This window comes from Haliotis asinina, chromosome 16 (assembly GCF_037392515.1).
Source record: "Haliotis asinina isolate JCU_RB_2024 chromosome 16, JCU_Hal_asi_v2, whole genome shotgun sequence".
NCBI lineage: Eukaryota > Metazoa > Mollusca > Gastropoda > Lepetellida > Haliotidae > Haliotis > Haliotis asinina.
This window is the reverse complement of record NC_090295.1, coordinates 45,955,934-46,065,915: the sequence shown is the minus strand read 5'-3', so window position 1 is coordinate 46,065,915 and position 109,982 is coordinate 45,955,934. Positions and strand designations below refer to the sequence as shown.

Genomic DNA, 109,982 nt, shown 5'->3' with positions numbered 1-109,982 from the left:
CCAATTAAACCAGTAGTTTTAATGATTATATGATCAAGAATGTAAGTATGGCTTAGTGTCATTGAACATATTTTCTTCAAGACAAAATAACCTAGTCCATGTACCAAGAAAATTTCTTTTGCCATTAAAGAACATGAGCTTGGTTCAGGGACTTGCTCAGCATAATAATGGGAAAACCTACCCCCTACTGTCAAGTTTCTTGACATAATTTTTCGCTTTACCCATAGTGGAAGTCAAGTTATGGATCGATGTGTGTATAATTAAGGTTATCGTTTATTCACCTGAGATCTGACCTAAATGTTTTGCTACTCTCTCAAATTTTGTTTATCCTGTGAGCCCAGAATGACTTATCTTACGTTATCCTTTGGTTTATAATCCATTGCACAATACTTGTCAGTCTTCAGCATCTTTGTGGTTATCAAATTACTGCCTTTACCACTTGTTATAACCTGGAAATATTGCATGGTATTACCTGAAGCAGTGTTCCCAACCAACATGAGGTAAGGTCAAGGTCAAATGGTTGATTAATGGTTGATCAATATTTGTGGTTGGATACAGTCAGCCAGACTGATCAGAGGAGATTGAAGAGACATGCTGAGACAAATAGGTCAAACATCAGAGAGTGGCGATTGTTCAAACTTACAAGGCCTGAACCAGTTCACTGGTAGTAACTGAAGACATTTTGGTTGAACATTAAGCTGATACACGCTCATGTCGAGTCAGCTGTTGATGGCTCACAGACTAACTGTGATGATGCATTGTGAGCATTGTCTGTTTTCTATTTCTGTGATAATTCCTCATGTCCTACTTACGCTGTTAAACTGGTCTTTCATTTCTCCACTTGTTGATGACATCAGTCTAGGTATATACTTGCATGTTACTTAACTGTTAATATACTAGCAACCATCTTGTTATGTTTGTGACCAAACTGTACAGCCAAACTGTACAGCCAGCCTTTAAAATTATTCTGATTAATCCAATTTTCTAGTTAATGCAAGAAATATGCATGTTGAAATATTCATATTTTAAGGTCAACTTTGCACATAGATATTAGGAGCCCACACAAAGTATGTGGCCACAAGATATATCTTGAGCATGTCATGTAAGGAAAATAGCAACTTTCACTTCTAACCTTTTAATGCTTATATATAAAGCAAACATAATATTTGGATTAGAAATTCAGTTATATTTTATGTTTCCAGTGCATTTTTTTTCAGTGATTAAATGTTTAAGTCATATGAATTCATTGAAGAAGCACAAGTAGCTTGCTCTTTGCCCATACTGCCGCCATATAGCTGGAATATTGCCGAGTGCGGTGTAAAACTTATCCATGGGCTTATCAGCAGTCTTTAACTGATTGACTTAGACAACAGAAAGTATCATGAGACTGGGTGGAGCGGAAGTACTGTATCGTGTTGATGATAGTCAGTTTGAGTACTGCCCAACATGAGAACCTTGAAAACATCCCTCTCCAGTATGAAGGATATAGCCAAATATTCCTTCATATATAATATTACCATTAATGCAGCCTTTATTGAATTTATAGTTTTGTTTGATTCTAATCACTACCCATTTGACATGAATTCATTTTATGAGAGAAATAGTTTTAAAACTGCTAGTTTTACCAATGAACAAATAAATGCTTGTTTATACAGAATATTCTGTTGGTAGAAATTATGCCTGCCTGTTACTGAATGTCTTATACAAGAACCTTATATGACAGTGAGATGAGTGTTCATTGTGGTGAGTCACCAGCATTAAGACTAAGTGCTCAGATTCAAAAATTGCCATTGTATGGAGGAAAGAATTTCTTGTTTTATTAAATCTAGATTTTTATATTTGGAGAATTTTTTTCCCATCTTCATCATTTGAATGTTGAATTAAATCAAGTCTCTCTTGTCGTGTGTAGTGATGTATAGAGAACATTGAATCTTTACTGTGATTTAATGGAACAAAGATAGTAAGGCTGTTATTGAAAGCATGTCTTCCAATTATGGCACTGGGTCTTGTGTGTGCACTGATACTGTAGATTAGGTCTGAAAAGATCATATTTTTTGTCCATTTTTTAATACATAATAATGTGTATTGGATGATGGAATTTTGTCAGTGGTATCACCATAGATCTATCAAGCTATTCCCATACTTATATACACAAAAACTTTCTTCTTCTAAGACAAATACAAAACACCCATGACATTCCTGCTTGGTAGTGTAAGACATTAGTTTATTGTTGGTCAGGTTTTAATGCATGATTTTAATGGTTTTGAGACACATTGCTCCAACATCATGTCCCTTTTAGTGCTCGTGTTACATGTCCACGCTTTCAGGGCAGATGGTCACTTGTCCTTCAGTTTAACATGTCTTTCTTACACTGAAGCCCTTTAATGTACTGATAATTCTCCCACTCGAGTGTTGGCTTGTTAAACGATTATTATTTGAAAAAGGAAGTCAAAATACATGAAGGTCTGTAGTCACAGGATAAGGAACAGATCCTTCACTAATGGTATTTACTAATTTGTCAATTTTGATACTTCCCTGTATAAAACCTCACCCTCTACACCTCATCTGCTGTCACTGTTATCTCAACTCTCTTTCACAGACGCCATCTACTTCCTGCAGTAGCCTCATTCTGGACAACCACAAAGCAGGAAGTGATGCTCTGTTTTGCTCGTTGAGCCTCAGCAGGGTGTTTGCGCGATCATAATGTACTTAGTTCTTCCCAGGGTCCTAAGTTTAAAGCTTGCATGTAAATCAACATTGTTTGTTTGTATCATTTGGGTTTTTTGTTTTTGTTTTCAACATTGTGCACCCCTATTGATGCCTTTGTGAAATGTTTTATTTATTGATGACACTATTGTTACTGTGATATGTATTTATGTTATGACCTAGTTGTGCTTTTAGTTTTCAGTTAACCAGAGTAGATTCTGTTGGTGCAGATCAATGACTTTGAATACTTTAGAATTGTCAAACCATTTACATCAGTATATCAAACAGCATTGGCTTGACATTCAATGATATATATCTAGTATATGATTTCTATAAACTCGTATTCATTGACCAAATATTCATACTTTGTAGTTCTCTGTGTACTACTGTTATATAATTACTTAATATGGATGGTCTTGGTGTACACGTACAGGCGATATCATTCTCTTCCCACAGAGGTTACTCCTGTCATATCTTCCTACATAACCTCTGTTCTAATACGGCCCTTTCATGGTGCGAGTGTTCAAGAGTCGCGACAGGAGGTGTTCATATTTAGTTGTGCAGTCAGAGACATTGCTTCAAGAGTGATCATTAACAAGATCTTGGTAATTTCTGAATGCATCGGGAAAATTTGCCACTACCAGTGTTTGTTTCTACAAACACATCATGGCGATTGATCCCTGCACTCTCTATTGCCAGTTTCTGATTTTCAGTTAAACATGAAATACAGAATCTTTCCTTCGCACGTTGATGAACCAACTCCGTGGGGGCCGCCATATTGGAGCTAAGTCTATTTGACGCGTGTTCTGATTGGATAGTAACAAAGGAGATAATTCCTGTTGCGATTTTTTGCCGCAAGGGGATTTCTCGCTGACTGGGAAATATGGCCATATTAGAACAGAGGTTACTTAGGAAGATATGACATGAGTAACCTCTGTGGGAAAAGAATGAGGCGATATTTGAATCCTAATATTTTGTATCAGAATTAAACTTCGGAAATCCAGCTAGCACATGTCATCTCAGACAAATGGGGCAAACTTCAGCAAATCATGAAAATTACATAGTTTCTCAGCTAAATGAAACTTAAAATAGGTAAGCATATTTAGGTCCCGTTTATTACAGTGTTCATCATGATAAGTGCTCTGGGGTTTAAATAAACAACAATCAGTTGTGCATATTAAATCTGTACATGATTGTTCTGAAAGGAGCTGAAACCTCCGAAACTTCCATGAAGCTAAATAATTTTTGTTGATAATTAATGGGCAGTTTAATACACAACCTTTCTATTGTTGTGATCTGTGAAATGTGTAATATGCACAGGAAAACACATATTTTCATGTAATTTTCATTCAAAGTACTGGCTGCTTATGAATATTGTTTACTGATCAGTTTAAACTTTGTTATGGGTGCTTAATGAGGGCAATTGTGGTATTTCCAGAGCACAGTAGTTGCAATTATCATTTGAGCAACATTTGTATTCAAGAGAACTGACTAGGAAATAATGATGTGAAGAAAATTTCAAGAGGCACTAAAGACTAAAGAAGTCACTTCCTATATGGAGTCATTTTAGCATTGATAAATTAAGCTAATCAAAGCAAGATGTTGTTTCTGGTCATTTGTTCTGTCATTAAGATGTCAAAAACGATGCATTAACAAGTATTCATTTTTATTCATTTCAACCGTACTGACCTGAAGCGCATAATTTTTGCTGAAAGATTATCAAACAAGAATATGGCACACCATCTTCCACCACAATCTAAATAAATGTTTCTCATGTGAACTCTTACATTATTAGATTGTATTGAGATGATGAGGAAATTCATGAAGTATATAATAAAGGAGGTTATAAACTTATAAAGCAATATATTAATAGAAATTAGGCTGATATGTGTGAGTTGTATATGGCATACATCGTATGATAACAGTAATAACGTTTTGAAAAACGTGACCTTACTGAATGAAAACCTCTGTTTTTATCTTTCCCTTCACCAATCCATAATATATCAAGAGAGCTGATGTAAAAGATTGTCTAAAACGTTGACTCAGGCGAACCTATCATTGTTTGGGGCGGTGGTGTAACCTCGTGGTTTAAGCGTCAGCTTGTCATTCCGAAGACCTGGATTCAATTCCCACATTTCTGGTTCCCCGTCATGATATTGCCAAAACATTGCTAAAAGCGGTGTGAAACTGAACTCGCTAGTGGAAATGCTTGTTCACTTTGATCATGATTCCAGGTTTTTTGCCACCATACTTGTGCTTGTGGGTTTCCCTGTATTTGTAAAAATCCAAGACCTATGTGACTTCAGGCTCTCCTGCCTCAACAAGTTACCATGCTGTGTTTTACAGCAGGAAACCGCACTAAATACCATTCACAATAGAAAAGGCTTTCACTGACCAAAATATTTAACCTTGCTACTTTCACTGGATTATATGTATCGGGTTCTTGTAAAAGGTCTTCTTTTTTCTTTAATGAAAATATTGCATTTGTAATGACTTTTAAGGACTCCTCGTCTCCCTATAAAATTCAGGACTGATCACAGACAATATATGAAATCCTGTCCAAAGTACCCGAAGTCCAAACCATCCAGCATATCTACTGCTCCACGTTATTGTGTTATGTAAACATATTTTAGTGTTGATTATTAGCTGCAAGAAATTGTACATGGTTGTATTTGACATTATATATTGTTTGCCTGTAACTGTTGTTTACTTATCCTATGAATAGGGCTTCAGAGACACTGTCAGCATGGTAAAGATTCCCCTTTGTCCATGACACGTGATTACATTTCTAATTAGTCGCCATGCTCTGATTTTAAGTCATTCATTTGCAGTGACAGCTTGTGCCTGTTGACAAGATGTTGACTATGTGATTACTAGAGGTCGATATAGTTAGTATAATTTTTTCTGATATACTATTCACATTACAGCAGTAATCCTCTGTAATCAATAAGTTTGGGGAGTTTTCAGGTTAATGCTTTTTAGCATTTGATTATGCACGGTGCTACCCAGTTAGTTTTATCTGTTTTGTTCAAGTTTTTTATTGGGAGGTAAATGAGGGATATTTTTTTTGTGTGTTTGGTTTCAAATGAAATGATTACAAATTGCAAGCAAGTCAGTGGATTGATATATTGAGCTTTATTGCATCTTAATTTGCAAAGTAGGTATGCAATCTCAAGTGAAATTTGGACAGTGGTGAAGCTTATGTTTTACATAGTAGGTTCTTGTAATACATGCACACCAATGTTTACCTGCATGGGATCACATCACAGGCACGGCTGCCATGCTAGCGCTTGTCATTGTACATATTTGTCAATTCTATTTTATTGTGCAATATAGCCACATTGTTTGTCTTTTAAACAAATCTAGCACAATCCATTCAAGATGAAACTACCATTGATTCCTTGTTACACTGAACATGTTTCACAGTTGATGCATATCTGTTAAATCAACTGGAGGGTCATTTGTACTTGTCATAGGTCCATGTGGGTTATGACATCATTTTCATGTCAAAGGTCAGTGTAATGTTAAGGTCATTGCCAAATGTGTGGTGTCATTGCCATTACATTGATATCTGAAGCCATATGTTATCAGGTATTTGTCCAAGGTCATTTTGACGAAATCAGTGGTCACTTCCTATTCTTGTAACCCTTGTGATAAAACCATATTTTTTCCCCCAAATTGTTGCCATGGTAACACAGCACCAGCCATATTGAACCCGATTTATGCACATCCTTCTGCCTGGTATAATTCAATCACCATTGCTATTCAGGAGTGTTTTGATAGTAGTTTTACATGTTGTGAAATGTCCTTTAGATACATTACAAAATTGAATTTTACGAACAATTTTTAAGCTCCTTTCATCTTTATCAAAGCTCCATGCCAGAGTCATATGAGCTCTTTCATTCATCATGGTCTAATAAGTTATTAATTACTTTTTCAATACACTTGTGTTTTTTCTAACATTAAGACAGTTTGTTGAATTAACACGAAGCAAATGAAATCATATTTAAATTTACTTCCACACTTCTCATTCACATGTGAAACTCCTTATGTCACTGATACATCGGCATTCTTTTTCAATGTACGTCTGTTACAGTATCATGGTATAAGCTGTTGTTTACTTTTGAAATTATTTCCGATTTATGATATCTTTTTATTTGTAATAAACTGTTTGCAGTTAAAATTGTACAAGTTGTTTTAGTTGTTTGTGAGAGATAGTGAGGATGTGAACAGTATTAGACATCTTGTCAGCATGTGTTCGTCATGTGACATTTTGGCCTATGTCCTTGGTTAGATACTTCACGCAAGTACAATCGTCATGGACCAGTGAAAAACGCTGAATTCTATGTTGTTTTCTATCTGACATTTTATCACATTTGGTTGGATTCAGTGTTCTTGTAATAACAAATGGGTACTGGTGTGACATGCGGTCCTGTGCATAGAGGTCACGTCACAGCACAGTTAAGCAATGCTGAGCACGAACAGTCCTTGGATGGGTGAGTGTGTTTACCAGCTTCACTCATGAGAGTTTCTTGGACTTCAGTCCTACCTCAGAACAATCACATGTGACACGTGTGGTCTCACCTTAAACAAGTGAGTGTGTTCAAAATTACATCTGTTCACCCAGCAGAAAGTGGGTACCTGGTGGGACAAATCAAGTGACTAATAACCTTCTAGCGCCTCAGACACAGCTTGGATTATTCAGGGTAGTAATGTATTTGCACTCTGAGCATGCACAGGTGTGTGGAAAAGGCACAGCATGATTATCAAGAGAGCCTGTCTGATATTATGAAATGCTTACTGTTAGGGGTGAAAATACCTACAAGACCACCAGACAGACTACTTTTGAAATTTGACTGTCTGAGACGAAAATAAACGGTGGAGCTGGAGGGAATTTTAAATGCTGAACATATACACACAACTGGCATGCATCTGTGTGAGGGAGGGGCACTAAACAATAGCACCAACCCTCTATTCCAAAAGACCAGAGTAACCAGACTGTCTTGAAATTCTTTATTCATGCTTCTCAGTCAACACTTCACACACTTTGTTCACATTTACCATTTTACATTTTGACTTCTTACACTTCTTACAAGAAATCTGTATGTCAACAGCTTGAAGAAGATAGCTGAGAGCACTAGTCTATATACCGGTATTAAGACTGTTGAAGTTGGCTGAAATGATCCCTTCCTGAATTACCACAATCATTGTATCGCACTTGAAATCTCTAGAATAAAGTTTCCAGTGTCATTAAAAAGTACGACATACGGAATATATCCAAACTATGCAGCATAATTATCAACAATCTTCATTGTACAAGTTGCCAGTAATGTCCATCCACATTTTCACACACAAAAAATGTTTTCACTGAATATGAAGAATAATACATCAAATACTGACTTGTGATTGTTTTTTTTACCTAGTTTATTCGCTAGCTGCCCTAATACGTATCCATCTAATCAACAGCTAAGAAGCCAAATGGATGATCTTTAAAAACATACAACTATCCCCTTCTGTTTTTCATTACTGTGGAACTAATGGCAGAGATCAACCACACCTACTTTTTTTCTTATCAAATAATGTGAGAATAGGTAAGGATGGTCACCTAGCTTCACTTGACGAAATAATGGGCCTAAGTCTCATCTCAAAAACAGCATACAAAACTTCTAACAAAATATGTTCTTGGATTATCTGTTTTTTGAGATGCGATGATTGTTATACTTTTTATAGAGGAAACTGATTCTCTTCCGTATCTGAAAGTACTTGGTAGGGTAGTATGTCCTCAGCTTGTTGCCTTGGAAACGCAACCGCCGAGTCAGTCGCTGAAGTTCATTTCCGTTGAAGCCGATAAGCCATTCAGGACCTCGCATCAGATCCACAGGGTGGACATGCCCACTCCCAAGAATATCTGGAAGCACAATCGTAGGAAAAGGACAAAGTTATAGTGTGCTTCCAATACCCTGACAGTATAATAAGTTTTAAAAACATCATTCTCACATCCCACTTTTTGCACAATTAAATATAGACAAATACTGCACAAACCTCTTGCTTCATTTCAAAATCATACAACTATTTTATAGGGATATTTGAAAAAATGTCTGCACACTCACAACCTGATACATCAACAGTTGGTAAATGCCTTGGAAAATGAATGCTGTTAATGATTAATATATGCATCACTACATTAGCTGAGAGCCCTCGTCTAAACTGTGTCTGGAGATGAATGTGAGTAACCAGGCCATTGAACTACATAAAGTAATCGACAGTCAAATATACTGAATACACTTGAAAACGCACCACTTGAAAAAAGGCAATATTTAAGTTCAAATGAACTTCAATATAATTTTTATACAACAGCAACACTACAGTGACATCACCCGACATGCCAGGTGCAAGAAATGCGAGAATTTCATGTTAACTGTAATGCTAGGCAGTTTTTCGCAAAAACGCAACATTTTGCACGCACACCACGGGGAAAAATGAATTTCACTCTGAATTTGTGCACACATTGCCTTCAAAAGCATGTGAATCCGAATAAAATTTCACTTCTTCACTGACACTTGTGAAACGCCGACATGATGCCTCGACTTACAGCCCCTGAACGGGAACGTGCCATAGGCATCCTTCAAAATGGCGCCAGCACCAGGGAAATTGCCAGACGTGTACACTGCGCACACACAACCATCGCAAGACTCCATCAAAGGTTTCTGCAAACAGAGAGCACTTGGGACCGTCCTCAACCGGGTCAACGTGTGACAATGGCACGTCAGGACCATCAGGGCGTACAGGATCATGTCCAAGACCGAACACTACCAGCAACAAGAACAGCTGCTCAAGTCCAAGGACGATGTGGATTCATTCACCCCAACACAGTACGGAAGCGCCTGCAAGCTGCAGGCCTGCTTGCATGACGTCCTTATTTTGGACCCATATTGACGGATCGTCACCAAAATCAGCGTCTACAGTGGGTAAACAGGCACCAGAACTGGCGACTACGACAATGGCATGGTGTCATCTTTTCTGACGAGTCACAATTTCACTTAAGGAATGCAGATGGCCGTATACGTGTTTGGCAGAGACGTGGTGAATGTTATAACGCTGATTGTGTCGTTCAGACGGACCGTTGGGGTGGTTATGGTGTGGGGTGGATTAAGCTACAGTCACAGAAGCCCTCTACATATCTGCAGAGGAAGGGTGAACAAGGTCTACTACCGGGACCTGGTGCTGCAGAACCATGTCGTGCCGTTCTTCAACCAACACCATGATGTCCACATGTTCCAACAGGACAACACTAGGGCACACACTGCAAGGGTGTCCATGCAGTACCTTGCACAGCAGAACATCCCCGTGCTTCAGTGGCCAGCTCTGTCACCTAACCTCTCCCCTATTGAGCACTTATGGGATGAAATTGGACAATGTTTTTCACGTCGATGCCAGATGGACAACATCCGAGAACTTGAGGTTGCCCTTGTTCCGGAGTGGAATGCTATCCCTCAGAACACTATCCAGAGACTGATCAACCCCATGCGACGACGATGCACCATATGTGTCAATGCAAATGGCGGTCACATCCGTTATTGACTTTCCTGTTTGACCCCTACACCAGTTAAGCCTCTCTTGCGCATTAACATTATTGTAAATGAAATTTAATGATGTTTTCATGTCTTCTTAAATCATTCATTATCTCAAATGCGCCATAAGTATATACTTCACATATCAATCCATGGAGCTATTCCAGACTTTGTCAGTGTTGCGTTTTCATATAGACTGAGCATATATCAAGACTAGATAGGATAGGTTAGGATAGGTTAGGATAGGATAGGATATTTATATAGCACACATATCCATGCAACTTGTGGTTGCTTAAGGCGCTGATATTTGTTTCCCTCGATCATTGGACGTCAGTCTTAACGTCACATCATAACTCTTGCTGCCACTAGGCTCACCGAGTTTTGTTGCGGCACTCTCATCCTAACGAGGTACCCAATTCATAGCTGGGTGGACTGGGACACATGTCACAGTACTTTGTCTAAGTTAACTGCACATTGCTGTACCCGCAACTAGGTCTAGGTGTATGCACGTGTTCATGTGGCCACCACCTGGTAATATACCAGTGAATCCCCGTGGGTTCTTTCAAGTGCACAGGGTTGTGTATTGTACACTAGGGGTTGTGACAACACAGAAAGAGTCCACACACAAAGTTGACTCCAAGGTTTTTACACCCAGTCACAGGTGGGCTTGATCCTGACACATCAACTTCACTAAATCACTAGCCTGGCACTCACCTCGCAGACCCATCCCCTACCCCCACCCCTTCAGTGGTACTTGGTAAATATATCAGTCTCACCAATGTAGTCATTTTGTCCAAACAATGCTTTCTTTGTACTCCAATTGTCAGGTTGTTTGTATGTTGGTATAGGCAGAGGTTTCCTTCCATATCTTGGCAGTACACCTGTAACAACAAACATATCAAGGTTCATCACCACTTCTCAAAGATGAGATGGCCGACACATGAGAAATTGTTCAGTATAGAAATCCTTTGGGCGTATTGATTGAATGATTGTGTTCATATCAGTGAGTGAGTTTAGTTTTACGACACACTCAGCAATAGTCAGTGAGCCTGGCTACCCCATCCCGTTAGCTGCCTCTTACAACCAGAATGGGTTATGGAAAATCAGTTTTCTTCCTTGGATCTTACAGGTCTGAATTTATATCAACATCGTTAAAGCAAGTTATTGCCATTTTAGCATGTTTAAACACAAGTAACCTAATCTTAAAGATGAGAGTTCCGCCTGCATACTCCTCGGCCCCTACTCCTCCCCACCCCTACCTCTTTTCTTCCTCCCCTCTTCCCCGACCCTATCAAAAAACAAAATTACAAACTGACAAGCATGCCCCACCCTAAATATACTTTCAGTAAACTAGAACAGGTATGATTATCAATAAATGCTCTTATTTCAGTGTCGGAATATTACCACGGGGAAGGACTCCCATTTACTGTGTAAACAGAGTGGTTTACGGTGGGGAACTCTTTCCCATGGTTCATGCACATGAGCTATATCAATACCTACAAAATATCACTCTAATTACTATTTTTTTTAATTCTCACCTCCTGCAAACATTTTCGGGACATATCCGTATCTTCTTGGCCCCGGGTTTCTGTACGGCGACGGTGGTGAGTAATCTGTAGTTTGTCGAGAGTCGGACGACGCACATTTTGATTGATTAACGGCAGATGAAACAGGCATGATATGATGTAATTCCAAAGATCCAAGTACTGGCCGATTTGCCAGCTTGCTCTGCTGAAGACATGCCTTCGCAAAAACGTTCGCGACTGAGCTAAGCGTAGAAAATTGTCTTAGTAAAGATGCCATTCCTATCAAAGTACTGGTGAGGCTTGTTTAATTCTTTTTACATAACTGACACCGAGTTTGCTGGGCTAGCGCACCAAAAGAGCATTTCTTCCATGGGCGCAGACATATGTAATCGGGACTTCTGGGTAAAGGAAACACGAACGATAACTCAATGCCACTACTATAAGGATAAATCGGGTAAATAACTGCACGGGCGTAAAATCATCAAACCGTGACAGTAAAATACTTACTATTTTTCATATATCATTTGCAAAAAATAGGCAAAACCCAGTGGACGACAGATGACAATGGCCTTCACAATGACAAAATGTCAGAGCCACACCATCCCTTGAAACCTTATTGCGAAGTAATGTAAAACGAATCTTCCAAAATACATCGCCCGCGAAGGTCTATATGGTAATAAGCTGAAAGAAGTATGGCAATTTAGGTAGTATTTTTTTTATCAAAATAGATAAAAAGCCCGCGTGTAAAATCATCTGATCCTTTTAGCACATAGGAGCGTGGAAAGACTCCAAAGAGCTCTTCAAAAGTTCTTACCAATATATACCCATATACTGGTAGCTTTTAACAGAGACTTAACCATAAATAGTTACAAATCTTTAATCACTATCTCCGTTGTCGATACGGACATCTCTACACTATGAGGTTGTTTAGAGTCCCATGTAAATAATAAATAATAAACGATAACCGGTTCTTATGTTGTAACAATTCAGTTGACGATCCGAAACGCTGACTGACATAAATAGGATCGATTGTGACACGCATCCGTTCACACTACATGCACATGAAATCTATGTAAAGACCTTTCCAATGCAAAGCCCTTGCTGTTCAGAGATTAAGCTACATGTAGCTTACTACACATGGCTCAATGCGGAACATAATTTTCATCAACAACAGGAGGAACTATATATAATATTGTGTTTGATATGTACAAAAAGCGCAGAAAATGCAGATGTTAAAAGTAGATTGTGTCGAGAATAATCACCACGTCTCAGAACCCTACCTGACCTGCACACAAACAGTTCAGCGTAGGAGTAAAACAGAATTCCTTAGTGAGGAGTTATTTAATCGGACGGAAAATAAAATTATGGCCAAAAACGTGTAAAAATAGAACGATTGCATCACATTGTTTTAAAACATCAATTGTGTATATTAAGTCTCAACTCAGACGTCTAAGGAGAGTTTTCAATGCAAATTAATTAAAATAGATACTTAGGAAAAAAATCGTCTTTGCCCAAGGCCAGCCCCCTGTCTGAAGATTTAAGAGGACAATACGCTTACAGAGCGAAAATGCATTCTGAGAAACGGGAAGCGCATTTAAGTATATCTGAGGTAAACCGATTTCAGTTAATGGACACAGCCTCTTGCGATTGAGGTGCTGTGGCAGTCATTGAGAAAGCAATCGGATGCGAACGGTGCAAAAGTGAAAACGTTTCAAATTGGCTACCACGGCTGATGACATCGTTAAATTTTCGAAGGGCAAAGGGGCTGACAAGAACAGATCTCGTCGGTGTTAACGGGCAATGTATGTATGTGTGTATGTATGTATGTATGTATGTATGTATGTATGTATGTATGTATGTATGTATGTATGTATGTATGTGTGTGTGTGTGTGTGTGTGTGTGTGTGTGTGCGCGCGTGCGTGGGTATGTCTGTGTCTGTCTGTGTGTGTGTCTGTCTGTCTGTATTATGTATGTATGTATGTATGTATGTATGTATGTATGTATGTATGTATGTATGTATGTATGTATGTATGTATGTATGTATGTATGTATGTATGTATGTATGTATGTATGTATGTGTGTACGTACGTACGTATGTTTGAGGAGATGAGTTCTTAAACCAGGTAGTGTATGTACCTTTGAGTGATACAGATGTTGAACGTAGAATGTTTATGTTCATGTGTGGCAAAGATATTTCCTGATGTTTGTGACGTCAAAGGGTACAGTGCCATACACTCGGCGAGGGTTCTTTCACCGAAAGACACACACACACACACACGCGCGCACGCGCACGCGCACACGCACACGCACACACACATGCACACACGCACACGCACACACATGTCTACTCTATGACCTGGGTAATCAATAATGACTGTATTGATCATATATGATTGTGGGATTTATTGCCAAGCCTCACATGTATTGGCCCATGAAGTATTGATGTATGTATTTCCACAGGGACTTCTTCTGTGAATTTGCCAGTAAAATGACATCTAGGCGAAAACACTCCGGCTATACAAGGATGACCGCTCCGCTGAACAGGATAAATCGAAACGACGGTCAACATTTTGGACAGGCACTCCAGCTTCCAAACATCCAATAGTCTGGTTTCTTCCAATCTGAGTTAAGTGTGGCATTGCTGAACAAGGTGTGATAGACCCAGCTCTTGTGCAGTCTGATACCCAGCAAGTGTGTAAATGATACCTACCTGTTCATTGGTATGGTGCGTTTTTCTGATTCCTTCTATTGATGTATTTTCTATCGGGCCTTCCCAAACGCAACAGAAAGTAGTCAGATAACACCATCAAGATTCACTATACACCCAAATCTCATATCAATTTAGAGTTCCGAGTTTCTTATGCGTGTGTTGGCCTAGATTTTAACGCTGTTTCGAAATTTAGGATCTATGGATCAACAAAAACAAACGCCTGGGTAGCCAGACAACAAGTATCTTGGCAACTGAAGTTTGCACGCTTTGGCCTGTCATGTGACATGATCTCAATTAAGTTGATGAGACTATTAATCCTGTGTGATCAACGCTGTAGCCACATCAACCAGACACCAAAGGACGTGGTATTAGATTAAATCGGTGACGTATTCAGCTATGACCTTGGAGTTCAGCTTGTTGTCACTTTGCAGTAATTTGTTGATTTCATTTAATGGACCTCATTTCCTGTCATTCATTTGAAAAGTAACCCTATTTAGTATATATAATAGCTTACCATACGTGCATGCTCTTGCTTGGAAAGTAAGTACAAGTCTCGAAACGATCACCCTGTTTCCAAGATTTGTGATGTAAGGACTGCTTTCGAATAAGCATGATATATTTTAAGATAAAGATTTGCCAGAAGTGTCTTTTTTTTCAAAAGAAGTTATACTCTGTGACAGCTTCTCATGGGAGACATTACACACCGCGTCTTCATGGCGTAACCTTGCAAACCAATATTTTCGTGTAAGGTCTAAAAGCCATATATTTAGATACTATTGAGGGCATGCCCAGTCTTTTCACCAACAATCATGTATAAGCCACGCCTTTGTCTATATTGGTAGCTACTACATCCCTGGTTGAACACCCTCGGTCAGGTCTGCGTGATAACAGAACGGGGCACTGAGAACTAAAGAGACTGGTGCTCCATTCCACGTTTACATTCTTTGTTTAATGTAGTGACTGGTAAACAGTCCAATCTACCCGCTACCCACGATACCCCTATTTGATTATTATGTTCAGTTTGCTTTTGCCCTTCCCGAGTTCTGTCTAAATACACGAAATCAGTATAATTTTTTAGCATACTTTAATCAATCAACGGGGATGGACCTCGTGTCCACCTTAAAGTCATTAGCAAACAGCTAGAAGGCAAATCTGTGGACAGTATGAAGTAGCCCTAATTAATGACCAGCGATGGATAAAAGTGTGTCCATACACATCTCTGTTCTGTTCCACAAATGCTTTTTAGTGTAATAATTTAACGGTAATTAAAAACGTATTAACTGCAATTTGTACAAGGTCACTGGTATGATATTTGGGTATTGCAATCATAGTTGTGCGAGTATGTTGTTTGTGCGCATGCGTGTGTACGAGAGTGAGTTTAGTTTTACGCCAGACTCAGCAATATTCCAGCTTGACCAGACAATCTAGTGATCAGCTTCACGAGAATCGATCTACACAATTGAGATACGTCAACCAAGTCTGACACCCGATCCCGTTAGTCGCCGCGTAGGACAAGCATAGGTTACTGCAGAGAGAGAAATAGAGAGAGAGAGAGAGAGAGAGTGTGTGTGTGTGTGTGTGTGTGAGAGAGAGAGAGAGAGAGAGAGAGGTGTATGTGTGTGTATGTGTGTGTACCTTATGGTCGGGTGGTGGTGGTGGTGTGTGTGTGTGTGTGTGAGAGAGAGAGAGAGAGAGAGAGACACAGAGAGAGAGAAAGCATGTATTGATCTGTGTTGGTTGTGTGTATGTCCGCCATATTGCTGAGGGCGGCGTAAAACTAAACTCACTCATTGTGTGTATGTATTTGTGTTGGTTGTCACAAGTAAGATGATTGTGTTGGCTAATTATGGATGTCTGTGAGTATTGGTGTGTGTTGAATAGTATGGTAGAGTGTGTGGCTTATGTCCTGGTGTGAGTGTGGGCGTTAGGGCGTTCATGTGTGCGTGTGTATTGGTTGTGAGTTGGTTGTGTGTTAGTGCATATTTGTGCATATTATTCACACTATAACCACTATAATTGTAAGTAACAGTAACAAACCTCCTGACACAAGAGTACTCAATGACTATATATCTACTCAAATCCTGTTCACAGCTCTTACCATTGTGTGGGCGGTGGAGTAGCCAAGTGCTTTAATACAGTTATACACCGTTCAACAACGATTAATGAACAAAGGTTCGAATCCGATATCGTACCAGCTAGCACCCTTTCGAAGCATTAGATGCCAGGTTACATACATTATATCAAACATCAAATACTCCCCGCCCCTGATGATAACCGTGTGCACGAAGATCGTAGAACCATGTGCACGAAGGTGCTTAAGACATCGCCCTTTGATGACTCAGGTCATGAAATATTTATGTCCCGTGACATATGAACTCTTTATATATGTGATCAACCCGATAGATTATAATAATCACAGAATTATGACTAACTCAGGTTGATGTATCCATACCTCATGTGAAGAAAAATCATTTCTAGTTATTCGTCTCTATAACGCACGCTCTACGCATAAATGACATAAAACGTTTTTCATAAACAAATATTTCAATGTTAGTAAACGGATAGGATAGTTCTGAATTGAAGTTCAACTACCTTGGCTTGTCCCGAGAGATGTCTTTACGGAAACGTTGGTCGGACTTTGAGACTTGATGAGCGGTGTGTAGGCAAACCCGGCGTAAGATCGTGCATGTGATATCAATCACCGGTATGTCAGGTCCAGACTCGATTACTGAGTGTCAGATTTTAAAACATGTCTAGTACTTGTACTGTACACAAGTATGGAACTGGAGAGCCCAACGTATGTTTATCGCTCACAGTTCCACCCAGAGTGCCAATAACTACTGACCAGCTAGCACGTGGCTAGTAAAACTCCAGTTGGGCCTGTAAAGATCCATAGTCACTGGTTAGTGAATTCCATAGGGGTATTTTGTAAATATATCACTCTCCCCGATATTAGCAGCTTAATGATGAAACCGTGAATTGCATTCAGATCTAGGGCTAATTAATTATTGTGTTGGCTAGTAACTTTCAGACATATCTAGACCGACTGACAAGCAAAGTCCGACAACTATTTCTCACACTAATTTCATCCAGGCATGGGTACATGCATGTTAAAAGGTAGGCACAGTCCCTCTCACAGTCCCTGAACCACATTATTTTGCCTAATGCCACGCCTTCTCTGCTGTGTTAAAGCCTTAAATAAAGCACTCAGATTCTGAATCTCTGGTCTCCCTGGGGCTCCTTTTCAATTAAAATCGGTTTGTTTGTTTTTCTTACTATCAAAATTATCTATATTCAGAGACTCAGCCCCAGTCTAAGGAAATCCCGATTCCATGACTCTTTGGACAGTGACAGATGTATCCACGTCTCACAGAACAATTCAATAAAGGACACATTAAACCCAGTTATTCTTATTTATTATTCTTATTTATTATTCTTATTTTTGAAAAATGTTTTGTGATCTCGGGGTTTAAACATATACAATAATACCTGCATATTTACTCTCCAGCAGCATTTCAACTGAGTTTGTCAACGTCGATGTAAAATATTTTTTATGCTAGAGGAATTCGTAAATATTTTCTTCAGGAGAGATATATATTGCTGTAATTTATTGCATTATATAGTTAATGTATTGGTAAATACATTCACCCTTCGAAGTCATGTACAGCAGTTACGAGCTTATGTGTACAAATATTTGACACCATTAGAAATTGTCGACGACCACGTTACCGTGTAGTCAGATATTCTATGCTGGAGAGGAAAACAAACATGTGATAACGTCACGGGCACATAAAGGCAATTTACTTGAATATTATGGAGTTAGTTATGCCGAGTCATGGGCCAAGAGTGTTTACTGTTACATACACTCTTGGCCCAGCTGAAACAATGGCGTTACTCTCATTGATGGCATCACTCTTAATGACTCGTTTCTGATTTCAGTTACAAATATTAACTATCATAGCATCAGTTACAAATTTCCTTTTAAATTTCAACTGATTTTAATCATTATCTTACACAAAAGCCATTTATTCAAATATGAACGCTGTCTAACAAAGAGGTAGTCCTGAGTAAGTCCACTGATAACAGTTGTACTGGACATGTACCTGCAGTTGGCAACATGGACGACAAGGCCTATAAGTTGGCGGCAGGGTGGATCTAGCTGGCTTAACCCTGGGGAGTCATTCGTTGCTATCTTGGGTCCAGGGTGGCATTGTAAGTTACTGCTACGTAAGTCCCCGTACCTTAGGAAAGACTTACGGTAGTCTTACCGCTAAGTTTATCTTGTACCCCCTTGAGCCCCCTTTCACAAAGCACTAATGTGATCTTAGTGCAGTGTTAAAGAATGTGAGTTAAGGTTAACCTTAGTAAAGCTTGCTTTGTTAAGTCCTTGGGTGCCACTGTACACAGCGATCTTAGCGCTAAGGTGACCGTAAGTCCCATACCTTAACGTAGACTAAAGGTAGCATCACCGCAAAGGTTGTTTAGCACAACTGCACCCGGGTTTGTAAAGTTACATGATTAGTGACATGGAGGTTAGCTCATCCAGGAAAATGTGCCATTCCTCGTCCGCATTAGGAATCATGTAGGAATCATGTAGGAATCATGGAATACTGACCCTTGAAAGTCCGGGGTAGAATAGGCCTTCAGCAGCCCATGCTTGCCATAGAAGGCGACTATGTTTGTCCTAAGAGGCGACTAACGGATCGGGTGGTGAGGGTTACTGACTTGGTTGACACATGTCTTGGGTTCCCAATTGCACAGATCGATGTTCATGCTGTTGATCACTGGAATGTCTAGTCCAGTCTCGATTATTTAAAGACCACCGCCACATAGCTGGAATATTTCTGAGTGTGACGTAAAACTAACCTCACTCACTCACAAAGAATACTTAGCCTCCGATATGGCTGTGTTCAGTGTGTTCTACATCTTCACAGAGATGGAGTGGGGAGAGCCTCGTTAAAAGTGCTATAAATGATATCAATACAAAAATACTTTACTGTAACTCACATTCTATATAGTTACCATTACGTTTACAGATACAGCCTTTCAACAGAATAGCCTGTACCTTTGCGTTACAAATAAATGATTGTTAACTGACAGTCAAACAACCAAGCTGTATGTACATAAATTTCTCCATTAGAAAGGGTTGTTGAAACATCCTGAATCTTGCTGGAAAAGCTGTTAATACAACGTTAAAGGTTTGCATGCATGAAGAGTGACTGAGTGAGTTCAGTTTTATGCCGCACTCAGCAATATTCCAGCTATAAAGCAATCCAGTGATCAACACCATTACATCGATCTACGCAATTGGGATACGATGACATATGTCAACCAAGTAAGCGAGGCTGACCACCTGATCCTGTGAGTGGCCTGTTACAAGCATGGGTTGCTGAAGGTCCAGCCATACAGCTGGAATAATGCTGAGTGCAGCGTGAAACTGCACTCACTCACTCACTCACTCACTACTGAAGATCAGTTCTAACCGGATCTTGCTTGCACGCAGCATCAGACCGAGTGAGTGAGTGGATTTAATTTTATGCCGCTCTTACCAACCTCCCTCAGTATCACGACGGGGAACACAATCAAGAAATGGGTTTAACTCATGGTATCCATGAGAGGAATTAGACCCGCGAGGAATCTTCGGGCACACTCCGGCGCACCGATTACTTAGCATAACCTCACTGTCAGCGGGTAATTTGCATATCAGGTGACCGGGTCTTTCTCTTGTTTGTAAACAAACGTGCACATTCATAACTAAGCAAAAACTGACATAACGCAAGCGATTCGGTGCAGTTTTCATACCGTTTTACACCGTTACGCAAATATTCTTCTACAACTGCGACAGTGTGGCTTATGATAATACATATTATATTTCAAATCGGTTTCATCGTTTGCTCTCCATAAGGCTTAGATGACAGCACGTGGAGCTGCACAAGCCATGTAAACACAGGATCACTGCGCAAATCGAAGTGTTAAACATTTTAGGATATTTTCTGAATTAAACTACACCATTTTAGGAACGATGTTTAATTAAATGAGAAGACTCATAAAAAATAAAGAGGTAAAAAATTAAAGTACATGTATATTGAACTGACTGTGTAAAGTGCGACAAATCGTCACATATTTCTGGCTTGTGGCATAAGTACTATGCTGGCTGGCACCATGGAACTCTGGATAGGAGAGTGGTCATTGGTGTGATTTACGAACGCTTTAACCATTGGCCTACTCCACCGTCCCATTCCGGACCAGGTCCACAACCAGTCATGTCCACCGCCATCAAGAATTTCAACAGGAGACTCCAGCAATGATGTACCAGACATGGTGTCATGTAGACTTCAGAGGACCACTCCGTCTGATCTGGAACAAATAACCAGATTGGCCATAGCGCTGTATGATTAGGTACGATTCATCGAAAATCGAATCTTAGTTGGGATTTTCGATAATCAGTATCGCTATTTCGAGTCTGTATTTGAATACCTATTTAAATTACTTCCACGCAGTCAGATGTAAGTTTGACTGCAGCTCAGTTTCAAAGTCTGGAATAAGGCGAAACGTGATGAGTTCACGCGGGTCCAATATCGAAAATTGAATCGAATCGGGTCTGGATGGATCTTTGCGGCACCTACGGTCAACGGAACAATATAATTGCTTACCATTTGACCAAAGATACTGCCTGCATGTGTAGTAATAACCTTTGCACAATAGTTGGTGTATGCTGAACTATCTTCTCTTATTAACTCTTATTAACTCCTACCAACCCTCCCATGTCCTGCGAAATGATTATCGGCTACCATTTTCACCAGTCGCCACCATACCTCAATGACGTGTATTGTTTTCTGTTTTATCTGATTTGAGTATTTCCACATCGCCCGGAATACTATTGCGGCGCTAAACTACATTCACACATCAACCCACTATGTTTGTCTCCAAAGACTGATATCTGCTGTACATCACGTCAATACACTGTTTGCTTATATTTGTATTTCCTGGGCTCTAAAGACGTATACGTTGATACACGTCGATGGTGCAAATAGTTAGACGAAGTAAACATCAATTAGGTTGACCATTCCTGCTGACTTAATGGTGTTAAACGTATACTCTAACCCTCGCGGTCCTAATTACCCGTGCACGTCTGTCTTGGTGCGATAAATCAAATATAATCCCACCTAACAGTAAATAATGATAACACAAGTCCCTGCAGGGGCTGCAAGCGTTGAGAGTTGGTCTATAATGGTGTTGAAGAATAGGTATTGCGAATAAAGAAAATCCATCTGATTCAATGACTTCACTCGGACATCCATTTTCAGACATCCATATGGAATTTGAATATTATTTCTCATTTATTCGTGACGGGGGGTAATAACCTCATGGTTTGTGAAATTCTGTTTCTGCGGATCCATTAAAGGTAATTTAAGACCATGGTGTGTTGATTCCTTCCTTGAATATCAAGAATTTTAAGAATGTCTAAAATTCAGGTTGTATAATTGAAGTTTACAGATACTGATTTCATGATAATTTCATAATAAGTGTTCTGTACAATTTTCAAGAACAAGGCCTACCTGATGTGGGCGAGGGGAGTTGTGCGGTGCTGCTTTAAACCTCTTCAGCGCTGAAGTAAGAACATTGCACAGACAGATCAACCGACTGATTCTGTATTTACGTCTCATCACTCTTCATCTTAAAAAATAAATTTAAAGATATAAGACTTAAAACAGTAAGAACAAGATACTGTGCCAGTTTCATTAAATTATGGGAGACGACAAAATTAAGGAAAATAAATACCACCTACCATTATGCGAGCAGTAATTAATTCATGTATAAAATCAATGATTTGTCCATACATAATATGGTGGTGGGGGGGCTTTCTTTGTTTTGTAATGTTAAAACAGATTCTAGTATTAAGAGGGAACTCAACTGTTTAAAGGACACGTAAATTTCCTTATTTTCACAATGATAAAAGGTTGGAAATTTCAAATCTAACATTCGCAAAAAGAGAGCTATTCTAAAGGGTCACTGTAATAAAACATACTTTTCGTCTTTAACAAATTCTAAGCAGTTAAAAGATACCCTGTCCTTAACTTATAAGTACATACATCCGCCCATTTCTAATCTGAGGGTGCAGTGCGACATCTCATTATGGCAAACATTTATTAGCTTACGTACATGAATGCTTCGAACCCGTGAACATGTCATCGTATCCCGTATCCAAGATTCATGCTGTTTATCACTGGGTTGTCTGCTTCAGACTCGAGTATTTACACACAGCTGTCAAAAATGAGGCATATTGCAGAGTGTTGCGTTATTGTACACATGTAGATGGGTGGGGTGGTTCATTCACATTGTACATGCTCCTTCATAAAAATCATCAAATCATTATTACTCAACCTCTCCACCCTCACCACCACCCCCACCCCCACCCCCTCAGGGAATGATCCACTCAGAGATAATTGTAGTCTTGCAGTCAACCTACCAAAATAGGACTATTTTGTACATAATTTAATATACCCAATTATCGTCAACTTGTACACACATGAATAAGTGTTTTGCAAAATGTTAATCAGGCAATAAGAGTAAATATTATTCCTAACGACCCTAGAGGCTCAGTGCCATTTACGAAGCCGTGAACAACGTAATAAAATACTATAAATCACCGTTGTTCAGTGCAATGAGTTTTAACCAAAATACCAAAAGTCAAACATCCGGTTGAAAGTAACGGAAAACGTCACACTCAGCTCACATAATAAAAAATTGCTCAAAGTTTGCAAAAGGTCTATCAGCAAGTATTATTATCCCAGTAGTTGAAATAACATCAATAGTCACATTCAGTACGGTGTTAGTCTTTACTTATGATATTTCCCCCAATTAATTACGATTCTGCACATACTGGCTGTATACTCAGTTCAGTGATATGTATTGATAGCTATGTGGTTAAATACGACATGAATCTGCCCTGTTAAAACAGCTCTATTCAAAGCCTGCGAGCGGTCGATACACTAGCGCTGCTGTAAAGGAGTACTGCTGAAGCGAAATTATATCGAGCAACATGGCTGATAGACTAACAAACGGGAGTAGCGGGAAGGAATTGGACTCAGGTTTAGTTATAAAGAACAGACTCTACGATCAGAAAACTGACGTTGAGCCCAATCGTCAGAGGAATTCACTGACTGAATGTTGTTGCAATGGGAATTGGGTGGAATTTACTCAAAACACAACGCTCCATGGACTCAAATACATATGGTTGCCAGGTGCCTTCCCAACCAGACGGTGAGTAAACTCGCCCACAGCGGGTATTCCCCTTACCAAGTTTTTACCAAGTTTTGGTTGTTTCGTATAGAACAAATATGAGAAAAGTACTTGTGGAAATATACTATAAAACTTTAGTGTTGATATTATCACCTAGTTAGCATCATCGTCGGGGGGTTTCGTTTTGGAACCTTTATTATTACTTCCGTAGACACGCGTTAATCTGGACAAACGAAAGTCTGGATTAACGAATGTCATGATAAAGATGTCCGTTTCTTTTGGCACAGGGTGGTTATATATATCTTTGACCAATAGTTCATAAATAAAACAATGCACGCATATGTTATGCTTGACGCGATCTCACAGTGCCTGTGATAATAGTACACTTGACTAACCAGCATGCATACTAAGGTTATCGCTTGTTATCTATAATTACTTGATTATTGCTAAAAAAAACTCAGTTGTTTCGACATGAGACAATTATTTCCACTATGTCACGCAATATTTTCTTCAACTAAAATTAACACATTGATGATACCAATATGATCAGGATCATGTATCATTGAAATGCCACGGTAGAGCCTATTATCCTTTAGCTATACTGATATATTCATAATTTATATGATTCTCTCCTCAGTACCCCACTGGGTAGCTAATGTCAGACGAACACCCTTAAGTCAAAGACTGTTGCATTGCGTTAACTATTGCAGGATGCCTGTTGAAACAGTTTGTAATGAGGAATACTGCTTTAACTCTGCACCAATCATACCACCCGGTGACATTTACAGGCGCCGCTACACTGCCCCCTGAACGCAGGTCAAATGCCAGGGTCAGCGCGGCCTGTATATAGAACCAGCATGTGTATCGTGTAATTACTTCAGATGAAGTTTTGTCTCTCTTACACAGTACCTTAAGCTACTTATAATTACAGGGTACGTCTGTACCTGCATAGAGCTTCTGTGTCGCTCAAACTGATGTACTTGCGTTCAGATGTGCATTTCGTTGCTAGTCTCATCTGGTTTGGGTTTTGTAAATTTACGTAAATAGTAATTAAAGTGAACATATAGTACCTGATGTCCGTAAATATTACAAATCTGATAGAATACGTATATCTCGTGTAACACTGTCGTCCCCCCAGTCTTTACTTGCTGTGTACAGAACTAACGACTAAGGCGAGGTCATAGATATATAGGTTGGTAAATTGCGTTAACTAGAAAGATAATTTCGCCATCGTTTACGTGCGTCAGGCTAATTTACCGAACTATGAACATGGTTATTTAGGGCAATGATGTAAACTTTTTGATCCACAGTACCAGTGAGAGTTTACGTGATCCATGTTCTAACGCGCCGGTCACTACTGTGGTAAATTAGTGGGTGCATGCATGCGCGTGTGTAGTCGGTCTCTCAGTCGTTAAACCACATTATTTCGTCTTCAACCAACCAGCCAAGTTTGTTTGTTTCTCCGTCCAGACACACCCCCGTCCAGACACACTCCGTCCAGACACGCCCCCGTCCAGACACGCTCCCGTCCAGACACGCTCCCGTCCAGACACGCTCCCGTCCAGACACACTCCGTCCAGAAACACCCCGTCCAGACACCCCCCCGTCCAGACACACTCCGTCCAGACACACTACGTCCAGAAACACCCCGTCCAGACACACTCCGTCCAGACACACTCCGTCCAGACACACTACGTCCAGAAACACCCCGTCCAGACAGCCCCGTCCAGACACACCCCCGTCCAGACACACTCCGTCCAGACACACTCCGGACTCGGTTATTTACAAACCGCAGTGATATTGATGGAATATAGCTGAGTGTAGCGTAAAACTACACTCACTCACTCAACATCCTCAAAATCGACCACCAGGCAAGTTAGCAAAAAGTACCTCAAAGTAAACAATGTAAACAATGCAAGACGTGTTTTGATCTAAACATCTCCAGGCATGTGTTTTGATCCCAAACGGAACACACATTTAGTGTATACTATCTAAACACATACAGGATACATAAATGAGACACAAACCTATTGCCAAAACACTACCTAAACTCAAAATTCAGCATGTTTAGTTTTTCCTACATTGCGACTTCGAAAACATTGCCTGTTGAACAAAAACTCAGCCTTTCCAAATTTGGGGTCAAGAAATGCGCGCAGGGTTTTGCCTAAACACACGTTTACGAGGGCTTGTTTAAGCGAATCTTGGCGTCATGCGGAACGGGCATCGAGCAACAAACTTTCCTCGTGTATTTCAGACACCCCAGGGGCGAAGGGGCAGCCCAGTGGTGAAGGCTTTCGCTCGTTACGCCAAGGACATGTGTTCAATTCCACACATGGGTACAAAGTGTAAAGCCCATTTTTGGTTTTCCCTGCCGTTTGATTGCTGGAATATTGCTAAAAGAGGCGTAAAACTAAACTCACTCACTCACTCTCTCACTCAGACATCACATGCCCTGGGCCACAAGGAGAGGTAGTGATGACAGCAATGGCAAGCACTTGACCACATCATATCTGGTTAGTCAGCGTTGCGTATTCCCACATGAAATATCCCAGAATACATCTCAGTATTCTAATGGACATTTAGTACTTCTGCTGGGAGGCTGTCGGAGTCATTTAACATACCCTTATTGATTATTTCCGCTGAAGACTTCACAATAACTTACAGTTATGACTGCGATGTACATCGTAACGAGTAAAGATTGACGCCGCACAGCCATCTAAGGTGCAAATAATGTGTCCTGATCGAAATTACGATAGATAACTCTGATAGTAGATTCTACCGTGTATGATTCATGAAGTATTTCTAATGTAAAAATTAATTTCAGTCAGCTACAACTGAATGTATGTCGACGGATGGTAGTGGCCGAAGACATCGTTTCAATACAATCGTAGATGTGTTCTGTCTTAGGCTTTCCGATTCCGTTTCTGATATTTCGGGTTTCCTATTCAGAAGAGTACCTTTATTCTGCGTATGCATACCTGCCAAGACACAGAGTACCTCGTTGTTTCTCCTTTGGGAATACTTGTATCATACAGGGATCCCTGTTGTGAAAAATCCCCCAAACCCGTGCCGAGCAAAGGTCAAAGAGCACGGCCATCATCCTGTGGCGCTAGTTATGTAGTGGCGTGAGCAAAAAGTTAAATCCATTATGGCGTCTATTGGTCCTTTTTGGATTGGGGGACTTCCAGACTTGGGGTGTCACAAGTATTTTGGAATGAAATATTTAGTGTAATTATGGAATGTGCAGCATTAAAACCTGTGTAATTGTAAAACCTAGTTATTTAACATGTTGTTTCTAAATGTCACTGTATATAACATTGCGTGATTAACAAATTCTAGGCGGGAAGGAATGGACTAAACTAACAACAATCATTTTATCATTGTTATATAATTGTTGAAAATATTCATATTTGAAAAGAAAGGGAGGGAACGGGTTGATTGTATCCATACATAATTCAAACATAAAATAAATAACACTAACTGTTGTTAAATTTATCTAGTTCTATGATGTGGATGTCTGTAAATATCCATGCATTCTACATTCTAGATACATGCTGTGGTGATCATACAACAGACACTCACTACTAATGCAATGGGGCGCTGGGGTAGGCCGGTGGTTGGAGCATTCACTCGTCACGCCGAAGACCTGGGTTAGATTGCCCAGATGGGTGCAATGTTTTAAGCCCCGTTCTGGTGTCCCCCGTCGTAAAATTGCTGTAATATTGCTAATACGGTGTAAAACTTGACTCACTCACTCACTCCAAGTTCTAGCTGCTTGCTCAGGTGAGAATACAACATGCAGTCTCAGCACATTTACAATGGAAACTGTTTTACTTGATTTTAAGCTACGCCTTGCCTGTGTTAACATGGGACTCCGGGAGAGAATATATCAGAGGTGTCTCATGCTTGTATCTACATGGAGGTTCCTCAAATGAGTAAAATGTTTTATTTGGTTTAAAACCATAGTGCGTTTGTCTCCACATGAGACTCCTCTATCTCTAGCTGTCTGCCCAAAATGTCCAAACCTTGTCACCCCTTCCACGAAACTCTTCAAGAGCAGCTGCACCCGCCGTGTTGTGGTCATCACTAGACCACCCCTTGACTATGTAACAACCCAATAGTGACCATCACTGGACTACGTCTTGGCAATGCAATGACCCACTTGTGGACTCACTAGACCACGTCTTGACAATGTAACAACCCAATTGTGACCATCGCTGGACCGCTTGTTGGCTGTACAATAACCCAGTTGTGGTCATAACTAGGCCACCTCTTGGTCTTGTAATAACCCACTTGTGGACATCACTGGACTACGTCTTCACAATGCAATGACCCAGTTGTGGACATCACTAGACCACTTCTTGTCTATGTAATAACACAATTGTGGCCATCATTGGATTAAATCTTGGCTATATAATAACACAACTGTGACCATCACTAGACCACCTTTTGGCTGTGTAAGAACCCAACTGTGCCCATCACTGAGCCTCTGGCCATGTAATGACAACATTGTGGCCACCACTAAACCACCTCTGGCCATGTAATGACAACATTGTGGCATCACTAAACCACCTCTGGCCATGTAATGACAACATTGTGGCCATCACTAAGTTACTTCTTGGTTGTATAATAACACTATTGTGGACATCGCTATATCTTGGCTATTTAATAGCACAGTCTGCCATAGTCCACATTCCTTCAACATATGGTGTTTGTGATGTGTTGATGAAGAGCACCACTGGGAACCGACAGAGACAATTGATTGATAAGATCTCCCGAGAAATGACAGGTTTGTGTCGCCTACCAAGTGCCTACTTGACTCCTGCCTACTGCGACACCTAAGTGTTGTAATGAAACAACGCCTGTCTCTAGAGCGGGAAGTCGAGGGTCGATTCCGTCATGCCAAGAGACGTTAAAAGGTGGTACTTGTTGATACTGGGCCTGGCCTTGACATTTATAGATAAAGCAAGGAGTAGTCGACTGGGTGTCAGTATGCTGTGTGGGGTATCCATGTCAAGACTCTTCTATAAACCCGGCGTAGACTAGACTTTCAGTACACACCACACGCACATCTTCATGCATGCACACATTCAATATATGAGTATTAATCAGTAATTTCATTTCACTCCACGTGGGTGTCGTCAAAACACTGCACTGTCACCCTGTATTGTTCGCCTCTTTTACAAAATTCCATCGTACCTGAATAATACAAAGAAATGGTTTCACACATAAGTGAATAGGTCAATTGTAAGAACGAATTAAACATGCTGGTGAAAGTGTATGTTGGGGTATCTTTCAATACAATAATTGTATGTTTATCATTTTACACGAGAACAGAGTCCAGTTGGTAGCCTAAATGTTTATACGGAATCCGCGGGTTCGAGTCCTTGGTACCCCTGTCTTCTGAACCTGTCCGTCATTGATTGGCCAACTCACTCACTAACTTATTCAACAACTTCCTCTCTCAATTCACTCTCACCATCGTTCATTCAACTCCACACCGTTATCTTTCTCACTCACTCACCCACAACAGTGTAACCACTTGATACCATTGCTTCGGCCCGTTATTAGAATTATTTCTGTTTCGAAGATATCTCCAATACCTACGAACTCTTTCACCCTCTTCATTCTCCCCCCACGGTTATTTCTTTCAGCTCCCAAATGATAATTTCAGAGTAGTGGGTCATCCTTTAAATAAAACTGATTATTATATTTTTAATGTATCTAGAACGGCTGATTCCCTGAGTGCACTGAGTGTAGCGTGGTGGAGCGTAATGATCTTGAAACGTCTCAAAGTAACTTCACAACGATTAAATATGATTTTATGAAGGGAGATAGACTCTTGAAATAGCACTGGTGCTGCTCAGCTTCATGTTTCATCCGCCCAACCCAGTTTGACCCCATCCGTTTTGTGAGTGTTCGTTGAGGCCTTGCCCAGGATAGTTTTACCTTTATCATCGAGTATTGATATAATTGATATCAGTAGACACACGGGTGAGATTCTATGTATCATCCAAAATCATTCTTCATTAGTTTTCATAGAAAAATGTACTTCTCTGAACACAGCACTGGCATTAGATTTTCAGTGCAACGATGCCATATCATTGTGACGTCTTCAAGATCATGACGTAATAGCATTGTGAGGGCATTGTGCAAAATCTACTGCCAAAGCGATATCTCCTGGGACATATCGTCTGATCTCACACATGTGATATCTCCTGTCTAACACAGTTGTGGATGATAAATCAGTCTAAAACGCATACCGCGTATTAAGCTAACAAGCACGACGATTCAAAACGCCTGCCATATTTCCAATACCCCAAGTAGCTACCATTATCTGTAATGACACTCGTATTCTGAAGAGTTTTGGCATGACAGCTAACCTTGGACAGTGTCCAGCATATATTGACGACGGCCGTTAATTCAGTTCAAAGTCTTCCAACAGATTAAATGTTGCAATTTTCATCGATTCCTTGACATTTAGATTAACACTGAAATCAACCCGTTTTCAATCTTTTTTTCAAAAATTGCAGCCAATTTCATCGATTCAAGGATACGTTCAATTACACCGAAAACTCAGGTTATCATTCACTTTATGGGAAAATCGTCCTCATTCTGTGTTCTGTAACATCTCATATGGCGCCATGTTGACTGTGGGTATAGACGATCAAAACATCTCAGGTGAATTATGTTTGTCGCGGAGATGACTGCAGGCCTCGTATTTCGGCACGTTCCGCGTGTCCTTCACCTCTATATAGTAAATGCGTTAATGGACGTTGATTCGCACAGCTATTTCTTAGCATAGATCTGGAGCCCCGACGTGACGTCATTACTTTGTATCAGGTAACAAGCCCAGTGATGGTAATCTCGTCGTCCACAAGGCGTTTATATTCTGTTGCCAGTACAGTTGGAACAGGAAAACGCTAAGTACTAAAATATAGACGTGGTTTGACAAGAATATTTCCTTATCATTATCTCATTTTGAAGATTCTAGCTTTCAGTTTTTCTTGAAAGTTATTTCACCTGTTCCGTGGCGTATATATGTACGGTGACGCCGTATATGACCTGCAAATGACCTTGTTTAGGTGAACTAATCTCGTCTTAACGAGACTGTTGATGTTGTCATAGTGAGTCAGTGAGTCACTATTTGTGTGAGTCAGCCAGTCAGTTTGAACCGTATTTCAGTCATATCACGTCGTTTCAGGTTGTCATATTCAATGGCATCAAAGCTCATCATGGTTCACATACTGTGCATGTAGAACCTCATGGACACCTACGGGACATCTTGGGCAAGGGTGGCCAAATCACACAAAATGACTCAATCGATGCGCAGAGTTGCGTGCCCTTCGATCAGATTCAGATTCCAATGAAACTGTTTTAGGGAGTGAGTGAGTGAGTGAGCTTAGTTTTACGCACACTCGGCAATATTCCAGCTACATTTATAAAGATAATCGAGTCTGGACCAGATAATCCTTTAATCAACAGCAGGAGCATCGATCTACGCGACTGGGACACAGTGGCATGTGTCAGTGAGCCTGATTGTTTCACGGTTTGTCAGCACAATAGCTGACAATATTTTTCATGGATTTCTCCTATGGGTACGAGCTCCATCACCCTGGACCTTCCACCCACATCAAACGGACAGGGAAATGCCACTGAAGCACTGTGCAAACCTGTGTTTAACCTATCTCCACTATACACTTGAGTTGATTACGCCATGCTACACTGCAGTATCCTTGGCCATCAAATCATTGTGAGTTATTGTCCCGGAACTTCGATCCGTGTTTAGTATACTACTGAGGGTAATAGGATATGTCAGCCTGTCCTGGCTCAGCACTACTAATGCCCTTCTTCACCACCACCACCATGGATATATTGGACTACAGGGAGGGGTCAGAGGTCACGAGGGTCACGGTTAGCGATCATGACTGCCCCTCGAGTTATCTCGGAGTGAGACCATGAGTCCGTTTTGATTACCTGTTACAGTTTCCATAACTGGCTATTAACACCAATAGAAGAACGTTAAGGGAAGTAATCCAGTGTATAGTGTGTGTCTCGTACATGCGACGTGACTTGCATATGGTGTGAGTGACTTTACGCCCCATTCAGCAATATTCCAGCTACATGGCGGCCGTGTAAAGAATCGAGTCTGGACTAGACAGTGCAGTGACCAACAACATAAGCCACGATCTCCGCAACAGGGATATGATGACATGTGTCAACCAAGTCAGCGAGTCTGTCTCCCGATCCCATTTGTCGCCTCTTGCGATAAGCATGGGCTGCTGAAGACCATTTCTCACAGGAGTACCTTTTATGTGACTTACTATATATGTATACTAGAGGTTGTGGAAGTAGTTAAAGGCAGTGGTCTCAGTCGGATGTATTCACCTCTTATAAACACAGACAGGGGCTTGGGTGGAGTTACCTCCCTTAGCGACCTCACTACACTTGTTCGTTCGTTCGAATTCTTGATTTGTGCTCTCGACTGTCACTCACATGTCAGCACCCAAATCCAGCACTATCTCTACAAGGGGTGAATTTTCGGTTTGTTGGTTAACGACGCTCTCAGAAATGCCGCCTGGGTTCGACAACACGCAATCAACCATGACACGAGAGCCGACCACCTGAACCATTCTGTTGCCTCCTTACGCCAGAAGGGGTTGCTGGTGGCGGCATCCCGGGGATCAAGTTCTATTTCTAGAAACCTCGACGGCTGAGTGGGTTAGATGGCTGACTTTATGTGCTGGAGATAGGTTTGATAATATTCAACCCCAAAACGTATCAAAATATGTGTCTTCCCAAATATGTCGTATGTTAAATTTGACTTCTTTTTAAAAGGCACTATGTATTCGTCATATTCCATGTCCGTTTTAGTTCAGACACCACTCCCTTGAATAGAGCAGAATCCCGTTGTTGATGTCACCACACTTCAGTGGTTGTTATACGTAATATACAACGTCATACACATAGAATAACCAGTTCATTTCATACACTAAAACAGACTCCTTTAATACGATGGAGAAAAAAATATTAATACATCAGTACAAATCAGTAACGCTCAATCAGTGAAACTATTTACTGTAAAGCGGGTGCATGTGCACTGGCGTAAATGGCCTCTGTTAATAACTTCCGTGATCCTGCACACCATATATAAAACTGTTTCATTCAACGTCAAAGCATCTAAGTTGGGTCATTGCACCAGTTGACACTCTGTTTTTGTTTTCCACAATAATCAGTGAATATTGCTTCTGTTTGTAAGGCTATACATGTTTTATAAATCTGTTTAGCACATAACAATGCGTTTTGCCAAAGGCATGGCAATTTCTACAGCACGTTACACCAAAACATATTGATTGTGTTTACATTGACTCACATATCGTCTCGGCGACCATACACATTAATGTTTTCAGATTGTATAAATACATGTAATAGATATGGACTCACGTTAATTACCGGTGCTTAATCAACTGTTAATTTTGAACCTAACTGTATGTATACATATTGAACTGTTACACAATATTATGTTTTGTGCTGCCAATTAAACACTCGAACGTCTCTTGGCGAAAGTAGGATAGGTCCTAGACTCATTTTGAAATGAGACAGTTGTAACTAGACTGCAATACACTGTCAAGGACCCTAGCTCCAGTAATTAGTCAGTCGTTTAATATGAATATAGTAATCAGCGTTCGAAATGGTCGCCGGCCCGGAGGCCCAGCTCCGGTTGTTATTGTATCAGGCCGGCAATTTCAAATATTTACTGGCCCTTAGGCCTTCAGTAAATATCTGACATGTATTTTTGCAACTGGAATCTTTCACATATTTTTTTTTCTTTTTTTGGGGGGTGGGGGGGGTGCGTTCATGAATCATCCATGCTCGATCATCATGCGGTAACTTACAGTTTCACTTGTTGGTATTTCAGCGCTTGCGCATGGGAATGACAAATAACGGAATGATGTCTGTGCCATTGGTTTTGTAGCCTAACAAAAAAAAGGCCTTCAGATTTCATTCAGGGTCTGTAGATTTTAAAACTTGCAGGTGCCAGCAGGCCCTGAAGGCCACCTGGCAATTATAGTATTGCAAACACTGGTAGTAATAATCTTAAACCTGGTTAAAAGTCCACTGTTTAGTTATTATCAACAAACTGTAACTTAAGACACTAAGGCGAACGCGCGTAAGTGAATCCTTAGTATGACTGAATATACCTACCTGAACTGAGAACCACTGACACACGCGCGATCTTCACAAGGCCACCGAGGGTATGGCATATTCCACGCACCGGTATAAGTTTGGCTCATGTCAGTGTCACATATTCGAAGCACCGGTATAAGTTTGGCTCATGTCGGTGTCACATATTCGAAGCACCGGTATAACTTTGGCTCATGTCAGTGTCACATATTCGAAGCACCGGTATAAATTTGGCTCATGTCAGTGTCACATATTCGAAGCACCGGTATAAGTTTGGCTCATGTCAGTGTCACATATTCGAAGCACCGGTATAAGTTTGGCTCATGTCAGTGTCACATATTCGAAACACCGGTATAAGTTTGGCTCATGTCAGTGTCACATATTCGAAGCACCGGTATAAGTTTGACTCATGTCAGTGTCACATATTCGAAGCACCGGTATAAGTTTGACTCCAGGAATGTCAGGAAAAACACCCAGAGTTTCAGAAATTATGTACAGAAATACCACAAGTATAATGGTTTCCCCAAAAATATCTTATTACATGATGCTAATTTGCTCTTCAAAATATCGCTATAATTTACTTCTCAAAATGCGTGAAAATGTATTTTCAAAATTTTCTCCAGGGGCCATGACCCCGAACTAACAGGCTCGAGCACTAGACGCTCTCGGTCAAGTCGCTTTGCAACGTAACTGTTGCTGTTTGCAGACAATTTCTTTCCTTAGCTACGCCCATGCAATGTCTGACCATCACTACTCAAGAAATGTTTTTTACACCCGGCGCACGGACGTCGTAGAAAGCAAGCATGGTCTGCAGAATGTCCCAGAGAAACTCGTACTGAGTGAAAAAGATTTACTGACACAAGTTTAATGCATCAGTAGGTTTGGTTACACAAACAAGATAACATGTATCAAAAGAATGCACGATGAAAGTATGGGATTTCATAGTTAGTGAATATTTAAAAGATTACGGACAAGAAATTTTGTAACGAAGTCTCCCAAAGTCAAGATGCCGAGTTATGCTGAGTGGTGCCGACGTGCGCCAAGTTTTGCCGACCTGCGATGAGCGACCAAGATAACCTTGTCTTACGACGTGGTAACATCCAAACAAATAAATACCAGTCAAGTGTAATTGGGTTTTTTTCCAGATGTTATTACAGCAAGTTATTGAAATTGATATCCTTAAGCGTTAGCCGTCCAAGCGCGATAAGCAATATGGAAGCTGTATTGAAAAAACATTACTGAAAGTCATGCTATTTCAGATCCCCTTGCCAAACGTTCTAAGAACATGGCGTTTGAGTCAAAATCTCCCCAAGAATTGCACTCTAAATCATTGGCGCCTGACCCTGAAATATTTGTACGAGTGGCCTATATACATAAGATATATGCAAAGTGTGGAATTATCCAAATGCTGTATAATATAGAGGTGGAAAATTCGCCACGTGGTTTTCTTATGGCTTCAAATAAGAAGACGCTATCCAATCAGAGACTCGCTTTACTATTCGGTGCGGGGTTGTAGCTTGGGATTTGTTTACTTCCAGGCACATGTCTTGACTTCGTGCGAGAATGGACGGCAAAAGTATTGGAAAGCTTAAATGGGAATAATACCAACAGGTTCGTGATACGTACGGTACTTTACACAGGTCAATTGAGTATAAATTGTGCTTGTAACTATATATGAGCCGGGCACCTATGGTCGCTTCATCCCTGTCACAAATCGTGACATAGCTAATGAAAACAGTGATGGTTTGTTTGTTAAGGAATTTTCTTTTTTAGCAGATAAAAATTGTATCAAAATTCTGCAGCGTTGATGTGTTTCCCTGTCTACTTTGACATCACGAGGCATTACGATTATTTGATTTTGAGTTAGATAGTAAAGGTGGATGGGTTGGTAAGTATCTTTCACGCCGCTTTCACTTTTAGCAGTACAAGCAATATCACGTCGGAGAAGACCGGAAACTCGCCTCACACATTGTACCCATGAGGGGAATCAAACCAATGGTCGAACATTTGAACCACTAGGTTACCCCGCCGCCCAAGCACTGTAAAGTTTAATAGAATTTCGTGTGTAGTGTTATAGTGTTATAATGAACAACATTTACGTAAAAGGCCACAACCATCACCAAAATGTGCTGTGATAGTCACGTGAACCAGTGAAACTGCCAGTTAACAGCGAGATGATATTTGTTTGGGGTGATCTCATTCCACGTCCGGTCTTCGTGAGTTTCAGTGTATACATAGCCCTGTGGTGTATGTGCCAGCTCACCACCTATGTGACCCGGGTTCGTTCAACATACATGCATTGATAGCAATGATAATATACATATGGAAATTAATTAAGCAACACCAAATTCAAAGACACATAAAAACTTAACAAAGTTTAACGAAGTAATTTTGATGATTGATTATTCAATTTTGATGTATTGACATACAGCATGAGCTTTTCATGGGTTGATATGACGCGCGTGAAGCTTGCACAGCGCACGTGCATTGCTTTAACCTCAACTTTCGAAAAATGCACTTTTTCCCTGGGGTGTTTACAAGCGCAGGTTGTCGATTGCATTCGGTTTTTCATTCATTTCAATGTCATGGCACGTAGGAAATTATCAGAGGCCACTCGTTGGCAAATAATCGGCATGAGGAATGCTGGTATGTCTCTAAGACAAATCGGGACTCAAATCGGACGACATCATTCCATAATTTCAAAACTTTTGAAAAAATACCGGGCCACTAATGAAGTTAAAGACCTGCCTAGACCAGGAAGACCCAGGAAGACCACAGTCCGGGAGGACAGAGCTTTACTGAGACTTGTACGGCGCAGGTCCTTCGACTCGAGCTCTCGGTTGAGACAGGAGTGGCTTCCAGGGAGACCCATCTCGAACAGGACTGTTCGGAATCGTCTGAAAGCTGCAGGATACCGGGCAAGGAGGCCAATCAAGCGACCCAGACTGTCTCCAGCCCATAAGGCAGCCCGACTGGCCTGGTGTAATGACCGTTTGCACTGGAACATTGCCTCTTGGAGGAAGGTCCATTTCTCAGATGAGAGCCGGTTCTTGCTGCACATGGTGGACGGTCGTACTCGGGTCTGGAGGCAGAGGAACACAGCAATGGCTCCACGGAACATCCAGGAGACTGTGGCCTTTGGGGGAGGTTCCGTTATGGTATGGGGGTGCATTTCCATGAACTGCAAGTTGGATATCATTACCATCCGTGGCAACCTTAACGGTGTTCGTTACCAACAGGAGGTTCTTGACAGGGCTGTGGTACCTCATTTTGAGAACCATCCTCTGGCAACGAGACCCATATTTATGGACGACAATGCTAGACCTCACAGGGCGCATGCTGTAAATGATTTTTTGCGGCAAAATGCAATTGACAGAATTCCATGGCCTGCCATGAGCCCTGACCTCAACCCCATTGAACATTTGTGGGACTTTATTGGCCGTCGTGTGAGGCAGAGAGACCCACCAGTCCATAATCTCAACGAATTGACGGCTGCCCTGCATGAGGAGTGGAACAGGATCCCCCAGAATCAGATCCGGAGACTCATCCAAGGAATGAGGAGGCGTCTGGAATCGGTGGTGCGTGCGCAGGGAGGACACACTAGATATTGATGAAAGTCGGTGTGCAGACTCTCAGATGACTGTTCTTTCTTTCCATGTGACATTTGTGTTAATACACCTGACAACAACGTCTGTGGATGAATAGTAAATTGTGTCCATTTTTTCATGAATTTAAGACAGTTTTAAGAATTTGGATTTCGTTGCAATAAAGCAAAGTCTTGATACTTTTTCCCTTTAAGTTGTTTGTCAGAGATCGTCTGTTGAATAAAAAAGTGTCAAACTATATCAACCCGGCATATTTTGATTGTCAGAACACTTCAAAGTTGCTCCAATAGAAAAAATTGGGGTGTTGCTTGATTAATTTCCAGGTGTATATAATGAGAAGTCTTAAGAAGAATGTGCTAATTTCCATGTATCAAAGCATACTCATTATCAAAATTCAGTAAGTGCGAAACAGTTTTGACTCATCCATTTGCAATGCTGTGATGTTTTCCTCATTAATGTTTTCGCTGATGGTTCTGTTATAGTCACGGGAGGCGAGCTAGTCTAGTGGTGAAAGTGTTCGCTCATCTAGCCTATAGCTAAGTCATTATCAGGTTCGGTTTCATGAGTCCCCTAGGTAAGTGCAAAGGCGGCGCTTACAAAATATGCAGGTTTTCCTTCCCACTAAATTTTTACCATTTCTGTCAAATAATATTTCATTTATTTAATATTTTTGGTTTTCTTTTTCTAATTAAACATCAAGCATTGATCGGTTGTAATCACCAAGGTTGCATAGTGCTACATGTCAGACTGAGTTAAAACCAAATCAAGTGTATATTACAGCGCCTCCGTATCCAGCAGTGCTCCTTAGTGACATGACCTCTGTTATTAGTGTTGACTTTAACAGAGGAACAGTGCCGGATATTAAAGGTTAAATAACTCATATATAAAGTCATTAGTGGTGTGATCATAGCCAGAGTCTGACATGCACGTAGTATACAATAGTTAACTAGTCAGTCAGTCACACTAGACACTCGGTGTATTGCAGTCAGTCAGTCAGTCACACTAGACACTCGGTGTATTGCAGTCAGTCAGTCAGTCAGTTAGTCCGTGCGTGAGTCAGTCAGTCACACTAGACACTCGGTGTATTGCAGTCAGTCAGTCAGTGGGTTTTACGCCGCTTTTCGCAACATTCCGGTAATATTACGAAGGGGGAACTTATAATAGGCCTTTTGTATGCATCAGCATCTGGGCTACCTATCTGTCCATGGCTGGCTCTGAGAAGGTTGTCGGGTTTTTTAAAATACGTTTTTACATTCAGAGCGATAGTAGTACATTGGGATATTCGCTGTGCAAACGGGTTAGTATTTTAACACCAACCTCAACCGATATTTACTGTAGTGACAGTCCGTGCCATCAGTACTTTAGCTTGGTGTTTTGTACACCTCTACCGTCATACTGTACAAGTTCACAGTACGTCCCGAGAGTATATGTGCGATGCTTGGGCCCATTGAAATCTGAACATGTTTAAATTATGGGGTTGTGTGTTAAGATGAATATTTACGCTGTGAAGCGATGACTCTTCTCGCGCCAAAGGTGTTTTCCGTTAAGAATTTATAGAAATATATCTTCGTACAAATGTTCGATCTTGACATGTGTGGAATTCAGAGGAAAATCGAAGATATGGGGACAGTAGGACACACAACTGATTTATTTAGCTTCTAACAAACGGAGTGTTGAATAAAAAATACAAGTCGATATGGATTCAGACGGGCCTATGACGGTATTTCCTCTGTAACAATGGATAAAGTTAAGGGACTTCAAGTTAAAAAGGCTCTATTGTATGAGCTGGAATACCTGTTTCAGAGCCCCATCGAAGAATTGATTTGTGAGACAGACTACATATACCCGAGTATCAGTGTCAGCTTGATGTGGTAGGAATAAAAGGACGTACAAGTTCTTGTGCAACATCTTGTATATTGTATAATAATTAATTGAGCATATCGGAGTAGATTCTTATACCGTCATGATACTAGATACCAGGAGGGTTGGATATGCATGATATGACGTGATAAACACCAGAGGAACAAACTACAGGTAATAGATATTGTGTAAACTTCAGGTGAAGCCAGGTGTTAAGTAAACTAATACAAGGTGATATTGGTAGCGGAGTCACATGTTAAGGCATCGCTTGATAATAAGTTCGGAGGCATATATATCATTCTCTCCTCGAAGTCCATTCGTTAAGCCGAGAGGATTTAGATTGTGATGTCTTGATATTTTTTGCTGCCTAAAGACTTTTTGTGGGTGGTCTGGAAGGGCATATTTGCTGTCTGCTCTAGCTGACGAAGTTTTATGTTCCGTGGTGTTGGTATCCTGTGTCCGGGAAGATTCACCAATGCCCAGATTACCATCGTGTTAATTCTGTTGGAGAGAGGGTTACGCCCATTAGCTCGAGGGATGATTGTGAGGTACGGGGGAACCTTTGAAGATGGTGTCGATGTCTGACTGGTGCTTAAGTAACCAGGTTAGGCCTCGTCGGTTCTGGATTTGTTCAAAAGTGTGCTGGAAAGTTCAGTCTTAGCGATATTGGTAGACCACACGCTCTGCATGCTGATGACTTCCTTCAGATGTTAATTGTAAACCGCGGCATCAAACATTTCACTTTTACATTATCTAATTAAGTGAACAAAAGGTCACTTTGTAAATGTTTTATGCATATGGCGTCATATATGTTTTATCTAACTAACTAATCTGTTTTCGTTTTACATGCAATAGGATTAAAACGAAACAGGATTGCATAAAAGCCCAACTAAACATTGGCCAACATCGAAAACACAACATGCATTAAGTAACAATCAATCGAAGCGTTAAGCTTTTATGGTACCCGATGTATATGCAAGATAAACCATTCTCCGGCGTCCTGATGAGATTAGTTAGGTGAATGTTTTAAGTGCTTTTGGAATTAATGCATTGTAGGTGCTCATTGTCTGGATTGCTGGAGTCCTTCTCGTTGTTGAGTACAAACACAGGAAAATGGAAGAGACATTTTTGCGTAACCCGAACCGACATAGCCTATCGTGCCCAGTAAAGCGATGACTCAGTGACGGCCTTGCATCAGGAAATAATATGGATGATTGTTTTGAACAGCTATACTTGACCATCCCTGTGATCGTGGATTTAGTTTTGCGTTTATTGTTTAGTCTCATTGGAATATTGGAGGTTAATAATAGATAGATGGCATTTGTTTTTCTGGTCAAGAATCGTGCCTTATCTCATTGAATGGAAAGCGAAAATCAGATCGTCCATGTGTAAAATGTCACATGTCTCTTGACAGGGAAAGAGCGATAATATCACCCAAGAAAATGCAAAGTTACTTTTCGGTATAATGTTTTTCCAGATCTTTATTTAATAAAAACAAAGAAAACTGAGACATGTCCCTGCAGTTTCAACCTAAAGAAACAATATTGCAAAAGAATATTGTATTATTTTAATAACAGTGCATATGCATCGTTAAAATTTACTATCTGTTATTATCAGTTAAGGCCAGCTCGTCTTTCCTTACCTAATGACTCATAAAGATCCAGGTCTCCGAGGTGTCTGGTCTTAAACAACAATGAAACAAAATGCTCCCTTAATAACAGGGGTTCATTAAATGATGCGGAATCTGCTTTAGGAAGCCAGATGGTGACAATTGGTAAAGCACTGACGGCTTCAGACATGCAGAACAAGTGCTTGTTTTTTTCACAACGAAATTGCTAGTAACTGCAAAATACTAGTGTTTGTTATATTTACATTACCATAGAATTCCCAAAGTAGTGGAAAATCCCCTTAGCGTCTTGGAATTATTTTTATACATTCTTGAATGTCGTGATGTTTAACGTAACCAGAACTTGCACTATGCACAAGACAAAAGCGGGTGAAGTATACCATGGGCACTTATGACGACATTTTCGGTCCATGGTTACAGTGTGAGTTTGGATTGTAGCCGTTGTGAACGTTTATCACCCAGTGTCAGCTTGAAATGTGGGAAACGCTCGACTGGGTACACGTTTAGTACCTCATTGCTTTAGTGACCATACACTGGAGACCATGATAAACCTATAATACGGCTTTCTGAAGCACGATCATGTGTTTCGTACAAATTTACAAATTGCATGGATAACAACTTCGTTATTTTGTGAGTGCGGCGTTTCAATACAGATTGTAAACCAAAAGTCACTGTGTTCTGTAATCTGATTGGTTGAAAAACATGATCAAATGGTATTAGATTCCCGGAAACTGCAAGACTATTCACCGCGTATTTACACGTAAACAATTGTTTTGTTGTGTCATCAACAGTGGTGACGTCATTCAAATTATATTGTGACGTAAAGTTAGAATGACGTCACAAATGAGCAACTCCAGATGCTACCATGGGAACCAGCTGAAACGGCCAGCTGATGACACTTCACTGCTGTGTCCGTATTCGATGTAAACGAGTGCAGACACTAAAACCCCTTTGGTTTACTTTTGGGTTTACAATGTCGATAAACATCATGGGTTGGCCAATTTCCGGGTGTTATTGAGTATTTGAAGCACGGGAATATTTCATTTGAAACCTCCGGCTAACGCCGTCGGTTCCAAATGCATTCCCGTGCTTCAAATACTCAATAACACCCGGAAATTGGCCAACCCATGATGTTTATCTCCTAATTCGTGGACCATTGTCAAGCAGGAATGACAACAGTGCAAGAATCTGTAAGGGAAAGATGCACTCGCGAAATGGAGAAGCTGTTATCCATAAAGTTTGTCTATGTTGTACTTCCAAACTTCTAAGATGTCACTCAAAGAAGATGTTTCTAACAAGCCAGTGGATGCTAATGGCTAGTTCCATGACTCTCACAAAAGGTCGTGTGTCTATCATGTTATGTCATATTCTTCCAGACTGCTATGGCTGGTACTAACTGTGACATGTGTCGCCATTATGAGTTTCCAAATCATCGACCGCATCATCTACTACTACGACTACCCCGTCACCGTCAACGTCCAGGTCAACTACAACAAGACTCTCGTCTTCCCCACTCTAACTCTCTGTAACCAGAATGCCTTCCGGTAGGTGCCTAGCCCACGGGTGTTCCACTTTTATCGTTAAATATTTGTATATATTCTGCTTTTGGGGTATGTCTACTTTAACTCCCACCAAAGTGATTCCTCAACCCATTGATGCCTGTGTTTGTTAACATAAGATGACATCTCGTTTAAAGGTCACGCAAAATGTGTTAGCGCAGTTTGAATGAAAGATGCGTCGACCCAAGAGCGAATCAAATTTAACCTGTTTAATATGATTTCGTTTCACTTTTTACAGCTTTGAAATTAAATTTGTACAAGTGAAAGACCAACTCAGAAAATAAATTCTTCGATGGCGGTCTCTTTTGGGTTCCGTTGCTTATGGCGCTCAGAAACGACATGGTGCATATAATATTCAAAAAAATATAATTGTATGTTCGGGTCGTTTGGGGTCGTTTTCGAGGTACAGATAGCAGGGATTGTTGACTGAATGCTCCTCTCAACAGCGCCGAAGGAATATAAGAATTGACGTTTACGGTTTGATAAAACGTTTACCTGACACCATTCTCAAGCGGAACACTGAACCTTTTTATACTCTTGCTTCAGAAATACCACCCACAATATATTTCACTTTTAAGCAGGTGGTTTGGTTTCAAGAACACATTTATAAATGCGTGGTTATACTCCCCTTTAGCAGTATTCACGGTGGAGGACACCAGAGATGAACCTGCGCTTATAGAGTGACAAGAGAATGGTTTTATCTCAGGCTACTCTGGGATCGGCTACTTAGAGACTACTGACAATAGCCGGGCAAGTTGTTATCTCTATAGACCATTCTTAGCCAATATGCGTGACCTCGCGGTCAAATCGAAAGCGAGGCTTAAATAGGTTGATACAACCTTGAAAATGGCGACCTCAAAATGAAAGATTACTGCAGTGTGCCTTTGCTTCGGAGTGATGTACGTAAGATTTTACTTTATCTTTTCACCCAGTCTAAGTAAACTCGTTACACTCCACCACTGAGTCTAACAAAACCTAGTAGAAGGTCGCGTCAGGTAACCTTTGAGCGACCAATGACAGTCCAATCAAACACGATACGGTTAAATAGATTTAACCAATCAGGGATTATTTAGGGATCAGAGGGACTTCCAAAATATTGAGGTCACTGACACAGATCTCTCCACAAACAAATCCGCATATAACACAATTATTTGACCTGCAGTATATACGCTTTGGGGTTTCTGTTGACATGGTTACCATTAAGTAATATTTCCGCAAGATGACATCCTTGAATATTGCCAAAAACACCATTTTCAGCGACTGTTTACTCACCGTTGTCATGGTTGTACGTACGCCGTGTGCATCACCCGGAAGCGAGTGCGTGCATTCGGAATCGTTCGGGTACGAATCTTTTCGAGATGAAAAGTTCAAAAGGTATATGCGAATGTCTACTTTCGCGATCTGGTAAGCTGTGTTCTGATTGGTCATTCTGAAAGGTTACTTGACGCGACCTCCCATAAGGTTTTTTTTAGTGGTGGGGTGTAACGAAATGTACTGGGGCTAAGTTTACTTAGACTGTCTTTCCACCATATTCCCGAGGATAAGATGATAAGAAGCAGTGGTTGACGAAAATATGGAGAGATCCTGGAAAATGTTTCATAGTAAGTACAGAAGAATTACTGCATATGGCACAGTCTAGATCTGTTGTGAAATGTAGGTATTGTTCAACTATGCAAGGTTTTAATTAGGGGCATCATATGTACATAATGAATCTCTCTCTCTCTCTCTCTCTCTCTCTCTCTCTCTCTCTCTCTCACACAGATATATATATGTTCACACACAGACACATCCTCCTTGTTATTCAGAAAATGTAACATAAAATTGGTAATATTGTGTTTCAAACCTTCACATATTGAAGAAAGTCCAAAATTGGAAGTGTTTGTTTTCTTTGTTTGTTTGTTTTGGGCTTGTTTTTGTTTTGTTTTTTAAAAACAAAGAAATTTGGAAAAAGAAAACTCGCTGTCATTGTGAATGTTGACGGATGCCAATATAAGCTGACGGGAATAATGGCGATGTCGCCGCGCGGTTGAACTTGTCAAAACTGACTTTTTGGTGGTTGTTTGCAATTTTGGTAATGTTTGCTTTCTCTTGAAAAAAAAAAGAGATAAAGGTGAAAACTGACACTTATAGATTGTCAGTATTGTGTGCATGAGATCTGAGTGCATGGGAGTCCATAAAATGAAAATGGACATTTAGGTCAATTGAAAGGTTAGTGGTTGAGTTTTGGCATCGTGGATTTGTTCAGACAAAATAAAATCTGCACTTTTTCTGGGCTGAACTGTCATTCACAACACAGGGTGAATTTCATTTAATTCTCACCATATATGTAATTTCATGTCAACACACTAATGGTCGTATTTGGGTTTAGTCTTCCGAGGGGATTCATGTTTGTCATGTCTACAATGTGAAATACCTACAGTGATTTTAACTTTCATAACCTTTCGCTATTGTGATGTGTCTTTGTGTGAAATACTACGGGAGTACAAGTCAAGATGTCTGTGCAAGCGCTAGAGCTAGGTGTTGGCGATAACTGCACGTGGCGATAACTGGTAGCAAGCCAGTATCTTGATCTACATAATATATATTATGATTACCCAGCTCAAGCAATAACAACACCTCTCCCATGTGGAAGTGAATTAATTGAATCAAGGTCACGAAATACGAGTATTTTGTTTTGTTCATACGTTGATAAATTAAACGAGAATGAGTTCCCCTGTTAATATTTCCACTATCGTGACTTTAGAGTAATTCCCCTTCATAACTGCCGCGCAACATCGTAAACACTAACCTAGGTCATATGACTCACTGTGATGTGTTGTGAAGAACAGTAATTATTCGCCCTTCAGTCCTTGGATATGTTTCAGAAAAGTATTTGTAGCCCTTTCCCATTTCTCCGCGATTTTCCGGGACTATTGGACAGTTTCGTAATGTACTGTTCAGGGGAAATTTGAAACAAGGAAGTACAGATTGACATTAATCACGAACGTGTCCTTGACCAATTTAGCCTCGTTTTGGTACAGATTTTCATGAGGCCTCATTAAGAATGGTCTACCAATGGTTACATGGACCTGGAGTGTTTGACGAAACCAGATCTCGGCCTTTTAACTCAGAAGGAACTTTCAAATATCCCGCATACCTCCTAGATGTATTGACAAGCGGCTAGAGTAACCCAGTCAGACATTGTACATATAGATTGTACATATGTTCCAGGCGACTTATTGGAGCAACTATTTAAGCTCAGTGTTTATATGTTTATACTATGACTTCGACCCGTGAAACTCCCAGGGTAGAACAGGCATTCAGCAACCCATGCTTGCCATAAAAGGCGACTGGGGTTGACGTAGCAGGTGACGAACGGCATCGGATGGTCAGGCTCGTTAACTTGGTTGACACATGTCACCGGCTCCCTAGTGCGAAGATTTATGTTCCAGCTGTTGATCACTGGATTGTGTGGTCCAGACTCGATTATTTCCAGACCGCCGCCATATTGCTGGAATATTGCTGAGTGCGGTGTAAAACTAAACTCACTCACTCACACACTCATTTGAATGCGGAAACACTTCGTGAGCACGACGAGACAGGTTATGCTTTTCAGTATGTGAATGAGTGGGTGAATGAGAGAGTATGGTTTTACGCCGTTTAGCAAAATTCCCGCAATGTTACGGCAGGGGGCACCAGAAATAGACTTCACAGATTCTACCCAAGTGAGGAATAGGACGCTTTAGTCATTAAGCGACCCAACCGCCCATATGATTTGAATAAGCATGTCGCTGTTGCCCTAACCGTGTATATCAAGGATGATACAGTATTTAACAGTCTCAGTTTCATGTATTCAGCCACAGGAACCAATGTAAAATTCTACATTTACCACTTGTTTCCAGTCTAGCCCACACCTTGCCGCCCTGTAATAGCCTCCTGGGGTTAGCACTGATAAAACGTTATGCCATCAAACATCGGGAAACTAACACGAGTCTGCCCCAGGTTTGTTTCAATGGATGAGACACGCTTGTTTTTTGTGTAGAGGAGGATAGGTGGAGGAGTCGTTATCTGTGCTATCAAGCTTCGCCCCGAGTAGTGGTCGGTACATGGAACACCTGATACATCCTCTCCTGTGGTTTACTTGTGGTTAATGTATTTTCACTGTTAAAGGACGGGCACAGATGCAACAATTTGTTTGGTCTCTTTACCCGTGAATGACTTTCGTGAAGGGCTGATGTACAGAACAGCATGAACAGCACTTTATTTCTTTCACGCCGAAAGAATCGGCATATAGGGAACAAACAGAAGTGGACAAAGATTAACCGGGTGATTTTACACTTGCATCATATTCACACTGGACAGAGATTAACTTGGAGTTTTTATGTTTTCATTATGATATTTACAAATTTATATAATTTCTCTAGGTCAGAAGTCTCATTACGGTTAAATAATTTCCTAGACTTGTAAAACATTGTGTAGTTTTCCTGCATATGTTTTGAAATGTACGTTTCCCTTTTGATCCGTGAAATATTATATTTGAAACTATGGAGGAATGCGCTTCCAGCGGAGTTCTGTTTCATCCTGCAGTTTCTGTTGGCAGGAAGCGATAAAATGTCCGCCAGAAAAAACAGTTCATTCATTTCTTGATTATTTATTGTACTCGGTACAGGTGCTTGTTCCTTTCTCAGTCAAATGACCAGCAAGTGGGTAGGACACGTTATATTTATATCCATAGAGGTGAAAAATAACTTTGTAACAGTGGGGTTGTGTTTAAGGACGTCATGCGTACATCGCCCAGGCCACACAGTTGTAGAGGGCGATAAGGTGGAAACTTGTCCCGTGACAGTTTGTTTATATTGCCCTATACTGAAACTCTGGATCCATGTGGCTTCTCATTCACAATCTTGGATGCCTGAAACATGCGTCTGTTCCCACGGCAGCGAAAGTGTGTTTGATGACTGTTGACCTTGTCTCGCCTTACAGCCAGCTTCATTTGACGGATCCCCAGGGAGTTGAGAATGGCATTTGGAAGCACACCGATGCATGAGCTGATGGTGTGCCGCTGTGAGCATAATTGTTTCTGGAATATGGCGTGTTATAATTTTATTTGTTACCTCAATTATGGGTTATTATTTAGATTAAATAACAACGTAAATACTACCGCTAATGTATTAATATACTAACATACAGTATGACATGAACACATATATGCATGTATACCTGCATGCATGCATACATACACACACATACACACACATACATACATACATACATACATACATACATACATACATACATACATACATACATACATACATACATACATACATACATACATACATGTAGACGGACAGGGTCCCGATCCACAAAGAGTTGGATAATATACTGAACAGCAAAAGAAATGTAAGTTTTGAAAAAATTTAATCCCACAAAAGTAAGCATTGATGTTTGTGTTTTCTGTTTAGAAACTTGACTAAACACCAGAGTTGTGTTTTTGTTTTTTTTGCTGGTCAGCATATTTCAAGGACTACTTAAAACCAGAGGCAGCATAAATCCAATGATACGCCAAATGTTAGAATGTATAACAGGGAGTAGGGAACTCCTGCTGACTGTTATCCTGAGTGATCTGCGTCTGTTCCAGGGCCAGTAAGGCCGCTAATCTGCAGCATTACCAGCTCCTGACTGACCTTTACACCGGAAGGAAGTCGTGTTCTGACTGTGACTACAGAGCCACAAATTCCAGCCATCTGACCTTGAAGGACCTCTTCACAAACACGACACACACCAAAGAGGACCTCATTGTCAGGTGAATGTACTGGCGTCAAGTTGACTGTAGACGTGTGTACTGTTACATAGGTTTAAGTGAGTCCGAGACTGAATCTAGTTTTACGTCAGTATATATTAGTATATCAGGGTCATCTGTAGACAGACTACATTCTTACGATGTACATACACGGAAATGTTTCCTTATCAGAGCTGACTCGATCTCTACATGTCTGGCCGCAGCCAACGGCTGTAGCAATTTGCTATGCAGATAGGGTATGATAGGTCTGACCGATACCTTGACCCAGTGATGAAGTGACGCCGTGCCCACTGATATACTTGTCACAGTCGTGTTAAACCAAACCGACCCTTTCAATTAATGGCTGTATTGATGTCTTGACCTTGATCTGTCAGTCCGAATACTTGTCCTTCTCTACACCACTCGCGTTTCCTCCCAGACGAAGCCGTGATATTACTTAATTGTGCAGTAATAAAGTTGAATGATACTACTAAATTGTGCAATAATAATGCACAGCTTTATAGATAGCAACGTCTTGTTTATTGACGACACAGAGCGACGTTACGGTGTTTAAACAAGAAGTTTTAATCCAGTACTTTTCTGCTTTACCGTTAACTTTTAGAATGCCGATCATACAATCTGAAATGTGACGGTTTTTCCAGTTGTACATGGAGGGGCGAAATGTGTGGGCCTGAAAACTTCACCGAGGTTGTGACCGACCACGGCGTGTGCTACACCTTCAACCTCCCCGACGACGATACCAGGGATGTGCATCGTGTCTTTTCACCAGGTAGGTTAAAATTACCAAATGAATGAATGAATGAATGAATGAACGAACGAACGAACGAACGAACGAACGAACGAACGAACGAACGCATGCATGCATGCATGAATGAATGAATGAATGAATGAGTGAATGAATGAGTGAATGAATGAATGAATGAATGACTCCTCGAAACAAATCTCCCGGTCACCTCACCCATATCCTTCCCCCAACACCACCCTTTCCACACCCTACTAATCCCTCGCCCCACTGTATCACCTTGACCTAACCGGATAACTTAACAGGATAATTTCATTTGCACTAGTCGAATAAACGACAACCCACCTTCTTTTAAATTCTACCCATTTAAACAAATCGATGTGTAATGGGTTTCGTCTATGTATTGAATTCGGTCCGATTTCATGTTTTACATCGAGCTACTAACTGGTTCCTTATCAATGGCGGTCGGTCCTATTATATTGTGAATGTCGCTTCAGCTCAACATCCGGGTCCTATCTGGAACTTAATGCTTGCTGTCCTGACACCATCACGTTTCAGAGTGGAAAGACTAAAGAGCTGTCATTCAACATGGCGTAATATAATCGCAGTCAAATATACAGGAAATTGAATTCTTTGTTGTCTGGAACGGGAAACGAGAATCGTGCTTAATGAACAATATGCTTAAATAAAGCCAAAACAGACTGACATGTATAGACAGAAATATGACACAGCAGGTCTGAAACTAGAAAGCGGATAACTTCGAAATGACGAAAAATGTTGATTATATACTTGCAAAGAAGGAAACTACACGTTAACCTTCGACACAGCCGTAGTTGAGACAAATGTAATCAGGTGTTTTAATGTGAATTACGGTGGCGACAATGTTAAGAAGACGGGGATTTATATGCAAGGGTCGATTTACCATACGCAAGCCTTCGATATAACCGTGGATGTCGTGCACTCAGGTAAATGCCACACTGGGGATTAAGAGTGAGTGAGTCAGCGAACCTGACCATCTGATCCCGTTAGTCACATCTCATGACAACCCTGGGCTACTGAAGATCGATATTCTCACCCGGACCTTCATGGGTGCTGTCGATCAAACGGATTAAGGAGATTGGCGTGTCATGGTGACAGAGCTTCACCAAAGGGTGATTATTAATCATAACAGAGCTTCACCAAAGGGAGATTATTAATCATAACAGAGCTTCACCAAAGGGTGATTATTAATCATAACAGAGCTTCACCAAAGGGTGATTATTAATCATAACAGAGCTTCACCAAAGGGTGATTATTAATCGTAACAGAGCTGAATTTAAAGAAACAATTGTGCAACCTTTAAAAACAGCCTTTGATGTAAGGGCCCTTCGTGAGTGGAAGTGCTTGTCCACGCAATTGCAAATGCGCTTCATGTAAGTAATGTCTGTCTTCCTGAAAACTCTCTGTATCTGTATCTCTCAGTCTGCACGTTTCAGATACTGATGCTTCGCTATATCTGTCTCCCTGTCTGCCATGTCTGTCTCTCTTTTTCTCTCACCCCCTCTCTATCTCTCCTTGTCCCATTCACCCACCCTTTGCATTTCCTATTCCTGTTAAAAGAAATAATACTCTGTATTCAAAACATCAAATTCTCAACGTCTGGACATCGTTTCGGGTGAGGCTGACTCGATGTGACATAACTAACTCACTAACACAGTGTACCTCTCCTTTGTGATCCTTGTATGTCAGTGCAAACAACCAAATGTTTCAATAATCTTGTCATGTTGCGTGTGTCCAGGAGCTGAGAACGGTCTGTCCCTGACGCTGAATGTGGAGCAGTACGAGTACATGCCGGGGCCCCACGACGCCGCGGGGGTGAAGATCCTCATCCATGACCACCAACAGTTCCCCAAGGTGCAGGAGCTCGGTATCGCCCTACCCACGGGGACACATTCATTTGTGGGCATGCAGCTGATCTCGGTAAGCTGTCAGTCAGCATCTTTGTTCCTTTCCTTGGCATCTTTGTATCTAAGTATCTTAGCAACCTAGCATGCCGGGGTGTTACCACAAGAACACGTGCTGGTTGCAAATCAGTGTCACAAGTTGTGCAGCAGGATCAGTTCATCCCGTGTTCGAATCTAAGTACAGATTATGCTTCTAGGTCTGTCCATCCTAACAATTTTCACCGGTGTGAACAAACAAAAAAACGTCTGCCTATCACGGGTTCGATCAAATTTGGAGGCATCTGGTTCGGGTCCCGAGGTGTCACATTTCCGTAGCATCCTTGGACAAGGTACTTATATCGACATTGTCTTAGTTCACCCAGCTACTTTCTCATGAAGATGTGCTGTCAATGTGATCGTTTAGTTCATTGTGCCTAACAGGCAGCGTGACCAGATAATCAAAAAGCATCGGAAAGTGCACTAGTGTCCTATGACAGGGGATAGTAGTGTTAGGAATTCCGCCGTGAGTTGCCAGTGTGCCTGGATATCAGCGTCATATAAAAGGAATGTTACTATTGTTACTATTTATTAAAAGAGGTTAAGTCTCTTAGATGTGCTAGGAGCCAAAGACCGCTGATGAAATCCGATATTCGTCCCAGTATTAATTCTCGTTCTGTGAGCACAGTGTACATAGCATGAAACTGTTATATCCAGTTCAGTTGAATTGTTATGGTGAGTAGGTGAGTGAGTTAGGTTTTAGCTGCATTTGGCAACATCACAGCAGGGTGACAGCACACATTAGCTGCACACGATGTAGTGACTGATGATACTGAACAGGCTGATGCTTTAACCACTGGGCTACCTTACAAGATAAACGCCATGCGCTATACAGACAGGCAGATCATTAATTCTATTTCTAGCGTTACCTCATGTACAACATAAATACCCATATGGGTACAATGTGTGTGGTCCACTTTCTGGTGTCCCCCGCAGTGATATCGCTGGAATATTGCTAAAAGTGGTGTAACCCAACCTCACTCACTCACTACAACATAAATACTAAATGTCACTAATTTACATAACAATGGTATTCAAATATTCTATGGAATAAAAAAGACTACATTTTCAGATGTCATATTCAACTTATACACATTTCCTGGACATTAAGAGCTATCATTGATGCAGCATTTATAACTTTTAAGATATATGCAACAGTTTAGGCTCATTTAGAATTTTCCTTTACGTTATATACCTTAACACTGTCAATATGTCGGCGTATTACTAGACGTCTGTGTGGCACTATGTAGTCTTTGAAAACAATTCAGTCACGATTAATCTAGATATGAGTACCAGGCGCGTAGCAAGCCAGTGTTTTCAATGTTTATATTTAGATAGTATTGAGGGCATGCCGAACCTTTTCAGGTTTATGTGTAAGCCTGGGCTTTTTTTATAATGATATCTATGCCCGGATGTACTGCTGAGGAATCACCAATGCGTCATACTGTGTATTTTTGACATATGTGAGAGGCAGATAAGGTTAGAGACCGTACTTTATAAAACGTAGTTACCAAACTCAGGCTCACTCTATCGACAGCATCACGAATGTTCTTTATCTGGAATAAACTGCAGATTAACCATAAACGTGACACAAACCGATATTATATGTGACCTATTTTCTTATCAACAGGCCAAACGTTATTTTGTAAGAGATTTTGGTGAACAGTTCTCTCCCCTTGTTGTACACTAAGCTGTTTCCACAGATAAACATACACAAGTAAGTATTTACTTGAAGTTTAGCCGGACTGCAGGAATTGACTTGCTTTGTATCTCCAGCGCAAGAAAATAACCAGTGCAGATTATATATCACAAATTTATTATATTTTATGTGTTAAAAAAATCATTAAACTGGTGCATGGGTCACACGAGGGGTGACTGATGAGTTTTGAGCCTACCACTGAAGGAGTATGGTACAGATGAAATCATTTGGTGTGCTGATAGAGCAATCAAGTAGAGCCATAAACACAAAAGGTGGAAGTATTTGACGCATTATTTAAGAGAGAGCAAGGTATAGACTGCAGAGGGGGTCACCTGGTGACTACAAATGGAAAGAACAAGAGAAACGAGCTGTGATCAAGTACCTTTGGAAGAAAGGCTTGACGCCAACTGAGATTTTTGAGGATATGTCATCTACACTAGGGGGCGATGCCCCATCATATGCAACAGTAAAAATATGGGTGGCAGAATTCAAACGTGGGCGAACGAGCATTGAAGATGAACCCCGTCCTGGCCCAAGTGTTGTGTCTTCAACGCCAGAAGTGGTCCAGCGAATCCTGGATATAGTTATGGATGGCCCAAGAGTGACACAGCGACAGATAGCCAACTTAGTGGACATCTCTCAGGAGCGAGTGCATTTCATTCTGGCTGATATTTTAGGAATGCACAAGGTTTCTGCTCGATAGGTCCCCAAACTTCTGTCAGGGGATAAGAAGCACCAAAGAGAGCAGCTCTCCAGGGAGAATCTCAAGCTTTTTGAAGGTGATCCAGAGACTTTTTCTCAAACGGTTTGTTACCATGGATGAAACATGGGTCCATCACGTTGAGCTTGAATCAAAACAACAGTCGAAACAATGGAAACATGTCACATCGCCTACTCCAAAGAAGGCAAAGTCAGTTCCTTCAGCTGAGAAAATCATGGCGTCTGTTTTGGGGGATTCTGAAGGCGTAATCATGGTGGACTGGCTTCCTAAAGGTCGTACTATCACCGGGGCTTACTATGTGGAACTCCTGAAACAGTTGAGAGAGAAAAACATACCTACACGACGTGGACAGCTGACAAAACGATGACACCACGACAATGCTCCAGCTCACACGCTAATGATTGCAATGGCAAAAATCCATGAAATGGGATTTGAACTTCTTCCACATCCGCCCTGTTCACCTGATTTGGCCCCGTCGGACTATCATCTGTTCCCTCAGCTGAAAAGGCATTTAGCGGCAACTCATTTCCAGTCCGATGACGACGTCATTGCTGCCGTAACCAACTTTTTTACTAGCAAAGAAGTAGATTTCTATAGAAGTGGGATAATGGCACTTCAGCATCGCTGGCAAAAGTGTGTAGAGCTTAAAGGTGATTATGTTGAGAAATAAACAGGTTTCATATCAAATGGATTATGTTTTCCTTGTTAGGCTCAAAACTCATCAATCAACCCTCGTAGAAAATCATGAATATCTGAATGGGTCGTAGAAAATCAGCTGCCACACAAAGTGTTCTCGAAACGGGCAACCTGCATATATATGTACATATTGATTGTCATGTAGTACCTTCTTACATATGACTTTAGTCATACCGAAATCGATTAAGAGACTATGCCATATCCAGAATTATTGTCACTTTAATCATCTCTTCATGTGACCGCTTTATAAGGATACCGTAGTGGCATGGAATGGCAGCAAAACACCACGTTCTGGCAGTAATCAAGAGTAATATTCAGTAAAGATCGGTGGGATCATTGTTATCAGATCAATCTGATTGTCCGTGTGGACTATCTGCAACCGAATATAAATTCACGACACGTTTTATGAATAATAACATTTTTAATTATTCTTTTCATATAAATGATATATGGTAGTAGAATAAATAAAAAATGAACATTATCCATAAAACGTGCCATGTCTTTATGTCCGTCCAACTGCTAAATGCCTCACAAGAACTGCGTGCAGCGGAACCTGTTATTAATGAAGGTAGCTAATGGAAGGCCATTGTCGGATGGTGTAATCTGTCCGGCATGGACAGCCTCAGGTTTCTCGTCCCATGTTTCATTTATAAACAAGTAACTGGCATAGCGTAAAGTGCCACACGCCTCTTAGTATCAGGTTTCAAACAGAGTATTTGATCACTCATGTCGATTTTACAGATTTGAGAATCACTTGTCAATATTGGTGCATTCCATCTTGATGAGGTTTTCAAAGGGTTTTGTCAACAGGCTGATAAGCGAAGTGATTAACAAAAGCAGGGTTTCGGCTACGGTCTCGCTGCGTAATGTTGACTGATTTTAATGTATAACAGGAGTGATTATGTGAAAGCGCTTAGGCTAACTGGATGAGTGAGTGAGTGAGTTTTATGCCGCTTTTAGCCACATTCCTGCAACATCACGGCAGGGGAAACCAGAAATAAGCTTCACACACTGTACCCATGTGGGGAATCGAACCCAGGTCTTCGGCGTGACGAGCGAACGCTGTAATCAAAGTGCTTAGTGACACTGATAATAAGGCCATTGTGGAGTGGGTAGGATCACAGTCCAGTCCAGTCGGTATTCCCCTACTATACCTTACTTTACAATAGGACTGGCAACCCAGTTGACTAAACACTGCAGTTTCCTGAAACATTTCATGATGTCATAAGTAAACTGGACCGGCAAATCAATGCATACAGACTGACAGACACATACACAAACAGACAAACACACAAATAGAGACACAGGTACAGACAGACACATACAGACAGACGCACACAAATAAAGAAAAATATACAGACGGACACATACAGAGACATACACAAAGGCAGACACACAGATAGACACAGATATAGACAGACACACAGACACAGATATAGACAGACACAGGCAGATAGACACTCATACAGAGACACATATAAACACGGACAGACACACGCACGTTATAGACACACACACACACACACACACACACACACACACACACACACACACACACACACACACATTATGATAGCCTATATCTGTCTGGACTGAACAACAGTTAAAGAAAATAAAACAACCCGTATCCAAAACTGTGTATGTTTCACTTCACCGCCGTGAATCGTATGCAGTGATTGTATTTCCGGATAACTTGCTTAATATCTTCCGTTCCGCATTTCGGTTTAATCAAAATCAGTTCGTGTTTTAACAAGTATTCCTGCTGTGAATCGTCCACGCTATCTCGTGATTACCGAACATCCTAAATATAAGAACAGCTGGCACTGTAATATGATACGATACTTTTGGCCTTCACTATAAGAAAATATGAAAGCGCAATATTTGTTCGGAATATTCCTGAACTATTTTCCGTCAATGAAAGCTTGTGTCAGATTTATCTCGGAATAACACGTGTCTTCTCATACTGATGTGTAGTTACGGAAACCTTGTCGTGCCACTTTGGAAGGGTTATATGTATTTCAACGGGAGTTTAGTTCATTGAACTAGTTTTTTTTGTTTTTGTTTTTTTTCTTTGTTTGTTTGTTTCTTTCTTTCTTTTTCACTTACCTTCTTGTCAGTTCAAGTTAAACTATCAACAATACGAGAAAAATATTTGCACTACACTGCATCCCCGCTAATCTATAAATACCCCCACCCCTTAAAAACAAAAACGAGACCAAAAACAAAAACATCAGCAAAACAAACAAAAAACTCTACAAAATGCATAAAAAATAGTGGCATTAACATAATCATAACAGAGGACAAAAATGAGTAATATCGACCTTTAAATATATATTTGAAATCACTATTAAATAATGAAAATATATTCTGCGTAACGATAAAATAAATACTAAGCAATTAAAAAATATAAATATAAGTGAAATAACGCGAAATCGCGGTTCATTCTCTCTATGTTGGTACTAAAGTGGCACCTTTTGTGTTCCGTATGAAGTATCCCTTAGAGCAATTTACACCTCTTCATGAGAAATACACGGTAATCCCTCGTGGACTAAACACACGTAGATATATTTGAAGCACTACTTGAGACACAGAGTTGCAGGTGTCCGCAACACATCACTCAGTACATCAGTTAGAGGCCGGGATGAGGTAAAGTGCGAGGGTTTTTTATAGTTTGTTGCCAGGGTTACGAGTATACGTAAAATGTGGTTTCTTATCGTCATGTTTTATCACTGTAGGTGATGTGAACGGAGTTGGGATGGGGGTTTGACGTGACGTTTTATTGCACTTTTACAGCGAGGTGAATTCAATTCTGTGTGTGTGTATAGCTCCTTGTGCTCATACAAGTGGCCAGGCAACAGAGACTCAGACAGCAAGCTGACTCTGAACAGACCAACCCTTGTTTTATCCGAGCACCAGACAGGGTAACTATTACCATTAGCCAAGCGCTCTTAGTACAACGCGACAAAGGATCGAAGCAGCCACCTTGCGCTGTCCCGGCAGACAACCCGTGAAGAGTTAATCTTCTTCAGCAACCGATGGTTGTCGTGAAAGGCGAGTAACGGGATCGGGTGGTCACGCTCGCTGACTTTGTTGGCACATATCATCGCATCCCATTTGCGCAGTTCGGTGGTCAATCTGTTGATCACTGGATTGTCTGGTCCTGACTCGATCATATACAGACCGCCGCTTTATAGCTGAAATATTGCTGAGTGCGGCGTAAAACTAAACTCACTCACTCTCTGGTCAGACTGTAATGAAAGAGAGAATTGCATGTTGTGTATGGAAGCCCAGAACGGACATTTTTGTTTGTCACAATACGAGTGTCACTTCTTAGAGTACATGAGCTATCATTGAATGGTGGGAATGAGGAAGTGTAAACGGTACGAAGGAACGTCTACAAAGCAATGCCAGAAAAGGGAAATTACATTTATTTAGAACACATATTATTGTTCACTCACCGACCGACTGAAGGATTCTGATAATATCACGGATATGGGGAAACCTAGACCAGAATAGTAACCCTTCTGAGTGTCCCATAGGTGCTCACACTCGACCACAGGTGTTCCTGGTCCAGACTCGAACATTTACAGGTCTTGGAAATGGGCGTAAAAGCAGTGGTTAATGCTAATGTTTATCTTGCAGGTTGTGAATCTCCCGAAGCCCTACGGTGAGTGTAGCTCGCCGGATCTATCTCTGTTCCCCCAATACTCCCTGGAGAACTGTGAGGTGGAGTGTTTAACAAAACAGCTGGATGCAGTCTGTGGATGTAGACTTTTCTATATGCCGAGGGGAGACGGTAAGTGTGTTCCACCACACTCAACAAATCATTGCCACTGTGTTGCCTTCTTGCGTTTCACATATACTCAAGTATTGCCATTGCGTAATTACAAGCAATAGGGTTTATCAACCTGTGTTCCGTTGTTTAAAACAACCTTTGCTAAGATCAACCTTCAACACTAAGGTTAGAGTTACGATCACATTAAGAAAAAGATAAACCAGTTGCATAAAACAACCTTAGGGCAACCTTAACTCGGACTCCAATCTTAGCCGTAACCTTAACTAAGGCTGAACTCTCCATCGCTGGAGTAATGGAAGCGTCCTTAGTTGCCACGTGAATTCGGCGTGTCCAGTTGACTCGCCTTGTCTCTGTACACTCTCTGCTCCTCGAACCTCTCTCAATCTCCTTGTATAAAATAAAAGCAGCCGCCATATTCCCATCCCAACCTTAGAGACGCTAATGTTGGGTCGGACCAGCCTTAGTTAGCAACCATAACTTAAGCTTAACCTTATTTAAGGTTGTTTCGTGCAACATCTACTCGCATTTTTCATGTTGATTTTAGTTTATATTCCATTCTTTACTGCAACGTTGGGCCCGTCTCTCTCCGTTACCGCTGTCTTGACAATGACAATGACATGATGACAATACTTTATTACCCCGAGGGGAATTCTTTCGTGTATGTATGACCGTCAGCTTCTGTTGCAGATAGTCCCGAGTACTGCACGCTGCAGCAACACCATGACTGCTACCTGAAGAAACTTGGTAAGACTAATCTGCGACACGATCAGATGTAGCACACACACAGTCGCACGCACGCACACACGCACACACGCGCGCACGCACGCACACACGCATGCAAACACTTCTCTTGTTCAAATATGTACCCTAAACCGTAGATTTGCGTCATAGTAGGAAAACAATACTTGAATGTGAGAATACACCACTGAACACTTGTTGCCCCTAAGCGCTATGAAGAAACATGGTCAGTCGACCACTGTATTAGTTGACCATGAAGATCATTAAGTCCTGTTTGTTCTGGTGGTCATAGTGATCGAACCAGGTGTCACAATCTCTTACCAGTCACACTAAACTGAGTGAGTGAGTGAGTGGTTATGGTTTTATGCCGCTTTAACATTGTTCCGGCAACATCACGACGGGGACACCAGAAATGGGCTTCACAGTTTGTATCCATGTGAGGAATCGAACCTAGGTGTTTGGATCGAGTGTTTAGAGAACGCTTCAACCGCTAGGGTATTCCTCCGCCCCTTTCTCGATTGCTGTTAAATCTACATGTCAGGACATTTGAGATAGTATTCCGTACAGTCATTATCGAAATGTACCCTCTAAAACCTTCGTACACAAACCTTTGAAATGTTGAGTGTTCAAATACCTAATTTTACCTGCAACAGATTTCCTTCTATATCAATCAACACGTCGCCATGTAACTAACATAACCACGCCCACCTTCATATTTACAGATTATATACGTCAGACTGTGAGAGACACGTGTTCCTGTCCTGTCCCCTGCACTTTCCACATCTTTGATCCAACCGTCTCCTACGCTACGACCTCGACCTTCGTCATAGACCGTTTCCTTAGCAACTCGAACCGTTCCGCCCTAAAAATGAAGTACAAGAACGCCCGCGACATCACACATCGTCTGCAAAGAAACAGGGCTGACCTTCTTAAATCTCTCACAGAACACCTTGACTGGAAGTTCAAGACGTTGAACCAGGTGATCCTTGATGAACTGGAAGTTAGTGTTGAAGAGCAGGAGAGACACCTTGTAAATGTTTCCAGTGATTATCTTTGGAACTGGAACAAGACAGAAGTGTACTTTAATTACCAGGAGTATATTCTTCAGAAGAATCTTGTACGTGCCCGAGATGCTATGAATGAGAGAACCTTCTCTGTCCTAGCCCATGGGGTTCAGGAGTTCACCTTCAGTGTAGAGAAGCTGATTTCCCAACTGGTTGATCCGAGCATTGACGATCCTGCTGTCCGGGAGGTGCTGTTCCTCACCGCCAAGAACCAGCTGAATGCTAGACTGGACATCGGGAAGAGAACGCTGCAAAACTACACCCAATTAATTAAAGGCTTCCTAAATGCGTCATCAATCTTTAATTATAAATACAAAAACTTTAACAGGAAGTACAGCAATTTGATTCTCCCGCGGGAACTTTTGCTACAAGCATTTACACGCAGCAATCATGTTCGTGTAAGGTCTCTGAGAGTTGAAAGGGATATAATCGCCATGGCAACTTGGATGAAGGAGTACGGTAGAATAGCAGACAAAGCATTTTATAACATGACTGTTAATTCCACAGAAATATATTTAACAAATGTAAAGTTTTTACGGGCGTCCAGAGAATTTCTTCAAAGTAAAAGCATGTTTTTCAACGATTTCATCCAATGGCCAGTGACCCAGTTGGAATTAAGGCACCAGACATTCCTACAAATGCGAAGTGACTTCATTAGACTACGGGATACAATGTTTGGGTATTTCGCCAGCGTCTCCGAGCTCATCCATGGCATCAAGAGGTCTTTGATGGCTGACATGAAGGTTGGAATACAGATGTGCAAGGAATACTTAGCCTACGGGAATGTTAGCAAAGTGAAAGTAGCAGAGCACTTTAGATCTGAGAAAATCCAAAATGGTATCAATAATTTGAAAGTGTTTTTTGATACTGTGAGGAACCGGGGTCAGAATGTATACGATGGCTGGGATCAGCTGTCGATGGCGTCCCAGCAGATGTGGAACTTTACCTTGAGCCAGGTAAATCTTATGCGGTACTGGGAGTTTAAGGATATCAGGCGGTATCTCAGGAACTATACTGAGGTAGCAGCAGAGATTGCGCAGGAGTTTGCTGTCCATAGGGACATGATTGATGTCCGGAGTCGCTTCCTTAACAAGGACGAGGAGTTCCTTCAGAGCTTTAAGAGTCTCGCAGAGCACATGGAAAAGTTCCATTCCACCAGTCACGTTGATTCAGCATTTGTCAGGTACATGTCGTTTTGAATAGGAATTTGTGCCCCTCCGAGTGTCTGTCTGAGAGAGAGAGAGAGAGAGTGAGATAGAGAGAGACTGAAATTCATCTTGAGTATGAAACTGAACGGTTGTTTTATCGTGTGTGGATGTTTATATATCTGCGTATGTGTGTGCGTGTCTAGTTATAGATTGTTTCACTACCGAGAGTTTCAATATTGGAAATCTCCGGTTGAAGTGCGTGAGTGAGTTTAGTTTCACGCCGCACTCTGCAATATTCAAGCTATAAGCTATACAGTGACGGTGTGTAAATAATTGAGTCTGGAATAGACAATCCAGTCATCAACAGTATGAGCATAAATCTGCGCAAATGGGAGCAGATGACATATTCAGCAAACCTGACCACCCGATCCCGCTAGTCGTCCCTTCCGAAAAGCACGGGGTACTAAAGATAAGTTCTAACCCGGATCTTCAAGGGTTCGGCTAAAGCTACCAGGTGAAGGTGAAGTTGCGTAAAATATTTATCAAATCCTTTTTGTTTATCATTTAACTGTTGCTCTCCTCCAGGGATAACTTCCTGAAAGTCAACGTCTTCTACCGAGAACTTAGTTATGAGAAGATCACTCAACAAGTTGCCTATGACATATTTGCCTTACTATGTAAGTATCTTATACTGTATATCTCATTTAACATACTCAGTATACAGGGCAGTGGGGTAGCCTAGTGGTTAAAGCGTTTGCTCGTCACGCCGGAGACCCGGGTTCGATTCCCCACATGGGTACAATCTGTGAAGCCCATTTTCTGGTGTCCCCCGCCGTGATATTGCTGGAAAATGGCTAAAAGCGGCGTAAAACTAAACTCACTCACTCACTCACTCACTACTAAGTATGTATAGTAAATGCCGACGGTCCTAGGACCCAGTGGAATGTCAGGTGTCGTGAAGAGGTGTATGCTGTTTTCAGTATATGCACAATGATTCTTTGGTTTCCATTGTTCGGGTAAACAATGAGGTATTGCGTGTATATCAGTGGGACATATTCAAACAATATGGTGCGCCCCAAGGTGGGGCTTTTTGTCTCCAGATGGGAGGGGTGGTGGAGTAGCATAGCGGTTAAAGCGTTCACTCGTCACGATGAAGACCTGGGTTTGATTTTTCATATGGGTACAGTGTGTGAAGCCTGTTTCTAGTGTCACCCCCCGTGACAATGCTGAAATATTACTAAAAGCGGCGCACTCATTCGCTCTATCACGATCAGTATTCTACAGATCGTTATGTGTTATACTTGTCTTTTTGTTAAGCTTCCGATGCTGCTTCTGCTATTGATGATGGCGATAATGATGATATTGAAGATATCAGTCATCCACTACTTATCAAATGTTGCCAAAAAAGCAAGGCCCGAGCGACCACAACCGATGCAACAAATTTGCGGTGAACGCTCTGCAGTCTAAGTAAACTAATCCTCAGTACTTTTCGTTACACTCCACCACTGAGTCTAACAAAACCTCATGGGAGGTCGCGTCAGATAACCTTTGAGATTGACCAATCAGAACACAGCTTACCAAATCGCGACAGTAGACATTCGCACATACCTTTTGAACTTTTTATCTGGAAAAGGTTCGTACCCGAACGATTCCGAATGCTATATAGCCTACGCTCGCTTCCGGGTGATGCACACGGCGTACGTTACAACCATGACAACGGTGAGTAAACAGTCGCTGAAAATGGTGCATATGCTGCATATTGAAGGATGTCATCTTGCGGAAATATTAGCTAATTTTAACCATGTCAACAGAAACCCCAAAGCATATATACTGCAGGTCAAATATTTGTGTTACATGCGGATTTTGTGGAGAGATCGGTATTAGTGACCTGAATATTTTGAAAGTCCCTCCGATCCCTAAATAGTAGCCGTTGTCTGATTGGTTAAATCTATTTAACCGTATTGCGTTTGATTGGACGGCCATTCGTCGCTCAAAGGTTACCTGACGCGACCTTCTACTAGGTTTTGTTAGACTCAGTGGTGGAGTGTAACGAAATACACGAGACTAAGTTTACTTAGACTGAACGCTCTGGCGTCTTTCACCAGTTCAGTATAAGCCCACATTCTCTTACTGACAACACGTTAGACACATAATCAAGCACTTGCTCATCCGTCTTCCTGTTAATGGTAGCAGGGGCAGCAGTCTCTTCGCTGGTTTCAGTTGTAACGTCTCCTTTAGCGTGTTTTCACTGATTACAGTCGTAGGTACATTTTAGTGATCACCACAGTATACTCTGTTGGGCAAAATAAACTTTCCTTTCATCGTGACTGAGTTTATTTCTTCTGGTGTTCACCAATGATGTTTCACCTGTACAATTAACTACAAGTTGTCAGGAATCACTGTATATTTTTTTTAGTTCTGGGACACGATCGAGAAAGCGTTCGTAACATAGCGACCTGTCCTAACACTATAGTTTATCATTGGCTTACGAATGTCGTAGCGTATCGACTGCTTTGCGGGCCCTGTACACATGTAAAGATCGATGCGTAAAGATTCGGTTTGAAAAGATTGCAGAACAGGAACGTTTATGTCAGGCCTTAAATAAGTCAGAGTCATCATTCTCTTCTTTGAATCATTTCAAAACAATTTAAAAAAACGGGATGTTTCCGTATATTGGTTGCGCACGCTTTGCTAATCGGGTCCCTGAACCTAGATTTTCGAAGTTCTCTTTGCGCTTTTGTTAATGTGTGGAATATACGGCTATGTTAGCGCTAACTGAGCTCCGAACATCTAGGCCGTGGACTAATGCTGCGCCCTGCCCTAAGGAGCATTGATCACAGACCATACGCTGGAATCCTTGAAGACTGAGTGTACTATGTTAACTGTCTCTGTTACAGGCGATATTGGCGGATCTATGGGACTGTTTATTGGTGCCAGTGTCATGACGATCTTCGAAATCCTGGATCTAATCATGTATCATTCTGTGACTGCCACTGAAATGAAGAAGTGACACCCCCACCCCACCGTATCCCTCTGCTTGTTCGTGGCGTGCATGCTGATTTGCATGGTGGATTAAACACATACTTCCGTGTGATGCCAGAAGGTCCTGTGTGTCTGTGTATAATGGAGATCAATCATAAACATGCCGTGTTTGCTGTTCTAAGTTCCGGTTACCAAATTCAAGCAATATTACAGCGGAGTGTAAATAACCACGTGTCGACCAGATGAACCAGTGATTGTGTTACAAGCAAGGTTCCAAGTCGTCGTGGGACTAAGCTTCACCACAACCATCCAGGTCAAGGAGCCTCAACACCCATTCCATTGAGTCACCTCTCATATGAAAACCATCGAGTTGAGACTGGACAATCCAGTGATTGATATTGTGAGCACGATACACGCCATCGGGATCCTTTAACGCCAGTAGCCAAAGTCACCGAGGCTTGTAACTCAATCCATAAGGAGAAGCAACAGCCAGAGTCGCCAGCAGCCAGGTACAATAGAAACGTCACCACTGTGGCCCCTACTTCAGTAGAGACGAAACAAAGTGGATACAGCGAAATGTTGAGATATAAATAAACGCTACAAAATGCTGTTCTTTAATCGACTACAAAACTGAGGTTTGCGAAATAATCTTTAGCTGGAAGTACACCTAAAATGTCCAGGTAGATGTATGTTGACAACCTCAGGGTAGGTAGTGATTCGAGATGATGTTCTGGCGGATGTTCTGGTGGATGTTCTGGTGGATGGTGTCACCACACAAGCCTGAAACATTTTACGGAGGACATAGCTGATTTCACGCAACAGTGATGGCCGACGCAATTCCGTGTTTTGACCCCCATCATATACACACACACACACCACCCCGAAAGGTCAAGGGACTGCTAGGTTCAGGAATCAGTTACATGGCACAATGACCATTTTTGACATTGTGTGTAACATATGCCATCATTGTCATGCCGAAGTAGAGTTGTAACAAAGTTGGACATATTTGACTTCCGTGACTATACCATGGCCTCATGTCACTGACTGACTCTACATGGATACACGTATACAGCAAACCAGTGGTGTACAGGAACGTACGTCATACAATGATTCCATGCCGGCAAATGACGCATGTACACACAATCCTTTGATGGTCGCTGAATGGAGAGACAATCCAGAAATTGTTGTTCGATTAGGATCCATTTGATAAGAGTGTGGTGACACGGGCAATAACTCTGTAGTGTTTCCTTTTTCCGTCAGTATATTCAGGATGGATTACAATGCAGATAATATGAGTCTGGAGAAGAAATACCAGCCTCCATAGTGGGATGGTGTATTTAATTACGCTGATGATTGGATTCCTTTTAGCACGCAAAATGCTTATATAATTTATGTCATACGACTGTTAAACAGTATCTTTGCTGTGCAAAGTTTAAGTGTAAATATTTACATACATTTGTATATAAGCATGAATGATTATATATATTTTGCAAGCTATATATTTGTATTACACACAGAAAGTGAAATAAAGACTGGTGATTCATAGAAAACCAGATACCTCGAACTTTAGGTCGGAACGCCTGATTAGGGACAAATAGGTTCGACTGCCTGATACTACCGATTACATCCATATTCGAACTGGAAATCTCAGTGAGTGAGTGAGTGAGTGAGTGGATATTGCTTTACGCCTCCTTTAGCAATATTCTAGCAAGTAACATCTCAAATGGTGTCCATGTGGGCAATCGAACCAGGGTCTTGCACGTGACGAGCTTTAGAGACTCACACTGGATTATACATGAGGTGTGAGATTTCTAAACGTATGACAGAAGGAAGACGTTTCTCATGCTAGTCAGCAATCGTAGCCTATATACAGGGAATCGAACCCGTTGTTGAAGGCCATCGACCCGTTTGGCTATATCTATAACCCCAAGATAGACATGTGACCCAACAGATGGAGTAAGAGGAATGAATTTATTTCACGCATTATGTTTTATTTCTTCTACAAGAAGACAATACCTGTATTCGAGACAAATACGTACACTGGACTAAAATATTTGGGGTGTGGAGAATGGTGTTGGTTGTGGTTGTGGACGGGGTTGTAGGTGCATTGACATAGATGGACAGATTAGTCTAAATATATATATATTTCAAGAATATTACTGACCATAAAGCAGTCCTCTTGCAAAACTGTCAGAACTCAACTCGGAATGTCTTCTAGAGAGGATGAGTGTGAGTGAGTTTAGTTTTACGCCGCTTTTTGCAATATTCCAGCAATATCACGGCGTGGAACACCAGAAATGGGATTCGCACAATGCACTCATGTGGGATATCGAACCTAGGTCTTCGGCGTAAAGGGCTAACGCTCTAACCACTAGGCTACCCCACCAACCCCAAGAGAGGTTGATAAGAACAGAGTGGTTGTACATGGCTAATCCTAGGGACTTAGGGATTTTCCTTGTTCCTAACTTCGACCAGTTAACATTCTCAAACATGAAACAATCTTAAGCTAATTTGGGGACGAAATTTTGTTTTTCATACATTATGCGGCATCTGATATGTAATTGGACAAATGTGGCATCATGACCGTTAACATTCTGAAAAGGATGAGTGTACAACACATTCATGCTCAGTTTCCGGTTGACTAACGTATCTGGAATAAGTGTCATGAAGGACACCTTACGTTCTTTATGTCATGTTTATAGCTGACAGCTAAAAGTGTATTGAATTATATGCTTTCAATTATATCACATACCCCAAACTTTCAAAGTATTTCAATAATTTGTGAGTAGAAATATTACAATAATTATCACTACAGCCTTGTTTAGGAATGTGTAGTTATCTTTATCATCGACTTGTGCATGCGTTAACAATGTACAGAATGAAAAAGAAGCAAAAGCTTGAAATGCAATTCCCAAATCTAATTACAACTCCATCTTGAGTAAATGGAACACTTAAGGTGCTGGCTCATCTATGTAATTTTCACATCTATCGTTTTGTAAGTCAGGATTCAAATCTATCCACATATATATAGCCCAGTCAGTGACATGGTGCGGGTTAGCAATCTGGTGATCCGAGAACATGAAGCTGGTGATCCGAGAATATCAAGCGGTGACCCAAGGACACAGAGCCGACGATCCATTAACATAAATATGGTGATTTAAGAACCTGAAGCTTATGGTCCGAGAACACGAAGCTAGTGATCCGAGAACATGAAACTGGTAATCCAAAAGCATGAAGCTGGTGATCCGAGAATATGAACATGGTGATCCGAGAACATAAGCTGGTGACCCGTGAACTTGAAGCTGGTCATCCCAGAACGGGAAGCTCTGTAGTTCACCCTTTGTTTGAAAGCCTTAGTGCTTGAAACATGATGAGGTCTAAGATTTCCACGATAGTGAGGACACTGGCTCCGATGAAGAGTCCCATAGATCCCCCGATGTCACCTAGTACAAGAGTGAGTGAGTGAGTCTCAGCACTAGCGGGATGACAAGCGGAACGAATGATATACCAAGACGGATAAGATAAATTAGAAGTGAACATAAGTACGAACAGAACAGTGGAAATTATTGATGAAATCGATGGAGGTGTTGTTTTTGTTTGAAAATGACCCGTGAAGGTCCGGTTTAGAATTGATCTTCAAAACGCATGCTTGTCGTCAGGCTCGCTGACTTGGTTGGCACATCGTATCCCAGTTGCCAAGCAAGTCAGATGTTCATGCCATTGATCACTGGTAAGTCTGGCCCAGATTACATACAGATCGCCGCCTTTTAGCTGTAATATTGCTGAGCATGGCGTAAAGCTAAACTCACTGGCGTTTATTAGAAGCCCAAGCGCAGTAAACTAAGAACTCAAACGGGTCATTAATAATATTTTAATATATCCAACCGTCGTTCGTTGTACGCACTTCCCCTAAAATGTAATACACATGGCCAGGGAAACGTAGTTTTTCTGAACCTCTACAGTCAGTAAGTGAGGGAAGTTTTACTCCTCTTTAAGCAATGTTCCTGCAATATCACCAGAAATGGGCTTCACATTTTTATCCCATGTGGGAAATCGAACCCGGGTCTTCGGCGTAACGAACGAACGTTTTGTCCGCTAGGCTACATCACAGCCCCGTACCTGTAAGATTTGCATGTTGGTAGTTTATAGCGGTGTATCACAACGGCCGCCTGTAACTGATTGAATCTACATGAGACAGGCCTGTGATATTGCCAGCAGCTTTGAGCAAAGACCATCGCAATCAACACAGTCACTAAGTAACCAACCGATCCACACAGATAAACATGTCTTGAACCAATCCCGGAATACTCACAGCTGGACAAATACTCACATAACAGAGCAAACACGTCATAGGCGATTTGTTGAGTGTGTTGTTCATAGCTCAGTTGGCGGAAATAGACTTCCAGCTTCAAGAAGTTTTCCCTGAAAAAAAAAACCATTAAAATTTTACATAAGAAAGTAGTAAGTGAATTACATCGATTCTACCAATATTCCAGGAATATCACGGTGTGGGACACCATACATTGGCTTCACACATTGTACCCATGTGTTGAACCGAACCCTCTTCGGCTTGACAAACACTTTCACCACTGGACTACACTACCCCCTATATAAGAACGTAAAGTGCAAGCATACAGCTTCATGTGTGGTATATAGAATATATCAGGTTTGAATATATGTAAGAGAATACAACAGGTGTTATATAAATATTTATTAACTTTCATATCCTGTGAAACATTGACATATTCTGATACCATTGTGTACGAATGTGTCATGACGTCACAACACTAATCGTGTATACCGTCATATCGCGTGGACCTTTAGCTTCAAGGAATCACGATTTCCAACAGATGGCAATCTCTCTTCAAAACATGGCATTACAAACTGTTTACACCCGTTTAGACCCGTTTGTTTAGTGCTGAAATTGTATACGTCTTTTCTTGCAAGATTATTCCCCTAACGGAAATACCAACAATCCGTTATTTAGTGAAGTAACGGACAGATAGACTGTCCAGATCTCTTGATGGCAATAAAAAAAGACAAGCATATAGTTAGTTGCGATATAGAGCTACGTTTAATATCTAAAGCAAAAGCGTTTTCAATCGAAATTAACAAATGATCACTTTTTCCATTTCCACATTTTCCCCAAAAGTACACTAAGCCATTGCTGACATCGCTGAGATCAGATATAATAATTACCTGTTCCGTTATCGTCCCCGCTCCAGTGGCAATCGTATTGTCAATATACATCTACATTACTATTTAAACACAACAGAGATCGCCCTGAAGCGAAACACTTCACACGAAATGCTTAAAATGAACGGCACACCCCAGAATGTTCCATGGCCAACAAACCTATGATTCAAGTGAATGGGAGTGTCTGCTGAATTATGGTTTGTTCAGACCTCGCTTTCCTTCAATCACACAGTCATGTATAGAAGGTTAATTAAATTACGGTTTCCTAACATCCTGTACAATCTACATGCTGGCGTCATAGAGAGAGTGTATGCGTGTGAGAGTGAGGGAGGTTACTTACCTTCCATTTCATTTCAAGAGCGATAATCCTCCTTGGTATTACTCGTTATCTACTGATGATCTTCGGCGTTTAATACACACATAACCGTTGTAACTGAGGTGACTGAGATACACACTATTTTCACAAACTAACAATACATTCCTAACAACTGGTTTAATTCAGTTATACATGTGTGATTAACCAACTCTGAGAGAGAGAGAGAGAGGGGGGGGTAGAAAGGGAGAGAGAAAGAAAGGGAGAGAGAGAGAGCAACAAATAGAAAGTCATCTTGAGTATGAAAATGAGCGGTTGTTTTATCGTGGATGTTTACGTCTCTGCGTATGTGTGTGCGTGCGTTTCACGACCGGGAGTTCCAACTTTGGAAATCTCCGGTTAAAGTAAGTGAGTGAGTTTAGTTTCACACCCTGCTCAGCAGTATTCCAGCTATATGGCGGCGATCTGTAAATAATCGAGTTTGGACCAGACAACCTAGTGATCAATGGCATGAACATAGATCTGTGCAAATGGGAACAGGTGACATGTGTAAACCAAGGCAGCAAACCTGACCACCCGACCCCTATAGTCGCCTTTTACGACAAACATGGGTTACTGAAGATCAATTCCAACACGGATCTTCACGGCTAAAGCTACCGGGTGAATGTGAAGTGTGCGGTATAATATTCACTAGTCCTTTATTTATCCTTCAACTGTTGATCTCTTCTATGGGTAAGTTCCTGAAAGTCAACGTCTTCTACCGAAAACTTAGTTCTGAGAAATATATATCAAACGTTATCCACTTACTTGACAAACGCTGAATCCACGTGACTACTGGCGTGGAACTCGTCCAAAAGATCCGAGAGACTATGGAGACTCTGTAGGAACGTCTCGTCTTTGTTGTCGAACCCACGCTGGACGTCAATAATGTCTCGATGGTCGACAAAGCTGTCCTTGATCTCCCGAATCACCTCCGAGCTGTTTCTCAAGTACCTGCTTATGTTCATGTATCTCCAGTAAGGCATAAGGTCCACCTGCATCAAGGTGAAATTCCACATCTCTTGACTAACCACAGACAGCTTGTCCCAGCTGTCGTAAACATTCTGGCCTCTGTTCCTAACAGTCGCGAAGAACACATTTAAATTGTTGACATTATTCTGAAAAGCTTTAGACCTGAAGAAGTGTGCCGCAACCTCCAAGCTTATATTCCCATAGTTCAAGTAGTCCTCGCACACACGTTTCCCTTTCTCTAAATCCTCTAAGGACACAAGGATGTTTTCCATTGCATCCCGTACAACGCCCAGATACTTTGACGTAACGTCACGTGCCTTTCTAAAGTCCTTTTTAATGTGAAAGAAATCCCGCTCCCTCTTATTTAACTGTATAACCATCCATTCTATAAAATCATTAAAGAAGTGGCTTTTACTTTGCAAAAATTGTCTGCATTTGTCTAAAAAATGTATGTTAGTAAAATACAATAATGTATCATTTATGCTTCCATTCATAAACGCTGACATAGCAAGATTTTCGTATTCTTCCATCCAGTAAATCATGTCCTTGATATCACTCTCAAGCTGACTTGTATGTCTTCTGACAATGTCGGACCTGTGAAATGCTCGATGAATCAGCTCCTTGGGGATCAGAAGGTAACTGTATTTCCGATTGAACTTTCTGAACCTGTAGTTAAAGACTGGTGTTCCATTGAGGTAGCTTGATAAAAGTTGGGTGTGGTTTTGTATTGTCCTTTTGGCCATGTCTATCCTTGCTTCAAGTTGATTCTTGACCATGATGAAGAGCATTTTCCTCACTGACGTCTCATTGATCTCTGCATCAACCAATTGCTCAATTTTCCTCTCAACACTGAAGGTAAACTCCTGCACCCCGTGTGCTATGACGGAGTAGGTTCGTTCGTTCATGGCATCTCTGGCCCGGGCAAGGTCCTTCAGATGAATGTAGTTTTGGTACTGGAAATACATATCGGTCTCATTCCAGTTCCATAAGAAGTCTGCCGAGATATTTATCAGTTGCATTCTCTGTTCGTTGATCTTGCCCTTTAGATCGAAAATCACGTGTCTTAACATCTCGAAGTTTTGGTCCAAAGTTTGTAATAGTGTTCGAAGTTCTTGAGCTTTGTTGATTTGAAGACGATGGGTGATGTCTCTAGCGTTTTGGTATTTCATTTTCAGAGCTGATCTGTTAGTGTTGCTAAGGAAACGGTCGATAACGAAGGTCGAGGTTGTGGCGTACGATACGGTTGCATCAAAGAGTGTATAGTTGCATGGGATAGGGCAGTGGCAGTTCTGTTGCACAGACTCTCGAATCTCCACTGCCAAAAATCAAATGAACGATTCAGTTTTTAACCAATCTCCATCTATGTATATCATAATATCATATAATATAATATTTCATTAGAAACCTTGTGCGTGTACGTGTGTTCGTGCTTTTCATATTATCTAGGGCTGACAAAAGAATTTTCCTTAGTATTTAGCGCATTGATTTTAGACACTGAAAATCTACCAAATCACTTATATATCATCACATATATGAGTACCACTAATTAAGTACGAAAAGCAGTTTACGGAACAAACTGAAATCTTACCCGCAAATGGCTTGTAGCAGCTGTAGTAGTCCCTCAGCGTGCACAGTGGGATGTCATCTAAAACAGATATGTAATACATGTTCTCGAGGGGCTGTGGGACAACATAGTGGTTAAAGCGTTCACTCGTCACGCCGAAAACCTGGGTTCGATTCCCAAATGGGTAAAATGTTTGAAACCCATTTCTAGTGTCCCCCGCCGTGATATTGCTGGACTATTGCTAAATGTAGCGTAAAACTATACTCACTCACTCACATGTTCCCTTTTACGCCTTCTTGTAGCAGAAATGCAACAATATAAACAAATGGCTCGGTTCCCTTGTAACAAGATGGGAAAAGCATCCTGGTTTCAATTTTACCGAGCCAACACATCAAGCAACGAGCCAACACATTAACCACCGAGCCAACACATTAACCACCGAGCTAACACATTAGCCAACACATTAACCACCGAGCTAACACATTAACCACCGAGCCAACACATTAACCACCGAGCTAACACATTAGCCAACACATTAACCACCGAACCAACACATTAACCACCGAGACAACACATTAACCACCGAGCTAACACATTAACCGCCGACCTAACACATTAACCACCGAGCTACCACATTAACCACCGAGACAACACATTAGCCACCGAACTAACACATTAACCACCGAGACACCACATTAACCACCGAGACACCACATTAACCACCGAGCTAACACAATAACCACCGAGACAACACATCAACCACCGAGACAACACATTAACCACCGAGCTAACACATTAACCACTGAGACACCACATTAACCACCGAGACACCACATTAACCACCGAGCTAACACATTAACCACCGAGCTAACACATTAACCACTGAGCTAACACATCAACCACCGAGACACCACATTAACCACCGAGACACCACATTAACCACCGCGACACCACATTAACCACTGAGCTAACACATCAACCACCGAGACAACACATTAACCACCGAGCTAACACATTAACCACCGAGCTAACACATTAACCACTAGGCTCCACCACAAGGTTGAAAAGGTCCACATTTCTTCTTTGTTTTTTACCTGAAAATGAATTATTTGATTGAAAATAAATCACTCGCAAAACTTCATAGCGTAAGGCTCTGCTTACACATGATCAGTGTCTGGCGGCTTCACCCCTGTTCTCAGAATCAAACAAGCTACACACCCCTACAGTGAATATGGTATCGCTCTCCTACCTTCCGTTTCCGGCATGTAGAACAGCCTACAGCCACATCTGTGGTAAATATTCAGCATGGAACATTCCACTTGGCACGTCTCGATTGAGTAGTGAGGAAAGTACTTCAGGTTAGGGCACTGACACTCTCCGTGTGGTTTAGGAAGGTTATTAATCTAGAAAAGAGAATATTAAACTATACAGCAGTAATAAAGAGCAATGGGTTTGTATTACGAACGTCCGGTATATGGGCTTGTCCTGTCGCCAAGTGTGTCTCTCTGTCTTTACTTTACTCGTTGGTTTGCACCGGTTTGTCTGGGCTTTTCTTCATCGTGGAATTGTTGGAAAATACTCGCATCTGAGACCTGAATAGCTTTAGAATTTCCTACAATAATGAGGTGGTCTGGATGCGAAGGATGGAGGTGTCATGTAGCTTGGAACGATCCGAAATGGTCAATAAACGCCGTCACGTAAGCTTAAATACAAAGAGTGTGACTGAACTTCACAAATTGCTCCATGTCTCGTAGTTAGATTCAGACGCACGATAAACTGGTCGTGCAACATCTAGATGATATAAATGAGACAACTCCAGTGATTGATTTGAAACAAGCAATTTAACAGGCTACTTCTCCGCGGTGCGCTGCTTAGATGATGAGATGCTGACCGACAGCTTACGGAGATGACCTGCATGCTAGGCTGCTAAGATACTTAGATACAAAGATGCCAAGGAAAGGAACAAAGATGCTGACTGACAGCTTACCGAGATCAGCTGCATGCCCACAAATGAATGTGTCCCAGTGGGAAGGGCGATACCGAGCTCCTGGACCTTGGGGAACTGTTGGTGGTCATGGATGAGGATCTTCACCCCCGCGGCGTCGTGGGGCCCCGGCATGTACTCGTACTGCTCCACATTCAGCGTCAGGGACAGACCGTTCTCAGCTCCTGGACACAGATCAGGTCGAAATTAATACACATGCATTGTTCGTATTTGTATGCGCTTTCTTGTTTGTTTGTGGACCATCACGCTTGGAATTATCCTTGTTTTAGACCGGAGACATGGACATCATCGAATCTGGACAATATTCCAGTTACACGGTGGCGTTTTGTAAATAATCGATTCTGGCCCAGACAATCCAGTGATCAATGAGCATGCGCAGCGATCTACGATGACTGTGTCTACCAAGTCAGCAAGACTGACCACCCGATGCCGTTAGTCGCCTCTTACCACAAGCATGGGTTACTGAAGATCAATGCTAACCCGGATCTTCACGAGTATGTCTGGAGAAGGTATATAAGGGATGGATATTGTCGGGTACACTGACCCATTTGGCCAAATTAGCAACCTTGAATTCTCGATCCACGCAGTTAAATATAATGTTCATGACTGGCGCCTCAGGACCTAACGAGTTACATTAAATAGACGACTAGCTTTGGAGCTGAGCTCAGTGTCTTCGGATTCTGCTCGTTCTATGGGACGTAATTATGCACAGATAATTGCGGTGCCTTAGATGACTGGTACATCCGTCTATGCAGGCAGGTAGTGACGTATCGTCTGTTTCCTATAAGGTACCCTTTCATTGAAGTAACTGTTTTTGAAGCAACTTGACCAACCTGCGTCTGTGACGTGGAGACGTTCTGAGACAGAGGTGTTTGGGTCAGGCAGATTGAACGAGAAGCAGACCCCGTGATCTGTCATTATCTCAGTGAAGTTGAAGATGCCACAGGGTTCTCCTCGCCATTGACAACTGTCGGAAGGAAATATACAACTGTATGTACAAGGAATTATTGTCAGTGTATGTGTGAGAGTATGGAAAAGCAGTTAATGTCAACTAATGCATCATTAATGTGACGAAAATGTCAGCTTCTCAAAAGGTCATGAAGTGTATGTGCTCAAGTTGCATTATGTGAGTGGCTATTATATTGCCTGTGTATAGATGGTATTTTAGATTCAAGCAGAATGCGAGTAAGTGAGCATGTGTGTGTAGTCTTGCGTCTTACTATATGACGTCTGTTTGTAAATAATCAAGACCGGACCGGATCCAGTGATCAACATCACGAACACTGATTTACCCAGTTGGGATACGATGACTTGCATCAACGAAGTCTCCTGATCCATAGGTTGGTGAAAATCATGTGAAGTTCGGAAGTCGATGGCCATCACCGCCCACATAATCGACTCGATGGTACGTATCTATTAAATCAAAGCTCCTAAAAGCACTAATCGCGTTTGACCCCCAATTACAAGGTGCAGTTGTGTCAATACGATTACCTGACTATCATATCTTCCATTGTGTGAGCTGTGCTGGCGTACAGATGCCTCAAGGTTATGTTTGTGGCGTTTCTACTCTCAAGGTCAAGGACAGACATTCGTCTACCTCCGGTAAACATGTCGGTCAGAAATTCATAGTATCCCAGTTCTGCTGCTTTGCTGGCACTGTTTTAAAAGAGCGTTAGATAACTGGGTGGTAGTAACGTCAATATATGTTTATTTATCATTACGCGTACTATTTACATCAGTAATTGTAGACGTCATTATTTTAAGGGAAGTACGGTATTGTTCATATAAACGTAATATGACGTAAAACGTAACTATGACACAAAACTCTTGCGCTATGTACACACCGGAAAGTATTCTGGTTGCATATGGTGATCGTAGGAAAGAAGAGGGTTTTGTTGTACTTGACCTTGACGTTGACGGTGACGGGGTGGTTGTAAAAGTAGATGACGCGTTCCACAATCTGGTAGCTCATCACGGCGACACACGTCACTGTTAGAAGAAGCCATAGCAGTCTGGAACGAGGGTGAATGATTGAGTTTAGTTTTACGCCGCCCTTATCAATATGCCAGCAGTGACGATGGTGTTGGAATAGAATCTCCTCCAAACTCTGCGCGATAGTAAAATATAAATGACACATCAAAATAACACAGTCCACCATATGGTGGTACTTGTAGCAAGCAATAATACCTGAGGACGAGGTAATATATGATATGGGATGTGTGATATATAAGACAAAGAAAAGAAGCGTCTGTAAACAGACATGGCGCTATACCTTCTAGAAAGTTCCATTTGATTCTAGATTAGTCTGTCGTTTTTCTAGAATTTGTCTCGAAAAAGAAAACCATATGCCAGAGAGTAAAGCATTTCGGTATTCCGGACATATCACGTGGACATATAAACATTTGAGCCTGGTTTAGACAATGCGGTGACTGAAAGCAGGAGCCAATGTTCATTGCCATCGGGATTGAATGAATCGTATTTAACCGGAGTCGAACCATCCGATCCAAATTAGTAGCCCTGTGGAGTTACTCTTACTTCCCCTCAATAGTCATCCCCAAATTATATTTATAGGAAGGTTAGGACTCTCAGTTTTGACTTTCTTGTGATGACATATTCACTTTTAGGCATGATCTGCTTGAATGTGAAAGTAACTATACTGAGTCAAAAAAGAAACTTCTTTCTTCAGGGCACTATAAAAGAACAAGAGGTGGTAAGATGCTTAAATATTGTTATTATTTCATTGCTGAGATCTGTGTAATGTACCCGATACACTGACAGTGCCACAATCAGTTCCATTAGGCTACACCGCCGTTCCAAAATATTGGTATACAGAATGTCAAGTTACAAGAAGAAAAATTCGAAATTTATCAGTTCAGTATTGTGTTAGGCTTCCCCATGTATTATTTTTTCAACCACTGCCAAACACCGTCTCCTCATCGACTGCCCGATGCTTGTGAAAATGTGGTTGGGGATTCTGCGCCATTGCTCTTCCAAGGCAGCGCAAATTCTGAGGTTGGTTCCTAAGACCACGAAGCCTTCTCCCAAGTGCATCCCAAACGTACTCTGTTGGATTAAGGTCCTCGATGGCCAGACCATGACGTTGATTCCAATTCCTATTATCATGCTAGAACTGCAGACCATACACCGTCTCCTCATGCCTGATGCTTGTGAACACGTGGTTCGTGTCAACATTCGCCACTGCCATACACCGTCTCCTCATGCCTGATGCTTGTGAACACGTGGTTCGTGTCAACATTCGCCACTGCCACACACCGTCTCCTCATGCCTGATGCTTGTGAACACGTGGTTCGTGTCAACATTCGCCACTGCCATACACCGTCTCCTCATGCCTGATGCTTGTGAACACGTGGTTCGTGTCAACATTCGCTACTGCCATACACCGTCTCCTCATGCCTGATGCTTGTGAACACGTGGTTCGTGTCAACATTCACCACTGCCATACACCGTCTCCTCATGCCTGATGCTTGTGAACACGTGGTTCGTGTCAACATTCGCTACTGCCATACACCGTCTCCTCATGCCTGATGCTTGTGAACACGTGGTTCGTGTCAACATTCACCACTGCCATACACCGTCTCCTCATGCCTGATGCTTGTGAACACGTGGTTCGTGTCAACATTCGCCACTGCCATACACCGTCTCCTCATGCCTGACGCTTGTGAACACGTGGTTCGTGTCAACATTCGCCACTGCCATACACCGTCTCCTCATGCCTGATGCTTGTGAACACGTGGTTCGTGTCAACATTCGCTACTGCCATACACCGTCTCCTCATGCCTGATGCTTGTGAACACGTGGTTCGTGTCAACATTCGCCACTGCCATACACCGTCTCCTCATGTCTGATGCTTGTGAACACGTGGTTCGTGTCAACATTCGCCACTGCCATACACCGTCTCCTCATGCCTGATGCTTGTGAACACGTGGTTCGTGTCAACATTCGCCACTGCCATACACCGTCTCCTCATGCCTGATGCTTGTGAACACGTGGTTCGTGTCAACATTCGCCACTGCCATACACCGTCTCCTCATGCCTGATGCTTGTGAACACGTGGTTGGGGATTTTGCACCATTGCTCGTGCAAAGGAGTGCCAAATTCCTGCAAATTCTGAGGTTGGTTCCTAAGACCACGAAGCCTCCTCCCAAATGCACCCGAAACGTACTCTATTTGATTAAGGTCAGGGGACCTCGATGGCCAGTCCATGACGTTGATTCCAGCGTTTAGAAGGAAATTTCGTGTCAACATCTGGGCCATGAGCCGCCATCAAAGGAACGAATTCAGGGCTGAGCACCTGGTCGCGGTATGCAGCAGCTGTGAGGTTTCCACGGATGACCACGGTTGTTCCCACAGAAAGCACCTTCAACTTCCGCCCCCGAATCTGTCGACTTCCTGTACACAACATTGGGCATACCGTTCACGACGTCGTCTCTACACTCTATGCCTGCCGTCCGTGAGGTTAAACCTGGATTAAAGACGACTCGATTCTAGTCTCTCTGGGTCGGTCGGAGGTGACCACAACAGACGTTGACGATGATGAAACGGCGTCAATATTGGCCCACGGTATGGACGTCAAGAATGGAGACTGGCAGCCCGCAACCGATTTCGAATGGTCTGTGAGGATAGTCGACCTCCAAACATCTCAGCCCTGGTTCGTGTAGCCAGCAGAAATCTGTCATGTAGGTGACGTAGGACGATTTGGTGGTCTTCTGCTCGTGAGGTCACATGTGGACGACCCAACCTTGGGCGATCAGAAGTGGTGCCAGTTTGTTGTAGACGACCTCGCAAGTCATACACAGTACGACGGCTGCATCCCAGTGTTCTTGCGACGTCAATAACTGATCTTCCCGCTTGCCACATGCCAACGGCACGTTCACGTTGTACATTTGACAATCGTGGCATCATACCGTTTTTTCCAATTTTGGAGGCCATAGCAAACACGTGCAAATAAAGAAAACTTGCGAGAGAAGGGGGAGGGGGGGGGGGGGGGGGGGTCGTGTATAATATCACGATTTGATATTTGCAGAAAAGGGCACACAAAATATACACAATGTAAACGTTATGCATCGGTCAGCAACACTTCCCATACAACCACACTTCCTGATGTCAGATGGGAATAATTCAAACATTATTGATCTTATCCGTATCTATTATGTACAGCTTTGCCATGTTGACATTAGTGAACAGAAACAGCTTTCACTCGCTGTGTTTCTAAATGACACAATACAACGCTGACATCACGCAAGCCAACGTTTGGTTGAACACTTTACTTTAAAGAACATCACTGGTTTGTTTTCATAAGGTTAAAAGATCAAAACTACTTCCTACACGTAGTTAACTATGTTTTTTGGATCATGACCAAAAGGATTTTGCAAGACACCGTTAGTAACATGATTTACAAACATTATGACAATAAGCGATTTTGACAGAATCGTCTTTGAAATTAAACAAGTTGTATCTCGGAAAAAAAGCAAAGCAGATGACAAAATTAAATGGCAGCAGATTGTGAAAACATAAAGCTTTCATTTTTTTCAAAACAGTTGTTACGTTGTTACGATTGTAGGTTTACACCAAGCTATAAACAAGATAATCTACCCCTGTAAATGTACATGAATACTACAGCAACCCACATAGGTATAGCTCGCATTACGTCACGGAGGCGCGCCAGTCTGATTGGTCGAAATTTTCGTGACAGAATTGTGCAGTGTTGTCAAGAAGGTCGATTTTAGCCAATTAAATGTCCAAATGAGTAGATTTAATGAAAGAGTTTCACTTATGCCAATGAATAAGTTATGTATTTGTCTTACCTCACACATAAATATCTGTTTCTGATTGACTAATCGCGCTTCTATTATTTTCAGTGTACCCGCCGCAAGTGGCAACTCATTCGGTACTTCGTGGTAGTATTTCTTTATCTCAAATAACATTGAATCACGCATGATGCACGGAAATTACCGATATCTTGCGAATGCAAGTCGACTGAGGGTAGATAACTTTAAATTTATTTTTGTGTGTGTCGTCTGCAAGATGATGACTACGAAAACATTCCAGTGAATAAATTTCGACAAAACGTTCAAATGTAGTCCCTGTGAATATTAAGAACGGGAATTACTGAGACAATGCCTGCGGGGGAAAACAGCACGATATAAAGTTTGAATCGTTTGATTCACACAGGTTGTTTGAAGTGTACAACTTTATACCAATGCCTCAAACAGTTCAAAATTAACATTGAGGTGTTCGGTAAGATAAATGCGTTGTTCACTGGTCCCTCGGGGCCCAGGGGCTGATGTATCCTCGATGTTTGTGTACATAAACCCATGCCTCTGGTCCTGACCAGTGAACATCTTACCCCCTAGAGCATATGTGATCTTAAAAAGCTCCAAATGCTTGTCGTCCTTTACAAACATTGGCACTTCCTGTCAAACTTCTTCAGTGAATCGACAAAACAGACATATCACTCACATCTCTGACTAACAAACACAATGCTATGAAACGTTAAATATTGCCATGAATATTTGAAGGGAAATTCTGTTTTAGTTTAAAAACATAGTTAATTGCATGTATTTAAATTTAAACCTATGAAATCACCTTCCTACTAAACATGTTTCAGCGATGGTACTAGTTAACTTACACCAACTTAGTCATTTGTCTTCAGTGGCATGAAGTTATCACTAGGATTAAACCGAAACAACATGGTTAAGCTTCAAAATCATAATCTTCGATGCCCAAAAATGTTCCACATCTCTAATATAAAAAAAATCTACTCTCTATAAACCTTCTACAAAGCCATTGCAACGTACATATCTTGTCTGTTTTTTCATATTTTGGCCTCCCGAGCTGTAGCTATTAGGCGTACCAGAGACCACGCGCTCCTCACCTCCTAACAGGAATAGTCTCTCGCATCCATATGTACCGCAGGCCTTGCAGGGATGTTGTCTGCGTGAAGTCGACCCAGGCGTCACTGCAACAACACTCAACTAAATCCTGGTGGTTTTGCTGATGTTCCGTCCTAGAAGAATTATTTTCAATAGCTACCTTGAACCTGCGACCCTTTACGTTGTGGCACAGTCCGGACATGGCGCTCCGACTGCACCGAGATATTCGAGGGATGTTAGAGGAAGTTCCAAATTACCATCACAGCTGTCCGCTGATAATTACGTACACACGTTCAGGGCTCTTCTATCTCAGGCTATGAGCCGGTAACACAGTATTGATAAAGCGATAAGGGAGTGTATAACCTCTTTATTTGTACGCATTTGAGTTGCAATATTTAATTTAAGTCCACAACGAGTATAATCCATGTGGTATGCGAATCCACTTGATTGAATACATATCACGAGTGCGAGCTTTAAGGCATAAATGAGAGATGTGAGTATACAGACTACCATTTGTCTATTATTCCCTATGAGACGACCGCCTGTGTTCATTGTCAACATGTATCCACTGTGCCGGGGTTCTAATACAACAGTACTTCGCCAGTTCAATCAACGATAATATGAACGTACAACTTCAATAGCCCTGTTCAAACCACTCAAATAATGAAACTATACATATTGCATCAAAGGTAGCATGAACAAATACCTATTAAATTCACCATGCACTTACAAACACTAAGAACTAACTGTAATGAGCTTTTTACTTTGATAATGAGCTTTTTACTTTGATGACAACTTTGCTTTACGACATCGTTTACCTGCTGGGTGGCCGGCAGGAACTACCATGGAGTATTTTTTTAATCGACAGCACCAATCATTCCATAGTTCCTTAATTGTGCCAGAATTTTTAAAAAAAATACCCTGGAGTTGGATACATTTTTCCCTAATTATCGAAGTCGGATCCACCCTCTTTTTTTTTTTTTTTTTTAATTCTTGGGTGGATTCAGACTCTCCCTAATTATTGGGTTGGATCCAGTGTCTCCCTTAGTACTAACGTCGGATCCGTATTCTTTCAAATTATTGGCGTCGGATCCCTAATTCCCCTGACTGGTTAGACAGCACAATAATTATAGCTGATCACGCAAGTAGAAAACATCCTGTGCACGCGTCACTGCTTGTTTCCCTCCCTATTGAGTTACTACAGGATATAACAGCCACTCTGTTATATTGTTTCGGATCCTATTAAGCTGCTCAAGACAGTTTCAGCCATATGGAATTTATGACCCTACCAAAAATGTGTAAATTCTGGAATCAAACCCGACCCTTGCATGCGCGAAGAACAGACAAAACACAAAACCACAAAATGTCATATCCGTTGGTAATTCTATCATACCACATATATCAACTGTTAGTACTTTGTGATACTGACGTGTGGTTCATAAATATATACATATCAACACCACACATAGTATATGGCATTATGTGCTCACTGATATCCATCAGTATATGTTATAACGCAGATATTACACTTACTGACATATCTACATTAAACAGGCTGCCTCCGTCCTCAGGGAGCAGAGTACATTACCAGGACGTACCCGGACAAAACCAACGATTGCTTCATTTAACGTATAGAAGATGTTAAAGTTTGGCTTTGGGAAAAGTACCATGTAAATATAAGACCAGCAGCAAGTGGAGTTATGTTGGGTACGGAGTGTGTCAGTGGAGGCATTCTTCTTGTAGAAATAACAAAGAAAGGCATGCCTGACTGTTCCATTCAGCGAGGAATAACAGTGATTAAATGTTGTCCAAGTGTTCTACTCCTCCTTTTAACAGTGCGTACAATGGCAAATACAACATTAACTATACTTGATGACAACTGGGAATTTTATTGGAGCAATACCGGGGAAATAATGATAATATCGAGCAAAGAGCAATCAAGTATATATACACACGTAATTATTATTTAACAACTGATGATACATTCTGTATGTTCCTGTTACCCCATACAGAGTCCACGTAAAGTGCAATTCATAGTTTGTACCTTTTCGTATGTGGTAAATTCTCAGAACTCACGTATATCCCCCTAACATACTTAGTTCCTGACAGACAAATTGTAAACACATAAATAACTGAATGGCAAATGAACAATTTAAATGATCTAAGGTTCGCTTCAGTCGTTTGTTATTTTTTTGTGCTTTGGGGTTTGCTTTTTTGTTTTTCCACAAATGGCGTGAAACGCCATCGCACCAGGCTCATATTTACTCGTTAGGCCACTTGCCCACGTAGCAGTGTACGAAGTTATATATTACCATTTTCATAAATGTCTAAGCGTTTGACATCGACACCAAAACAAAGCATTTTACAAATATCACTGACTATCAGGTTCACCCGTTCACCTTCAGATCAATGGAAATCATCCGTACAGAAGACAAACACTACCTACCTGTCAATGGTGCTGACAGGATTCTCGAAACATTACCCTTACCCTTTTCGGGTACAGCAGAAACTATACATATGCATAACTGAATATCTTGGAAGAAGTGCCATTTGGCGGGGATTCATTGATAATGGGGGGTTGTCTCTCATATGAGTGTGAACTTGACCTTGTGACGATCAGACAAAATCTGAATGGATAAAAGTACCTCTGACTTCTACCTCACAGACATGCTGGTCCATATATCAGTGATTAGATAAAACAAATGGGAGTTTATCTATCACACAGATACCATTACAACAGTGCACTTTTCTGAAGATTCGATGGAGATTTTCTTTTTAATCACTTGAGTACGATACTAATGACTTCAACTCTTGAAATTAGAATCGACAAAAACTGCTCCAAATTCATAAGAAATCTCTGTCAACAGTCAATAGTACAATTCCAAATGTATCATGAGCAGATATTTGTTGCAGCAGTATCACAACCGTGTGGTGTAGTTTGTAAACAAAGCGGGTCTGAACCAGACAATCCAGTGATTGTCACAATGTGATACGATGACAGAGTATGTTTTTATGAGTCACTAGTGATGACACCAGGTCTTCGCGAAAAGGTGAGCGCATCCTACACCGCCGGTGGCACCCGTCATAAACATATAGTTCCTGTCAATCACTTTATATTAATAATTCCGAAGCAAACAAATTCTACCTGAAGAAATATTACCAGTGTGTGATGGGCGTAATTGTCAGTATAATCAATAGTTAAATTACCGAACCCTGTAATCTAAAACAAACCTGTATTTTTGAACATTTAAAGGGAAAATGCATTCAATTTGTCTCTCTTATTTCCTTGGCGGGGAAGCAAAGATGCCATTTCAGGAACAGACCACCAGTTCACATGTCTTCAGCAAAGCTGGTAGATGAATAGGTGTAGTTGTGAACAGATGCATTTAGACAGATATGGGATTTATAATGCTTCTAAGTTCATGGTAACAATTTTGAAAATGGGAGTGGTGCTTGTTACCGGAGCAGATCTTGAAGCCCGACTTTGCACACAGAGGTGAGGTGGTAACTATTGTGTCTCCATGGTAACCAGTTTAACTTTCACAGTAATTGCTCGTTTGCAGTGCAGATGTTGAAAACTGTTAATATGGTATTTACCTTTGCGAAGTCATGACCTTTTCCTCTGTGTTGGTACGTTTGCAATGCATCATTCACGCCATCTTGTCGTGGCCAACCTAGCTGATTCAAACGGGGCTGTGGTATTGGCGTCTCCTCGCCTGGTACGGGTTTTCATGCTAGTGTATAAGAGAAACAAACTTGGCAAAGAGAAAGAAATCAGTCGAGGAATGAAGCTTCTGGAGGTTGGAATATTTTCAGAATCGGAGTAACGAAAATATTCCAAAAAATATATAACATGATAATACCCGAACTCTCCCAGCTGCATATTATTTTTAATCTGTAAAAGATACGACATAATTTACATTTACAAAACGCTCAAATATTATTATCACTGATAAACCAAGGTTTCTGTGAGTTGCGAGGCTCATCAGTTATATTATTTATATAACAAGACTTACCTCATTGAGATATTTTACGACCGTTTCTTTGGCACGGGAATGCATTGGAAACCAAATTGATTTGTGTTACATGTATTTATTATTTGTCAATGTATTTTCAGATAATTCACTATCTCTCGTGTTTTGGTTACAAAAGTTAAACATCGAGGGTGGAGCTGTGAACTGAATCCCTGAATCGACCGAAGATCAAATCCGAGAATGCTAGTTGCCGCGTCTTGAGTCAAAACCGGAAACGAGGCAGGAGGCGCCAGGAATCGAGTCGGAGAGCCGAAACACAAGACAAGTTAAGAACGAGTCATGTTAAGATCTGTCAGTTACTGAGAAGGAAGACGTCAGAAGCCGGGTCTGATAGTCATAGATGTGTTAGTCTCTCCAGCTATTTCAAGAAGTACATGTTCGTGTTGTCTGACAAAATGCACACGTCATCCCAGTAAAGGGCCAGACACAGTCTTGAGTTGGATCAGAAGTCGAATTAGAAGCCGTGTCAGAAGTCTATTTAGGGGCCGGTCAGAAGCTCGATAAGAAGCCGAGTAAAGAGCCGGGTCAAAGCAGTGGAGTCAGGTGCCAGGCCAGAAGCCGAGTCAGGAATCGGATCAAGAGTTGAATCAAGAGTTGAATCAAGAGTTGAATCAAGAGTCATTAGAAGTCGAGTCACGAGCCGTCAAGTAATGTATCTTGTGTACCCTATTGTGTTTTGTGATCGGTTTACACCGAGGAGTACCAGTTGAACAATTCAGGCTCCGTCACAGGGCCCCTGTTGTCGACACTTTCATAGCCCCAAGAATTATTATCTTTGATCGCAGTCAGTGTGTTACGAATGGGCTATACACGTTTCGGTAATAGCCAGTCTAATCAACATAATCTGAGACTTTACATAGAATAACTGTATAGTGCTTAATTTACAGGCTAGGTCTGCGCATCGGCGCTTTGTGGAAAAACAGTGGAAAATAGTTGATGGCTAAACAAAAATGTTTTAGAGACTTCTTGAACAGGATCCACAGATTGGATGTCTGTTAGAAAGGAGATCCAGAGTCGAGGAGCATCCACAGGGAAGGCACTTCCAGCGAGGGAAGTAGATGTGGATGGGGTAAAGACTGGCTGCTTGGTTGATGATCAACGAGTGCTCAGGGCGGGTACAGATTAAGAAGGTCTTTGAGTGTGGTGAGGAGTCCACATCACGTGTGGAGGAAGTAATGAGGGGACGTTTGAATGTGATACGAACGGGAAGCCAGTGAAGTTGCCTTGGGTGAGGTGTGTGTTCAGTTGAGCGAGTACGGGTGATTGCTTTGATCTGGAGTCATTGAAGGTGCGTGAGGAGAAAAGGGAGTTACCATGGTCTAATCTAGATGTGACCAAGGAATTCATGAGAGTTTTGCAAATGCCAGAATGAATAAACTTGCGGATATTGCCTGTTTTGCTGAGATGGCAGTTTGAGCTGTTTTGAGTCCATGAACTTTACTATGATCACGTCAAGGTTCTTGGCACGAGATGATGGCTCGACAAGGACTGGATCCACTATATAAACCTAAAGCCTGCTTCTCACTTTATATTAGGTCGTCTCTTGTTTTCCCAGAATAACCGCATTTGAGGTTACATGAGTGTTTGACGATACATGAGTGTTTGACGATACATGAGTGTTCGACGATACATGAGTGTTCGACGATACATGATTGTTTGAAATCGTGGAACTCACAACACAAATGGTTTCCCAAGCGGGACTGGAAAACCACAAAATATCATATCAGTAATCAGACGCTCTACCGCACGGTCACCTGGCCGACGAAAGGGGTGAATATGGTTACGTCATTTAAATTGATTTTACGCGCGCTTCGTTTGTTGTTATGTAGCTTGATTAAATGACCATCAACATTGTAATTACCCATCACTGACTTTATATATGTTAGAGAAAACACTTCTCCTCGCTCATGGGAGACGGGAGTTTTGACGAGTGTTTCTACGTACCAAAACCGATGAGGTCTGTCTTGTCACCATGCAGTTTTAAGCAATTTGCACTCATCCATTAGTGAACATCAGTGATGCAGTGTCCCACGTTGTGACAGCATTTGACACATCTTGACATAGTCCTCACAAAAAGTTACGTTTTCGAATTCATTTATTGAAATTGCAAATCATGGAATTGGGAAACATATGCATCCACGATTAACAAAATGAAATAACAAGATATTGAGCAATAACAGACTTACAAATCAAAAGCATGTAGACCAGGCTTTGCAGACTAGTCCATATTTATGATGTTGTTGACCTCGGTAACATCATCAACAATTCTTTCTCTGGCGTTATGATTCATGGACAGGCATTATCATTCATGGACAGGCATTATCATTCATGGACAGGCATTATCATTCATGGACAGGCATTATCATTCATGGACAGGCATTAACGTCTACAAAAATAAAGTTAGGACTCACTTCCGGAGGAATAATTACAGGTAGATCTTAACCGATCAGACTGCATGTGTGAAGAGCGGAGCACATTCATGACCTACATTTTGCATGTTGTTTTAGGGGTTGTCTTGTTCTGTAGTCTAAGTAAACGTATCCTCAGTACTTTTCGTTACACTCCACTACTGAGCTAACAAAACCTTATGGGAGGTCGCGTGAGGTAACCTTTGAGATTGACCAATCAGAACACAGCTTACCAAATCGCGAATTCGCACATACCTTTTGAACTTTTTATCTCGCAAAGGTTCGTACCCGAACGATTCCGAATGCTATGTGGCCTACGCTCGCTTCCGGATGATGCACACTGTGTACTTACAACCATGACAACGGTGAGTAAACAGTCGCTGAAAATAGTGTTTTTGGCAATATTCAAGAATGTCTTCTTGCGGAAATATTAGCTAATGGTAACCATGTCAACAGAAACCCCAAAGCGTATATACTGCTGGTCAAATAACTGTGTTATATGTGGATTTTTGTTTGTGGAGAGATGTGTGTCAGTGACCTGAATGTTTTGAAAGTCCCTCCAATCCCTGAATAAAAGCCGTTGTCTGATCGGTTAAATATATTTAAAAGTCTTGCGTTTGATTGGACGGTCATTGGTCACCCAAAGGTTACCTTACGCGACCTTCTGCTAGGTTTTGTTAGACTCAGTGGTGGAGTGTAACGAAATACACTGAGACAAAGTTTACTTTTTTGTAGACTGTTTTGTTCTGGTGATGTTGTCAATGTTATCGGATAAATCAATTTGACAGTCACGACAGGCTATGCATTCTTTGAATATTTTCCTTTCAATAACATGTCGGCAAAAATCGGTATCGAGACTGATATAGATATTACACTTAGAATGCATGCTGCTTACTTTTTGTGAGGAGTTTGAGACAGTGTGGCGATGAACCTTACGAAAATCAACGGACCCATCAAAGCGCCCGTAAAAGGGAGAAGAATTTATTTATTGTCCTGGAGGGTAACAGCAGAAGGTGAAGGTACTGTCGCCGCACTGACTGCTGTCCCTATCGCCGCCACAAGCCAAGGCAGATAGCAGAGACTGGCACCTGCCCCCCATTCTCTCACAGGCTTCCATGGGGGGATCTGCAATAGGAATACACGTCAGTTAAAAGTTTCCAGGCGCCCTGGAAGCCGCACCTTCTATTATATGTAATTGCATTGTGAATGAACGAGTTATACACCGCTTTTAGCAATATTCCAGCAATATCACGGCGGGGGACACCAGAAAGACATTGTTACCATGCTGGGAATCGAACCCGGGTCTACGGCGTGACGAGCGAACGCTTTAACCACTAGGCTACCCACAAGGCCCCAATTGTCGTCTCCTGACGTGTCAGTTATCCTTGGACCCCTAGGGTAACTGACACCCACAGATAGCCAGAGCTGTATTTTAAATCCGACACAACGTTTAAAAACCCGCTCAAACAAAACACTTTCATTAGCTGCAGGAAACGTGATGTAAATATAGGTCTTCAGCACATTATGATCGTCGCACGGAGCGATTAATACTACTCTCGCTGACCTCCTATACTTAAAATTAGGTATCAGTCACTTAACTCGACAGACCCGGACCTACAGCGGTAACACTGCCATCTACCCCGTTAACCACCAAGCAAACAAATTAACAAGAACGAGAGCAATAAAGCTTTTCTGTTCTAAGTCTGAGTCATAGACAGGACAAGAGATTCAGTGACGTTCGTCCGTAAGTAAAGCCAAGCATAGTCATGGTTAACGGGGTTTCGATGTTCATGCGATACTGATGTAAAAGACATCCTTGATTCATAAAAATAAACTGTCAGTATATACTTGCTTGTTGTTAAGTTTTTAGTCTTCTGTATTATTGAATATTGGATAGCACGTCTGTCATTGATTCATTTAGGAGCAAACTGAATGTTAATGCAATCTTGCAGAATTTCAGCCATTAGGTTTAAGGATTTTCTACATGTCGGTCCATTGTCATCATGTGTGAGTGAGTGAGTCAAGATAGTAATGAACATTATGTACACTGTTTCCAATGGAATATCGCGTTTTCGTGACCTCGCATTTTCGCGATCTAAACCTTTCGAAACGAGTTAAATATGCCAACCTTGAACGTCCTTGCGGACACAGCAGTAGTTGCCCAGACCTTGTTGACCACAGTCCGGCGTGCCCTGCACCTCCTCCCCTCCACATACCAGAGCCGACTTGACATTCATACACTGACCCCCGAGTGATGCACAGGTTTCTGTAACATTGGGTGAGTGAGTTGAAGGACTGTATGGGTGAATGAGTGGGAGAATGAAACACGTCAAAAACCGTCATTAGCAACACTGAACACTGTCAGTGCAAGATGTCACACAGTTGGCCAGGTTACATCGCTTTAACTGAGAATCTGTGTGGGGTAACAATAGATCTACATGGAAATCAGGGTTAGAACTGGTCTGCAGCAACCCGAACATGTCCTGAGAAGCGACTTAGGAATGGGTTTGTCAGTTTCGCTGACTTCCTTGACACGTTATCGTATCCCATTCGCGTAGATCAAATGCTCAGACTGTTGATCACTGGATTGTCCCGTACAGACCGTCGCCATGTAGCTGGAATGTTGCTGAGTGCGTCGATAAGGTACAAGCCTACAAATTAAGGTGTCACACATGCATTCTCCAGTTCAACATAGGACAGAAGACAAGACGAGAATGGTGTGCGCATGCTGCATGGACGACCCGATCTTAATACTCGGCCGTGATTGGTCTACAGTATATTACCTGTCACGTGCTGTGCGACCTGCACGTGTTGCTGATTTTGAAGGCACCATCTCCTGTTTACGTCTAACAGTGAATGAGTGAGCGGAGCTTAACGCGGCATTTAGCCCATTCTCTTCCCACAGAGGTTACTTGTCATATCTTCCTACGAACCTCTGTTCTAATACGGCCATATTTCGCGGTTCTCATAAAATCCACTAGCGGCAAAGAATGGCAACAGATTTATCTCCCTTTTTTCTGTCCAATCAGAACACGTGTTACATCGACTTAGATTCAATTTGACAAATGCAAACAATGTGGAGAAACAAAAGTGACATGACAGAGTCCTGTCTAGAAGAAACATCTGAGTATCGCGCTCGGGAAGAGGTTCTAGTTTTCACGATGCATCCGGAAATTACCGAGATCTTGCGAACGATCACTTTTGAAACAAGCTCTCTGATTGCACTACTAAATCTGATTGCCTCCAATCACGAGTCTTGAACACTCACACCATGAAAGGGTCGTATTAGAACAGAGGTTACATAGGAAGATGTGAGAAGTAACCTCTGTGTGAAGAGAGTGCATTTAGCCATATTTCAGCAATATCAGAATACCTGAAATGGGTTTCACATATTGTACCCATGTGGGGAATCGAACCTGGGCCTTCGGCGTGACGAGCGAACGGTTTAACCGCTAGACTACCTCAGCACCCCCATATGACAAGAGATAATCACTTACTAGTTTTGTGTGGTACACAGCAGTAATCTTGTGAGGAACATCCCGGGATGTCGTTGTCACGTGTGCCGTCACAGAAGATGTCTGAGGCGTGTGGGAGACATCTTCCCTTCAGCTCTGCACATGATGCCGTTTGTGCATCTGCAGAGATGAATGATATTAGATTATCTGAGGATTATGCGACACGTGTCTGTATAACAAATTCAGTGGTTCTTACACATGCTGTACGGCGCCATTATTCTCCATTGTCTCCCTTAGCAGGGGCAAGATAGCAAGATCGTAAAGCATAGTATTTCTCTGGATCCTGATGCATATAACAGACGGATGGTACGGGGAGACTAACGGTTTTTTCATGTGACATCCAGGTTACAGTGGTGGTACAATCCGTTTCTTGGTACTGCTGATATGATATTGCAATATAATAATATACACAATGCCCAATAAATGCGATATATAGACCAGTGGACCATGGTGTCAGCAGACACCTTCAGTCGACCCAGGACCTTAGATGAAGGATCAAATACTGTTTGTGAACGATTTAAGAACATCAATGGAAATCGAGTTCACCAAGTGTTTGATGGTGTCGTTCTTCCGAGGATGAAAGCTCAAAAACGACACAACACTAAGCAAGTTTCTCACAAAGATAGTTCGATAATTACTTTAAATATTTGTGCATTTTGGTTTTCGTTTACACAGCAACGATAACTTATAGTTTGATATGTTTATGCATATTTACGGAAACGTAGCCCAAGGTAGACATTGTTTTACAGGTTCATGGACTAATAGAATGACAGAATGGAAAGATATTTGGTGGAAATATGCAAGTGTCTTCTATTTTGTGGACAAGGTGACCTACACAAATATTTATATTGACAATATTCCTACACCTAAAAAATACAACCTACTCACCGTTCGTGTGATAAATCGTTTACTCACTGATTTGAAATATTTCCTGCCGTTCACCGTTCCCACGATGTGGCCACAAGAGTGGAGTATTGCTAAGCCAGATGGTAAACAACTAGTCAACAACAAATAAAGGTACGAGTATCTCTCCTCCACCCCACCCCCCACCCCCACCCCCAAAATGACGATTTTTCAAAATTAAAAATTCAAGAGAAAATATTACGTCATGAAAGTCCATTCCCGAGAACATTTTTGTCCTATGTCTGCACACAGTCCTTACCAACGTCTTCACGAAACAATCAACTTGGTTAAAAAATCTGGCACATTTCATTTATAATTGGAGGTTGGGAGGTTTTTTACAAAGATTGAAATTATTATACTATTGGACAAAGATTCGAAATACTATACATAACAGACCATTGTTCTAATTCCTCAGCAAGCAAGGGTTGAAATGATCACGGTCAAGTTCTTGTGGGAACATGAGTGATCTCGGGAACATGAGTGAACTCATGCATATGACGAGTTCATGCATGAGCCTCGTTACACTTTGTGCATTAAGGCCAGTTTGGTCAAATAAACGTACTTACATATTTTCAAGCAACCGCAGCTAAACACGCTGAGAACGAAAATTGCCGTGAATCCTGTCATTTCTGCCGATATGTCGAGATAGTAGACTTATTGTCAAGGTCAAGGTCGTTAGATGTAGGGCAGTTTGATATGGGGCGGATAAGGCTGGCGTTCTGAAGTATTTCTAAACAGGATATATTTCATGATAAGCTTCTCCACTGTACTTTGAGAGTGTCTGTGCTGGCACCACGCCTTCGTCTTGTCCCATTATCGGGACTGCTGCTGTCTCTTCTGCCTCACTGTGTCTGTGTTGGGACTGTGTCTGTGTTGGGTTTGTGTCTGTGTTGGGACTGTGTCTGTGTTGGGTTTGTGTCTGTGTCGGTACTGTGTCTGTGTCGGGATTGTGTGTTGGGACTGTGTCTGTGTTGGGAGTGTCTGTGTCGGGAATGTGCCTGCATTCTGCACGAGGAGAGAGATACGTACAGATGTTTGGAACGGCTGTTATTCGGGCTGTGAAATCCTTTAAATGTGATATCTATGAAAAGAACACATCAGCAAATCAACAATTGATCTTCAGCAACCAATGCTTGACGTAAAAGGTGGCTTAAGGGATCGGCTGGTCAGGCTGTCTCGGTTGACACATGTCATCATATCCCAATTGTGAAGACATTGTTGATCACTGAATTGTCTGGTCCAGAGTCTATTCAGTACAGACCACCGCCATTTAGCTGGAATAATGAGTGCAACAACAAACCAAGACAACCATGATCCACGTGTCTTCATTTACAGGCAAATAATACATCCAAACTTTTGCCATAAAATCGATTGTCATTTTTTTATGTGAACAACGATGCACCTTGATTGGAAAATTCAAAACACACCGATGATCCATTCCGTCATGAAATGTATTATTGTTCAATGTCCATATGCAAGCACATATTTCTCTTCAGCTGAAGCTACGATCGGATGAAAAAACGTATTCTTCAGCAATTTTCTAATGTTTCGGTAAGTCAATGTATATCTTGCTTTGTTCGTGGCTTGCAAATTTCCATTTCACTCATGGCCGTGCCTCTGAAAAAACAGTCAGCTCGGGGCCAATCGATGACATCAAAATTAATGTATCCTCTATTTATGACGCAGTAGCCCATGTAACGTATATATTATACAAATATTTACCGACTTTGTCCTGTGGGCTGTCCGCATTATGTGTTTGTTTTACTAGATATGCACATTTCAGGACAGATCCATTGCGGTAGAGACCAATATTCAATGAATACATCATATTTGCAGAGATCGTTTGTTGTCGCCACAAACCTTCATCGTAGCTAATCTGGGATTCGAACCTTCAACCATGGACTTTAGTAAGACTATTTGACAACGATGTGTCAACAGTTAAGGGGTTAAACGGTCTAAAACAGCTTCTTTTGTGTGACTCGATGCGGTTGCGATATTGCTACAAGAGGCGTAATCCGACTCACTCACTCACTCACTCACTCAACATTATTTGACAGGAAGCTAAGCCATACATGTTGCCAGAAGCGTCGTCTTTATATAAAATGTCAAAACAGAGAACAAGTAGCCTCGATTACCAAACCGATTACTCTGGACATAAACGGTAATATGGCAGTAACAATTAAATGACATTAGGTGAAAATGGCAAATGCACCCTGTCCTACCTGTCGCACCTGCGCCCACACAATAAGCACCCGGAAGTAAATTTTTATTTGATTCCTAACGCCACACAGACAAACATTCCATATAATAATATCAACATGCTGGCAATTTAATCTCAACATGCTGGTATTTTCCATGTAAAATATGCTCAAAGCGCATGACAAAGAATTATATAAAAACAGAAACTAAGAGAAAAAAGAAAGAATAGAGATACATTGAACGCAGTTCAGTGGATGATAAAGACAGTCAACGCTAACAGCGTGTTACATCTGGTATTCTATGAGTACTGACGGACCAACAGGTAGGTAGGTAGGTAGGTAGGTAGGTAGGTAGGTAGGTAGGTAGGTAGGTAGGTAGGTAGGTAGGTAAGGGTTAAGGGCGACGTTGGGCCCTAAAAGGCCTATATGCGCCCAACACTTAACAAACAGTTATATTTTGTTCCGTTAAATTACCTAGTACCTATCTGTTGTTGCTAGGAAGTCTAATACAGCTGTTTTTGTGCAACCATACATTAAATTATCGCCAGGACGTTCAGTGTAAAAGTATTTTCGGGTTTGTTATGCAGTGTCTTTAAGAGCATTACGTGGGTTTTCATGAGCTGGACATTCAATGAGGTAGTGCTGAACAGTTTCTGGGCAGTGTAAGTTACAGCTTTCACACAGAGGAGAGATGTCTTTATCTAAAATACTTCTATATGCCTTTGATCCACAATGTCCTAGTCTGAGGCGAGTTAAATCAACTTCATCTCTGCGACAACGCCGACGAACATCAAAATGGTTGATCACTAGAAACCAGTAATCCCTTGGAATGGGCTTATTTCAGTGAATGTCTGGCTGTAGTCTGTTGCAAGCCATCTTAGCAAGTGAGACAACTACTTCGTTCCCAGCCACACCGACATGTGCAGGAATCCAATCAATATCACAGCTAACGTACATGGAGTTTAGAACAGGATCAAGATACAAGATGTTGTATAGAATGTCACAGCGTGGACCCTGAACACCTGATTGAATTGTTTGTATAGCTGACAATCAGAAATAATTATTGCTTCGCGTTCTGTATCTTTTACCCATTTTAAAGCTTGAAGTATGGCTGTCAATTCTGCTGCAAAGACTGATTATCAGTCAATCTAAATCTTTGGATAAACCAAGATCGGGAAAGTGAAAAGCTCCGTCAAAATGACCATTTCTTGGATACTTTGAAGCATCAGTGTAAATATGAAAATTACTATATTTGGTGTGAATGTAGTCTTGGGTTGGTATTTTAACAACACTTGGTGACATTTGTTTGCTTACAAGCTCCGATACATAGTGTGAAATCGAGGGTTGTGTTAAAGTCCATGGAACCGTTTTAGGGAGAGATTGAGCAGCATTCAGCTGAAGATTGTTCAACTCGTACTGTTGCGCAAGTATTCCAAGCGGTGGTGTTCCATGATTCCAATCACACACATCAGTTGCTGGTTGATACGTAGATGAAGCTTTTCAGGACAAGTAGCACTTAAAGGTCACATGCAACGTAAAACGCAACTTTGCAGATTCTGATACCTTTCGGTGTGTACTTACCGAAAAAAAATCATCAAAAATGACAAATTCAACATATAAAGTGAAAAAAACGCGATGGGAAATCGGAGTTCAAACGATTCACTAATTTTCCCCCAGCGCTAGGGCAAAAAGTAGTTTCAACAGCTATGCTGCGCTGCGCCCATAACGCATGCGCAGTAAATAGGAGCTTGAAACAGTATGCATGCCCGGAGTATGAGGTCGTGAGCAGTAGTCTAATCTTGGTTGTGTACACAAACAAGTAAATAATCTACTCGTTACATAAAGAAAATGTTTATTGTGGGAAGCAGCCTCTGTCACAGAAAAAAAACTCAAGGTCTGGTTTAGTGACACCTATATGTCTGCTAAAGACAATATACAATACACAGCTTCAATCATTGACCACATGCAATTTGAACTTACACCTATCAGGGTATACGCCATAAACAAAACAAATGGATTTATGACCCGTGCACCCGAGTCCTGTCTCTGTCACATTAGGCAGGTGTGATACTTGTACACATGACATGTTTTTATGTCTGTGGGTTGCAAACAAACTACATCCCTTTTTCTCGGATGACTGGATCTGGCGGAAACTGGTGCAGACTCTTGTCAGTTTCAAGTCCTGCTTTGTACTTGGACGAATGGCAGTTTCCAGCCATGCAGTAGTTCACCATCTGTACTGAGATGATTTTTGATTGGATCGAACACAAATTCAGAGAACATGTATTTATAAAACCCAACATCACTATATGCATTCTTTATGGATAACTTCTTCTAGTGTGTACGGTTTTGTTTGACTACGGTATATGCATCCATACTGAAACGACGCATCAAGTACAATAAATGAAGTTGGTACCCATAATGTATCTTACTTTCTTGTGACTAACCACACTTCTGAAATGCCCATCAAACAGATCATCTTTGTTGTACACTCTATGAGCCTCAACGTATTAGCAAATGAACCAGCTATGACTGGGTTCGGTCTCCCGAGGGGGCTTCGTTACAAGGGAAGTCAACCCAAGTTCGAAATATTGCACTTTTGAATCGCGATTGTACTCTTATAATTTTGTTTATTTATTGTTGTTTTTTACAAGAAGCAGTGTATATTATATGTCATGAATAAGTGATAATTGTGTTTTAATTATGTTTGAAGTTTTGGTTGCATATGACCTTTAAGGGCAACCTTCAGACAATGATATTGCAAAGGAGGTTCTGAGCAATCCACCTGCAGGGCAGAAACTGGAGTAGTAGGAAGGGCACCAGTGCATATCTGAAGAGCTTTGGCTTGCACAGGATCAGATTTAGCCAAGTGACATTTTGCAGCATTCATGAGAACTTGACAACCATATTCTAATCTAGACAAAATTACTGCTTTGTACAAAAGAAGCAAGGTGATTTGTCTGCCCCCGCTTTATGGCAGACACGCTTTGCACTATTTTGGGAGCTTTAGTACATTTTGATGAAATGTAGTTGATATGGTTGAACCAAGTGAGTTTTCGATCAAAGATTACACGAAAAGAATAAAAATTCAGAAACAAATTTATGTACTGACGACCAATGTGCAGCTTCGGATTTGGGGGAACTTTACGTCTTGTGAAGAACATAGCAACTGATCTAGAAATTGATACCTTGAACCCTAACTTTGAACACTAGAACTATTTAGGGATCTTAGTACTCTGTATAGAGTTGTATCCCTTATGCGTGTCAGGATCCTATGAGAGTTTACTTTGACGTTACAGGTCGCTGTTTTTTATCCCTATCTTCGGACCTGTTCTGGTTCCTGCTTTTCATTTTAGCCTCAGGGACATACAGTCTACAAAACACACCCTCTGGCCAGAATCTGTCGAGAACTTTCTGGGAGTCTTGACACGCTATCTCCACAAGCATTGTGTACGTACATTGTCTGGCCTTACCACGCCAGGTCCTCATGTGACGTACATCTATCAACCGTACACCCCTGCTGGCGGCATATCTCGCCACGGCTGCACTTACAACGTCAAAACTTGCTTCTCCACCCACACGAGACAACACATACTGTTCCGTTTTTATGTTTTCTTGTCCATCTAAATTTGGTTCTTTTAGTGCCGACGTATTTCCTTCAGCGTCAAAGTGGTGATTTTCTACACTCCCAAACTTAAGTTCATGAGCATCTTTACTCGACGATTTATAAGCAAGTGTGAGCTTTTGTATCTGTGAATGTCTACCTACATTTTTATCTGGACAATCTTGGGGACGTGAAGTCTGAGTTACACTTTGTCCGACAGATGGCGTATCCAAAGCGGGAACGTTTTCACTGCCTTGTGCTCCATCTGGTAGTGTTGTAGTTCCAATGTTGTTAAGGGAGACAACTGTACAGGAAGAAGGTTTTGTTCTCTGGAGCACGAGGTCTACCTTTCCCGTCATGACGTCTAATTTGCGAAAATGTTCTGTCAGGTCGGCGATTTCCGACTGACATTTCATGACTTTTATCCCTAGATCTTTGTTTTCATTCTTCAGTAGCTTAATTTCATACCTCAGCTTCTGTTCATTGACCCGGTATGCATACAGCTGTTCGTTGAGGATTCGGTTCGTGTCCTCCCCTCGACTTATCGTGTCCTTTAAAGCCTGTATTTCTGTGTCTTTGCTCTTTAATAACCTATCAAGCTTGTCAGCAAGGAGAGGCATGTTTTCACTGAATTTATGTTTTATCTCCATAACGGCTTTCAACACCGATGTCTGGTCTATGTAGTCATTGTGGATCCTTGTCTTGGTACACACAATGTCGTTAGGAATCTGGTAGCTCTTCCCATCAGCACTGCCGCAAGACTTGCTCAGCTCATTTTCCCGCAGGGCCGTCATATTGCGACGAACAGGAACCAATGGCATTTATCTGGAACCAAACACAAGTGTGATCACAAGGATAGACCCAGTAAAGAACTTCCACTACAGCTCAAAAAGAAATTCCTTTCGAGAAGGTCACGGGAGGTGGCTGACGTCGTCTGCAACATCAAAACAAACTACAGAACGAGTACCTTGGTTGGGTCATTGTGAGCTCTTGCACTTTTAGGAAACAATTTTGAGTAGTATCATCTGTGTGGTTTGGCTGCCTTTAACGTTGCATGCAGTTATGCAAGGCACACTAACTCCAAATGCGAAGCAGGATGTCGGTGTCAGTAAACACGGAGAATACAATACAAAAAACATGACAAGATTTTGCTGTGGAAGTACTTGTCCCTAGACGTATAACCTTTGCGAAAGTCCACAGGTACCACTGTCCATCGGGACCTTCACCAAACATGGAATGGGGAAAAACCGGATACAGGCCAGAGATGTCAGCTATGTTAAGTAGTAGAAGATAAAATAGATAACTGTGAGCCATCAGTGCTGAGCAGTTCGGTCTGAAGCTGAGATTTCTTCCTTGTAACCAGTGCCAGAATAAACCGTTGGGGACACGGAGACTTAAGCATATTCCCCAGAACATCATCCTTTTCTGAGGCGGATAATAACAGCTCAATAACAGCGGATCGTAAATAATCGAGTTTGGACCAGACAATCCAGCGAATGATACAATGAACATCTATCTGTACAAATGAGATATGATGGCATTCACAAACAAAGTCAGCGAACTTCACCATTCGATCGCGTTAGGTGCCTATGGAATCTGCGTTAACCGATGCTAAAACAAATCAAGAAACAAACGTTAATTGTCTCTTACAAGCATGGGATGTTGAAGATCAATTGTCACCTGGATCTTCAGGGACGAATTGTTTATGACATTTAGAATGTCGACACAGATTTGTGTCTTAAGCCCACGTCAATGTCACTCACCCTTAAAGTGTAGCTGCGAGTATCCACATATATAAAGACGCCGTTGGGCTTCTACTCCATGCAGTGTCTGACGCTGTGGAGGTCGAGGGTAACTCGAGCAGAATAAACAACACCTTATCTCCGTCCCGCTGACGTGATACTACAATGTAGCGGAAACCAGTGATTAGTTCCAGGAACTTGGCGATAATGTGTACTGTTTGTCCACATTTTGAAGAAGGTCATCTTGCTCCCAGAATGTATTTATGTGTGTATATAATTTAGCACTTGGCCATTTAGCATTTCAAAACATACACACCAGTAAGTATCATTTGGCCTCATTTAAAGTATTTAATGGGAGCGTGTATTTCATTATTTGCAGTCTTCGTTTCTTTCAGTTGTACGGAGGACACATAATAAGATGAAGCTATCAGCATCCCAAATAATGGTCTTAGGAACAGTGTGTTGACTTGCTTCGCGAACCTGTGAAGATCTGGGTTAGAACTTATCTTCAGCAACCCAACCTGTCATACGAGGCGACTAACGCGATCGGGTGATCAAGCTCGTTGATTTGGTTGACACACGTTATGTTATCACAGTTATGTAGATCGATGCTCACGCTGTTGATCACTGGATTGTCTGGTCTATTATTTACAGCCCACCGTCATGTACCTGTAATATTACTGAGTGGTTAAGAAACAAACAAACCAAACCATCTTTAATCATGCTTTAATTCGTCTAACACCATATACCCCATGTCGCCTTCTGTGATTTATTCTCTAAATTGCTTGCTCAGTCCATTAATGACAGGTACGTGTACGGTCCAGGACCACATCCATCCGACACATCCATCCGACACACCCATCCGACACACCCATCCGACACACTCAGCACGGAAACAGTCCGTCATAGTGACCCTGTCCTTCTGTCAGCGTGCGATGACATTATTCACGAATGTTTCATGAAGAGAATTTTCATCCCAAATGAAACGGTTCTCAGAACTCAGTGTCTGTTTAAATCTAGACTGCATCCAGTATCTGTTTCATATCAAACCTTGCAGTGAAATTACTGATGGTGCAACAGTATAGTCTCACGCCAAGGAATTCTTAAGGCACTTGAGTGAAGCCTTCACGATCACCCCTTGTCAGTAAATAAAGGAAGAGAATAAACTACCCCCCACCCCACACACACATAACCACCACCACCACCACCACCACCCCACCCATCCCTCCACCCGTTTTCCAACACCCTCCACCCCAACACCTCTCTTATATAAGAGAATAACGTCTCTTTTAACCATTTATTGTAGTGCAGCAAGTGCATATGAGTAATGTTCGCGCATACATTGCAACGTATGAGTAATGCGTGTAATTGTATTATAGTACAACATGTGTGGGTAATGTACGTGCATTTATTGTAGTAATGAAATCACTGTTGCTTGAACACAAAATGAGCATGTCAAAGTTGAGACACGGTAATTACTGTCACATACTCATACTATGGAACGGATCGAGTTGCAAGGGAACTTACGAATGGTAGACTTGACACCTGAACACGACCTTCTCATTCCATTGCTGGCACTCGATCTGACACGACTCAAATGAGGTTCACTCACAGTAACAGGATGGTGACTTTCAACATCTGTTGTCAATAACCGGCTATATGCAGCTTGACTGAAACCAAGGCGTCCTGTTAATGAGGTGTCCCTAACAGCTTGTCGTGGACGGCAAGGGTTGGGTTAGGCTAAGTAACTAGAAACAGAGTGTACATCACCGGGATTATACCATCTTACGGGCAAATCAAGGATTTAAAGATGCCCAAAACATGTTTGGTATACGAGTAGACACTTGTTAACCATGATCTGTTTTCGGGCAGTAATGTGATGGCGTGGACCTTATCAAACATAACAGTCGGACTGAGTTGATTTTGGACATTGGAATGGCAAGCGATATTGAACTGCAAAATGACGATACCAGATCACTTCGTACTCAGGTAGTCATGGGTTATGTCCTTAACATGGCCATAAATGAACATCGGTGAACATATATATATACTTCAGGTGTTCTGGGGTGAAGAGAGTACGCCAGAGACACTACACAACATATGAGATGGTGGGGCCGCTCTTCCGGATGGACGAATGGAAACACCAACGGCCTCTATACGCGAATACCATTAAAGCATTGTGCACATAAAGTCAAATATAGTGGTCACACCAAACATACTGTTCTACCCCTACGAAATTAAACATCACAGACCTTTAATGTGATTACATCTTCCCTATAATTTCTACAGTTTCGCGTTGGTGGATTGTATTTGTATCACTGTATGTATCACTGTATGTATCACTGTATGTCTTGCCTCACTGTTGCTTTTCGTATCACCAGTTATGATCACCCATGCTTATGTCTTCAGTAAACCAACAAAATGCATTACGGCATTTACGTGAAAGCAAACAAATCTTCACCGATTGTTTCCGGGGACTTTAAATGAAAATTTAACTGCATCATTCGCAAATTTAAGATTGATTATATATATTTTATATTGAGATAAGTGTATAATTTAAAGATATCTGGTGAACCATTCCATCTGACGCCGGTGAACGAGGGAATTAATGTTTTGGATACATGGATGGTCCTGCAGGAACCGCCGTCTCTCAACCATGTGTAATACGTTGCCGATATAAGTCTATGCTTTGCAGAATACCGTATTTAAACCATTTGCAAGAAGCACGTGACATGGGTCTGACTGATAGCAAAATATGTTAACACCATCTTCTAGAAATGTGAATGAGTGAGTTTAGTTTTACAACGCACTCAACAGTATTCCAGCTGTATGTCGGCGGTCTGCAAATAATCGAGTCTGGACCAGACTATCCAGTTATTAACAGCATGAGCATCGATCTGCGCAACTGGGAACCGATGACACGTGTCGACCAAATCAGCGAGCCTGACCACCCGATCCCGTTAGTCGCCTATTTCGGCAAGCAAAATCGCCTTTTATGGCAAGCATGGGTTGCTGAAGGCCTTCACTACCCGGAACGTTCACGGGCCCTTCTACAAATGTAACGGTGTGGGTATTGTCGGCTACGTACAGTTATCAACTTTATATAATATATCCGCTATTTGCGTGTATATAAGTCTATATGAGCCAGAACACCATTCCGACGATATGATGAGTGTTAATCAATTGCTATCAAACAGTCATGACACTAGGTGTTCGCAAAATGTTAGCGTATCCCATAGACGGCTTCCGCCATAATGCTGTCACACACGCAAGGGCAAGTCAACTGTTTACCTATAAGAGCACGGGAACATAAGGTAAATAAGGAATATCATCTGGGGTCATACGTCTGCAATAATGCCAGACAATGACTTTTTTAATCGTTTTCTTAAGCGTCAATGAGCTTCACAAAAGCACAGAAAAACATACCATGCAAAATTGACTTGTTATAACTTTTGGCTACATTCCAGCCACGAGTTTGCAAGCGAACGATTTATCAACTGAGATACCCTGTCGTCTCTTAAGTACAATTACCGCATTCCTATAAACATGATGCTGCCAGTAATTCCTCGTCATTGTGTATTTCTCTCAAGAATCACCATGAATCCTGTTTTAAATTTCCAGTGTACTAATTCGACTTATGGTTCCGTATTTCCCATTGAAAACAAATGTCAACCACGCACTGATTCGTACATCTATATGGGGAACATGGCATTAACTCAATGTGCGTTTGTCGCCTCATCTCATCAAATTTGCCTCGGTGGTTTTACCTGTTTTGTGTTCGTGACTTTAAACCACGTGATGTTAAAAAATGCTTCTTTACATTCCAAACAAAACAAATATTATCTGCAGTGATCTATAAGCTATATTTTACTACCGCAGACATATAATAACAACCTGTCCAATTTGTACATGAATACATTTCACTTTTCGTCTGTGGCTGCTGAACACATATTTAACCGGAAGTAATGTCGGCGCCATTATAGGGCTCAACTTCCGGCGTGGCGAAGCAGTAATCTCCATATTGATATGATTTCCGGTTGATGTGGGACGAAAGTGCTCGGCGTTTATAGCGTTTCCGGTTGCAAGCAGAAAGCAAAGAATAACATAAAGCAACCATCGCACTTCCTCAAAGGAATGACACTGTATGCGACATGAAAGACTCAAGAACTGAGCGAAACAGAGGAGCCATATAAACAGACCAATTTGGCAAAATTTATGGTTACATGGGATTTGGTCCTCATAAAAGAGGCGTACACTTTAAAGTCATTGTAATAGATATATTAGGTGCAGACACTATATAAGTAGCTTGTTCTTTGACTCCGGGACAGTTTGAAGCGCTTTTGTAACCATGTCTGCCTTACAAATAACCTTGTTTGTTTTATGCGGGACCGCGGTGTGTGTGTTCGGAAATTCACAAATGGTAGGTGTGCTTTTTCTTTTTTCTAAAAAAATGTGCTGATTATACACGATTACGCTATTGGTGATATAAATTTGTGTTGTATGAAAAAGCAATTTTATCATTTCATGAAAGGCTCGACATTTCTCCACTAAATGAGTAGGCGGTGAAGCGGTTTCTGATTTCTTTGTGTTTTTTGTACAATTGCTTGATCAGATTTATAAAGTTATTTCTTTTTAACAAATTGATGTATATATGTGGAGAGATCAATTCTATCTTATTTCTAATTGACATGGTCTCTATATGGATGGCGTACTCCTGATGTGATTTAAAATTTTAATTGACTCACTCATTCATATTTAAGTGATTACACGAACATACGAAACCAATGAAATTAAACTATAGTTTACATGTTATTTTAATGGAAAAGAATAAGTGACTAATATTTTTCAGGTCAAATTTAATGATAACAGAATATACTCATGTTACATTGAAATACTGAAATATATTCACATTAAGCAACCGTTCTCTAAACGACAGGTTTACAGGTTTAAAAGTCAAGGTGTCAAACGTGGGTTTTACAAGTTACAATTCATGATTACTAATTTCTGATGATTACCACGTTTCCACTGGCTGTCATACATGCGAGTGATGTTTTAAATATTTAACAGCACAAGTACATTTTAGCGCCATAATTTGTTCAAAGGCCACAGTCCGTGATTCACTGATTTAGAGGTGGATAATCAACTCAAAATACCGTTGCCTTTTCACTTGGTATATTGGCTGCTGCTTAAAGGTTCTCGCCTTCCGTGTTAGTGTAATCATGATAGAACGGAGTTAAACATATTGTCTATTCAGTGCCGCGCGAGGTCAGCCGTAGATTTAAGCGCGCCCAATTTAAGCGCTTTCGGTTCAATATTCAGTTCAACGCGGATTAATCTGTAAGTAACTACGCCGTACGTTGAACGCACGGTAGGTTTTTCTCCCAAACTGACGCCAGAAGTCTCATCTACAACATGTTTTATTATCATAATGTATTTCTGCAAGCAGTAGACATTAGCACCTGTAAATCTTGGAAACAAATATTTTTAGCGGAATTGGTACTGAAGTTATAGTTGCAATTGGTCCGATGTCTTTGTTCGGCATTTGGAGGCTGGAAGAATATGAATATAGAGGATACTAAACGACCTTCCGTACAGTACCATTTTTATTAAATGAGTTTTGGTATCAGACGAGCGAAAGCCAGTTTGATACTAAATCTTTAACGAGTTTAATGAAAATGGTATTTCACGGAAGCGAGTTTAGTATTCTGTTTATTACTCGCCAACATAAATTGACAGAAACTGCGGCGAAATTGCCCACAGTGTGAGGACTCTCAGCTTTCCCCGAGTCAAGCAGGGTCTAGTAAAATCGCGACATCAACATTAGCATTGTGACGTCACAACTTTGAACCATTTTGACGTCATACGTCAAGCGGTATTACACTTGTGTATACTGAAGTGAAAATATTACACTTAGGAGATAAACATCATGTGTTGGCCAATTTCCGGGTGTTATTGAGTATTTGAAGCACGGGAATATTTCATTTGAAACCTCCGGCTAACGCCGTCGGTTCCAAATGCATTTCCGTGCTTCAAATACTCAATAACACTCGGAAATTGGCCAACACATGATGTTTATCGACATTGTAAAAACAAAAGTAAACCAAAGGGGTTTTAGTGTCTGCACTCGTTTACATCGAATACGGACACAGCAGTGAAGTGTCATCAGCTGGCCGTTTCAGCTGGTTCCCATGGTAGCATCTGGAGTTGCTAATTTGTGACGTCATTCTAACTTTACGTCACAATATAATTTGAATGACGTCACCACTGTTGATGACACAACAAAACATTTGTTTACGTGTAAATACGCGGTGAATAGTCTTGCAGTTTCCGGGAATCTAATACCATTTGATCATGTTTTTCAACCAATCAGATTACAGAACACAGTGACTTTTGGTTTACAATGCTGTATCTTCAACGGGCGAGTAATAAATATTGGTCCGTTTCAACGTCACAATTTTCTTGTGAGTGCTCACTGAACGTAATGACGTCACAATAGCATGTTATCATACCAAGAGTGATACTAGTAAATACATATAACGTCTTACTACGTGCATGATGGACACACCCCGAAAAAGGCATATAATATGTTATACTACCTAGGCACAGCTGGGTACCACACCTGGGCGTCTGAGATCCGCCATATACTTTGCTCGCACTTTGGATTTGTCTGGTATTCACAAGCAGTCGGTGATCCGTGTGCTTTTATTCTCATTTTTAGAGAACGCTTGATCAATATGTTTTATCAAAATTGGACATCTACACTTGAAACAAAACTCACGTTACAGGTTGTATGCACAATATAAGAGATTTCTTGAGCCTGAGGGATATCTGTCCTTAAATTTGGAATATAAATTCCGTAAAGTGTTGGTCAAATTCAGAGCTGGTGTATTCCGTGTAAAGAATAACGTCGGTAGGTGGCAAAATGTTAATGTATCTCAAAGAAATTGTCCCGAGTGTAAAGTAGACTTAAAAGATGAATATCACTTTTTGTTAAAATGTCCAGCTTATAAAGATCTTCGGGAAAGATTTTGCCTGACAACTTGCAAGTAAATATGATATCGTTCAAAAATATCCTTAAACAAAACAACACTGAAGACATAATTAACCTAGCTCGTTTTATCTATTATGCATACAAAATAAGAGAAAGGTTAGAGTAATAGAAATTAGGATTAGAATTACATTTATATAAAATACAGTACCGACACACGTGTACTTATATGTGCTCTGACATTTCGCATTGGGGATGTAACTAGAGGAAAAATTAGCACAGGCAGACAGGTAAACGCCGAATCCTTTAAGAACTGTTTCATGTTTTTATGGCTGTTTCGAAGATGTATATTACTATGTATATGGGCATGTGGCCTTCATACGTAATAAAGGCTTTGATGGTGAATTCATGTAATACATTACGTTGTTAGTTGGTTTGTTCAATAACGTCGCACTCAACAAATTTACTCCACATGGTGGCGGACTGGAAATATTGAAGTCTAGACCAGACAATCCAGTGATCAACAACATGAGCATCAGTCTAGGATACGATGACATTGTAAACCTAGTCAGCGAGCCTGTGACGACACGCATGGGTAGTGGAGGCCAAATCTAACGAGAACGTCACGAGTTAAGTAAGAACACAAGGAGGTGCTAGATGTACAATATAGACAGTAAAACACAAAAATAACAACAAAACAGTCATATTTGAATAAAATTGGATAACGAGCGAGAGTTACATTAAAATGAGAAAACATATTTTAAGAAGCCCTGTACAACATTAACACAAGCGTGTTTATGACAAGGGAAGATTTGTTTAAAGGGAGCTACCAAAATGTTTAAGTGAAAATAGATTAAAATATACCAAGTAATTTATACAAACACTCAGTATTTATGATTTGTTGTGAGGAAGATAATATTTGTAATATATAACATGTATGTCAGAGTGCGTGTAATGAACATGGAAACACGTGATCTACATCTATACACCAGTGATTTCCGTGCTTGGACACAGTGACGTCATCCACCTCTCGTTCCCTATTTGTAACTTGTCTGTGAACCAGCATTGTTCTCACACTAATCCGTCCAACACGTTAATCAGACAAGTAGATTAAAGACTGATGAGCAGCGCGGAGCTTTGTCACAAAGACATGTCTGAAACCTATGGAAGTTCGAGTCCCATCAAAATTTGTTGCAACAGAAACAACGTGCAGCGATACACACTTCGTTCGACGCAACTAAACAACTCTCCCATGTGACGATTTCTTACCACAGAATCGGTCTTCAGCAGGCCACGTTCGTCGTAAGAGGCGACTAATGGGATAGAATGGTCAGACTCGCAGATTTCGTTGACCCGTGTCATCGTATCACATTTCCGTTGTCCACGGTGTTGACCACTGGATTAATTACAGATCTTGAAGTGTCCGTTTAAGATATTATATATGGATTGGACTTTTTCATTTGTTTCCATTTTGAGGAGTGTGGGCAGTGGGCAGTGGGATCAGGACCTTTGTACAATGAAATATTAAAAATATATGCTTAAAATTATGGGTTGGTTGGGTGTAGGGGAAGGGTTATTTGTTTTGTACATGGCATGCACGGCGGAGTCACTTACTTTGCACATAAGTTGTAGGGGGTGGGGGTGGGGGATGGGGGGATCGTTCACATTGTACACGTGTCTCCATGAAACCATCATTACCTCCCCTTCCCCCTCCCCCTCACCGAGCCACAAGTTATGAGCGGTCCCTACAACCAACTATATCATATGTTATATAATGTATAAATGTATAAACGCTACTATATATTTAAACTGTGTTTTGATCCACAGGACGACAAAGCTTTATCACAGTCCCTCCTGTGGTCGCAGCTCAAACGAATGTCCACTGTACCGCTTTCACCGCCATCGGGAAGGATAACGTCCTTTGACAAAAACGGCGAGCCAGACGTCGGGAAACGGGGCTTTGATTCTATTGGACACAACAACCATTTTGGAAGCTCGTCACGTGGTATGGGAAGAAACACTTCCGGGGATGGCGATAGCCTCGTTTACACCTTTGAGTCTCTATTTCCGGCTATAGCCAGGCAGTTGAGAAGCCGAGGGCAATGAAACGTGTGTGAGGCTGTGAACTGATCTTCATGGAAACGCTCTGGTCAAACAAGCATGCGCTGGATAGTTGAAAAATGCAACGATTTCATATTTAAACGCTACTACACTTGAGTGTATAACAAGACATATCATACATACTATTTGTTCAGCGTATATAAAGTGTACGATATGTGACATATCTATATTCACCAGGATCTGGGGTGTATTGTGAATAAATATTCTCCACCGTCTCTGCCATGTTAGTGTTGTTTTACCCTGCAATATGGAGTCAGATTGTGTGAGTTAGTGAGACTGAGTGTTGATGTGAGTTTGACCATGTGCCTGTGTGTTGATGTATGTGATGAGTGTTTGAAAGTTTGTTTTTCCCAACATCCTATAACGGTGGTACATGAGTGAAGTGAAATACAACATATATGCCTGTATACACCAGGATGGCATTGGAGAGATATCATTGAGACTGGGTAGTGTACAATACAATATATATTTACTCTTTATATACTCAAAGAGGCCATTAGAGAATGATACAAACATATAATTACATGTATTTATATATAAACTTCTATTGACATATTTAATAAATTTTTATATGTGCGTTGGTGTGTGTGTTTGGAAGTGTGTGTGTTGATGTGTGTGTGTGTTGATCACAATGTGTCTGTGTGTGTTGATGAGAGTGAAAAGGGGCGGGGAGGGGGGGGATTTCCTATTGTTGTTGAAAGGGTTTTGTCGCTTTTATACACATGGACGCACATGATAAAAATCAGATACAATGTTTTTGCCCAGGTTGATATAATTTCCTTGATCCTTAGACAATGACTTATCACAGAAGAAATTTGACGTGACTTTGAGTCAAACAAACATTTGCTATTCTGTGCAAAGATATAGTCTTATTTGTGACTGGTTGTGAACGACCAGCCTCGACAAAATGCTGATGATTCAGAGTGTGTGTGAAGCCACCGAACAGCAACGTCAATCAATCTGTGCAGGGCTTTGCCCCGTAGGCGCGTCAGAAACATGCAGTCAGTATGTACTACCTCTGCCACAGGCTAGCGACATGTCGGCGATTTGTCACATCCTACACGCTCCATGCATGTAGTCCCATATGGTTCATGTTTGAAGAGGATGAATATTTAACTAAACATTTCATAACATGTTTAACTTCCATTATAAATAATCCCATCTCGTGTTTATCCTTTGTTTGCTTTGCGTGTCATCGAACCTCATCGTTGAGCAAGCGATGTAGTACATTTGATTGTCACGTCTTCTCTCCACTATGACGTCAGATCACGTGACATGTGACGACTCTGGTCTTTCTTCGGTAGTTTCCAAAAGAACAAGGGGATATGATATTTTAAAGCCACTAATATTTTCTTAAGATTTCACTTTTCCTATGTACTACTAGTTTTAATGTGCTTCATAAATGATTTAATCCATGATTACGTTCGAGTCAAGTGTACCTCCAGTACAAACATGATCTCGTTCTGATTCAGTGACTCAATGATATTTGGTGTTCATCACGTTTGTTGATCTGCAGAGACACCACCTCATCATGATTTGGATGTAGC

At 41.3% G+C, this 109,982-nt stretch overlaps 5 protein-coding genes across 6 annotated transcripts; 1 reads left to right on the top strand and 4 right to left on the bottom strand.

Annotated features, from left to right (window-relative positions):
- Window positions 1-7,705: 7,705 nt before the first annotated feature.
- Window positions 7,706-12,254, bottom strand: LOC137267565 (large ribosomal subunit protein mL51-like). Its single transcript, XM_067802047.1, has 3 exons — window positions 11,816-12,254; window positions 11,054-11,158; window positions 7,706-8,614 (listed from the first exon to the last, which is right to left on the bottom strand). Exons 1-3 carry the CDS (start codon window positions 12,078-12,080, stop codon window positions 8,394-8,396), a joined length of 591 nt encoding a protein of 196 aa, XP_067658148.1. The 5' UTR covers window positions 12,081-12,254; the 3' UTR covers window positions 7,706-8,393.
- An 11,168-nt stretch (window positions 12,255-23,422) lies between these two features.
- Window positions 23,423-65,490, top strand: LOC137268183 (uncharacterized). Of its 2 annotated transcripts, XM_067802714.1 has the most exons (10): window positions 23,423-23,778; window positions 42,411-42,578; window positions 48,214-48,378; window positions 49,017-49,144; window positions 50,895-51,076; window positions 57,855-58,008; window positions 58,696-58,752; window positions 59,469-60,993; window positions 61,544-61,635; window positions 63,856-65,490. In XM_067802714.1, the coding sequence occupies exons 1-10, from the start codon at window positions 23,558-23,560 to the stop codon at window positions 63,966-63,968; spliced, it is 2,805 nt and encodes a 934-aa protein (XP_067658815.1). In that variant the 5' UTR covers window positions 23,423-23,557; the 3' UTR covers window positions 63,969-65,490. The 2 variants fall into 2 exon arrangements, with proteins under 2 accessions (XP_067658815.1, XP_067658816.1); XM_067802715.1 differs by lacking the exon at window positions 61,544-61,635 and having other exon boundaries at window positions 63,856-64,030.
- Window positions 65,491-66,993: 1,503 nt separating this feature from the next.
- LOC137267820 (acid-sensing ion channel 4-B-like) lies at window positions 66,994-81,124 on the bottom strand. The gene is made up of 10 exons (XM_067802254.1): window positions 80,925-81,124; window positions 75,874-76,041; window positions 75,521-75,685; window positions 74,863-74,996; window positions 74,012-74,193; window positions 73,274-73,427; window positions 72,049-72,105; window positions 70,257-71,775; window positions 68,271-68,362; window positions 66,994-67,383 (listed from the first exon to the last, which is right to left on the bottom strand). Exons 1-10 carry the CDS (start codon window positions 81,122-81,124, stop codon window positions 67,274-67,276), a joined length of 2,781 nt encoding a protein of 926 aa, XP_067658355.1. The 3' UTR covers window positions 66,994-67,273.
- Window positions 81,125-87,033: 5,909 nt separating this feature from the next.
- On the bottom strand, window positions 87,034-92,463 carry LOC137268311 (uncharacterized). The gene is made up of 4 exons (XM_067802862.1): window positions 92,349-92,463; window positions 90,862-90,999; window positions 89,493-89,630; window positions 87,034-88,489 (listed from the first exon to the last, which is right to left on the bottom strand). The coding sequence occupies exons 1-4, from the start codon at window positions 92,407-92,409 to the stop codon at window positions 88,350-88,352; spliced, it is 477 nt and encodes a 158-aa protein (XP_067658963.1). The 5' UTR covers window positions 92,410-92,463; the 3' UTR covers window positions 87,034-88,349.
- A 3,352-nt stretch (window positions 92,464-95,815) lies between these two features.
- On the bottom strand, window positions 95,816-99,486 carry LOC137268310 (uncharacterized). Its single transcript, XM_067802861.1, has 2 exons — window positions 99,348-99,486; window positions 95,816-98,409 (listed from the first exon to the last, which is right to left on the bottom strand). Exon 2 carries the CDS (start codon window positions 98,403-98,405, stop codon window positions 97,263-97,265), a length of 1,143 nt encoding a protein of 380 aa, XP_067658962.1. The 5' UTR covers window positions 98,406-98,409; window positions 99,348-99,486; the 3' UTR covers window positions 95,816-97,262.
- Between the last annotated feature and the right edge of the window lie 10,496 nt (window positions 99,487-109,982).

Bases quoted from the DNA above. Each gene is read 5' to 3' on its own strand.
- LOC137267565 (XM_067802047.1), bottom strand. From the start codon at position 12,080: ATGGCATCTTTACTAAGACAATTTTCTACGCTTAGCTCAGTCGCGAAC. The intron at 11,159-11,815 runs GTGAGAATTAAA...TTGTTGTTACAG, and splicing joins CCCGAAAATGTTTGCAGGAG to GTGTACTGCCAAGATATGGA. The intron at 8,615-11,053 runs GTGAGACTGATA...TTGTGCTTCCAG, and splicing joins TGGACAAAATGACTACATTG to ATATTCTTGGGAGTGGGCAT.
- LOC137267820 (XM_067802254.1), bottom strand. From the start codon at position 81,124: ATGTCCGGACTGTGCCACAACGTAAAGGGTCGCAGGTTCAAGGTAGCT. The intron at 75,686-75,873 runs GTGTGTACATAG...CTTTTAAAACAG, and splicing joins TGCAACCAGAATACTTTCCG to TGCCAGCAAAGCAGCAGAAC. The intron at 73,428-74,011 runs GTAAGCTGTCAG...TCTCTTTTCTAG, and splicing joins TGGGCATGCAGCTGATCTCG to ATTAATAACCTTCCTAAACC.
- LOC137268183 (XM_067802714.1), top strand. From the start codon at position 23,558: ATGGCTGATAGACTAACAAACGGGAGTAGCGGGAAGGAATTGGACTCA. The intron at 58,009-58,695 runs GTAAGTGTGTTC...CTTCTGTTGCAG, and splicing joins CTATATGCCGAGGGGAGACG to ATAGTCCCGAGTACTGCACG. The intron at 61,636-63,855 runs GTAAGTATCTTA...TCTCTGTTACAG, and splicing joins TGACATATTTGCCTTACTAT to GCGATATTGGCGGATCTATG.
- LOC137268310 (XM_067802861.1), bottom strand. From the start codon at position 98,405: ATGCCATTGGTTCCTGTTCGTCGCAATATGACGGCCCTGCGGGAAAAT.
- LOC137268311 (XM_067802862.1), bottom strand. From the start codon at position 92,409: ATGACAGGATTCACGGCAATTTTCGTTCTCAGCGTGTTTAGCTGCGGT. The intron at 91,000-92,348 runs GTAAGTACGTTT...TCATCTCTGCAG, and splicing joins CTGCGGTTGCTTGAAAATAT to ATGCACAAACGGCATCATGT. The intron at 88,490-89,492 runs GTTGGCATATTT...TTCCTATTGCAG, and splicing joins TGTCCGCAAGGACGTTCAAG to ATCCCCCCATGGAAGCCTGT.